This window comes from Macrosteles quadrilineatus, unplaced genomic scaffold (assembly GCF_028750875.1).
Source record: "Macrosteles quadrilineatus isolate MER2022 unplaced genomic scaffold, UCM_ALF_1.0 Scaffold_8__2_contigs__length_117827958, whole genome shotgun sequence".
Taxonomy (NCBI): domain Eukaryota; kingdom Metazoa; phylum Arthropoda; class Insecta; order Hemiptera; family Cicadellidae; genus Macrosteles; species Macrosteles quadrilineatus.
In genome coordinates, this window is record NW_026542601.1 from 8,203,210 (window position 1) to 8,347,388 (window position 144,179).

The window sequence follows — 144,179 nt, forward strand, 5'->3', positions numbered from 1 at the left end:
TTTTGGTTGCAAATTAGCTGTTGTCATAAATGTAAAAGAAATAATAGTGCTGCACCCTGTTGGTAATCCTTGTAACTTTAATGCTATTGAACATCATAGAACAGAACCAACTTGTTTAATTGAAACAGCTGTTAAGATTCATTAATTCCATTTCTCATAAGGTTAACATGGGAAACTCCAGAGCCACTGGGGCGGAGCCCTTTTAAGAATTTCGAAACGGGAAATAGTTTACTTCCTATTCGCATACCTACAGAATTTACACACCAAATTTCATAACGATCGGTGAAGTCGTTCCGGAGGAGTTTGCAGACAAACACTGTGACACGAGAATTTTATATATTAGATATATATATATATATATATGTGTCCGTCAGCACGATAACTCAAGCAAAAATGATCCGATTTTGATGAAATTTGGTACAAACGTGTAAACCTACGTTTATTCGAACGAGTTCGCGATCCAGCATGATCGGACCATGGGAACGGGTGTTTACGGGGGGTTTTATGGGGTAAAAATAGGTTTTTCCCATTTTTGACCCAAAAAACTTAAAATTTTGCAATTTATTTCCCAACCATTTTGTAGAGCTTAAAAAAACAAATAATTTAGTATATTGAAGCGTTATTATGCGCCTAACGGTTACGGAGAAAATTCAAAAAAATTGTAAATTTAAAATTCCCATGTTATTCTTATGGAGAATAAGTAAACGGTTGTAGTTTGCTTGTTTATGAACATATTTTGATCAAATTTGGAAAATGTTTTTATTTCTTACTAACTATTAACATTTTACAAAAAAAAAAACAATTTTACCCTCCCTGATGCAGCAAACCTAAGTACTTGTTAAACTAATTCTATTTAAATCGGGAATAAATGTTATATTTTTAAGTAGACATTTCAGTGTAAATCCAATCAGTCAAATGGAAATTCGCTTAGTCTGCAGGTTTGCTGCGGCGGGGGTATTTTTATATTTATTTACAAAGTTGCTGCAGGTAATAAGGAAGCTTATAACTCTTGTGAAACTTATGAAACGAATTAATTGCAAATATTAATGAAAACAAAACTATGCTAATAAAGTTATATCGTTAAACCACAAATTTGGGAGCTCTTCATGATATTGTCAACAAAAACAATCTAATAAACTTTTTTCGGCCATGCTGTGATTTTGTTAGCGATGACCTATGTTCAACGTCCTTGAGAAATTCTGGTAGCGTGTGAGTTTTATGGAGATAAATTAGTACAAGACCCCATACCTGAGGTTTTTATTACCAAACAAGAGTCACAAACAAGAACAAGATGGCATGATAGCTGAGGATGATTCATCAAAGGGAATATCCTTCAAACCAGGATGTAATGTTCGGTCATGTACTGACTTTTTTTATTCAGGTTATGTCTTTTACATCGTACATATGCAATTTAGAAAGAAAATCTTGAAGGAATATGTCTTGTGTATGGGAAATCTTTGAATTTTATTCTGTATTTGAAAGTCACTGTAAAAATTGTATTTAAAAAAATATATAAAAAAATTTAATTAGGTTTATTTGATTTAAAACTAATTTGAAAGAAATTGCCATTTCACTTTTTCTTAATTGTTATGTTGGTCGAGGATTAGTAACATTAAAATAAAGCTCTGTCAATATAGTTCTTTTTCATTTTGTGCTGATTTTAAATACCAAGAGTAAATATTATAAACACTAACTGTTCCAAGAGTGGGAATTAGTTTTTTTTTATCCAAACCAAAATAAAATGAAATTATAAATAGGCCATGTCAAAAGACCCAGAGTCTTGATCGCTAAAGGTAATATGTACAACATTTGGAAAAAATAAGCCTGTTGCGTCTCCACCTCATCACAGAAAGACCCCTTCTATGACCTCATGCAGCGACAAACAGTAGTGATATAACGATATTCCGAGTCGTGCTACGTGCTGGGTTTATCCCGCACGTTGCCAGGGTCACGTTTGCAGCTCAGAGGCGCCTACGTGCTCTTCTGAGTGGTCATACAGGATGGGGTTCCAGGAACTGACTGGAACGACTGGAGGCTTCAAGGTCGAGTATAGGACATGGGTCAGGCCAGACCATTGACTTGTAAGTGGTAGGCCAAATAATAGCTCTCTGAATCAAGGAATGACTGGCTAAGCTGAGTGGTACACCGCAGCAAACCTGCAGACTAAGCGAATTACAATTTGTCTAAGTGGATTTTTACTAAAATATTTCCAAAGACATGTTTATTCTCAATTTAAATACTTTTAGATTTACACGTAAAGTTTAATTTTACAATAATGCGTCAATGTTAAAAATTATTGGTTTATTAAGCTCTCTCTACATGGGCGTAATGAAAATTAGGAATTTCCATGTTTTAAGTGTATAAATATGAAATAATCAATTTTTGAACATTAAAAACCCCATAATACCCTGCGATTCCATGATCCGATCTTACTGGTTGGCGACCTCATTTAAGTTATTGCCACCTGCAGTCCTAACTACTTTCCTATTGGGAAATTCGCTAAAAGGTTGCCGCATAAAAATTAAATTAATAATTAAGTCAGTACTGATAAAAGTCAGTACCTAGCTTTTTAATGGCTCGACCTTGATCATTGGGCTTTAAATAAATGATCCTTGACTGATGAAACAGCCGATCTTAGTTAGTAACAAAGCTACATAGATCATCTCACTCCGTTCTTGGTGTTGGTTAGTCTATGGTTCTTGTCTACTAGAATAAAATGATTTTCAGGGAGAAACTTACTTTATTTAAATTATTATTAATTTCAAAGGTTTATTCAATATCAAAAATACCTATTGCAACAATACATTACAAAATATATTAAAATTTAATCTCCTTCAGGGCATATTTTTTCCACTTCACCTTAAGGTAGCAAGGAACTATCATCAAATATAGCATTTGACCAAGAGCTTGTCTCAAAATTTAATGCTGTAGTTACAGTGTTCCTTTTATTTGACATAACCATTGATTTATTTACCTTGTATATTTATTTTAGACCCACTCAATCAATCAATCAATGACATTTGTCATAGTTAAACTCACAAACCTGTTGAACTTGAGGGATTCTAATTCTGGTCGGTAACTAATTTGTAGTTTCTTACTTAACATACCATTTTTTATTTCTGTCTTAAAACATTTTTTGCTTCAGATATAAAATAGATTGTAGGCAAAAAGAGATCAAAAACCTAAACAAAATAAAACCACGGAAAATGCAAAACTTTAAACTATTGACGTCAATTCCTATCAAGATGTACATTCAGATTTTTGGGTTAGGAACTGTTTTTGATAAAATTAGGACTAGATTCGTAAATAAGATCCGGTTCAAAACATTACCCAACACATCTCCAATATCCCAATTAGTTCCAAAAGTTCTGTTATATTATTTCATATTGTTAAGAATTATTTTTCTTGATGAGTTCCTTAAAGTTGTGTCTTCATACTCGTTTTGTTGTAACAGCTGGATTGACATTGCAGGGTAATTATCTTTGGCTACCACTGTGTGTGAAATGGAGATTAATTTTGAAACCTCATAATTCTAGTGTGTGGTTGCTATGTTGATAATTATAAGTACAGTAATCTATTTTTCACTCTTCGTGCAATGTGTATTCAAGTTCCCCCTCTTGTAGTACGCAATTTATTTGACGTTACGACCGCGAACCGCCAGTAGCGCCAGTGTTTCCCGCCGTGCCGCGACGTGTTGATCACTCTGCGTTCATAACAGCAGATCCTACGACAGTAGACAAGGTATTAAATAAATAAACATAGGTACTTTATATATATATACCGGAGTGTATCTGTTACCGGAGCTTAACGCACTAAGTATGGTTTTAGAAATAATTTTACTTTATCCTTGATTGTGTGTGACAATTAATTGTATTTGTTTTTAACAATCAGTAAAATGATCTACCATCGACTTATTAAATTTAAGCAATTTAATTTCAAAAAATAACTTTGGTATACAACTATAATATTTTAGATGTTTGACAACCTGCTTAAATGTAGGGCATTTTAAGTTTCATTTTAGAAATATTGTTTGATGTTTTGTTTAACATTTCACACTGATTACATTGTATATTGAAATTTAAAGCAGTTTATAATAGAACATCGCGTTAACATAAACTAAACGTTACTAATGATGAAACTGTAAACCTAATTAGAATATAATAGACTTTATAGAAATATTTATATTTTTTATTCATTTTTCAGATGGACAAAGGGTGGATCTCCAAGCTTCGTCCAGAAGATGTCTCTCATATTAGAGAATGGATCCAAAAACAACCGCATCTTCCAACAGGGATTTCAGGTAGGGTTAGAATAATGATCTTATTATTCATTATTATATATTGAACATAGTTTAATACATAGTAATACATAGTTTAATACATAGTTTAATACAGCAGCAGTCAAAGTTAAACAATTTAAAACAATAGCCTAGTAAAATTTACTTTGTACTTATTACTTTATGCCCACGAATTTATGGTGTTCCTAAAATAAATTTAACTTTGCAAAAAACACACCCAAAAACTCAAAAAGAAAATAATATTCTCATTCCTGAGGAAGGTTAACTGATTTGTGAGGTGTGTTTGGATTTGACAGGGAAAATTATCCACACTTGGTAAGAATTTTTATTTTATTATATTGATTTTAATTTGTTGATGCCTGATGAGACTCCTACTGATTGGACTGGGGGGCCTGGTTCGAATCCATGAAATCACCAAATAGCTTTGACAATACTAGTCAAGTTAGTAATTTATATCTCAGCTTTTAAGCTGTCAGTCGAAATATATCCAAAAAATTAAAATAAACAGGGTTATTAAGTGAGAAGAGATTTTCTATATTCGAGAAACAGTGCACTAAAATATACTACATGAAAGTACTTAATTTTATTTAGCCTTTGGAACAGAAACAAAATTAATTGATGTTAATAATTTTCCATCAAAAACAAAAATATATTAGATTATTTTGAAATTATCTTTATATTGCTGATACAGCTTATTTTAATCATATTCTATAGTAGGCCTAGTTCAGCAAATACTACAATTAATAAAAAAATGTATTTACCATAACGCCGTGCATTACAAAAACTCTTCATTTAAGCATTGTGGTTTGCCTTAAAGTTTAATGAAGGTTCTCATTTTGGAATTTTATGATGATATTTTCAAAAGATGTATGAAAAACTCATTTTATATACTCAAATGCAACCTAATTTACGTGCTTTTAAAAATGTAAACAAATAAATATCATAAAGAACAAATTTCAAGAACAGATGCGATGATAAAACCAATAATCTTTTCCAGGCAGTTAAAATCCATACAGGGGGTCCCGTAAGGAAGTACCATCTATTTAAGAATAGGTAACATTAATGGGTCAAAATGAAACAAATATCATGAATAACATTTTCTTCAAAAACAATTCGTTAATGAGATATCCACAATTGTTTGCGTCATTTAAATTATATACCGGTATCTTAAAAACTATAAGATATTTTTTATAAAATTTGGTATACAGTTGAAAATTGGTGTTGTTTGATAGGAAATTAAAATGGCAAATTAACACTTTGTTATCATGAAAAATAGCCATTTAACGCAAATGAGCTGTATAAATTAAAATGGCCATTATTTTGAAACAAAAATTGTAAATTTTTTTCAAATAGCTTATTATGCATTGTAGGGCCTATCCAATATTTCATAAAATTAGCTTTATGATATAAATTTAAAAACAAAAAATATGGCAGACATCTTGATCATTTGTTGGTTTTGGGTAAAAATTTATTCTTGATTTTTAGTTTAATTGTAAACTTATATTTACATTTTAGTACCAGTACTTAACTTATTTTTAATTGTAACAGTATGTATCTGCTCATGGTAGTCTAAGGATCAGTTCAAAACTTATTTTATCACAAAAGTGGTGCCACAATGATCACTGCGCAACTTGTATTTTGGATGTTAAGTTAAGTGTATAACATGATAACATCTTCTGTTTTTACCATATGAAAACATTTCAACAATAAAATTAACATACTCAACATATTAATTATTGCTATTCACAATCATTTAAAATTTTGTTCTGAATATTTAATATTTATTCTGCTGATAAAGGGTGATTTTTTTATTGGTGCGGTTTTTAAAACTAAATAAAAATATGAAAAACAACCTGCATTGACATAAAAATGCATTTATTTGAACAACAGTGTCATGACATTAACGTTTAAAAATTATTTATCGGATATGGGCTCCATTCCGTTCGCGTAGAAAGCCCAATCGAGAAGTCCAATTTTGGAATTCTCTTTCCAGCAGCTGCGGTTGAATTCCGACAATAACTCGACGAATGTTAGCTTCTAAGTCATTTAAAGTTTCAACGCTATCGGGCAATGTTACGGGACTTTTTAGTTCCTTATCTAAACGAACTTGAAGTGGATTTAGAAAATAATGTCGGGTTCCAACAAGATGGCGCGACGTGCCAACCGTGGCACACGGCAAACGACACAATTGGCCTCTTGGCAGAAACATTAATTTGGTGAACGTATCATCTCATTTAGAGGTAGTGTCAACTGGCCCCCACGGTCGTAAGATAACACGCCAACAGACTTCTTTCTGTGGGGATATGTTAAGTCTCAAGTATACGCTGACAAGCCACACACTTTAAATGACTTGGAAGCTAAAATTCGTCGAGTTATTGGCGGAATTCAACCACAGCTGCTGGAAAGAGTATTCGAAAATTGGACTTCTCGATTGGGCTTTCTACGCGAACGCAATGGAGCCCATATGCCAGAAATCATTTTTAAACGTTAATGTCATGACACTGTAGTTCAAATAAATGCATTTTTATGTCAATGCAGGTTGTTTTTCATATTTTTGTTTAGTTTTAAAAACCGCATCAATAAAAAAATCACCCTATATTACAAAATGAAATGTTAAAACTAAAATTCTTATTTTTCAGATGATCAGATAAAGTTATTTATTCACAGTTGCTACTACAGACTGGAAAACGCCAAAAAGGCTATAGAGACTTTTTACACAATGCGAAGTAGTACTCCAGAATTCTTTGACAACAGATCTTTGGGAAATCCTGGCTTGAAGCATATGCTTAATGTTTGGTAAGTTCTTACTTTCTGGGATTTTATATGCCTAAGGGATCTTTTTGATAAATTTCTAGGCAAGCAGGGTATTATGGGTCCTTAGAGCTTAGACGATATACTAATAAAACAATTAACATACCCTGGCCGTAGCAAACCTGCAGACTAAGCGAATTTCCATTTGCCTGAATTGATTTGAAATTAAATCTATATTTATATAACATTAGGTTTAAAGGTGACCTAGGTTTGCTGCTACAGGGAGGCTAATAAAGTGTTTTTTATTAACATAATAAGGTCTTGGTATAAAATAAATAAATTTGATCAAAATATATCCATAAACAAGCAAACTACATTTTACAATATTCTCCATAAGAATAACATGGGAATTTTAAATCTGGTTCGTTCAAATCCAAGATGGCCGTTGGCTTCCATGGACTCCCTTGGAAAACCATTCAAAACTACAAAGAAAATTTCTAATCCCTCAGTGCACTAGATTTAAATTAAAATCACTTTGGTGTTTGAAAAAATATTTTTGTATAATTAACTCTTTAGCAGCTGTTTGAAATTACCCAAGTTACCCTCAATACTCTAAAGGCTCTTAAACACAGTCTATGGTCTCTCACTCATATTAAAACATGGTTCTTTCTACAAAAATGTATTAACTTGTAAAGTCCGGTTTACACGCTACGATAAAACATAAGAACCTGTCTGCAACGTAAAGTCGCTATACGTTTTGTCGTTGTTGGGTCTTTAAAAAAAAAACCTCTTATGGAACTATCTTTATCACAACTCAAAACAAAAAGAAACTGAACCGAAACATAAAAAATAGAATCAAAATTAAAGAAAGAATGACCATCACCAGCAGTTTCAGAAATAATATCTGCCTATTCCATCACACTGGAATTTTTATATTTCATCATAATTATTCACAACCAACTATGAAATTATAAACCAGTTTCTGATAAATTCAATTTTTCACAGCCGTATCTGCATCCTGCCGAAACCCACTCTGAAAGGTTACCACGTACTCTTCGGTCGTCTCAGCATAACAGAGCCCTCGCAGTTCAATTTGGACGACGCCATCAAACTCCTCTTCACCACGATTGACTCTCACCTGAAAGACTACGGGATGTCTGCAGGGATGATCTTCCTATTTGATATGCAGGGAGTGTCCCTCGGACATTTGACCAGGATAAACCTCACATCAGTGCGGAAGTACTTCATATACGTTCAGGTTGGTTCCAAGTGAGGATTGGGAAGGATTTGGAATGCAAATTAGACTGATTTTGAAAGAAATTAATACCATAGACGAAAAAAACTAAATATAGAACGACAGCTGTGCTGCGGTTAGCATGTTCTGGCGTCCACCGCTGGGAGCGCTGTGCAGTTACTTTGGTGTAGCACGGATGTCGGTCTATATTTAATTCTTTTTGTCTATGGTAATACTGTACAAAATTTATAAATTCACTAAGAATAATGTAGTCTTAGCAATGGTCCGTAATAGTTTGTAAACAAATACTACAGGAGATTGGGACACAAACAGATGAATAAAATATGATGGTTCTTCTTTCTCTGTTCACAGGAGGCTATGCCAGTAAGGCTCAAGTCGATACACATCATCAATGTAAATCCAGTGATGACACACATCATGAACATCATTAAACCATTCATTCACAAACAACATTTACAGTTTGTAAGTATTACCATATAGTGTGTTTAAACAACAATAATGAGACGGAATGATAGTAGGTGGATTTAAACTCAAATATATGGATGAATCTTTGGGTTGTATAAGATTCCTGGTGTAGCTTTACAGACTAATATCAGCTCTCTCAGCCAGGACAGGACCGCTCTGGACCAAGTTTGGAACAGTTATAAAAGTAAAACATTACTTTTCTCCTTAGTGGGTCCCTCAGGGTTCTGTTATCTAGCTCTGGTTTATTTCAGTAGGAACTGCATAAACTTAATTATAGCATTTGTGAAGTAGTCATCGTGCTATTACGGTACTCAGTTGCGATTCTAAGGGGAGGGGCTAAAGCCCCCCTTGGGCTCTAAAAATATAAATTTTCATACATTCCAAAATACTCCCTCTTATCCTGACTCCTCTGGACTGAATGTGTTTTATTGATGTTTTAGTGAATTAAAGTAAAATATTGTAATGTTATTTGTTTATAATCTAAAGAAGAAAATGACTTAAGTTAGATGTTGAATTTTCAATGTTTCATTAGCATTTTAAGATGCCTAGAAGAGATTGTGCATGCAATGAAAATAATAGGGCACACAATGCAAATAATAGGGATATGATGAGAAATAATCGTTCCCACCCTTATCAACTACACTTAGCCATTGAAAATTCAGTACAGGTAAATCTCCCTCTTTTTGAACTTGAACTAATGAATGAAGTATGAAGTTCTTAAAGATTTTGAAGTGACGCTGGCTGCTAGTTTTGATTTCTTAAATCAAACTGTAATTGAAACAAAAATATTAAGTAATTACCTAGTATTATCAACATAATACAGTTTGTGAGTCAATAAAAAGTTGAAAGAGCGAAGAGAAAGAATTGAGGAGGGAAATGGGAGATTCAAAACTCGCCCATCTCCTTATAATCAAGCACTTCTGTAAAATATAACACTTTTGTGATGAGTTTTATTTATGTTTATCAGATCCACCTTCACAGTCCTGAACAAACTGAGCAACTTTATGAACATGTTCCAAAGGAAATCCTGCCTAAAGATTACCAAGGAGAAGAGGCTTCCATGGAGACATTGACAAGTAAGCTGGTACCCAACATTAGTTGTGTTTCTGCACAAGCTCAAATCAGATGGGATTTGGTCCTAGATTTGTCGCACATTTCAACAATAGATAATGGTCTTGCAAATTTTTTCTATTACAAGTAAAAACCAGCTGCGGACCCATTATAGTATAAAATGTTACTAGTCCTTAAAATATGTGTTTACCGGACGAGTGTGGTCGTGTTTACCGAACGAGTGTAGTCGTGTTTACCAGACGAGCGTGGTCGTTCCCGTGCTAGACGAAGTCGAGTGCGGGATTACCATAGCCCGGTAAACACATTTCGGATGAGAGACATACGATAATTTACGCCACTACCCTAAGCTGACTTAACAATAAAAATTCTGCACAAATCCGTATACCACCGACTAAAGGACTAATAATCACTACTCATAACTTTGTTTTTGTTTATAACACTCATTGCCAATTTTAATCAGCTGGTTGCGGTGTCCGGTAAAAGCTCATTACAGTACACTAGTACATAAATGAAACTCCATTTGATTAAGCTGGCGGCAAACAGCTGTTTTCTGGACTAAATCCTTGCGTGGGAAATTGGGTAATTTTAATATAAAAATTAAACAAGTTCGTTAAAACATTGTAGTGTGGCGTAAAATAAATTAAATACAAATATTATAGTAAATTTTGTTTATGCATAAAGAAATTAATATAAGAGGTGGTTCTTGTTTTAAAATAACTGTGGATAGTAGTAAACTAATTTAAATACCTGTTTGCAAAAGGAAATATATTATTGAAACATAAAAGTTTTTAGACAATGTTATTTATTAGGACAATTTATACAGTTTAGAACAAGTACCTGGGGACCGAGCTTTGCTCGGAGAAAATCATTAGTTCACTCTGAAAGCAGTCTTAGTATCGGAGATACATAAATCTGTTCCCAAACTCCACACGGCTCGCCTTTACAACGTCCTACACCATTTCCTAAGTCATGGACCTGTTTCCCTCCATTCCCATAGCACTTTAAGATTGTAGATACCTTAATCTAATCGTTATTAACAGTTCCCACACTCCGGACAGCTCGCCTTGACTACTTCCTTCACCACTTCCAACGTAGCGGACCTGTTTTTCTCCCTTCCCATAGCATTTCAGAATTGCAGATACGTTAATCTAATCGTCATAAACAGTTCCCACACTCCATACTAATCGCCTTTACTACTTCCTTCACCACTTCCTACGTCGCAAACATGTTTCCCTCCCTTCCCATTGCATTTAAAGATTGCAAATACATTAATCTAATCGTCATAAACAGTTCCCACACTCCGGACAGCTCGCCTTGACTACTTCCTTCACCACATCCTACGTCGCGGACCTGTTTCCCTCCCTTCCCATTGCATTTAAAGATTGCAGATACCTTAATCTAATCGTCATAAACAGTTCCCACACTCCGGACAACTCGCCTTGACTACTTCCGTCACCACTTCCTACGTCGCGGACCTGTTTCCCTCCCTTCCCATAGCATTTTAGGATAGCCCATACCCTTATCTAATCGTCATAAACAGTTCCCACACTCCGGACAGCTCGCCTTGACTACTTCCTTCACCACTTCCTACGTCACGGACCTGTTTCCCTCCCTTCCCATAGCATTTTAGGATTGCAGATACCCTAATCTTATCGTCATAAACAGTCCCCACACTCCGGACTGCTCGCATTTACTACTTCCTTCATCACTTCCTACGTCACGGACCTGTTTCCCTCTATTCCCATAGCATTTTATGATTGCCTTTACTACTTCCTTCACTACTTCCTACGTCACGGACCTGTTTCCTTCCCTTCCCATAGCATTTTAGGATTGCAGATACCTTAATGTATTCGTCATAAACAGATCCTAGACTTCGCACTGCTACCCTTGACTACAATGTCTCGAGTAATCTTAAGTATAATCAATCTTTGGTATAATCTTTGCTCAATATTAACAAGTGATGTTTTTCCTTTTGTACTGTATTTGTAATTTGCTAGTATACTGTGGGTAGTTGGTTTATTATGAACACGTGCTACAACTTCAAGTCTTTTGTTTACCTTTTCCTTGTTATTTAATTCAACCAACATGGTTACTTAGCAACCCATAAGACTAATGTTAAAAAAATGTGACTTTCAGTTTCGTTTTTCTACGTAATTAGATTTTTGTTGGCAGTTCTAACTGCATGAAACTTGTTTTTAGGCCAAAAATAAACTATTTACAAGATTTGAAGAAAACCGTCGGAGCCGTTTTCGAGATCTTTCTGCAAGCAAGCAAGCAAGCAAGCATACATACAAGCAAACATTGCTCGTATTAGAGTATAGGATTTTGCAAGGACAAGCCTACCCGTACCAGTATTTATTATCACTATTATCATTTATTGGGGATTCGTCATAGTTTATCTATTCTGGATCGTCTTAACCAAGAATGAGCTAAACAGGAGAAAATTAGATTTGATAATGTTCGACAATTTCACTTATTTTTAATACATGGTCTTCTAATCATTCCTTGTTATAGCATCGATGAACTAATATAATATCTATGGTAAATATCCTATATTTAAACAAATTAAACAGGGTTTTATTATTAATTTGTCAATGGTTTGACAGGAGAAACAACAGACCGAATAAGAGCAAAGTCTGACTGGTTCAGACAAGAAGAAAAGATGAGAACTGACGAATCAAAACGTCAAGGAAGATCGCAAGACATCTGCAGCATTCAAGGATCTTTCAAAAAGCTAGACATTGATTAAATCTTCCTGTATTATAATGAACTCAAAAGTATAAAATAATATCAGTTGATTCTTTGGATCTGCTCTGTTGACAAAACAAATCTTGTAATTATTTTATATCTTTGTATAGCTTTTAGGTTTAAACCGTTCAAACTATTTGGATTAATTTTTTATTTTCTGAGTAGATAGAACCCTTAAACACTTCCATAGCATTGTTTGTGGCACCTGTATTCTGTATAAATTTGGCAACATTGTGTCAAATCTCTTAGGGATAATGGATATTCACTAAAGCTCTCAGAGACGACAGCCAACTTACTGAATTTAACATATTGAAAGGTGGCAATATCCCTTTTTTACTATTGAGAATTATGTTATTTATTATTGTTATATTGCGTAATAAAAGGAAGAAGTGGTCTTACAAACACCAGACATTTCAACAAATATTGCATAGTAAGCTTTTAGGTACGGTACTTAAAAGTTGTCGATTGAAATGCAAACATGTAAAAATATTTTTATGTTTCATCCCACCTTTATGCTTTGTACTGAGATTCTTACTCTCTTAGTGAGTTTGTAATTCCATATTAGATCACATGAATTCCTGACAAGTACCTGTTTTTGTAGGCCATTTAACTGAAACAATCTGGGGCATCTGTTATTTTACTGGGTAAAAGCATAGACTAACCAACACAAGTAGACTTCTCATCCCATTGTAAATTTTGAAGCTCGTTTTTCATGTCTAGTTCATGTACGCCACACTGGGCGTAAAATAATAGAAATGTTGTTTCTATTATTTTAGGGTTAATTTCTCGATTTGTGCTTTAATGTTTGGTTAAATAACTAGGGGACAATTTATTGTTTATGGTTAGATCGTATTATTTGGTTAAACGAGGTTTTAAATGACTGTATTAACGGAAAACAAATTGTAAACAAAACACGACCTCTACATAAGCCGTACAGAACTAACAAAAAAATTGTCTTCAGCTGTTCCATTAGGATGAGAAATCTACTAAGGGAGTATGTTTTATCTATGGTAAAAGTAAGGTTAGGGATTTTAAAGGTGTTTTGAAAACACTGTTAGATCTTTGTTAATTCACACCCATCCACTATTAATAAAATCATTATTAAAATCCAACACAATTGTAATAGATAGTAGCATAAGTTGTTAAGAACTTAATAACCAAGCCACTTCCGTAGCACTCTGTGTGGCAGAGGCAGGCCACTATGTTCCCATAGAGTAATAAACTGGCTATAGCTGGTCGAAACAGATGGGAAAATCAAAATTTATAATAATGACCATTTAAAGGCAATGGTACCACCGAAATCAATAATATAAATTACTCTACTGTTAATGAAGAACTTATTCTAGGGGGAAAATGGATAAAATATTTACAGTTGTAATGTGGAACACAATTTATCTTTGAAAATATATGTTGTTATTTAATAACAATTGTGTTATTTAATATCCATAACCACCTACATTACGCAGCCTATATAGTTACCAGCCATGAGTTCTACAGTGTATATGGTTCTGTATAATTCTCAAATTATTTCTTTCCCGCTGCATTTAGATACTAAATCCTAACCTACCTGACATTAAGGCATAGGTTAGAAATTTAGTTTACATCACCAGTAATGTGAAATTACCAAATTTCCTTCATCATTGTGACTGACGCTCTTAGTAAATGACTTATTGAACTTTTCATCTAGTATTGGACCAAACAAAACAATTTCTTGAAGTGTATTGGCTGAAGGTTCATACACTGTTTTTTCTGACCTTACTAAGTCAGTAATTGCTTCAAACACAACCACAAATCTGTCGTTGACAATATCTAACCAACAATCATTATAATGTGGTAGACGTGACTGTTCGCAAACAATAGTCGTGGTTAGGTTTTTTAGCGAAACTAACTCTAATGTATAGTTCCAATTTCTGTGTTTCAAAAAGACAAAGCCACTTTTATAAGCCAACAAGGGTAAAATTTCATTATACCCGCTTTTCTTCTCTTCACTCTTTGAGAAAACAACATTTGATGTTAAATAGTCAATAATTTTCAATCCACCATGTGAATCAGCAAGTGCAATGTAATGTCTGTTGATTGCACATTGATCAATATATCCTCGCAGAAATGGGCCCGATATGTAACATAGTTTTTCAGAACTATAAACATAAGCGGTTTTGGTTTCATTATTTTGAAATAAGACAAGTATATCATCACTAAGCGTTGAAGTTAATATTTCCTCAATTATTGCAGTTTCATTTCCCACAGGGCCGTTATCTTCTATCAGTTCCTTCCCGGTCATCAAATCAAACACCTTTAATTTTCTCCTAAACCCACATACAGTTACACCAATATGAATGCTTAGACCATTAGCATTGTGCTGTTTCACAATCAATGTGGAAGGTTCCTTAAGTAATATTATATTTCTTAATTTTATACATTTGTTAGTTAAGTCCACATGGAAAACTTCAACATATGATTTTTGTTTGACTATCAATGTGTCGTTCCCCACCAAATCAATAGATTCCCACATTTTTACATCAACAGATGAATCCGTTTTCATGAGATACACCGCTGGAATTGAACTGACATCCCAAATTCTTATGCTATTTGAATACCAACCAACAAGAAGAATATCCGTTAAGAACAAGCATGCTGCCCTTCTAACTTTGTCTTTTTGTAAATACGATCCAGACACATCCTTCACAAATATAGATCTCACCTTCCTCCTAAATTCAGATAGGCCTAGTAAATTTTCAACTACAGACAATTTGGGAGTTGGTATGGAAATTTTTTCCTTTACAATTTTATTCTGCCTCCAATTTTTCCAAAGATGCTTCTCCTTTATGAAAGCTAACCTAGATTGACCAATTGGAGCTAAGGTAGACTCCTCAGAAATGAGAAAAGCAGGCTCGACAACACACGGAATGTTGCTGAGTTGCTCTTCTAGCCGCAGATCGCAAAGTGGCTTCCACAGAAGTTCGTGATTGAATATCTCTCTCCAACTATGAGACACTGAGATACAACTAGCAAGGTCCTTTGCTGTCAAGAAGCTCGTGATTTCTACTACCATTTCAACAGGCAGTGTTTCCATTTTCAGACCTGTAAATAAAAGATACAAATTGTTTGAGAACATAATCGTTGCAGTTTGTAGATTCTTTAATCTATATAGCCTATATAAAAGGCAAAGCCCTCACTGACTCACTGACTGACTGACTCACTCACTCACTCATCACTAATTCTCTGACTTCCCATTTACCAAGGAGGCTGAAATCTGGTACACTGATTCTTTAGGCATTAAATAGGAAAACTAAGCTGTTTTTATTCTAATCGGACTCTCGGGCTCCGCCCCAGTGGCTCTGGAGTTTCCCATGTTAACCTTATGAGTACTCATATTTAATTGGAATTAATGAATCTTAACAGCTGTTTCAATTAAACATGTTGGTTCTGTTTGCAACCCAAAGGGGAGTGAGCGTAGTGAACGAACTTCAACCTGGAGGCGATTTAGCGTAGCGAACGAGCTCCTACCTAAAAGTGAGTGAGCGTAGCGAACGAACTTCAACCATTTCATTATATACCTACAGTATTTGACTCTTGTTAATAATAGTTGTAATAACTCTTTAGGTAGTTAGATCTTTTGTTTTGAAACCAAAATAAGCCTGCTGTAAGCCTTCAGTTGGATATAATCCTTGGAGAAAAATTCTACCGCTAGATATTCGCTTAGTCTGCAGTTTGCTGTGGCAGGGATATTTACCCGTGATTGTGCTTTTGCATTCAGGGCTGCAGTTACACATTTTTCTAGGGGAGGGGGAGAGGGGGCAAGCTCTAAATTTGCCACCCTTTCACCTTGCAACTGTGGAATTTTCCAAGTGCCAATGGCATTTTACTGTTAGTCTCAACAAGAGGCCCCCATCTTTTTTTTTGAAAATGGCCCAAGGTTTAGTGATAACTTTGTATGACGTTAATTGGTACGGTATATTATTATTAGTTCTCAAACCTGTAAGTAGAATTTGTATAAGAACAAATAAAACAAATTCTTTAATATATGGTTATTAAATTACCGTGAACATAAAGCCATAGATTAAGCATACGGTAGGCTACTCCCTTAATGAGAATACTTAATCTATGATACAGCCCTTAATACCTAAAGTTCCTCAATAAGTATAAAGAATTAATTATATTTAACTGATTTTTAGCAGCAAACGTCTTGATTATATGTCTGAAAATGGAACTTTTGTCGCTGAAACACATTTAATTGAGATGATACTTGCTGAGTCTTTGATTGTCATTGTCTGCTAGCAGCAGACTATCGCCGAATATAGGTGAGCTATGGCGAGCACAGAGCAGAGCACGATAGTGTCCCCAGTCTGTTTGTGTACACTCGGGATAGTTCGCCTCGCCATGATTTGTGCTTGCCTGTGTTCCATTTTTTGTTATTTTTTGGGACGAGTCAAAGGAGACAAGCAAAGGCGAGTGCCAGAAGTTAAAATATGTCAAACCACCAACAAGTGGTAGGCCTAAGTCCCGCATTACCGTGAACACCAAAACTGGTCTTCAGCCGCTAGCCTACCACGGCAAAATTATTGCATGTTAAAATGTTAAACAATAAACAAAAATTGTTTATTCGCATAAAGCACAGCCAACCACCCAGACATGCCTAGTTGTTTGGGCTATTAACTTAATAAACAGCTGTGTCTATGGAATAACTTATGTCGTCTTAGCACTAACAAGACTACAAGATCGCGCCACTTATCACCATTCATACTTGGCTTAAAATACCTACTTTGTATGGTCGCTATTTCATTGAAAATGCCTTAACCCTCCAAGTGTCTCTATTTTTGGTCTTAATGTTCGCCAATTTATTGCGCAATCGCAGGGTTTTATTAAAATGTATCTTTAGAAACTTAAAAACAATGTAAAGTATGTACCTACTGTTTTATATATCATTTTGTTTGGAAAATTATGGGCTTCAATGTAACATATAAAACATTACAAAAAAACAATTTTTGTGGGGTCAACATTTCTGAAAAATTATAAAATAAATGAAAAAAGTTTTTGTTTTTGCTCAATAAATTGTTATAATTTATAGGTCTACAAATATTTTAAAATAGCCACTTTGTTCAGAATTTTATGAGGATTCCAAAAATATAATAATATAAGGAAGTAGGTTTGCAAATAAATAAGTTATGGGCAAAAACAGATTTCGGTACATAGCGTTTAGCTAAGAATGCATAGCCTAACCATAGCTGGGAATCTGGCTGATAACTTAATTTACATCAATATCACTACCTACTTCTTCAGGATCATCAACCAGCCCTTCAAAATCACTTAAATCTTCTTATAATGCACCACGTAAGTTATATCACTACTTTTGATTTTTAACACTAAATCAATGACGTAATAAAACATATCCAGTCATCGGTGTGAGGTTAACCAAGCTGTTTACAAATACGCACGTCAGCTGTCTGCTACAATATTATCGGAACTAAAATGAAAAGCGTATAGAAACAGACATCAGGAGAAAGCTCTGAATCTGCTAAAAAAAACGATAGGCCTACCTAACTCGATCCAGTCAGTCCCAGAGCCGTCGCCGTAAACAGTGTTTGTGAGTCGCAAAAGCAACACATAAGTTAACACTAAGTTACAGCGGATGTGTTATGAGTCGCTTTTACGACACATAACACTCGGAGGGTTAAAAAGTACCTATTAAGTATTTCTTACATCAAAAGGAGTCTGCTAACATTACAGAGGTTTTGTTTGGTTAGGTTATTTTAGAACAGCACAATTTTATTAAATGTAATTTCTAAGTGGCGAAATATAAATCACTTACATATCTGTTGGCACAAACAACTGAATGAAACTATCGATCGGTAAGGTTAACCTAACCAAACGATGGCATACCTAATCAATATTACCCATTCCGTTGTTTGTGCCAACAGGGAAGTTTAACTTACCCCCATAAAGAACTCATCTCCTCTCAAGGTGCACGAATAACTAACTTATGCTCTAATCTTAAAGTCTTAGGTCTAAAGCCAAGGTGGTACAAAGTAAAAAGCTTCCTTAATAAGCACAGGTATCCATGCAGGCAAGCTGCATTTTATTAAGTTTCGGAATCCCCATCATGCAAGTATCCTGCAAGTATCATGCAAGAATCCCATAATGTAAGTAAAAGTATGCAAGTATGCTATCATAATTGCGGTTTATAGAGGTTATAATGGCTTAGATGTAAAAGCTACAAAGCTACGTACCTTTATTCCTTTCCTTATCAAATGATCTATACCTCTATCAGACCTAGGGCCTACATCTGAACCGCTGAACAGTGAACAAGTATATTTAGTTTGATTTGGTCAAGACTAAGAGTTATTGCTTGTGTTCACATAAGTTAGTGGTGTAGGCCTATGGTCAGGTCAGATTACTATTAAATTAAACCAAGATTCAAAACTGCAGTTTAATGGATGTTAAAAACCTGAACGTGTATGTAAACATGCCGACAAGTTACCCGCAGTTTCCTTCCTTCATAAGGGAATTCATAATTCAGGGAACGAAGGATGAAGAGTGGAAATTGTAACCAAATTCGACTCCACTCCGCTTGTTTTTGTTTTTATTTTCTATTTCTTTTCTTTCTGCTAGTGCTAACAGACAGTAGAGCAGAATCACTGAGCTAAAATTATAACTGGAGGTAGCACTGCCATGGCAGAAGTCTGTCAAAAGCGAGTCGCTGATTTTGTTAGGTTGGTATAGCAGTAAGTTTTCTTACCATAGCAATAACATGGCTTCTTATAACTAGGTTGGTATAGCAGTGAGTATTTTTGTCATACTTGAATACTTTTAATACTTTAATACTTTTCGGTACTTCAGTATTAAACGGAGGCCACATTTTGTCAGCGCGCTGCGGCGGTTATGTTAGGTTGGGTTATCGTAAATATTATGTGTGTAGGACTTTCCTCGCTTCGTTATGAATCGAACGATACTTTCTATTATGATAACCCAACCTAACATAACCGCCACAGCGCGCTGACAAAATGTGGCCTCCGTTTAATACTGAAGTACCTAATTTTCTTTGAAATGGCGAACATACAAAGTAGGTATTTTAAGCCGAGTATAATAATAGTTATAGCAATAATATGGCTTCTTATGGACACCCACCTCACGCAAACATGGCGGCTGGCGACACGCATCTTTGACATTCAGTGCTACCTCCAGTTAGAATTATAGCTCAGTGAGCAGAATGCAGAACATCTGTGACTACATTATCATATGTCCATGTTTTTTTCACAGCTGACTAGGTAGCTTTTAAACCATGTAGCACTGACTATATATACCTATATAAAATATATAAAGTACATCTTAAAGTAAGTATAAAGTATATCTTCTAATATATAAAATTCTCGTGTCACAGTGTCTGTCTGGAAACTCCTCCGGAACGACTTCACCGATCGTTATGAAATTTGGTGTGTAAATTCTGTAGGTATGCGAATCGGACGTAAACTATTTCCCGTTTCGAAATTCTTAAAAAGGCTCCGCCCCAGTAGCTCTGGAGTTTCCCATGTTAACCTTATGAGAAATGGAATTAATGAATCTTAACAGCTGTTTCAATTAAACAAGTTGGTTCTGTTCTATGATGTTCAATAGCATTAAAGTTACAAGGATTACCAACAGGGTGCAGCACTATTATTTCTTTTACATTTATGGCAACAGCTAATTTGCAACCAAAAGGTGAGTGAGCGTAGCGAACGAACTTCAACCTGGAGGCGAGTGAGCGTAGCGAACGAGCTAACCTGAAGGCAAGTGAGCGCAGCGAACGAGCTCCAACCTAAAGGTGAGTGAGCGTAGCGAACGAGCTCCAACCCAAAGGTGAGTGAGCGTAGCGAACGAACTTCAACCAGGACGTTATTGAGCGATGCGAACGAGATCATCTTGAAAATTAAACGTAACGGTACTTTCTTTCCATCGGTCTGTCTTAGGGGAAACCTATAACTTAGGCGATACGAAGTTCGCCGGGTCAGCTAGTAGTATTAAAGTAGTATATAGTACCTATATCTGTAGGTATATAGTCAATGCCATGTAGTTTCAGGAAAAAGCATACTTGCTTTGTTTGTTATATGTATAAGGTATAATATATTTATGTGGAAAAATTGAAAATGGAGATTAATTACACGGAAACAAATAAGGTATATCTGTTAATAGGTTAACTCGAGTTCTTAGTTAATAGTTGTATTTTAACGTTAGTTTGATTTAGACATTTTAAATATAAATAAGTATATAAACTAACCTCTCCACACTCGTATGATTGAGGCAATCCATTCCAAAACTCACTTTATCCATTTTATTCGAAATTAAGTTATTGGTATCACTGCATTCAAGAGAAAAAGGCGCATTTATTCGCTATAAAATGCCGTGTCAAAACTTGAGTAATCATACTAATATTTAATGTTAAAAAGTGTGTGTCATTTTCAAAACTCGCTTTATTTCGGTTGTATCAATCGAAAACTCGCATAATCCACCATAGCCAATAGGAGGCTGTATTTTTTGTTTTTCCAAAACCATCTTTATCCTCTTACCCAATCGGTGGCCTGAATTCGGTTAAGTGACTTTGTTGTCGTCTGACTAGTGGCTGAGATCGGGGTAGCGGATTTTTATCCCCCTGGAATTTTGCCCCCTGGGCAAACGTGACGTCACAAACCAGGGGGTAAAATTCCGGCCGCGAACTTTTGAGTTTCACTACATCAGCTCGATGGATTAAACGCGGAAATAAATATATATTTTCACGGTTGTGAATTTAATCAGAACACATCAAATTATAAAAAAACCTAGAGCCCGGATTTTTACCCCCGGAATTTTACCCCCCGGAATTTTACCCCCGGATTTTTACCCCCGGAATTTTACCCCCCGGATGTTTGCCCCCGGATTTTTACCCCTGGAATTTTACCCCCTGGCCAGATATATAAATTAGTAAAAATGATTAATTATCTTCATTCTGTTTTAATTTTATAGTAAACATGTTATTATTAAGTAGCCTATCTTAATTTATTTGTAACATCAACTAATCGAACAGGTTTTTGATTTTATTTTTGAGATTCGAGTATCAGGATTCGAACTTTGAAGCTAACTGTTGATTAATATGACGTATAAACAAACATCAGAATGGTAATGGATTCGAAGATTTTTTTCACGATTTACTATACAACCGTGGTAAAACAATGTTTTTAGTTTGTATCGTAACAATAACAAAATATGCCTTTATTGTTTCTTTACGAAGAAATGTTCGCCCAATCATCATTTAAATGAGCTACTCAGTTTATTTTACATACTTATTAACCAACAGTTGGCCCCAAACGTAAATCCCGTACACAAAATTAAACAGCAAATTCTGTTTACTTACCGTAGTTGAGATTAAAAAATAAATAAATAAAGATAGGAGACTAACTAAATAATGAAATGTTTACAATTAATTAAAAACAGAAATAAGAAAATCGATCATTTAATTTCTAAAATCGACCAGGGGGTAAAATTCCGGGGGGTAAAAATCCGGGGGTAAAATTCCGGGGGTAAAAATCCGGGGGTAAAAATCCAGCCCGTACATCTTCAGTTGTCTAAACGCTAGTTATATGGACAGGGGGTAAAATTCCGGTTTTTATCGCTAATCTAATTAATCACGCTCTGGCTATTTTCATTAGGCTTCCAAATCCGCGGGGGTGAAATTCCGGCCGCGAACAAACTTTTGGCCACTCAGGTTACTACGTCATAGTGACGTCAGCTTTGCCCAGGGGGTAAAATTCCAGGAGGATAAAATTCTGGCGATCCCCAAAGAGGACATTATAAGCTTTCTTTTGATACCAAAATCCTTTCTTTAATACGAAAAAAAACTGTTTTTATGCGTAATTGAAACTTTCAAAATAGTTTTTTTAATGACCCTTTTCTATAACAAAACTTCAAAGTCATAAACGTAGAGAACGTCCTATAGCAAAGAAAAAAATCGTAGATGCATGGGACTAGCACCAAGTGATCGGATTTAATAAGGAATTCATTTGAAGGTTGAATATTTCAAAAAGTTATAATAGCTTCAAAACTTGGTAGGCCCTACGTAGTTCCTCAGTTCCTGATGATTAAAATAATTTTAACACATTATTCAGTGCGCTACCTCCTCAGGGGGACGGCCCAAAAGGAGTCAGAAGATAATCTAAAAAGTAAGCATAGGTTGATATGCACATCAATTTAAATGTCTTTACTAGTAGAATACAATGCCGCCAATTTCAACTCAAACAGTCAACTGAGTCAAAAATGGCAGCAGTTGAAAGATTTCTTAAATCTGCGATTTATAATCTTTGAGCGGCTGCCATTTCTTACTCTGTAGTTCTTTTGAGCTCAAATTTGCGGCATTGTATTCTACTAATAAAGACCTTTAATTTAATGTGCATTAATTAATTAATTAATTAATTAATTTAATGTAATTTAATTTACTTTGACCTATGCCTACGTTTTAGCGGATTTCCCATATAGGGAATAAGCTATTACCGTAGTAATTGGTACCGTAGTTGTCATGGTAAGACCTGGACCCGGGACCAAATTAATTTTTCATTTTGAGGTCCCTAGAGGCCAAAAACACCATCCGTTCAAATTCATATATATGTAATTATATATATATATAGATATATATTTATGTATATATATTATGTGTGTGTGTGTGTGTCCGTTAGCGCGATAAATCGAGCAAAAATGATCTGATTTTGATGAAATTTGGTACAAACGTGTAAAATTACGTTTATTCGAACGAGTTCACGATCCAGCATAATCGGACTATGGGAACGGGCGTTTATGGGGGGTTTTATGGGGTAAAAATGTGGTTTTCCCATTTTTGACCCTTAAAACAAAAAAATAGCAATTTCTTTTCAAACCGTATTGTAGAGCTTAAAAAAAATAAATAATTTAGTATATTGAAGTGCTGTTGTATGCCTAACGGTCACGGAGAAAATTCAAAAATAGTGTAATTTAAAATTCCCATGTTATTCTTATGGAGAAAATGAAAGTTGTTGTAGTTTACTTGTTTATGGATATATATCGATACAATTTTGCAAATTTATTTATTTCATCTTATACTATTGACGTATGGTCAAAAACACTTTTTACCTTCCCCGTAGCAGCAAACCAAAGAACTCGTTACATCTAATGTTATTGAAATAGGGAATAAATATGTCTTATTTATGGAAATATTTTAGTAAAAATGTAATCAGACAAGTTGAAATTCGCTTAGTCTGCAGGTTTGCTGCGGCAGGGGTATTTTCATTTTCTTCCGACTTCTAGCGGGCATTCCCTGCGTATAACAGCAATGCAAATTCAATTCAATACATCTTTAAATAGCTGTCATTTTTGACTCGATTGTCCGTTTGAGTTCGGGTTTGTGGCATTGTAATACCTTTGATTTGATACGCATATCAACCTATGTTTTTTTTTTTTTAGATTCTCTTCTGACTTCTGGCAGGCTGTCCCCCTTTAGGAGGTAGCGCTTCACTGAAAAAGGTTTTAAGATGATTTTAATACCCAGGAACTGTGTACCAAGTTTTGAAGCTCTATCTTCATTACTTTTTGAAATATTTAACCGTCCCGGGACCATCGATCTTTATTACTAGCAATAGAGATCGATGCCTGGGACTTTTCCTGCCCTGTATAAAATAGGCAAACACGATTTTGTCGTCACAACTCCTCCGTGCTTTCTCATCCGATTTTGTTAGTTTATGGCTCATTAGAGAGATCTCATTTAGTAGATGTCATATAAGGTCTTACCTGTTTAAAAAGTCACCTGGACTCTGCCCCAGTGGCTTTTAACGTTTTCATGTCTACTTGTCTACATAATGATCGACTGGATAATTTATTTGCTGTTCATATTTTAAATTACAATATTCAAGGAAACACGCCTGTGTACACACATTTCCTGACTTAGTTAAAATTAAATATTTACTTATTTGAATGTAGGTTTGCGTTCGTATTATAATGGAAACAGTCAAGAAAGCCTAGGCAATTTGAGACATTATTTCACCAAATAAGAAAACTGAAATCACGCAGTTGTATTTCATGAGCAATAATTTAAAGAACCGATTTGCAAATTATGGGTACTTAAAAAAAGTCATAGAACGCTACTCAGTAGAAGAAACAGAGAGATGTTTTATTACGATTTTTTTTATCGTTAGTAGTGGAGCAAACAAAATTTTTAAATAATTTAATATCATTTGAAGCAGATAATGCAGGAAATCGGGTATGGTTCGGCCGCTTAGAAAACGACCTGCGCGCTAATGCTAAACCAATGCTGGAGGAGGTCGCTTTCTAAGCGGCCGAACTATAGTAATTTGAACAATGTTAATCGCTATTTAAAAAGTCTGCATTTTGTAAACAAATACTGGTGACAATAGTGGTGCCATAGATGACGTACAACATGTACAACTTTATGCAGCTATAGGTGAGTCGGAAAATATTTGTAGAAAACGCTAAAAACAAAAGGTCAACTTCTGAAAAATTACAAAACATTTACAAGAAATGATGATTATATCGAACTGTTATGAACAGCGTGATTATTTCCATTATATAAGCTTTTAGTTGAGTCTTTTAAACTCATTGAAAATTATGACTGTTATTAGATTAAAATAACTCCTGGTAATACAGGTACTTGACAATTGCTCGATTTCGAGCAACAGTTACACTAGTTCCTTTTAAATATGAATACTCATAAGAATAACATGGAAACTTTGAAACCCCGTAAGGCATAGACCTATATGATTTTCACAACTTTAATATTCCTATGTGTTCTCAAGGCTATAAAGTACCTTTCGGCAATCGGTGCAGTAGTTTTCACGTGGTGGAACTTCAGAGTTATACACAAACATCCATACTTTCTCATTTATAGACTAATATATAATAGGATTATTTTGGAGCGTTCGAGTACTTAATAATCCAATCATCAATTTATTTAAATCATTCTAAAATTTCAACAAGAGCCTGCGTCATATTTCCTGTATTACCCAACTAGTTTTTCCAAAGATTAGGCCGGCCCTACATCAATTTGATAGTTTTAGGTCGAATTATTCACGCATTTTGCTCCAAATACCAAAGCTACATCTGGCAAAATCATTGATTGAGATCATCCCAAGTTTTTCACGTAGTTCCCTGTATCGCCGCTGCGGCGCTAGTGTCTACTTTGGACCATTCGTTTCAGTGATGACCGCGCGCTTGCCGCCTCGATTTTGGAAATCATGTAAGTAAAGAGTCTGTAGTTTTTTTCACTTTATCATATTTAAAAATACGTAACCATTAATTAAGCCGTTAAAGATAACTTTTGTATTTATAGTATCTTGAAATCATAAAATTTTGTTAGACTTTGAAATGTTTTTTCTTATTGGAGATAAATTGTGATTTTAACATAAACAGTGTTAGCAAGGAATATTGGTTTATTTATTCTCTTATATATTAAGAATACACAAAATCGTAAAAATTAATATATTAATATTTCTCTTTCGTAAATAATGTCCTACTGTAGTTGAGAATTTTATTTGACAAACGCTATTTAAGTTACTATGCAATTTTAGTACGTATTTCAATAATAGGCTTATGTTGATTGGATGGTAGCTAGTGTGATTATAGTGATCACCTTTGAGTCTGAAGCTCTCTAGGTATAACAAACAAAATCTATACGTTATAGTGTAGGGAGAAATTGTTTAAACAAACTATTTGTTGCGGAGGCAACAATTCGTTGTAATTAACCAAATTTTGATCAAAACAATATACTAATATCTATGAAATTGGCTTCGAAAACAAGCTAAACCAAACAACAGAAAGTCAAAAACATTTGTATAACATTCATATAAGTCTACCAATTAAAACTTGTAGGATATAGTACCTATACTATGATATGGTACCTTATAGGAAAATTAAGTACCCACCTAAGTTATAGTGTTTGGACTGAAATTTGCTACCGAGATAGTCTTTTGAAAATGTTGTTTAAAATGTATTATCAATCAATTCAGAGAATAAATCAACAGCAAATGCTTAATGTTTACTCGAAAAGTAAATAAATCGATTAAAGCATTCCAGTAATTAATTAAAAATATAACAAAAATGATGATTATGCCATTCGTAACAGCAAATCTATGTAATCGTCTACCGATCGATTATTTATGTTGACCACTTGCAGAAACGTAAATTTTAATTTATTAACATCCCGTTTGATTGAGAATTCAAGAAAATTATTTAAATCTTTTTCAGTATGCAGATTTGTCGCTACAAAGTTTTCCATCGCAGTTTTTAATATTTTAAGTACAGCTAAGCTTGTCTTCGCAACCATGTAGTTTTATATATCATAACATCAATAGGTAAACAAACAATAGTACATCTAAGATGTTTGTATTTCAACCATGTATGCAATTTTGGTTGTCAAACAATTTTAACAAATAAGAAGTTTGTCAAATCTTATTAGACAGTAAAGGCGATTTAGTAGATTTGTTTAGGTTTCTCAACCAATAAATATTAAAATATTTTGTTTTTATTATTTAAAAATCAAAAAGAGATTTAAAATTCTAGGAGATTTTAACATATAGAAAGCAGATTAATGTTTACGTCCATATTAAAACGAACACCGCTGTTAAACATAGTTTATAATATTTTGTAGTCTGTGACGTATCCTTGGGTTGATCGTGACTATAAAAGTAAAATCTCTATAATTATACCTAGACAACGTCTGTCTAGTGGTCTTGTTGACCCGTAAAAATATGCCGAAACTTCACTGTGCTGAACAATTTGGGTTTTTTTTATAAAAAAAGTGAAAACAATTTATACCGATACGTCAGTGTTTATTATTAATTATTTACTTTATTACTGTTCAGATGATGCTAAATTTTTGTTCCGTGGTGTTCTTGATCACCCAAACTGTAATGGTGGTGTAAAATATGAAATTTATTGTTCAAGTTTAAAAAATGAAGAACTAATTAATCGTTGAGATGCATAGGAGCGTTTATGTTAAAAAACGGTACATACAAAAATGTTTGGATAAACATGTACTTGAACAATTCATTATTAACTATTAGTTTTATTTAGAGAAGTTTAAGGAGAAAGCTTTCAAACTCAATTGGTTGTGTTGTGAGATTCCAGTGTCGGTGGAATTTTAATTTTTTTTTATAAGGATCACACTATTTTGACAAATAAATAATAAATTGTTCAATTATTTTGTAAAATTGAACTGTAGGTACGCTATTGTCTCCAAACTGTTCTAAAACAATTTTTCCATAAAATCTATTCAGTAACAAAGATTAGAACCACAAACGATGGTCTTTTTGCTGTCTTAAGTGTGGTTTCTGCTAGAAAGCAGCATACATTGGTGGCTAAATTACGATTGGCATCTATGTCCAGATTATTTAGCCCGCTCTGGATCGAACTTTCACTCCACGGCTACACAGTCGTCTTAATTATAAAATACATAAATGCACATTTAATAGACCAAATCTAATCTTACCAAATCCCATAACCACCGTAACATCTTACAGAAATCTCTCGAAAATCCAGGACTTCTGCAGTGCCATAACTGAAAATGTCTGATCATTGATCACCATTTTAAATAGGGGGTTTGCGAGGTTTGCGGAAATAGCACTAAAAGAGAAACTAAGAACGCCTTCAAGTATTTTTTATTAATCATGTAATTTTTGCTAGTTCACCATTAATCCACGGATTTCCCGCAATCTAAGGGAGTTGCTACTGAAAATTACAAATTTTGTAAAAAAAAATATTAAATTATAAAATATTAAATATTATTAACATTTTTATCACACATTGTTTATACTATAAAGCAACTTTTGTGCATGGATATTGCAATAGGTTAAATTAATACAAGTTCATGGGAAAAATTACATATGAATAAAAAATCAACTCCATAACTCATAAAATAATTGAGGAGAAAATATGAATACGTAAAAAAGTTAGAACTTTTCTTGCTCTTTAAAATGAGATATTAAACAACAAAATTGGTTCAGTAGTTAAACAGTTAAAAAAGGTTTAAAAACCGATATTTTTCCGGGAAAAAGTTCAAAAAACTCCAAAAAGTATTTAAAAAAATATTTGTTTATTTTTAACCGACTTCCCCACTACCAACAAAGGAGGAGGTTCTCAATTTGTTTGTGGCGATGTTTTTTTTTTCTATGTATGTTCACCAATTTCTCTGTGATTCTTTTACCGATCAGTGTGGTTCCACCACTAAAATAACCAGGAGAATTTCTATTTGGTACCTTATATATTATGTTTAAGTATACTATTTGTTTCGGTGAAATATTCTGAAAACCTTAAATATTCAACATTTGTTTTGTTTACGTTTGTGCAGATTGTTTACATTTTTGTGCAGAGAAGGCAATAAATAATAATAACATTCCTACAGCTGTTAGTTGAAACCATTTAAATGAAGCTACAGACAATTCTTCATAAAACAGTTGCTTCATACTGATCAATAAACTATTTCTTGCCATGGAGCCTTTGAATTACATTGAGAAAAATGCATTTTGTTTTGGTTACTATAAAAAATGTATTTTAACGTTTGACCTGATTTGTGTATACAGTAATTCTGTTATTAGTATTGAATATTCTGACTTACAAAAACATATGTTTCAGTGAATAGCTGGATGATATTGACAAATAAAGGTGTATTGTGAAAACCAAAGCATTCGTAAAACAGGTCTAAATATAAATTAAATGCAATTATTCCTTACACGACCGAAGAAGTGTGACAGTGCATAATCATCAATTGTCTTAAAAGTGATAAATATTTTAATTACTAAACATGCATTTGCAGATGTGGAATGTTTATTGGTATTCTCTACCCAGTTACTATATCATATACATACTATTATGCCTGCTTCGGAAAGTCCTAGAGGAAGATGATTTGCAATTTCGACTAGGCTATATCTTGAGCAAACAAAACCCCCTACATGACTTACACCAATTTAAGCTGAACCAATCATTTATATAATATTTTCCAAAGGTACTATACGTGTTAACGACCAATTTCCCACTTTTGAGAGATTTTTTAGTGCTGGTAGCTGAGGAATAACTTTCATTCCAAAAGGCTTGAGACGTTACTGTATTTCTTTTTATAATGTAGAAGCACACCAATTGCAGGAAACGATGATGTCTGACATGTCAATGTATCTAGAAAAGACAATTAGTTTTTCATTAGGCCTAATGTAATGGACAACTCTTTCCTTCTTAAGGAATATCTAAAAATGTTTATTTTCATACCCATTGATTATGTAACCTGAACAGGTGACTCAAGCAGTTTTAAAATAATGATTGTTCTGTGGCACTTTTGATTGTGTCAAACAGTTTTGCTTATCAAAAATCCTCAAGTAAATAATATATGAAAAATTATACAGTCACTAAAAATCATGAAATAATTTATTTTTGTAAAAAAATACAACCGACTTCAAACGCTCTAAAAAGAATGAAATAATTTCAATAAAGTAAACTTTTGTATTAGGCAAGCTCACGTATTTAAAGTCGGCGCGGCTCTATGATGATTTTTGATACAAAATTTAAAGAGGGTGTCCATATTGCAGGTTACTATCTATAACTAAAGGTGTTAATCTGTCTTTTTCATAGTTATGTGGTAGTGTTATTTTATTACCGTAATCAGAGATCGGCATTATAGTGATATTAACGAGTATCTTTAAAAATATTATAACGCATTTAAATGTTTCTAACTTGGAAAAGTAACGTTTTAATACTAAACTAGCTTCTTTTCCCTATCATAATATCAAACTAAATTATTTTCCTATTCATATAGAACATTTGTGTGTGTTATTTTCATAATGCATTTATTCTGAAGTAAACATAAAATACAAGAAAATATTTCCTTTAATATATAAACAAAACAGTTCAGTATGTTTTTTATATATTTATGTTATCCAGCTACAATTTATTGATTTTCAAAATACACACACAATATTTAATTTCAATCATATTTGCAGTTTGAGCCGCGCCGACTTGAAATACGTGAGCTTGCCTAATACAAAAGTTTACTTTATTGAAATTATTTCATTCTTTTTAGAGCGTTTGAAGTCGGTTGTATTTTTTTACAAAAATAAATTATACCATAACTAAACATTTTTCTAAGACTAAATAAACACAAAAAAGTATATATGATCATTTTCAAAAGGATTAAAAACACTAGTTTCAGTAGCGACCCCCCCCCCCCCCCCTAAGACGAACACACCTGGGAAGATTAAGTGTACAACAATCCTTAGCTGGATTACTCAATTTTCCGGTAAATGGGGGTTATTAACATAATACAATTATATTGTATTATGTATTATATATGTATTATATATGTATTATATATGTATTAATTATTATGTATTATTAACATAATACATAATACATAATGTAAACCCAGGATTTGAACGTACTCAAATCGGAATGAAACGTGAACGGTCAAAGAACAAGGGAACCGAACAAGCAAGTGATAAATCTAAATAAAGGACGAGACAATGTCCTTGTCTTCTTGAACGACTAGATGAACAATCACTTGGAATTCCTAAGGGATTTATGACATTCTTCGTACCAAGGACTGTACGCTTGCATTGTACTCATAACAAGACAATCGGTAGTTGTGTGTATTCAAATTGATAACTAAATTTACCTATTGTAATGTTTACATACACAAACACCATTTTCCATTAGTTTCTGAAGCTCCGGTAACTAAACTAATTTTGAAGGACTAATTATGTGGGAATGTATGATGAATAGAAATAACCCTGCCGCAGCAAACTTGTAGACTAAGCGAATTTCTTTTTACCTGGCTGGATTTCTACTAAAATATTCCCTGAAAATTGTCAGACTTATTTTAATGAGTACCTAGGTGCTACAGGGAAGGCATTGAGGTGTGTTTTTTATTAATGATAGCTTAGTATTAAATAAACAAAATTGCCAAATTTGATTAAAATATATCCATAAACAAGCAAATTACAACAGTTTATTAATTCTCCAGAAAATTAATGTGTGAATTTTAAATTTGAAGTTTTTTAATTATCTCCGTAACCGTTAGGCATACAATAACGCTTCAATATAAAAAAATTGTTTATTTTTTAAGCTCTGCAAAACGGTCTGGGTGAAATGGTTTGTTTTTAGAGAAATATCCTCAACTACTGCGCTGTTGTCGAGAAAGGTCACATGTCCTTTGAGTTTCAAGTCTAGCCGAGTTCACATTTTTGAACATTGGCCGAAAATTGAACGTTTATATGCAAAGACCGCAGTCTGACGTCATTCAAAGTGATTAAATTAGTTATTCATTTACGCTTCATTATTACAAGATGGTGTTAATCTAATCAATGGCTCTATTAAAATGGCTCTATTAGCGGTTAACGGACTGAAGCCATTCAAACTATATTACTAAATTTAAAAAATCGGATTAACTCCATAATATTTTAAGTGTTAAGTAATTAGTTTTTTAAGGAAATTTTAATTTATATTTTTAATTATTTTGCATTCATTAATGTCAATTAATATAAACTTTAAAGTATATACAACTATTTACTATATCGTAGTACTACACGGCATCGAAAAACCAGGGTGCGAGTAAAGGATACGTGTTGAATAAATTGTATGATATCCTCGTAACCTACGGAATTAAGATCGGATGTATCTAGTGTTGAACCATGAAAAAGCTTCTGGTTATTTTTCAGGATCGAATTGACGACCTTTTACTTAGGAGACGTTGCAGCCTCCACCTATCATACCTAAATCTATAGAGAAAGTTGGCGGAATTAAGCAAATTTTCCTTAAGCAAATAAAAAATAACATATATACTGTAATTTGTTGAGCATACATAATAAAGAAATGGAATTGTGAAAAGTCTTTATGTTTGAGATCGGTATTCATATTGCAGATTGAAAAGATGTAAGTAATGGGTATGGTTGATCAAAGTATAGTTCTGCCATAAAATGAAAAAAACTTTATTATTTTATCTTTGGCCACCATTGGTAACATTACCATATCTCCATAGGTTTAGCTTAACAAAAGCATATTGTAAATATAAATATTCCATTATATGTTATTATCTTTGTCTAACAGTCTGAACGGGAACCAAACTAATGGCAAACCAATGAACAAATTAGCTACTAAATACATGCTCACTCCATCCGTGGTAACGAAGAGAACCAACTGTATTTCTTGCGGAGTGTAATTGGTTTATTATTAATGTGATATTGGTTTTGATATGGTTGTAATGAACTAATTATCACAGCCGGGCGGATTGAGGTTTGCATATGCGAGAAACCGGTTCAACTCAGTCTATTGGTGGCCGAGCTTTGCTTTAGGAAGGGCCTCAACCTATGAATAATTTCCAAACGCTGCAACATATACTTAGCAGATGCGAAATATATTTTAAAAATATATGTTTTGGGCCTACGTATCATATGTAATACTAGATGTACAACGCAGTTATCTGCTTGCAATATTGAGCGGAGCAAGCATATTCATCCAATACTTTTGAAAATATCAAACTACTCCCTGATCGTTCCGAATGGGTTTCGGTTCACATAAGTGGGATGTCTACCTGCAGTATCCAAAGTCAATGCTAAGTCTGGCTCAAGTAAATGAAATGTCTTTTTGCAGTACCATCGATATAGTACTAAAAATCAATGGTACTTCTGGTTTACGCCAATGTGGTGTCTACTTCAGTATCCAAACACAATGGTATCTTTGGTTCAAATTGATGGAATTCCTATTTGCAGTACCTATTCAAAGTCTGCTTTTGGTACGTCTAGTTCACAAAAATGGAAAGTCTACTTGCATTATCCAAACTCAATGGTAGGCCTACATTTGGTTTACATAAATGGAATGACTATTTGAAAGTCAATTGTGCATCAGTCTAGTTCCTGCAACCCTGATGATTTATTATTGGTTATTCATTTTGTAGTAAATTATGCTCAATGATATTAATCCGATTGTTCTTCCCATTTTCTCTGTTCGACATTTTTGTAATGTGCTATTTTAGATGTTTCGACTAACATATGTTGCTACTCTTGTTTACCTTTTATTGTTACCTCGCAAATAATATTGTCATGGCGACATCTTAACCCACAAGGTTCATATTCCTAAAAGTTTAAATTCACGTAGGGCACTTAGCAGACGGTGGCTAAAGGCATCACTTCCACCTCTACTTTGTTTTCTTTTTACCAGACAACCGGTTGGATTGTTTCTAGAACTACTTGTTCTTATTGTTGACAGTTTACATTTATTTAGCCCGGTAGCTAAATTCAGAATACGGTAAGCTATTATAGAGTAGCAGCTTTCGTAGCTACGGGGTTACCCGATTTTACGTTATGAAATTTAATATGAATCTATTTCTATTTCTGCCAGCCCAAGGCGTTAATTTGGTTGTTTGATAATAGATTTTTTTACTGTAGAATCACGTGTAGAGTCGGATCAACTTCAAGCGAACGAATTGTAATTTGCTGAGTCAAATTAAGTGAAATATTTTAAACTGAGTTTAATTTTATTTTTAATTATAAGAACTGTTAATTTGTTAATAGTTGATTTTTTTACTACAGCTAACATTTTAGTTTACACACCTAAGTAGATATTCCCTGTACATAGTCCACCAGTAGCAAGTTTTTAAATTAAAAGCAAAATACCATAAAATAAAAAATTAAAATATTAAATACAGTACAATAAAAAACTACATTGGCGAGTCGGTGGCTCAGACGGGCCCAAGGCAGCGATTTTGTGGGTCCTGATCCTGGTCATTGCCGCTAAAGTCGATATAGTTCACCTATGTACTGTACCGGCTCACCCCTTGCTTTGCTGGATACGTTCCGTGCACGGGAAGTCTATGGGAAAATGCAAGGTTAAAAGAGGCTACAGACCTCTAAAAAATAATAAAAACAATAATAATTCATAATAATTCGGATATATTCACTCAAAACTCAAACTTGAAAATGTTTACGAAAACAATACTTTCTCCTTATACTATTTATAGGGGGAGAAAGTAAAAAAAAGAGTCTTATCTTACAAAAATATTGACAATTTAATCGGCAATAAATTGCATACACTTCACAGAGTGGTAACATCTTGCAACTTTAATTTTACTCAATATTCTCTAGGCTACAAATTAACACTGACAAGCCAATAACTCCCTGTCAAAACTCACGATTTATTCTGTATACTGTTGTCATCCCAAGGGAAATTTCGTTCTGACGGAGGGAATTTTCGTGTTTTAGGAGCCCGGAGGTGGCAGCACTGTGCATCCTGCTCACGACTTGTTCCGGTCTCTCTGGTAAGTCGGCATGTTTGAGCATGACTCAATTTAAATATCTAATGATGTATTGTTTGGGAACAAGCACCTGACTTTGGTGGTATATTGTTCCAATTTGTTTAAAGTGAAAGTAAACAAGGTTTCAATTTGAATTCAATAACACACTTCAGAGTTCATTTTTTTGTAGCGTCCCTAATTTGTATTGTGTATCAGAATGGTTTGTTTATTTATCGTTTTCACAGAATATTCTTGCAATTCAATAAGCTGTAAATTAAGACAAACTTAACTTTACAGGGCCTATCCACGCCATTTCAGTGCGGGTTTTATGTAGGCCTAATATAAAACGATTGGCCACATATGTAGTTGGTTTCAAACAATGATTCTTAAATAATTTGTTAGTTTCATCGCCATTGTAAATTATTTTTGTTTGTCGCGATCTTACAACAGGATTATTTCACGAAACCTAAATTACAGATATTCGCTGTTCAGAGGGGATTTGTCAAGGGACAAACAAGCTGTATGTTGGTAGTACTGCTTTATTTACTTCTCTGGTGATCAGCTGATTTGCATTTTAGCATTGTTATGGCTTAGTTCTATTGACAATAATTGTGCTACTTTTGTTTCGTTATATACTAAAAAGCATTAAGATTTATATGGGCATTTTTTTATATTACCAATAAGTTGTGAATGCTGTTGCATCCAATTTAAGATTATTATTCGCCATTTTTTTTTTTTCTAAGAAATCAAATCAATAAGCACTTGCACGTTAAAAAAAAAACTAATTGAAGTTGCAATTCTTACCTAAGTTCTAATCTATGTTCACTACTTCTAGGTTCGGTTCGTTATCCAATTATATACGATCCAGAAATATAGAAATTTGGATCTATGTTTGCTATTTTTATCTTTATTTTTTTAGGTAAAAATATTTAGCAAACAGATTTTTCAGATAAGAACAAAATGGAAACGTAAAAAAATATATGTTTAAATTGGAAACTTTTGTCTTGGAAATTTGAGGACGCCTTTGAGCTATCACAAAACAAAAATCTTGGGCCTACCTAATTACGCGTAACGCATTTGAGAACAGTTTTTGATTATCGATTGTTGAATTTCGATGTTCTAAAAACGTTTGGAAGGTAATCAATATTTTCAAATTTGTATACAATACCTGAATAACCTCCTTGTGTTAACCTATGCACTCCCAATAGCCAACACTGCCCGCTCAGCTTACTGACATGTAACCAATTAACATTCTAAACCGGACTTGTATTTATTCAATATTGATGATTAGGAACAAGCAAAACCGGAGAATAAACCATTGAGAAGATTGCATCAAGGAACCAGATCGTAAACAAATTGGCTCTGGGTTGGGGCTGACCTTGGACAACTAGTTCAGACCAAGATTTGTAATTTAGAGAAAAAAACTATAAGGTTTTAAAACGATATTGGAACTTAAATAAATCTTAATGTGTATTTTAACTATAGGCCTACAATGTTTACGTGATTAGACGACATCGTTGTAACTTGTAAATATTAATTCTTCATAGTTAAAATTCTTTTAAAAACAAGACAAGAATATCAGCTTTGTGATTGCTGTTAACATCTAAATAAAGAAAATTAGACTTTTGTCTGTACATTGCTCAGAATTATATATTTTTGGTTATGTTTACTTTTTAGCTTATTTCCCTATAGGGAAGTAACTATTACCGTAGGTGGCACGGTAAGACCTAGGCCCGGGACCGATTTACTTTTTCATTTTGATGTCCCCAGTGGCCAAAAACACCATTCGTTCAAATTTTGATATATACGTCCGTGAACGCGATAACTTGAGTAATTTTTGTCTGATTTTGATGAAATTTTGTTTGAAGATGTAAGGCGGGATAAACTTGAATGAGTTCGCGAACCAGCATGATCGGACCATGTGACGGGGTTTTACGGGGGACTTTATGGGGTAAAAAATGGTTTTCTCATTTTTGACCCTCAAAACACAAAATTTCCCTATTTTTCTCTAGACTTTTTTAAAGAGCTTAAAAAACAAATAATTTATTATATCAAAGTGTTTTTGTACCGTTATTGGTTACGGAAAAAATGTAAATTTAAAATTCCCTTGTTATTCTTATGGAGAATATTGTAAAATGTTGTAGTTTGCTTGTTTATGGATATATTTTGATAAAACTTGGAAAATGTATTCATCGTATATATTAATATTTTACTAAAAAACCCACTTTAATAGTTTCCTTGTAGCAGCAAACCTAGGTACTCGTTAAATCTAATGTTATTTAAATAGATTTATTTGAAAATCAAAGCCAAAACAAGTCTTATCTCAATTTCTGTCTGTCTGCCTGTCACGGCCCAGAAGGCATTTTACGCGCCCTTCTCCTGAAAAACGAGAGCATCGATCGGGATTCAAACAGTCTTTTTTTTATTTTTGTATTCACTGGATTGGCGAGAGTGTCTTTAGCCATTAAAATATGACCTCACTATTTGGAATAAAATATTGGACGTTCAAAAACCCAATTTTGTGCGATTTTTGTCAAGTTTTCTCTTAATGTTTACCATATAAATCGCAATATACTCATCTGTTTAAAGAATACGACATCTATAAAGTAACAACAGCTGTTTGGATAAAGATTATTTTTCTAGTTGGATATGTTTACATAAAATGTTGTTTACAAATACTGCAACCATTTCCAATCACGTTTTGTAAGAAAATCCAAAACCAAGTGAAATTAAAAACGTTGTGCATAATAGATTTTATTAATCGCAAGTGCAATAACGTGTAACTGTAAATTAAATTTCTAGGCATCATTCAGGTTTTTAACCAAAGATTCCATGTATGCGTATAAAATTCAACTTGAGTTTTGATAACCGTGGAAAAGACCCTGAAACAGTGATGTATATGAAGTTTTGCCTGCATGTCTGGGAAAAATGCACACTAATGCAAACCAACTGCTGTTCTTATTACAAGAAGGTCTCAACTGTCTAAAATATACCGTCCGTAGAACGGGTACACAGCTAGTGCACAATACAGTTTAACGACACAAACATGCTAAGAGCGCACAGAATTAACAATATGCAATATCACAGAAAATATACTACTAAAACCGGCAGTATCGAGCTTCTTCAGCATATTTACATAACATAGTCATACGCTTCCAATAATGAGAATCACAAGGAAAGAAAACTAACCAAACTTTGTACAGACTGAGATTTTAAAATTATAAAATTGTTTAGTGACTGTGGATGAGAAAGTCCAAGATATCATCGAAATCGAGCGAAACGACACTGAAGAATACGACTACACCCAGGACGATGGTAAAATATTTTTTTTGTTAATTCTGCCTACCCAGAAAGGCTTTTTTTTTTAATACATATGCGTTATAATCTACGATTAAGGTGCTTACAATACTAGAGTTCTAATTTTTATAATTTGAAGGTAATTTCATATATGAAAACATAAATATAACACATTATCACATTTGTTAACAGACACAACATTTGCAAAGGAGTATGTTTTGTTTATGGAAATATCACGAATATTTGAACAGAAACAGTATGGATCATAAACATAAACAAATAATGTAATGTCGGAAAATAAACATTATTTAACATTGCTTAGATTGATCTGTCCAAACCATAAATGCTATTAGTAGACCCTGTAGAATTCGGGCCAGCAACGTCATTTGTTTATGTTTACGATCCTTACCGGTTCTGTACAAGTATTCGTGGGTAATATCAAATAGCTATTTACCTTACAAGTGTAGTAAGAGCGTTTTTACATCACGCAGGTGAATGTTGTCTGAGTTGCATAACTCGCCTAAGTGATGTAAACACGCTCTTGCGTAACGAGTAACGTACAAGATTTTACCTGACCCGACAATACAGGGGGTTACGTACAATATTCTTCATTATCCATTTCACTCATCTTCTATAACAGTAACGTTCTTTTACAAACAAAAGCTAGGTTAGGAAAATACTTTAAAGCATAACAATAAAATTCAAGTGCACAGCTGATTTCTAACGTTGAAAGTTGTTGGCTCCATAGAGGTATATTTTTTTAAGTTGAACACTCAATGTTATTTAAATGGGTTTTATTACTTCGAGTGAGTTTTTGAAACTTTACTTCACTCGTGAAGTAAAGAAGTTGTACACATCACGCTTGGGATAGGGAAGTTTAACATGGCGGGTTAGGTAAAATAATATATGGAATCGGAAAGGCTCAGTCAATAACACAATATTTATAATTTTTATTATTATATTACTGTTTTAGGTAGAAATGAGAAAGCAAGCGCTGACATATCGTATCTCAGCCATATGTAGGCCACCGACACATTCCGAGTCCGCCCGGTCGTTTTTCGTCTAATAAAAGCACCATTTGCATCAATTATACAATCTTGCTTTGATTTAAACCGTTTGCTCCAGTTATTGTGTCATTCTTTCTATAGATTCAACCATTAGATTGTTTGCAGTCACGAAATTAATATTTTGTGCCACTGGATACACTCTGATCAACAATGACACATTGTAAATATAGTTCAGTTATAGTATATTTCATCACTGGGCCCAAAGTGACTCTTTTCGACCCGAGCTCAAGTTTTTTTAGTTAAAGTTAAATGAGCGAGGGTTGAAAATAAACCTTTTTTCCGTGTGATGAACTATATTTTTCGTCATATTGTGCCATTATCCATGTTTATCTCTATAACAAGTTATGTTACAAAACTAAAAAAGTTTTCATTTAAATCCTCTCAAAACTACTTCCAACTATTTTCAAATTAATTTTCTAATGGAAACAAGCAGCTGTTTAGTGATTGAGTGATTGAATCGTTACGTCTAATACGATTAGTGTACATTATAGGCTACTATCGATATGTCGATTTATAATAAGATAACAAATAAATACAATTAACGGTTTTTTTCTAGTAATCGTGCAATTACTGATTAAACAATCGATATATATATTCAATTTTGTTTACAAGAGAAATTTACAACTGAGTTGACAACAGCTGATTTTTACTCCCTAGAGGCTAAACACGATTTTTACTCCCTAGAAAGTAAACATGCTACTGTATGACGAGAAAATAATAAAAGCTTTGGCCTATTTGAGGGAACCAGTAAATGTTAAATGGAGTATAAAAACCATTCAAGATCTTTGACGTTTGAAGGCGAAATGACGAGACGTCCAGAAACGTCTGTGTACTCCGTGTGACGTCACTTACATAAATAAATCTCTTAGGTAATCCAATTTTACACACTCCCTCACCCGCCACAATAGGTCATTATGGAAATTGGAGAGGAAAAAGAATAAAGAACGGTCAGGAATCGCAAGCATGCGCCCACACCCTTCCATACAACCACAGACTATAGACCCAATACAACTTGTATGGTAGAATTTAAGAGAGTACGTCCAATCTATGGTAAACTTAATTTTGTTTGAGTTATGCCTCCGAATCACTGATGAATACACGTGTACTGGTGAAATTACCTGCTGTCAAGTGATCCTTGTGATCACTATGGTAAACGTCTGTAAGTCGAACGCTAGGTTGCTAGGTTAGGCTTCGTAAAACAAATAACTTTGATATTTTTAACAATGGAAATGGTATTTTACCATATGCAAAAGTCAACTACTTTCGTGTTCTTGAAAACAAAACTACTAAATACATTGAAACCAAAAAGGAATAATAAATTTATATGAAATAATTGGGGAGGGAGCTGGTCTAGAGGTAGAGTGGGGGCTTCGGTGCCTGAGGTCACGGGTTCAAATCCCACCAATCACCAATGGATGTTATCCATGTGATAATGCTGCAACCCTCTAGGACCAGCCTGAAGTAAGGTACAAAACAGTTCCGGGCTAGAACTGTCGTCCTAGGATGTGAAGGTGGGTTTTAATACTAGACAAACAGTAGTTAACTAATATTTTTTTGACGTAATTTTAAAATTACCATGTATATTTAAAATAGGCTAAATAAATACAATACATCGGCGTACTTTACTAGATATACTACCTTGAAACATATTTAAAAATTATTGTATTAAGTTGATAAATCTATAATTACATGTCTTAAACTCATCAATGGATACTTTACATACCTATAGATTTTTTTAAATCAGTCAGACAAAATATGTCTAATGGGCCTTTTAATTCTCTACGTTACATATTCTTCCCCTCCTTGTTCCTCCAGTGTCTAATACCACATTATCGAACAACCTTTTTCAACACTTTACAATTGGATCACTTTCCATTCTCTTCACATCCCTTGCCACACTTTCCCTAGATCCTTCCACTACTATGTATGTTTACTATTTACTTCTCCCTTTATCTCCCTCTTATTCATCCATCTACTACAACCTTCCTTTCTCCACCCATATTCGTAGTATAGGCCCTACTATTACATTCACCCTTCTTTTACTCCATATTACTCTCTGTATCAATTTTTAACACTTTGTACGTCCCATGTTTACAACCACGCTATTCCTTAACCTTCTATGCAACATCTTTTTATGTGTTTACCACTCGCCTTTCTTTTCCTACCTTTACCAGTCTCCCTACATTTTAATTATCTTCACTTCTCACTAAATTTTCACTACAGTACTCTCCTTTCTCCTCCCATTTTCAATACCACACTGCCATTTCACCTGGCTTTTCATCTTCTCTATGTATATTTTCAACTCTCGTGTCATCTACCATGTTTATGATTGCACTCTCCGTACATCTTCCTTCTTACCACACCCACTTGTTCATCGCTCTCTCTTATTTCTCCAATTGTTCACAACCATATACTTCCTTTAATCTTCCCTTGATCTTCCCATGTGTATCATTACTCTCCTTGATCAAACTTCACAGTTACATAATCTAGCTCCTTGTCACCTCTCTCTATATATTTACGAATCCCCTTTCTTCCCCATGAGTACTCTCTCCCTACATCTTCTTTCTCCTCACCTTTCCTGTTATTTCACCTCTCTTCTTCATTTTCCCTTTTTACTACCGCTATCCATTCTTCTTCGTTCTTCTCACATTGCCCTGTCTAGATTACGGCGGAGTCCTGGGGGAGGAGATGGTCGGGCCTTGTGCAGACTTCAAACTCGGCGAGGACGACCTGATGGCCTACGACTTCATCCGCAAGTTCCATCTGGACACCCCGGTCCTGCAGATGCCTGGAGTGACCAGAGTACGAGGATCCAACAGAGTCCAAGTGGCTTACAGATTAGATAGGGACTCTGATCTCGTACTACCTACGAGGTAAATAATTTGACCTTGAATTATGTGAACTGTTGAACGATGTGTGGTGAAATATATTGGAGGAAACTATAAAAATCTTGCTAGAGCAAAGGCTAGCAAACAAGGTAACGAATAATTCAATTCTCTAGTTCTTGTCACTGGGAAAATAACTAAAATCACATCTTATAATTCCATGATTTAATTTTTAAACATAAACTAATTTAAATGTTGAGACCTACTTACTTTTAAACCTACTTATATTTGAAGAAAATAGATCCAAAGAATCCAACAATACACGGTAGTGAAGGAAACGCCGAATTACTTGATAGGTACTGATGTTTCATAAAAAATATATTTTAGCCCTTTATGAAGTTAGTCCATGTTCATACTAATAATCTTCGGAAAATCTTAACTCTGAACTTCATTTTGATGTGCCATACTTATAATTCTATTCGATTAATGACCTTAAACGATGAACACGAATTTCAATGAGTTACACTATCCAGTATTGAATGTATTTTTTTTGTCAAAACATGAAATCTATTGAGGTTGGCACTTCGCGGCGTAAACCGTACTAACAGGCTCACCAATCGGATCCATCCGATTTCGATAAAATATATTCTTACAGCATTACATATTTACAGCACATGCCGTACAGTACATTGTAAGCACTTTTTCAATACAATATACTAATTTCACATGACAATTATCTTGGGAGTGATAGAAATTGTCTAGATTGACAAACTATAATGCCTGGATTACATGCTATTTTTTCCTTACATCTAGTTGATGTATTGGGTATCATCAGAGTCAAAAGGCATTATAACAGCAAGTTAGATTCTACCAATTCACATTTCTATTATCAGTCATAGAAATCACTTTAGAGTGACTTTCTGATTGAGGTTTTGCTGTTTATGTTTTTTGTTCTTCATTATTTTATTACAAGTTACAGTTTTGCTCGATTTCGAGCAACAGGCTATCTAGTTTGATTTATTGCAGGTTTACTCTCAATTCATATTGCTACATGAGTTTCAGTTAATGTATTCATATTATAATTCAATGCAAATTTAAACAGAATCGATCAAAATCAATCACCGATGAATATCTGATAGATCTGTGTGGGGTCTGAAATGGCTTGGAAATGTTTAGGGAATACAACGAAATATATTTAAAATAAGAAAATTAATACATTTTAAACGTTCTGCTTATTCTAAACTTTGAAATTCCCCTAGTACCATACGTATACCTTATAGACATTTGATTTTCAGTAACATCTTCCCATTGGGATTGCACCTAGTTTTCCTTTTTCTGCACTTTAAAAACCTCCTGGCACCATACAGATACCTTTCCAACGTGTGATTTTTCATAAAAGATTTCTTCTTCCTCTATTTTTTCTCCTCCTCTATTGGGCCTTCAGTGGTAGTTCTCCAAGATGTATGGAGTAAAAGTACATCCATGTATGGAGTAAAACCTTTACTCCATACATCTTGGTAGTTCTCTTTCTTTTGCACTTTTGAGAGCTCATGGCACCATAGTTATATTTTTCAAACATACGATTTTCAGAGAAATCTTCCCGTTTGGCCTCCCACGGCAGTTTTCCTTCATATGCACCTTCAGGGCTCGCAAGGTGGCCAAGAGCTCCTGGCACATCCTGCGAGTCACCGACCTCCTACAGCGACCGCAGTTCCTGGTCACCCTCAACCCTCGAAGGGAGGCGGTGGAATTCTCCATCGTAGACTTCAATGGAGACTTGCAGACCTTGGTGTTCACCAAGACTCAGGTATTTGGTGACAAACTTGTGTGTGCATATTTTAAAATACAAACTTATTGCAGCAAGAGTGTTATAGTTATTTGTGTAACTAGTGGTGAAAGTGGCACTTTGCTGCACACGAGAGCAATGTTAACGCACGAGCCGCAGGCGAGTGCGGAATGATCTCGAGTGCAGCAAAGGCCTTTTTCACTCGTGTTACACATTATATTTTTCCTACAGTCACTATAAAGCATATAAATAATTAGTCTTTCAAACACTATACAACACGTTTTTAGGTTCAGCTGGCAACACAAATGGTGCCCTAGAGAAAGTAGTACCCGCGGTCCGTATCACTCCGCTATTTTTCCTCGGCAAGAAATGTGCTCCGCGTTTTGAGAATACCTATAGTTCCGTATGTTTTTGTAATTTGAAGTGGTTTCCGTGCCTAAAAAAAATGCTTTAAAGTATTTTCTTGTTTATTAAGATCGTAGGAATGTTTTAAAAACGTTTGAAAGAAAAGTCCAGAAAGTTCAGAAATACCGAAACTATAAACACAAAATGACAGGTTAAATCGTAGTTATAATAGTCAATCAGCTGCTCATAGAATTATTATCTTTAAGTGTTGCCAACCTATTTCCAAGCGTACACGGATTAGTGCATAATAAAACCACGCTGTTTTGTGTTGTTTGGTTGGAATCCTGATGTGCGGCAAAGTATAAACCGTACGGCAAAGTATAAATATGCAGCAATTAGCAGCTTTCTGTACTATAAACAGTACAGGGAAGCCAACTTTGTCGGGTGACTGTAGGAAAAATACTTTTGTCTTCGTCATGTTAAAAACTTAATAGATTAATCGAATTTTTAAGTTGATATTAGCTCTCCAACTAATAACAAATGGGGCTTAGAAGTAACGTGGTTCTCTTAATTTTAGAAAAAAAGTTTTAAGAAAAAATTCAGTTTTTTAAAACACTTAACGTAACTCATTCTTTCACTTGGTACATTATGCACATGACTAGCATGACGTAATAGAAAAGGCAGTGGCTACGTCACTGTTCGCAACGGCTGTCTAAATCATTACGGCAAAGGTCACGGCCTCTTGAATGGACTTGAGATTTATGCGGCAGTGGTAATGAGTCAATAACAATATATCTGACAGGCGGTGGCAGTGCTGTCATCTGATTCGCCGCTAATATAGAGAGCAGCTGACAGGGAATAACAGCTGATTTACAGGATTGCCAACTTACAAACCGACAGGCGTGAAATTTCCCACCAGCGGTGGCGATAAGTCGGTCCAGTGCGTTTCGGTAGCTAATCTGCCAAGATCCGATTGGTTTTTTTAATGCCTGTCAACACTTTGGTCTTTTTACAGGTTGGATTACCGCTTGCCAAAATACCGCTTGGTCAAAATAACCATATCATTTGCAAACTTACTTCAGAACACATTCTTAGTCTGCCGCCCTTCCCGCTTGAATTTGAGAGGGGAGTGCGCAAAATAGTCCGTAATCTATGAAACTGGGAGCTAGCCATTAGAAATTCTTATTGCAAGTCATTTGCGATTAGGAAACAATAATTATACAGTACTTGGAGTGGAATAAAATCGTGTACTCCGCCAATCTAATGAAGGACTCGCAAAAGCGTCTACAAGTAATTGAGGTGTTCAAAGAAATACCTCAACATCTATTTAAGCCCTAAATAAACTTTCAGAAATACAGTATTATTTGCCTTTACACTATTAAAAATGTAATTTTCTGTAAAATCTTAACTCGATATACCTACACATAAGATATACACGATTTTAAATCAGCTATGAAATGTTTAACTTTTACACTGAAACTTTCAGTCTTTAAATGACTGTGGATCCTGGTAATGGCAGAGAATACAGTTATGCTCTAGCTAGACTAACACATACACGAACAATTTCACTACTGTGAGATGCCGACTAACCAATTTTTTAGGACAATTTATAGTGATGTAAATTCGACGCTCGAAATCCTAAACGAACCCAATGATATTTAAATTTACCTAACGCGTATAAAGTAGTTCCGTTCGCAGCTCTATTGTCAAGCAAATTCGAGGCTGCAGAATAAACTTGTCACACATTTTACGAGATTTTATAGGTGACTTGGCCTTTGACCTTTAACTGCGCTGATGCTCCTAATCCTATACACTATAAGCCTGCGTCCACGTTACATTCATATCTTGAACATCTTAAAATATAATGCAAATTGGTTTAGCTGGTTGAAAATGAACTATTCTGATTCCTTGATTTAAATTATGAATCTTTGGCCGCCTGATAAAGATGTTATTGTTTGGAGATACATCCGCTTGGCACAAAATCAGTAACCTCTTTACATGCTTATGTAGGGTTAGGCAAAAGTATGGACACCCACTATTAACCTTTAGTGGGTTACACTAGGAAAACCAAACTCTGTACTCTTCTATATGGCATAAAAGTGCACATTTTTGGTATCCAAATTTCCCTCGAAACCTCAAAATGGGTAATTTTGGAGTAGAGGTAACTCAAAGTTTAAATAGGAAGCCCTGTCAAGTGACCCATAATTTTAAAGGCCATTAGTTAAAAAAATATCGGTTTTGGTTGTGTTGCTACTAGGTTAGCGTCTCGGACTTCGGTGCGGGAGAGACGGGTTCAATCCCCGGCACATCCACAAAACTTTAATGGGTTTGGACCGCTTTCCCTTAAAGGTGTTTGACTTCTTTACAAAAATGCTACTGGCTTAGATACGAGCAAAAAAAGAAAAAGAGAGGTTATGTTTTCGTTTATAACCTCTCATTGCCACTGACACTGACAGTGATGCAACGAAACATTGTACCAATACCAATCACTAATTGCACCACTCAACAATTAAATTGGCGAACAGCTGAAGTTCGAATCATTTCAATTTTACTTCTTCTCTCTTTATCCTTGAACCTCGTAACAACTAACACGGGTAACGGGCCAATGAGGTTCAAGGATTGAGAGAGAAGAAGTAAAATTGTATGCTTAATTAATTCTGATAACTTAACTAATCAGCTGTTTAGACCAATTGTTGATGAGTGGTAAGTGGTGTACCAGTAGGTGCAATTCGGGAGCCCTGGCTGCAAAATTAGTGCAATTAATGCCAGGTGCAATTAATTAGTGTTTGTACCAGTGTTTGTGACGATTCGTTTCATCATTGTCAGTAGTGGCATTGAGGATATAAACGAAAACATAACCTCTCTTTTAGAAGCTATGAGTAGTGATTTTTTATCTTGAAGACATTGTTAGTAATAAAAAAAAAACTGTCATAGGTAAAAGAAGTAACCGCAGCTCACGTCGCGTTAATAGTCTAAAACGACACTCGTAGAAGTTTTTAAGGCACTCGCCAAGGCTCGTTAAATTTTCTACTCGTGTCGTAAAGATCGTAGCGTAAACTCTTACTATTGAAACTTCTTAACTGATTCAATGGCAGATAAATCTAAAACATGTCCTTCCGTCCAATTAACAACATTTCTAGGTCAAAACTGAATGCAAAGTAGTTTGCTGTGTTATGAGGGGGGCCGGTAAAAATAAGAGCATTCCGTAGGCCTACTTGATGACTTTCCTAATTAGTTTTATTTTTTAATTGGTATGATGGTTGGTGTTATGGTATAGCCAAGGAAGAAACAACACAAAAATAAGTAGTTCACAAAACATTAGAATATAAACCTTAGGGTAATATTTTTTTTGTATTCGGTAGGTGTAGCCTACTTTTATTCTATTTTTTTACTTTTTAATCTTGAGGCAGTGCTTAAAAATATATAGGTACACACCTCCTTCTCATCAAACGCCTACAGACTAAGAAAAGTTCCATTTGGATTCAAAAACTGATATTGTATTTTTACTCAAATGTCTCCTTGATGCTTGACTGTGTGAACATTGAAGACATTTTCTTCTTACTAGGCATAATTGAAAACGTTGTAATGCCATGTTGAACTAAAAATGTTATCATATGCTTCTTTCCCTCAGATCTTTGACAAGAACTGGCACAAGATCCACTTCGGCGTGTTCGCAGACAGAGTTGTTCTCTATATAGACTGTGGTCTGCTTAGCACTGAGACGTTGTTACCTAGAGGGCCTATCGACGTCAACGGCAACATCAGCGTGGCCAAACAGGCCAACTCTAGGCATACGGTGCCGGTAAGTAGCAGTGACCAGTGGTTGAACAGGCCAACTCTAGGCTTACGGTGCCGGTAAGTAGCAGTGACCAGTGGTCGAACAGGCCAACTCTAGGCATACGGTGCCGGTAAGTAACCGTGTCCAGTGGCCGAACAGGCCAACTCTAGGCATACAGTGCCGGTAAGTAACCGTGTCCAGTGGCCGAACAGGCCAACTCTAAGCATACGGGGCCGGTATGTCAAATAAATTATTTCCCCAAATTCTAGAAAATTTAAAATTTCCAACTAGGTAATCATTTAGATTTTTTAGAGTACCGGTACAAGTAAGTTAGTTGTTGCGAACAGATAGTTTTGTTTATTTGAATTGGCTAATAAAAAAATAAATGCAGTAATAAACAAAAATCCACCCCCGGCATAGTTCTGACTGTTTAGTTGATTTCCTTTGTTTTGTTTCTAGGTGGATCTTCAATGGATGCTGCTCAGTTGTGACCCAACGCGGCCCACCCGAGAAACTTGCGATGAGCTTCCGGTAAAACAGAATAACAGCAATCGAACACTTTAACTTAACATTTTACTAGAAAAGCCTGATACTTAATAGAGTTTAATATAGCAGTTTTACACAAAACCTACATGTAATGAAACTTCTTTCTTTTGGGCAGTTTGATATATATTTTTTGTACTATAAGCTACTCTAAAATAGAGAATATTTTTGTGAACAGCGTTGGAAATCAACATGGCACCTGGAAATGTTAATAATAAGATTAGTTTCGTAAATACCTGTTTGGATATTTATTTTGTTTTACAGATTTTTAAAACCTTCCGATGGATCCGAAGTGACAGAAAATTATAATAATAACTGTACACTAGCTGCCAGGTGTCACCAATTTAATTTCCAATTAAATTCATATATGATTAAAATAACAGTTTTTATCTACATGTGATGCATGTTTAAGACGAATTCAAATAGTCAAATTCACGGCTTACGCTATTGCCATGTATTTAAGACTTATGAAAAGAAATCACCATTGAACGATAGTTAAATCATATCTCTTAACAGTACTATACAATATCCTATTGCTGCTTGGTGAAGAATGGTGAAGCAAATAGTAAAAACACCCCCTGCACAGTAACATGCTTTAGTTCCAATTTGAATGTATCCCTTGTAAGATACCAGATACATATAACAAAATAAGGTGAAAATTGATATAATTTAATTACTTTTTTAGCAATTCCAAGTTCGACCATCGACAACTATTGTTACCGGCACCGCTCGTCCTTGCGATACGGTGTGCCCAGCGGGACCTCCTGGGCTTAATGGTACAGAGGTGAGAACCTGAATATGCTAGGAGGTAGTTTTTTTTTTTTGCTAAACAGAATGTTTCAAAGTTTTAATATTTCTTTTAAAATTATTTCATACTTTAAACACAAGGTTTATAAAAATACATTACATATTCTATGTTTACATTTTGTATGAGAATGTTATTTTTTCTGTTTCATTAGTTGTGAGGTACTTGTTTATGATGCATTAAATAAATACATGCATTTTAGCAAGTCAAAAATAAAGAAGATAACACTCTTCAAATAAAATGTATATATATCTTATTTTATAATATAGTATCAGGGGACTGAGCCATGGCTCGGTATAGTTTATTTTGATTTTAATCAAAATAAAAGAACCTCACGTTTCATTTACAACTAATTTTGGCTTTTATTATTTAAGTTTTGTTAAAATTTCAATTTATTATAATGGAAATTTTAACCTGGCAATCCACAACAAATTAGTTTATTTTACAGTCGATGGTAAAAATCACAAATATATTCCCCTGGTCTTTGGAACCTAAACATAAATTTTTCAGAAATGTTTAACCATTAGTATAATGGGTTTGAGATTTAAAGGCTTTTAAAGTAATTGATTGACCTAATGCAACACTTTTTACTATTTCTAGGGCAAGAGAGGTCCCCAAGGACCAAGAGGAGAGATGGGACTACCAGGATTTCCCGGAAGAGATGGATCACCAGGAATCAGAGTAAGTCACACAAAAAAAGAAATTTCAAATAAAAATGTAAGCCTGGAATCCAAGCTATCTTATTAGTTATTATCAATTGATTTTATTTTGAGCATGGAATTTCTTTGTATGGTGGCACCTAATTTAAAACCTGAAAAGGCACATCAATATATTGCTGAAGTTTATATCGGCGCTGATGTTTCTTAATGATTTATTGTGAGTGAAATTTTTAAAGATATTGATGTAGGTACCTAATAAGATTTGTTTGGATTTATTGTTAAGTTAAATAATCAGTAGTTTTGAAACATCAAGGTTGAGATCCAAATATATCAAAAATAAAAGAAAGAAGAGGGAGTAAAGTACCGGTATTTGGAAATTTTATTTAAAATAAGATTGTCTTAAATATTTAAGCATTTTATACAAGATTTTAAATTAATTAAAATCAAAATGGCAGTTTCCATTAATTACTACCTGAATTAAAAGCCACAAACCTTGAATAAATAAAGTATGGGTAGGGTACGGTTGAATTTTGTTTCTAAAATGGTGGGCCAGTTTCTTAAACGACAAGTTTAATATGAAAAGCATTTACACAGAGGTACAGCAAGTACAGGCAGCAAAATATACTTCCTTCTGAGCTTTCTACCGTTAATTTAAGGAGACCAACTTCTGCATGATAAAACTGAACGTAAGTTTTGTAAAATGGGTAGGTAACTTAAATTGTTCATGACCTTTGTTTAAAAAATCACCAAATAACCAATTATATTTACATTGCTTAGGTAGATATTTAGATTCCAACAGAGTGAGGCTTCTTCCTCAGGAGTTTAATCAACACCATCAACAATTTATTTTATACTGATATTCTCTTTATAACTTTCTACACTTTCCTTTTACACAGGGGACTACTGGAGTTCTGGGTTATCCTGGTCCGTCTGGACCTCCGGGACCTCCTGGAATATCTGGAATACCGGGATTGCCTGGACCCAAAGGTAACATTGTAAGTATTTGTATGAATTGGTTGGAGGTTTTTTGTCAAAAAACTGTTTCTATGTGTTCTATGTAACTGTGTCTACTAGTAGTAATCATATTGATCATAGGGTTTGCTTGAAATGAGTGAAAAAGATAGACATCTCATGTTTATGTCAAGCTGGTTGTTTTGCCATTGCCTTAATTAGGCTAAAAATTTCTTGTTAGAACTATTTCATATTTCATTTGTTTTAGTAACTGCTTTACATATTAAAATTGGTATACATTTAACACATAACAAAAGATTAAAACTGTTTGACAAACACATTTTCTCAGCCTGCAAGAACTCTGCAGGAGACTATATGTATTATTTTGCCATTGGCTATAGTTTACACATTCAAACTCAATTTTAGGTTTAACAATCTGTTTTATTGTATGTTCATGTAGTGCTGAAACAATATGATCAATAATATACAAACTGTCCAGGGTGAGCCGGGATATCCGGGATTGAAGGGAGATAGAGGAGAGCCTGGATTGTCAGGAGCTCTTTTGGGTGGAGGAGCAGCACTTTCTGGACCACCGGTAATGAATGCTTTTATTCATGTCCCCATTACCAGGGCCAGATTTAAGTACAGGCAAACTAGGTGCCTAGAGGGCCATACCCCAAAAACATTATGTGAATTTAAAAGATCTGCGTACTAAATCAAATGGCCACATAAACTGTGTAACATATTCTGTCTACATTGTGTGATGTAAAAAAATCATATCTTAATAGACACTGCTGCGTTGTCAGAAAGAGGCGACGTGGGCTAGATGTCAGGTGACTAGAGCCGCTATATCAGAATGATTCAAGAAACATATTGCAGGGCTGCCGGTGGGATTTGGGCTGGCACGATGACTGTGAGTCAGAGCAGATGGTAACCAATTGTTCAGCACAAAAATTGCTCTCCAAATTAAAACTTATAAAGAATTGACTCAGAACATCTATGAGATACTGCACTTTTATCCTTGTTAAGTATCGAAAACCTTGAAGTAGGTTAAATATGATGAAGTTAGTAGGTCTACCTTTATTGATTTAAAATTAAGAATAAACCCATCAGCAGTAGCTAATCAACTGTGATCTTTAGTCACTGTAAAGTTCCATCTAATGAAATAATATTTTGTTCTCAATCTTTCTAGGGATCTCCTGGACTTCCGGGTGCTAAAGGGGAACCTGGACCAACAGGGATTCCGGGACTTCGGGGAGAAAAAGGGGAAAGAGGAGAAGAAGGACCACAGGTATGTTGATATTATGGAAAAACCTAACTTTGTATTTTGCAAGATTTGTTTGCAGTTAAGCCGCGTTTACATGAAGGCAGTTTGGCAGGCAAGTTACCTGCCTCGGGTATAACTTGAAATACACTGAGGTAAGTAACCTGCCTGCTCTACTGACTTCATGTAAATGCGACTTTTGTGATGTAAATCTATTATTCTTAATTCAATGATAGTTTTCTTTCTCTGTATATCCCCTTTTCAGCCTTGACCAGTTTTTTACAATGGAGGACAGGGTTTTACTTTACTGCCTAATCTGGTAGAGGGGCGAATGGTAACTGAAAAGGTAATTTCCTTCAGAGCTTTGCCAATATCCAAAATAGTAGACCTTTTTCTCAGGGTAAACAATTGTTTCAGGGGCCGCCTGGTTTGCCAGGGGCAGTTTCAAGTATAGAGGGCAACTTTACTGGATTCCCAGGACAAATGGGACTACCCGGACCCAGGGGTGCTCAAGGAGATCCAGGAGAAATAGGGGAACCTGGACTTCCTGGTGTAAAAGGTACAAGCTATCCTAATCCATATGGAGTATTACCGTCAATACCTAAATTAAACTGCCAATGTGTCTTTATTTTTTTAGATATATACGGTACAGTGTGTAGCAAAAAGTCTGATGGTTGTAAAATGTAAATAACTCAAACGTTTTAAGTGATACTAACAAGTTTGATTTCTATATTGCAGATTGGTATTTATGAACATTTATAAAAGTAAGTATAAAAGGGTGATTTTGATCCATTTAAGATTTGAAAATTACGTCTTGCAATCTACTTGCACTGGAATTGTCAAACACTTTCCCTAACATTGAAGAAGAAATGTTGGCTATTTCTTGGCCGGTCATCCAATGTGCGGGCATCGTTTGTGTAAAATCTTGATTTCAGTAGATCCCACAAAAGAAATCACTAACTCCGAGACCTGGGGATCGAGCTGGCCACTTAATGTCCCCGAAACGCAAGCCAACTCGTCCATGGAACTTGCTTCTTAAGAAGTTCATTACCGTACCTCACCAGCTGTGTGGGCAGTTGCTCCATCCTGCTGGAACCAAATGCTTCTGCAGTTTAAGCGATTTCTGTGTAGTTTGGGAATCAGGAACGTAAGTGTTCTGGGACTTGTTTTCCACCTTGAATAGTTATAATAAAATCTGTGTTGTCAAGTGCGTGATGGTTTTGCTCTAACAGCATAATAGTATCTTCTTTTCACCATGTAAAGAAAGTAGATACTGATGCAATTTGAAACTGATAAAAATAATATTTTTAGGAGAAAGAGGAGAAACAGGACCTCGAGGGGAACCTGGGGAAAGAGGCATTCCTGGTGAAAGAGGTTTGGATGGTACTCCAGGAGAGAAGGGAGAGATGGGATATCCCGGACCTTCAGGTCCTGTAGGACCCACAGGGGCAACAGGACTTGCGGTAAGTCACATAGTAAAATAATACCCTGTCTTAAGCAAACCTGCATAAGTGAATTGCCATTTGCCTGATTATATTTTTACTTCAATCTATATAATTAATACGCTACATGAAACTTTGTTGGTTGAACTCCTCCGCCATTTCTTAACCGATTTTATCCATTGACGTCTCATTGGAAAGAGCGTGTCGCGTAGATTTGCAAACTGACCTTACGTTGTTGAAAAAGTCTCCTGGGCTCTGCCCCAGTGGCTGTTAAGGTTCCCATGTTATCCTTATGAATAACATCTTTGTTTACATTTTGATCAGCTGTGTAATTTAACTGCTCTGTTATTTATTTTTCAATTCAAAGTCTTTTAAACTCATCGGAAATTATGATGACTTTTATTTGTTTTTAAATATACTTTACTTCTTTGCAATTGCTCAATTTCGAGCAACGTGTTTACTAGTATCTCCTTAAAATGTCAGATTTATTCCCTATTTAAATAGACTTAGTTAAACCTGTAACATATAGATTTTCTGCTACAAGGAAGGTAATAGAGTGGTTTTTTTAATTAAGTGAAATATTATTGTTCCGTTTTATATCAATTATTTTTCAAAATTTTATCTAAATGTGCTCATAAACTTGAATATTGTTAATAATTGAACCTGGAAAGAATAATTATTAAAATTTAAATTGACTCACCATACCTCACATGGGGCCTTACCCCATTTCCCTCGTAGTTAGCCCGCCATGACGTCTTCTACCTCCGGACACACACACACGGCAACGAGATGGTCGCTCGGCTCACCAGATCTGCCGCGCATTAGCGACAGACCCGTGGGTTTGTTACATGGCTTGACCTAAAGACTATTTTACCTTGTTTGACGGGCTATTTAAATGGTTGTGGATAGCTCCACAAGATCTCCCCCCCCTCCCCCCTGCAGCCAAAGGGAGGAGAGTGATCTCCGTCAATAGGTCTACATTAGCAGTTTGTTTCTTTATAGTACTAATAATACTTTGCCTTAATGGAAAATCTTATAAAGATATGGTGTTGCTGAAGAGTTCATTCTATAGAGTTTTGCAATGTAAAAATTAGATGTTAAATAAAAAATAATTCATTCTCTAGGGTCCTTCAGGGCCTCCAGGAGTTCCTGGATCTCAAGGCGAACCTGGACCACCAGGAATAGATGGAACTCCTGGAATTCCCGGATCGGCTGCTGCAGCGGGAGATCCTGGACCACCTGGAGTAGCAGGGCCTCCTGGGAAACAAGGACTTGAGGGGCCTCCTGGATTGAGAGGGGAGAGAGGGGAGCCGGGAACACCAGGAATACCAGGAAGTGACGGACTGCCTGGGCTTGTAGGAGAGATGGTTAGTATGAAGACTTCATGGTTGGATAACATATTGGGAATCATTGCTCGGCGAAATTTAGTAACCCAAAGCTGCTCAAAACACACTTACTTTAATCTTTACAATCTACATTACCCAAGAATCTGGTGAACAAATCAATGGTCCCTGAAACACTAAATTTAAACATTTTTTGAAACTAATAATACATTGTTTAGTTTAATTTGGTTCTGATACATTTTTTATGTGTGATTTAGGTACAGGTACATGTTCAACTGATTTTTTTGCTCCCCACACTGTCCGCCTAGTTAGATGTTAAAACTTTAAAATAATGTTTTAAGGCTGAATACAAATTTCTTCTTGAAACCAAACTCTTTTTTATAAAAAATATATTATTCACATATACACGGTGAGTTTTAATTGTCCCCCCCCCCCAACTTTTTTCTACATTTTTTCAAATATCAATCCCAGACCACTTCCAAACATTGTTGGGTAGTAAGTACTTCATTTTGACAAGGTGGTCATTTCCGGCCGCCATCTTGGATCCGCCATATTGGATGCAAAATTTTTTTTTTCAAATGTAAAGGTGGGGTTGTGACCCATTATTTCGAACTAGATTTTTACCCTGATTACAATGCCGCAAACTGTTTTTAAAAATCTTGATTCATTCTAAAGTTATGAGGGCTTTTTAAAACTTTATTTTTAGCCCATTTTAACATTGCGCATTTACAAATTAAGACCATAATCTCAAAATAGTGCCAGATAAAGATAAGTATACACTACCAGTAATTGTCGACCTATTTTCACTTGGTTATGACTGATGTATTTTTTTTGGCCGCCATCTTGGATCCGCCATTTTGAAATGTGATAAATTATTTTAAATATGAAGGGGGTGTTGTGACCCATCATATCGAACTACTTTTTTAAGCTAAACTCAATGCCGCAATCCGTTTTTTGTTATCAAGTTTTATCTATGAAATATTGAAATTTCTTTGTAAAAAATGTCAAAATTTAAAAATCAAAAAATGAAAATGAAAAACGGATGATGGAATTCAGTTCAGCTTAAAAAAGTAGTTAGAAATGATGGGTCACAACACACCCTTCATATTTAAAATAATTAATCACATTTCAAAATGGCGGATCCAAGATGGCGGCCGAAAAAGATACATCAGTCATAACCAAGTGGAAATAGGTCGACAATTACTGGTAGTGTATACTTATCTTTATCTAGCACTATTTTGAGATTATGGTCTTAGTTTGTAAATGCACAATGTTAAAATGGGCTAAAAATAAAGTTTTAAAAAACCCTCATAACTTTAGAATGAATCAAGATTTTTAAAAACAGTTTGCGGCATTGTAATCAGGGTAAAAACCTAGTTCGAAATAATGGGTCACAACCTCACCTTTACATTTGAAAAAAAAATTTTGCATCCAATATGGCGGATCCAAGATGGCGGCCGGAAATGACCACCTTGTCAAAATGAAGTACTTACTACCCAACAATGTTTGGAAGTGGTCTGGGATTGATATTTGAAAAAATGTAGAAAAAAGTTGGGGGGGGGGACAATTAAAACTCACCCTGTATGATGTTCCAGGGCCCAGCAGGCGAAAGAGGTGATCCTGGACTTCGAGGACCTGTGGGACCCATGGTGAGTAAAAAGGAGTTGGATTTGTGAAAAATCTTCTATTTAGTCAAAAAATTTCATTTGAGAGAGAATTTCAAAAAAAGGTCAGGAAACATTACAAAAACACAAATAGTGTTTGCACAATAGTGATTAAAATTGTAACTTGCAGTTTTGTATGTAATTTGTTGTACATATTGTTACATGAGACATGTAGCATTGACTGGAGTAGACATAGTGATAGTGGAGTAGACATACCATCTACATGAACCAGTGCTGTAGCCTGTGTTGAAAGTTCGTTGTGGATGGGGCTAGGTTTTGGAGTAAGAACTTACTGCAAAATATAAACAGGCTTTAATCTGTCTAACCACTTTCACATTTTTACCATGGTGAAAAAAAATATTATTGTCATGGTTTTCTCATCACGAGTTATGACTGGGTCCAGTGTAAGGTGGTGGTAGTAAATGGCTTACAGTGTCATCTTGCAAATATATGTAGGTTCACCGTTTTATCTCTTGAAAATCTAAGGTCTTTGGTAAATCATGCCAACATGTACAGGTCTTAAATTTGAAATGTGACGTCGTAAGTGAACAAAATAGTCCGCTACTTCTTCACGAGCTGTCGCTTGAGGTAGACCTAGAAGCTCACTGGGAAGATGGAGTTGGTGCCCAAAAGCTAATTCGGCATTAGAAGGTTGAATCAGTGTGGCACATGAGAGCTGCTTTAAGCTGACGATGGAATCTCTCGACTAACCATCAGCACAAGGGTGATAGCTGCACGTTCTGATTCACTCTGCACCAAAGGTCTTTCCAAGGGCATGAAATAATGCTGACTCGAGTTGGCGTCCTTGATCGGTACTGATGCCCAAGGTGAGACGTAACGGGAAAACCAGCACACTACTAGAGCCTCAGCTACTTCTTCATCAGTGATGATTTTCGATGGATGAATTTCTGGCTAACTGGTGTAGCAGTCGATAGCTGCTGTCAGGCAATAGGGTTTCTGTATGGTCTGGATGGTATAAGTGGTCATGATGCTAATGTGAACATTTGTCAAATTTTTATGACTGAAGTAAAAAGCGATCCATGGTGTGTATGTAGGCCTACATGACGGGTGATCTTAGCACGTGGACATTTCTCACAGGCTAGAGCTAGAGCCTAGTTTCGATAGTCTTGTTGAATTCTGGGCCAAACAAAGCGATTTGACAAGTGTTGCCAAATCTTTGATGTTGGGGTGTTTCAGATTGTGTATTGAAAAAACACTGTGCGTCTAAGGGACTCGGGGACAAGCGGTTGTTGTAGAAGTTGGATTGTCACAGTATACATCTAGATATATTACAGGAATATTGATGAGCTAGAGAATAATGCAGCACTGTAGCCTACTAAAAAAATAAACAAACAAAATATTCATAGAACAAAACATATGTTTGGGAACAATGATGTCTCTTGCAGGATAGTGCACCACAAGATCATGAGTTTGGCTTTACAAATAATTATACTTTCCCTAGTTTTATTTGTCACTATTTTCATTAATTAGCAATATCTATTAGTGCCCTCTGTGTTAGCAGCAGAAGATTTGATCAAAAATCCTTTTTCAGGGTCCCCAAGGACTACCTGGACCTGAAGGACCTCATGGCCCTGAAGGAGGGAAAGGAGAGACAGGACTTACAGGAGACCAGGGACCTGTAGGACCTAGAGGACTGCCTGGGGTAATGGTGAGTTACTGTGATGGGTGCTTAACTGTACCATTGACATATTACACTTCATTCTACATTTTGTGATGCGAGTATGCTAAAAACTATTAAAAACCTCTTAGTACAACGTATATTCCTTTCACATTGACAAAAAGAATTAATTATAGACTGACAGCTGTGCTGCGATTAGCATAGGTTCTGGTATCCACCACTGGGAGCGCCGTGTAGTTACATAGCGCGTACACCGTACTATTTGTCGCTCCGAGCAATGGACGCCAGAACCTTTGCTAACTGCAGCACAGCTGTCAGTCTATTAAGGACAGCTGGGCTCCACTTCCAGCCATCTAACAGTTTCTGACTTTTCACAATATGGAAACAGCAACCTTTTGGTTGTCAGGTGAGCAATACAACCATTTAGCTACTCAGCTGCATTCAAAGTTTTTAGTAATATTTAAAAAGTGTTTTGTAAGTATCAAAAAACCTCATGGATTTTCTCTGGTTCACTGAATAAACTCAATGCAAGGTTGAAAAAATAATGAGTTTACCTAGCCCAGTGATGGGTAAGAAAAAAACCTGTAATTTTTATCAATAAAGTGTTGAATAAACTCACTAATCAGTAGCTGTCTTAGACTCTTTCACCTTAGTATAACACTTACCCAGGAAATGTATATGTAGGAATTACCGTACAAGAAATAAACGGCCAAGACCAAACGAGAACTTGAGGGCTTTGAATTTCAAACAAGACTCTGTAAAATATGACTTAGCCCTTTTATTTCCTCTACCCTTCATATAGTGGTACAGTGTTTTATGATAACAGTTTGTAGCTAAGATTTTCAAGTTGAAACACAGTAAAGTTTCGTAAATCATTCCAGGCAGAAATGCTTCCTTTTAAACAGAAATTTTAACTGTTAAATTCTTAGTGAAATCGTGTGAATTTGAATATTTACTATTGTTTTAATGTAAGAAACATAAAGCTTCAGGTTAGATCAAAATGACTAAATATAAGTGAACATTTCTTCTATTGCAGGGATCCCCTGGACTGCCTGGTGCTCCAGGGTCTGTTGGTGCTCCGGGTGCGGAAGGCAGACCCGGACCACCCGGACCCCAGGGCCTCCCAGGCCCCCCTGGTGACTCTACTGGTGTCTCCTACACTAGCGAGGGAGGCACAGGAACCCCTGGTGTGATGGGTGCTAGAGGTTCACCAGGACCACCGGGCATGGTATGAACATGTTTTGAGAAAAATTTAACCAAATAACTTAGACTGGTTGAACAAACATGTTTGTGTTAAACATTCCATATTTAAAATTTGATATGTTTCTCTTTAATTCACATTGGTAAAAATAATCCTGGAAATAACTTTCCTGGAAAAAATAGAGATTTGTAGAACATTTATTATGTTTTAAAGTTAAGTTAGGACAATATTTGTAACTTAATTGTTTAGTTTGTTTTCTTCAATGCACCTTGATGAAAATAATACTTAGATTTAAAGACTTAATGTTATAGGACAGAATCAATAGCCAATGCTTAAACTCAGTTTAATTTTATAATTGCTGTTCATCCAGCCCGGAGAGAGGGGGGCAGCAGGAGAAAGAGGTCCTGAAGGAGCTCCGGGACTTCCTGGAGTACCAGGTAAAGAAGGGCCCCCAGGCATACCCGGACCCCCAGGACAAAGGGGCCAGCCAGGCCTGAATGGACTACAAGGTGCTCCGGTAGGTTCCAATCTTAATATTTATAACATGGAATACTATTTTGTATCAGATAAGATGTACAGTATGTTTGACTTTGACGTCTATACCGTTGTCGCAGTATATCTTGAGCTTTGGTCTATGTCATTACCAGGAGTAGTCTGCTCGCTCGCTCATCCAATAGTAGGCGAGCGATGTTGTACTAGCTCCACTTACACAGACATCACACCATCCCCCGTAGCCTTCAGACAACGGTGTCTGAGATCGACGACCATAGAGTCTGGTGGGGATCAGAGAAACTGTTATTCTAATATATTTTTATTTAAAATATTGAAAGAGAAATAACAAATTATTTTGAATTATAAAGAGACACTAGTCTCTACTGTATTTTAAAATGTAAAAAACTACATACTACCAAAATTACTATGAAAAACTACATCTCACTCTGGTTGGATCAGGGTAAAATAAAGCAGTGAATCATTTGCTTCACGGATAAAAAAGTAGAGCGCGGACTGAAATAATTGTTATAGAGCTTAACCTTATTGTTGCCACTGTAATCCTCAGTCGTCGGGATGGCGACCGGTTTCGACACTCATGGTGTCAGGGTGTAGGTCTAGACTGACCGTTGCCGTGTCTAGACCTACACCCTGAACCCAGCCACGCCGTGAAAATTAGTGTTCTTGTATGGCCATACTGTGTTATTTATTCGTTAATATGTTTGTGCGTGTCTCGTATTTGTTTTCAAGACTTTATGACGACCTCCTAGGAGCGACACCATGAGTGTCGAAACCGGTCGCCATCCCGAGGACTGAGGATTACAGTGGCAACAATAAGGTATTTATCCTCTAGAATAATATTGTCAATTAATCCGGAAGGCAACACCTCAAAAATGAAGAAAAAATTGTTTTGGAGAACAATTGGTTCAAGTTTTAGATACATCATCTACGATTTCTGGTACGATGCAAAATAATAGGCTTGAGGTTTGATTTAAAATAAACATCAATCAGGGTCACAGTCCATGCCTTCAATTCCTGGGAGATCAGAGTCAGGTTAGTCAGGGTTGTCACTAGTTCGGTCATCCATAATGTGACCGGAGTTCCAGTAATTGGCCTCGGTTTTCAAAACATGAAGACAAAGTGGCAACTAGTAATTTTCTGACATAGAAGCAAATGAGTAAAATATTTGTTGTTAAATACACTATAAGTTTTGTGACATGAAACTTTTTCAGGGGAGAAGTTACACGGAGGCAGAAATCAGAGATATTTGCGCAACAGTGCTTAGAGGTGAGATTAACTTGAACTAAGCATCATATGACTTTGTATAGATTTTCTTTTCTAAGGTGTAAACAAGAGTGGAAGGTATCTTTATGTAGTTTTATAACTGAGGAAAAAGGAACTAAATTATTGTGAATACTTTCTATGTGCGATTAGCAAAAAAGTAGTTCGTCTCTCTCTAGTAACCTACTACATATTGAGTGAGCTTAGTGCACTAACTGAGCGCACTAGTTGAAAAGAAAAATGTTTGGACCAGTCAAGCTTACAAAATGCAAAAAAAAAAAGATAATGAAACATTAAAGATGACAATGTACGAGGATTCAAGCAGGTTTAATCAGTGATAAGTCCCAGTGGCAATTTTAAGACATACTCCCAATCTATATCAAGGGAGTTTGTGGTAAACATTACCACTGTAGTAACATGTTTAGCCGTGGTAACATGTTTAGCCGTGGTAACATGTTTAGCCGTGGTAACATGTTTAGCCGTGGTAACATGTTTAGCCATAGTAACATGTTTAGCCGTGGTAACGGTGGTCTGAGTAATGTAAATGTTTGTTATAGAACAGCTTAACGAGTTGACGCAGACCCTGACAGGACCTCCTGGTCCTCCAGGAAGAAGCAAACCCGGCAGACCCGGACCACCCGGACCCCAGGGAGCATCAGGTTGACCGAAAAACCATAATCACTGTTTTTTTCATCCCAACGCTTTTAGTTTGCCATGCATTTTAATGAGGAAGTCAATGTGCATGACTATTAAATGTCTGCTAATTTTTTGTGGTACACTATCTCATGTGATGTACGATTGAATAAAGAATATATTTCCATTAAAATTTACCTTAAAAGACTTTTAATATGGATGGAGTATGCTATAGCCACGTGTTGATTCCTTATTCTCATACATGGCAAATGGATATTTCCCCTGTTTCCTCCATATGACCCTCCTAACCATTTCACTGTTGCAGAGCCTCTACACTGTTGCTGAATCGGTACATTAAAGGCACTTCTATGTGAGGCATGCTTCATGCACGTTAACCAAGTAACCTTTTAATTGTCTGTAGAGAGAATATCTGAGCTAACAGACGGATTGGTAGGGCCACCCGGACCCCCGGGGCTAGGAAGTCCGGGAAAACCAGGACCTAAAGGGATTCAAGGGATTCCAGGTATACAGAGGGGGTTTGGAACTGTGTCTAATTACGATACATAAAACAATTAGAAACTGTTTGAAAAGTCAGCATTATTGTTGTTAATGTGTGAAATTAATATTGTTTTTTTCATCTTTAACTTCTTTAGACAAACAAATAAACTAATTTGATATTTCTAAAGCGTAAGAATGGATTTTAGTTTGCTAGAACACAGGAATAAGTGTTGCTGTTAAAATATTATCAATTACTAATTAGTATCAGCTTTTTGCTATGTGATAATGCTGTAAGGTGGTGATTTAGTTGTACTCACTTCACTGTGTGAATAGTGTGGTTGTAGATTTAAGCTGTATTCACACTTATCCCATAATTCATAACTATAGGCAAAATTTCTTATGGAACTGTTCTGTGTTAGCAATATTTTCTAGCCCGGAACTGTTTTACAAGTTACAGGAGGGTTACGGCATTATCACATTGATAAAATCTATTAGAGATTGGCGGGATTTGAACCCAGGGCCTCGGGCACCGAAGCTCCGCGCTTAACTACTAGACCAGCTCGCTCCCGTTATCTACTAAATATTTACATTTAATTAAAATGTTAACATTGAAGTAAACGTCACTCTTAACTCACCAAAATAACAAATATTGCTACATTAATAACCGATCATAGGCCTAACATTCGTCAAATAAACCAAAGATAACCTGCACAGATTTCAGATACTAAACTAAATCACATTAACACGTTCGCTGCAGGTGCTGGGTTCTGACCCACGGCGATCACAGCCCTCACACGACCGGGTCAGTACTGACCCACACTGCAGTGCATAAATCTGTTATTCTGTTGATCAGTGCGAGCCTAGCGTTGGTCGAAGGTGGACCTACACCACGTTTTCGGGTTTTTTTGTGACTTGCTTTTTGTTGTGGTGTAGGTTGGTAGTACATTTTCCTGTAAAATCCCCGTCTTGTAAGCTTAGAAATCAACTTCTTGTCCCGTCTTTCTTACTTATGTTGGCAATACAATGGGACTGGCCACGTTCCAAGCAGTGCTGCTATCTGTGGGTGTTTTCGCACACTACCTTGGCTCTCGTCTTAATGCAGTTAATGATCGAACATTATTTGCTATTCGTCAGGCCAAAATTTAAAAGCCATTCACCCGGCAATTGGGTTTGTTTTACGCTACGCCTGCAATTGATGGGCCGCAGCGAACTTGTTAAAACTCTAGTATTTGCTTTACAGCACATATTTTGCCATTGCATTAATGCAACACAGCATTAGCTTTTATTTCACAAAAAGTTGGTGTTTTTACATTTCACCGTTTATGTAAATGTCATATTAAAAGCATCTTGATAATATATCAATTTTTAAAGGATTACAGTCACTAGACTAAAAATCAAGTTAACAGGCACTTAATACCATAAAGATAAAAAATATTGTAATTTAAAAATTTTAACATAATCTAACCATATGGTGCTCTACAATGTAACATTGTGAATAAAGCTTTAATTAAGAAACTACACAAACCTGATGTTTAACCCAGTCTCTCTCCTGATAGGAGATGCTGGACAACCCGGATTGCCAGGAGAGAGGGGATTCCCCGGAATGCCGGGACCTCCAGGACCTACGGGCCCAGAAGGAAGCCGAGGGGAGAAAGGAGACAAGGGGGAGAGAGGACCGGAGGGGGTCGGATTGGAAGGTCCTGCCGGTCCTAGAGGACCTCCTGGTATGATCAGTCAATATTTAAAACCGTTGCTCAAATTTAGCTGCTAAGACATGTGGGGGGGAGGATTGAAATTTGAGAATGCAGCTTTTAATAACTGGCCAGACACACACAGCCTTGTCAAATTTCATGTCTAAGGTTTATCTAGAAGTGGGCTGGAATTTCTTTTATAATTTTAATTTACTTAATTCATATTTCAATATCAAAATGTTTTCTTGTAACATTTTAAAACTTTAAAGAGCATGTGTGTGATAAAATTATGATTGGAACATGTTTCTATTGTGACTGGTTGGTGAGATATGAGTTTGTTTTGGAATTTAGAACCCCCTACCCATTTTTTGGGCCCCTGGTGGGAGGGCAACAACATCGGTTTCGGCAATCAGAAAATACACTTTCAGTACATATACAAATCCCAACATAGATGCTGGACTATTAGTTTTGACACTCTAGTTACATCAATAGTTTTACAATCATTATCATAAAAATATTCCTCTGGCAATTATTATTCAAATGTTAGGCGATGAGTACCGCTCTTGTAGATTCTTTAAACCATTTTTATTTTACAGGACCTTCAGGACCCCAAGGAATAGGACTTCCCGGAAGACCGGGAGATAGGGGAGAACCTGGAAGAACTGGTTAGTAGATGATCTATTAATGAAACAGCTTATCCCATACCAGACTAGGAATGAATCTGTTTAATGTGTTTGTAAATTTTGTAGTCAGGGAGCCGATATTCTTACCAATTATTTGACAGATGGGTTGGCTGGCATTACATTTCCATATCCATGCTCTGTAGTCTGCACAAGCACTATTACCCTTTTTACTATAACCCCCCTACTAAACACTTTTTTCAATGAAAAGATGGGAAATGGGAATGGGAAAAGTTAATTTTTACCATTAAACCCTGTTACCATAGTCTGATCCAACAAGATTGCTTGTTTGCAAACCCGTTTGAATAAATGTTGATTTTCACATTAGTACCAAATTTCATCAAAATCGGATGATTTTTACTTGCGTTATCGTGCTAACAGTCATGCCTGTATATAAATACAGTAAGTATAAATTTATTTTATGAATTTTTGAACACATAGTGATTTAGGCCTCTGGGACCTTATAAAAGGAAAAGGTTATCAGTCCCGGGTCTAGAATTTAAGTAGCATGAGACCTACAGTAATAGTTTTCCCCCAAATATAGATAATTTGCTAAAAATGTGATTAATCAAATTAAATTTATTTAAAAACAATTTTTAACCATCTGAGAAAAGTTGAACCACATAATTGCTTCATTTTCATTCAAACACATTCCTTGCTTCTTACATCTGCATTTATTAAGAGATTAATATTCTGTACATTGAAAGGGTTTGACGAATCTTGGTGATTTTCAGGGGTTCCCGGAACAAGAGGTCCTCCAGGATCTCAGGGACCACCGGGGTTTTGTGAATTCTGTAACTATCCTGGGGGAAACTACGCCCAGTCAATAGCTTCTCGGCCTGGCAGCACCCAGAAAGGACCATAGACAAACAACCTGCCTCCATATGTGATAGTTTACAGAAATGCCTTACGTCGTGATGTTACAAGATAATACTCCTGATGAGTAAAATTTACTTTGGTATTCCAAAAACCAATAAATAATCTAGGTTTACAATATTTACAGTTCTCAGCATACTGTATAAAGTCCTAAGTACCCATGAACTTTTGAGAAAACTACAAGTCACACCCCCATAAACCATATACTTAAAATGTTCGTCATGACGAGAAACCTTGCGCAAAACTATTTCATAAATTGCCCTTTAAGGTCGTAATTGCTTTATAAAGGGAACTTTCCAAAAATACCAAATATAGTTTTATTAATACTTATGAAGTCAAACGGGGTGAAGCCAGTGGGTAACAGCTAGTTTTAGTGAAGTAATGGTGTTAGATAAATTTGTGCACTCTAAAAGAATGGTGGGAGACCCTCTTTTGAAAACACCCATATATAGAAAATCTATATTTACATTCATTATTTAAATTGAATGAAATACTTTTATCAATATTAATATCATACTAATCATCCGATAATATATCGTAAGCTCTCTAAAGCAACATTCCAATCCAAATGATTACATCACATTGCTTCCATAAATTTAAACCAACTGTTCTCTCATAAAGTTAATAGAATAACATTGGAACTTAATTGGCCATTGGGGCAGAGCTCTGATGGAATTTCTTGAAAACGCTTCTTATTATTCTGATCTAGATCTTGAGTGAAACCTCCATGAAAATTCCTGAGTTCTTATGGTTTGTAGTTTTTGAGATATCGTGAGTGTTCAAAGAGTCAATGAGTGAGCCAGTGGGTGCAGTGGTATTTGTCTTTTATACATATATAGAGATATATTTTGAATATGATTGAATACAACTTTTGACTATTGAACTTTAGAACTAGATACCATCCCCATGTTAAATTTGTCACCAGACTTTTAGTCAAAATTGTTATAGTTGATGTGAGCCACCAATAGATTGGGTTGAAATTACTATTTTCTGACGAATGCACATCTTTTTTTTTAAAGTTATGACCCATGTTTTGACCCATCATGTTATGACCCATCAACTTGGTCAGCTACAAAAAATAGGTAGAAAATAAAATTTTTAGACACTACCACATTCTGTGACTGGCTTAAACAATTACGATCTTTTAGCAAAATTCCCTAATTTTAAGAAATTTAGCTCGAAGATGTAACTGGGATAAACTTGAATGAGGTCGCGAACCAGTATGATTGAACCATGAAAACGAGGTTTTATGGTGTAAAAATTATTTTTTCTCATTTCTGACTCTAAAAACAAGAAATTTCCCAATTTCTCATTAAACCTTTTCAAAGAGCTTAAGAAGCATTTAATGTAGTATAATGAAGTGTTTTTTTACGGTTATTGGTTGTGGAGAAAATTCAATAAATTGTTAATAATTTACAATTCTTATGGAGAATAAGTAAACTGTTGTAGTTTACTTGTTTATGGATATATTTCAATCACAATTGGCAAGTTTATTTATTTTATTCTAAAGCTACTCATATTTTGAAAAAAAAAACACAACTTAACCTTCCTGTAGCAGCAAACCTAGGTACCGGTACTTGTTACTAATGTTATAGGTAAATGGAAATTCGCTTAGTCTATAGGTTTGTTGCAGCGAGGCATTTTAATAAAATTTGGCAACAGCTGGTCCATTTAGATGGGTCCAGAAAATTAACATTTTAGCTAGGAATTTCTCATCAGTACATTTTATCCAAGTATGTGGTTGGTAAGGTTTTCTAAAAAGTTTTTGTTTCTTATAAACGTTACAGTTGGTCAGCCTATATAGCAGGGTAGTGCAGGCCTTCAGACCATGAGAGCTTTGGTATACATTTTATAGGCTAGGAAAGGTCAAATGTATTTTTTTTTACTGGCATTCTGAAAGAAAAAGATTATTTAAATTTCACTGCCTTAAAAATGTATTTAATTTAGAAACTAAGAGAAGTAAATAGTATTTTGAAGAGGTAAAATTTTGAAGAATTCTATAGGATTTGTAAACTCAAAGTTTTCATACCATGTATAAGAGGTGCTGTCAAAATTTTTCATAGCGTAACATTAAAAGTCTTTTAAAGTATTTCTTGCATATCATTTATAAATACTTTTCCTTTATGTTTTTTTTCACAATAAAATGATAAAATTTTTAAAGCCTCACTTACCATCCTAATTGTATGAACCTTGATCTCTTGAGGTAGATGTCATCAAGGATGGGAGGTCCTCACACATTTTGGTAACTTTATAGGATTATTATTTTACTGTATTACATATTACATTGGATTCAATATGGACGTTATTAGATAGATAGGACGTGGATAGTTTGGTGTGAGTCTTCAGTGATAATTTTGCAAACCAACCTCATCATGAATCCTGCAAGATGTTTTGTTGGAGTTGGAGTTCCTTTGAGATTAGCTAGAACTGAAAATCTCAGATTTTGATTTTTATCACCTCAGATTTAAGAAGATATCACTGTTCATATTTTCGCAAATTGTCACATTAATTAATGTCTAAGATGGAAATTTGCTTGTAAATTAGCAAAATTGAACATAACTAGGTGTACAACTGTAGGCCTACAATGCGGTTGTCTGCTTGCAATATTGAGCGGAGCTAGCATTTATCAAACGATACCAAGTTTAAAAAGATTGAATAAAAAATAGCTGAAATATCACGATATTTAGTTGTAAAATGAGGCAAACAATCCCTCAAGCCTTACTAGCTTAGCCTTATTCTACCCCATTTTACAACTAACAATAGTAACATTTCATTTATTTATTATTCGATCTTTTTGAACTTGGTATTGTTTGATAGGGAATTAAAACTGCTAAATAATAGTGTTCTTTACATTTTTGTTATAAAATCAGCCATATTTTAGTAATTCAGCAGGCTTAAAAACTTTAAATGGCCACCATTTTATTATTAACTTAAAAGAAAATTACATGATTATTGTTTTAAATTGCTTCTTGACACAATATATGTGTGGGTAAAGTTTGGTTTCTGTAGCTTGAATAATTCTTGAGATATAAATTGTATTGTAAAAAATACAAAATGGAAGCTAGCGGCTAAACAAAATGTTTTTCGAATTTCGACCTATGTATATGACATTTTTGTTTGGATCAGCCCCTGAAGTTTGTGACACCCCTTTATAAACACTCTGTATAATAATAATAACTCCTGCTTTCATTAACAAAGTCATGACTACGACATTACTATTTTACCGATTATAAATAGACTGCAAAAGAAGATTAGGACAAAATTCACTTTGACCAAAGACTGTTCTCAGAGGATATTGATGATTTTCTCCGAGCAATGCTTGGTCCCCAGGTAATGTATACATAAACTGCAGGAGTAAAATTTATCCATTCAATTGTTTGTGATTTTGGATTAAAATATATAATAAATTGTGAAAATAATTTTATTAGTCACACAGACAAAATTATGTTTCTTCTCCTCTTTAAGTCAGTGGAGATCACTCGTCTGGGTCTGAGCAGTCGAGAGAAGCAAGGCTGTAAAACAAAATCATCTAGTAAAAATTAAAAATGTGGAGATAATCTATTCTTGTTTCCTAAATTCCATTTTCAATAAACTTTGAACATTTGAATCATTTGGTATTAAAAATAGTGTTTAAATGTGTATGGTTTTCTTTTACCATCACTAATGTTAATGTTCATCATAAAATTTGAGTAGCTGCTCTATACAGGGTGTTTCACCGGAACCCTGACAAACTTCAGGAAATGGTTCCTGGGGTCAAAACTGGCAAAAAATTTCCTATAAGCATGTCATAAATTCACTCGTTTTCTAGTTATACGTAAAAATAGGTTTTTTTGGTTTTTAGTGTATCTGTTGAACATTTTGACCTCTAAATTGAAAAATTGGCAAGATATTTTGATAAAACTTGCATTGATAGATAGAATATTAAATTTAAAAGATATTTCATTGCTATTGGGCAAACATGTTGGTTATGATTTTTTGTTTTTGACAGCTCTTCATGTAGTAACCATTCAAGATTTTGGCTTGCAACTTTACCAAAAGATGTATAATTTAACGGAGAACAAGGAAATGTGAATTTATGTATACCTTTTATTGGGATTATTTTTGTCAAAATCTAAAATATTGTAACATATAAAAAATTTATAAAATTAAGCGAAATTGTATATTTAGCTTATTGTTAAACACATCCTAATAAAAGTCGGTATATAGGTTCTCCTAGTTGAGAAGTATTGCATAATGGCCTATAATTTCCTTCTTCTTCATTTTTAATGAAAGAAAACAAGCATACCCACTTTCCTATGTTAACCCTATGGAGAAAAAATTAAATAAAATGGCTCACATAATTCTGAACACATCTTATTAAAACTTGGTATATCCCTTCTTCTAGTTAAGTAATACATTATTATGGCATAAAATCTCTAGTTTTACATTCCTGTTGCACGGAGCCTGCTTACTACCATCTTTTAGGGCAAAAAATAGTTTTTCCAACTTTTTGTTTGTCTATTATCTATTAATTTTATCTATCTATTTGTCTATTAATATTTCAAAGGACTTTTTGACCTAAAATTGATATAATATTTCAAAAAAGTGGTTCTTATTAGATAGAATATTAAATTTTAAAGATATATACCATTACTACTTTGTGCAGAAATATTGACTGTGGTAAACAATCATTTGAAACCTAATACTTGATCCGAAAAAAAAGATAAAAAATATGTTTTTATTATAGTAGCCATTCATACCCAAGTAGCAAGAAAATGTATAAACAATATTGTAAAATATATTGAATCGATATTTACCCAATATTAAAAACTATTGATTTAATATTGAAATAACATTTTACAAATATCAATTTGAAACAAAAGACATTTATCGGTAAATATTTGAGTCAATATTGAAATATATTGAAACAAGGCAAAATAAATATTGTTTAAATATTGTTTCTTTAAGTATTTAACATGGTTTCTATATTGTTTCAATATTTCAGCCTAAACATAAAAACACAAAATAATAAAGATTTAGTATGAAAATCATTATTATCAGTTGAGTAAAGTGATTAAATAGGTCATAAAAACAAAATTTGCAAAAAAACTAGAATAAAATTTTTTGCCCCAGATGGGTCTTGAACCCTTGACCTTTGCCTTATGAGCCTGATGCCTTACCTCTGAGCTATCTGTGATTGTTGATATACAGTAGTGAGTTTTCAAGTGTTATAAGAGCAGTTGACGGTTGCAATGGTCGCAATACTTTAAATATTTTTGATACTACAGTATATGATTCTGTTAATCAGTTTAGGCATCAAGTAGTTAAATTGTTTTTCTGTGAGTTGGAGAGGATACTGGTATTTGAATACAGATTATTTAATTACCATTAGATTAGTAATGTTATTATAATTGATTGTTATTATTAATTAATCTTTTCCCTTAATTGATTAATCTTAAACTATTAAACATGTGCTCATATATAAGTTAAAGAATATTAATTAAAAAAAAATATTATAATGAATTATATTTTAAGCAGGTGTTCCACCACTGTATCTAGTACCACAACTATCACAAAATCATCTCTGACAACATTTATTATAGATCCAATTTTCTCTAAAATCGTCTTATATTCTGCTGTCATAGCATTTATGTTCTTATAAATAAATCAATTTGTTAAAATGCATTTTAGAATGTTTTATACTTAAATCCAACAAAGGCCCAACGATTATTTCCTTTGTAGGGCCAACAAATACAAGTTTCCGTTGGGCCAACGTTGGCAAGAAGTTAAAATTTCCTCCAACCATTTCCCAACCGTGCCGACCATTTCCCAAAGTTGGGCCAACAATGTGTGCTAGGCTACTTGGGTATGCATTTAAGTACATACCCCTAGAGGAACCTTTTTGCTTATTTTAACCCAATAAACCATTATGAAGTATAGTGACGGACTTTACAGACCAGACACCCTGTATTGTAATAATTGACAGTGGCATATGACAACAATTTCTACAATGATGATAGCTGATAAAAAATCTCCTAAAGTGCACAGTAAAATGTTATAGAAGTAGGTTTGTTTATGCCAATGTTGCAAAATTGGTTTGTTAACTACTAACATCATATTGTGTTGCCGATATTTATTGAATATTTCATCAATATTTAAACTAAGTTGATAACAACATTTTCTATAGATATTGTTCAATATTGGAAAGGAATTAAAACAATATTGTTTGAATATTACCTTAACAATATTGTTTTACAATATTGAACAATATTGGGAACATATTTAAACAATATTGTTTTAATATTGAATTATAATATTTATCTACAATATTGTGCAATATTGGCAAAATATCAAAACAATATTGTTTTAATATTTGAAGAAATCAATATTGTCGTAAATATTGGACAATATTGTTTCAATATAATGAAAATATTTTTTGCTACTAGGGTACGGTAACCTTTCTAGCATTGATCTAGCGAATATTTTAGGCCATAATCATGTAGTACTCAACTAAAAGAAGGGATTTACCAAGTTTCAATAGGATGGGTTCAGAAATATGCGAGATATTCTATTTTATTTTTTCCCCATAAGGTTAACATAGGAAAGTAGGTATGCTTGTTTTCTATAATTAAAAATGAAAAAGAAGGAAATTTTAGGCCATTATGCAATACTTCTCAACTAGGAGAACCCATATACCGACTTTTATTAGGATATGTTTAAAATAAGCTAACTATACAATTTTGTTTATTTTGCTTGATTTTATTAATTTTTGATATTTTACAATATTTTATATTTTGACCAAAATAATAATATACCAATAAAAGGTATACATAAAATCACATTTACTTGTTCTCCGTTAAATTCTACGACTTTTGGTAAAGTTGCAAGCCAAAAGCTTGAATGGTTACTACATGAAGAGCTGTCAAAAACAAAAAAATAATTTTTAATCTAGATTTTTTTGAAAATATTTTACTTTTAAACTTATTTTTATCAGTCATAACCAACATGTTTGCCCAATAGTAATGAAATCTCTTTGAAATTTAATATTCTATCTATCAATACAAGTTTTATCAAAATATCGTGCCAATTTTTCAATTTAGAGGTCAAAATGTTCAACAGATACACTAAAAACAAAAAAAAACCTATTTTTACGTATAACTAGAAAACGAGTGAATTTATGAAATATGCTTATAGGAAATTTTTTGCCAGTTTTGACCCCAGGAACTTTCCTAATTTATCTTTAGCTTTAGACCTTTTCAAAGAGCTTAAAAAGCAAATAATGTAGTATATTGAAGGGTTTTTTACGGTAATTGGTTGCAGAGAAAATTCAATAAATTGTAAATAATTTAAAATTCTTATGTTATTCTTATGGAGAATAAGTAAACTGTTGTAGATTACTTGTTTATGGATATATTTTGATCACACTAGGCAAATTTATTTATTTTATTCTAAGGTATTCATATTTTGCAAAAAAAAAAACACAACTTTATTACCCTACCTATAGCAGCAAACCTAGGTACTTGTTAAACCTAATGTTATTTAAGTAAATTTTAAATTGAAAATCCAATTACGTATTTGCTTAGTCTGCAGGTTTTCTGCAGCGATTTAATTCAAATATGTATGGTTGGTAGTTGTTAAACTTAAGGTTTTCTCAAAAGTTTTTGTTTCTTACTAACGTTACAGTTAGTTAGCCTGTATAGCAGTGTAGGTAGAGCCTATGAGAGCTTTGTAATGAATTTTATATGCTAGGAAAGGTCAAATTAATGTATTTTTTTAACTGGCATTGTGAAAGAAAAAATTTATTTAAATTTCACTGACTGAAAAATGTATTTAATTTAGAAACTAAGAGAACTTTAGGAACTAAGAAAAATGTAAATAGTATTTTGAAGAGGTAAATTTTGAAGAATTCTATAGGATTTGTAAACTTTAAAGTTTTTATACCATGTCAAAGAGGTGCTGTAAAAATTGTTCATATACAGTAGCGTAACATAAAATAAAATTATAGAAGTATTAAAGCCTCATTTACCATCCTACTTGTATGAACTGTAATCTCTAGTAAGAGGTAGATGTCATCAATAATAAATGTTTCTAGTAGTAGCCTATAGGATGAAAGGTACTCACACATTTTGGTAACTTTATAGGATTATTATATTACTGTATTACAATGGTATTACATATTACATTGGATTCAAGATGGACGTTATAGGATAGATAAGACGTGGATAGTTTGGTGTGGGTTTTCCTTTCAGTGATAATTTTCCAAACCAACCTCATCTGGAAACCTGCAAGATGTTTTGTTGGAGTTCCTTTGAGATTCTTGAGTGTGGCAGATTGCATGAAAATATAATATTAATATATATGGTTCTTACCGTCTACGCTATCAGGGGTGATACTTTACTACGGCTGTTTCGGAGTTCCTTTGAGATTAGCTAAAACTGGAAATCTAAGATTTTGATATTTATCACCTGAGATTTTGCTGAGTGCACTTTGCCAGATTTTTTTGATTCACTATACAAATAACTACATGTATTACGTTTATGATCAATAACATCAACATGTCTGTTCTAGTATTCGTGATGCTTTGGCAACTAGGTAAAATTAGTTTGCCTGTTTAAAGTTTCTCCAACTGCTTATTTGGTGTGTGTCCAACAATATATTTCTAGCATTATTAAACTTCTCATGCAAATATCGACTAAAGCAGAATGAATTTTAAAAATTGATTTGTTGAAAAAATTTTTAAGAAATTAATTGCTCATAAAAATGTAGTGACTGTATAATTAGTTATTTATATAAATTTTAACTTTTTTTATATTTTTATATTTTTATTTTTTCCTAGGACGCACGAGCCTGGGATTGTTTTTCACATTACTTCAGGCTAAACCTAGGGGTTGCGGCATTATCACTTAGATAAAATCAATTGGTGGGGATCGAACCCGGGACCTCAGGGACTGAAGTCCTGCGCTCTAACCACCACGCCAGCTCGCCCTATTTTACTGATTAGAAATAGACTGCAAAAGAAGATTATTAAGACAAAATTGACGTTGACCAAAGACGTCAATACAAGACCAAAGACGTCATTAGTCTCAGAGGATACTAATGATTTTCCCCGAGCAAAGGTTGGTCCCCAGGTACTGTATATATTAACTGCAGGAGTAAAATTAATCTATTCAATTGTTTGTGATTTTGGATTAAAATATATGCAAGGTAATAAATTGTGAAAATAATTATATTCGTCACACAGAAAATTATGTTTCTTTTCTTCTTTAACTCCACTGCTCTAAGTCACTATGCGCAAAGCCTGTAAAATAAAACCATCTAGTTGAAATTTAAACGTGAAGACAATCAATTCTTGTTTCCTAAATTCCATTTTCAATAAATTTTGAACGTTGAATCATTTGGTACTAAAAATAGTGTTAAAATATATAAATTTAAATTTAGAAAATTTATGTATGGTTTTTTTTTGCCATCAGTAATGTTCATCAGGAAAATTTGATTAACTAAACTGCCCTATGTGTAACTGGAAAGATTTGTCAGATTAAAACGTTGAAAACTTCGCATGAGTTCCTGCGTTATGGTGTGCCAAAGATCTAACTACGGCCTTACAGGAGAGTGTTTCGAGGGGTTCTGATGCTAAAACAATACGGAAAGTAAATAAAAGAAACGTCTTATAACACTTAAAACATATATTTACGCTTACTGTTACTCACAAGACGATAAATATACATAAAAGATGGTAAGCGGTGATCGATTTCGATTGAACACTCTGTAACGTTGTTAAAACAATAAAAGGCCCTGATGAACCACTGAGCTCTAATGGATGTCTAGAGGTTGCACTTCCCGAGGTTATTTTGTGCCACTGGAGGCCATTTTGTGGTTTAATGGGATGGAATATAACCACCATCAGTTTGTAGAAACATCGCATATTCGCAACATTCTTTCCTAGACGTAACTATTTCGTACCTTGTGTTTGGTGCCTGTCACAGTGGCTCCAATTAAGTAAATACTGTACGGTACAATATTCTTTTGTGGCTTACGATAGCTATAGTCGGATTACTGGGATTACTGGATGGAAGGATTTACTGTTATGGTAAAAGTCCAAGAAATAAATTGGCCACAAGTTTGCATTCCAAATAAAAGGAGTTACAGATTAAATTTGTCTTTTTTACGCTAAATTCAGCCATTCAGATAAATAGGCTATATCAAAATTTATTTCTGTTTGCTAGGTATATGATCTGTGATGAAACTAGATGTATTGGAATAGGCTTGTGCTTGATTCATACTTCTGAGTGTATACTTTAGCTTTTTGACAATCGCTACCGCTGGACGATAATACCCAAGGTAAGACTGTTTATCTTATAAAATTTATTTGCGAGACACGTTTTCAGCACACCCGGAATTTTAACAGGACATTTTTTAATACATAAGAACACCGTATTTCACAGTAGCACAACCTGTTGGTTGATACTCTTTCCCTATGAATAATTAGGCCTATATACTTACAATCCGATACAAGCTTCAATAACAGCACCAATACAACCCGATGCGTCATCATTGTTATCCTGGAACCATGAATAAGCTTTTCAGCTTTATGCTGAGACACTGTCAACAAATTGTAGGCTAACAACATTAGTTATTAGTAAGTTTATTAGAACCGTATGTTATGGGATGAAAAGCCACGAATGGTTATAGCCCTAAGATGAGGGGACGAAAACCACAGAAATTAGAGAGTGGTTATATAATATTTTATATATATTACTAACATAGTAAATATATAATTATTTTATGTATTTTAAAATATTAAAAAAATCAGACAGCCGTCGTCCTGTCCTTATGTGTTTTTATATCAAATGCTCGTTCAAATACAGTACATATTACCTCATTTTCAAGATGAGCTCGTTCGCATCGCTCAGGGACATCGTTCGCTGCGCTCACTTGCCTCCAGGTTCAACCAAGACAATTTTAAGAAATTTGTTGGTAAAGGCAATTTTTTTTGAAGTTTTGAAATCAAATTAAAAAAAGTAAGTACTCAATAATTCTATCATTACAGTTGACTAGTTCCTCTCGAAACTGCTTGCCCTTATTGGCTCTGTCTGCACTGGACCCGTTACTATCAACGAGCACATTGTGCTCTTTGGTTACTATAGTCAGAACTAAGCTGAAAAATACGCTATCTATGGAGTTCCGCTGAAAAATCACACAGTTGTTTACATAGCTGCAATACGGAGGTGAGGGATGGATTTAACAACATATCATTTTAAATTTATAACAATTCCATACTTTCAATGAAAATGTTCTTTTAACAATCTTAAAATTAATTGATACACCCACGCCGCACTGTTTAACGATTCGTAGTGGCCAGTATTTTAAAAGTTTCACGAATTTTGTTTTTGGCATGGGGGGAGTCAGGATTTTGTACAAATATTTATTTGTTCATTGTCATCCAATATTTTGAACACCTTTTTTATATGTAATTGTATTCGTTATTTAAACATTATCGATATTTTATAGGATCAATAGTTATAGATAATAAAGATGTAACAATAATAAAATAATTACTTACCCCTCCTGATTGTGACGTCGGGTTGGATCCAAGATCTACCTGCACAGAAAACAACACAATTAGCTATTTAGCAGACAAAAGAATAAGTTAATTATTTCCTTGTTTGTGGTTAAATTTACAGAAAACTCTTTTATTTCTAAACACGAGCCATACTAGTTCACAAAAACAGTATGCGTTTGTTTAGCTGTCTACTGACTGTAACAATTTTTACTCGGAAACAATCAAGGACAGTGTAAATATTCAGCATAATTTTTTAATATTATAATACCACTCCTTGGCATATAAATCGTGGGACACTATATACTCATAATAGTAGTAATTATTTTTTGTCATACTACAGCAAAAATATCAGTTTTACCCAACCCGTCATGTTAAACTTCCCTATCCCAAGCGCGATGTAAACAACTTCTTTACTTCACTCGGTGAAGTAATGAAACCTTGTCGCATCCTTGTGTCTCTGTTTTTCTAAGAAATTTTATTTTGGCCGAAATGTTATTGGGCCAAAGTGTTACTACCTAAAATGTTTTGCATAGTAAGATATTGAAATAAGACTATTACTATTACTACTTACTTGTGTCACGCCTGAGCTATAAGATACCTGCACACATAACAATACACATTAGTCACATTTTTTTCACATACAGAAAAGAGATTTTTCCAAAAAAGCCATATTAGGTGAAATAAAACAGTGTTGTTTGGCTGACTGCTGGCTGTACTAAACATTTTAGCTCTGCACCAACCAAGAAAATACTCAAATTTTACTTTTAGCGAGAATGTAAAAAGCCAATATTGAAGTCTGCTATAAATAATTTAATTTAGCAGTTATAAAAGCAGAAACACTTCGAATTAATTGTCAAAATTTGAATTTTTACCACTAGCCTGTTTGGAGATGGTGGTTTTCTTAATTTAAAGGAATTCGTTTGTTTCACTACAGTAACGTATGTGGTACGACTCTTTTTTACCTATTGTTGAATATAGGTAAGTTTTCAACAAAATCTATATCCATCCTAATTTGTTAAAATGAGATTGTGTATGTGTATATGTCTACTCAATAATGCCAGAACCACTGAACCAATTTTAATAAAATTCCGTTTAAAGGCACTCAGTTGACATATAGGCCTATTCCCGTTATCATATTTCCCTCGAGCTACTTTCAAAGTTTCAAAGTTTACATTTTTGATGAATGCAAATGGTCAAAAATATTAATTTGAAGTCAGCTGTAAATACTTTAGTTTGACAGTTCAAAGAACAGTGGTTAAGAGGTACAAGTTCTGCGCCCAAGATTATTAAGTTTTATGGTTTTGAAAATGGTTCATGGAAAGAGAAGGATCATTATATTGTACTAGCTGTTGTACCCATGCTTTGAAATGAGAAGAGGAAATATATTTGAAGTCATATTCTGAAATGACGGAGATTGTGCGAAGAGATGTAATAGAGTTTGGGCGAAAGTCTCGGGTGGAATGAGACTCGGGCGAAACGGGACATAACTGAAATAGAAACATTTTGATCTTAAAAAAAATTTGATACAATAGTTATACATCCGCCAACGCTTTTAGAAACAAAATGCAACCTTTGTAGCCCTTATAGAAACGTTTGTGGTTTTTAATGGCAGTAGTGATCTCTTTAAAATAACAATGACTGACAGAGGCTTTTCTGTTTGGTAAAATATGTTCGTAACAGAGTGGCATACTCACAGAATCTCCTCCACATGAACAGGTCACATCAGGTATCTAAAAAATACATTTTTAATTAGGACCTAACACTTTTTGATTATAATATGCGTCAATAAATTATGGAACCACAAAAAATGTTACAATTTCAACAATTAACTGTCATAAAAACTGATATTTAATATACTTTCTTAAGCTAATAACTAAAATCTCTGTTAGAATAGGAGCAAAAAGTGTGATATTATTTTAGCCGTCAAAACAACACATTTTATTATTTTTTGCCAGGTTCGGTACGGTAGTGTGTCACGGTATATGTTTGTCCCGTCCGTCACGAGCGCCGCACCGAGTGGCCGCCTGCGCTATCGTTGATGGTTTTAATTTAATACGGCAATTACTCTAATTAATTTGTAAAAAAATCAATTTTGGGTAATATTTTGTCGTTTTGTATTACTATGGGCCTTTATGTTGAAATTTTGTCAGGTTAAGTGTAAGAAAGGGCAATGTGGCCCTAACTTAGCCTGGTAAAATAAAGAATTTTTCTTTTCATATCATTTCATTTTGTGGTTTGTTTGGCCAAGGTTGAAATAGTATTTTACAAGTTGAAACCATTAAATCAAGTATATCAATAATATTAAACTCGAATTATGTTATTGATATTACAATTAAATTCTTTCAAAATTAATATAAACATTAATATTATGAAAGGCAATTAAAATAATCATTCTGTAACATGTTATTTTAATGAATAAAACCATTACAAATGAATACATTTAGCTGAGCATCCTTTTTAGAATATTTTATTTTGGTGACAAGTTTTCAAAAAGCCACTTTTAACAATATTATATCTTATATAAACTGTTTGGCTTTGGCCTGGTGTGCCTGGTGGTCACTACACGGACTCGCGCGCTCTCCATCTCTCTAAACTCCCTTTTATTTAAACGCGCTTGGTAGAATTTGTCTGGTCTTTATCTTGATCGGGGAAATGTTCGAATTGAAATTTTGCTGATATTTACCTCCCTTCTCCCTTCCCCCTGCTCGGTTTGGGGACTTGATCGGAGAAATAATCAATAGTGTGTCACCACCTTAAGCCGTCAACAGGTACAGGAATAAGTTGTTCACACAAATGTCTTTAAGGGATGAACATATGTTTATACAGTACATTTTGGTATACCATGTGTACCATGTAGTAGTATGTAGGCTGATAATTAAATAAATAAATAAATAATTAAGCCTTTATTTAGCAATTGTTCCTCAGTTACATACACTACTTTACAGGATAACTCTGGTCATTTAATCAATACTAAATAAAACGAATAACAGAGAAAATGTACATACTAAATATTTACAAAATTAGAGGTCCTTCATCCTGGCACGCACCGGGATTGCGCCAACGCTACCCCTGGTAGCCGGGTAATAGGGGAACACTCATCTCCATTCATACTTGGCTTTAAATGCCTACATTCATATGGTCGCCACTGCATAAGAAAGTAAAGTAATGTAAAGTAAAGAAGCTGGAATGTAACCTAACCTAAACCAACCCGATAATGAAGAGAGAAACTATAAAGTTGAACTTGAAGTATTTTCTGAACTTGAAGAAATGCATGGGCGCAATGACGGTGCGTTTGGGGGGGGGCAGATTTGACAGTGGCGCAATTCCGGTGGACCGAGCTGGGACACCCAACAGCTTAAGGTCACAGGGGAGGTCATTATACAGCTTATGCCCAAAGTAAGTATCAGCAGTTTTTTTGGGAGTAATTATTGATGTTTGTATCTATATAAGCCTAGTAAGTACTGTATTTGACGAGTCACTTTTTTATGAAACCAAGTCAAATATATAAGACAAAAAAACTTCAGGGTATTTTTTTGTGTAGGGACATAAGCAATGCGAGTAGTCCCATTTAATTTCGGACACATTCGACAGTTCAGCAAAATTATTGTGAGAGTCATTTATTTTGAATACACCCAGTTTCAAAAGAAATCCTACAAAGAAATATATAAACAATAATTCGATTTCGAGCAACGGTTACACTAGTATGCTTTATGTTTGTAATGTATTACTGTACTAACAGGAGTTTTTCATTTTCTCAGAGTGATACAGAAATTTGACTTTGACCAAATTTATTTTGTAATTTTGTCGAGGCTCACTTTCTAAGCAAGTACCTAACTGGAATTACTTGTTATCAGATAATAATTACTTAACAGAGTTTTTACGCGTGATAAAATGTGTCAGTGACAAAATGGCTTACTCACCAAATTTCCTACAGATCCAAACGACCATCCCGTTGCCTAAAACAAATTGAAGTTTTTATTAGGAATTAAAAACTATTGATCACCGTATTCATACTACGAGTTGTAGTATAAACTTAAATTATTGCAATTTGACTATAAGGACAATGTAGATACAAGATGGCAAATGGCTTACTCACCAAATTTCCTACAGAATCAAACGACCATCCCGTTGCCTAAAACAAATTGAAGTATTTATTAGGAATTAAAAACTTTTGATCACCGTATTCATACTACGATTTGTAGTATAAACTGAAATTATTGCAATTTGACTATAAGGACAATCTAGATACAAGATGGCAAAAAAGTAGTTTGGACAGCTTTTTGTAGTTTATGTCTAATAATCAGTGTTTGTTTGGTATTAAATAAAATTAAGTAGAAGATCATATTTGTGTTTTAAAGTTTGTGTGAAATAGACTTAAAGGAATGGAAAGATAGATTCTTAACACTTTAATAAAAGTTATATTTATATAAATTCTCTTAATATTTATTTTGTTTCGTATGTAAGTTAAATAGTATTAACACCTCTAAAATAGTCCATGTGTTTTTAGTGGGCCCCTAATATATGATTGATTTATCTTTTTTAAATATAATTTTAATTTACTGCTTATGAACATGTGTATTAAAAGGGTTATGGATTAGCATGAGTCCTATGGTAAACTTTAATTGTTCTTATGTGTCAGTTCAGTTCATTGGCAAAAACTTACAATTGCCAAGCGAGTAACACCTAGGCTCACTTGTGTTGTTATCTTTATTATTTATTACTATTATTGAAATGAAATGTCTTTATTTGCTTTTAACATGAAACCATGCATTGCAATCGTCACTGTTATAGTCACTTATCATTAATGTAGTGTTTCACGTAGCAGCGAAGTTTACAAGAACAACTACAAACTGTCCTTTATGCTATTTACCCTATACGTTATCGAAATATGTTTTCTGATAGACTGTTGGCAAACTTACACTTTCAACGTAGTTCTTGATCTCATCAAAAAAGACGCCAGCTGAAAATCCTTGTCCAAAACCTCCTCCTGATCCTTCACTCCCCCCTAAGCCTGGCCTGTGATGACCATGGTGATGACTACCAGCGAAGGACGAATATGTAGAATGTTTGCCATAAGACCCAGGGCGAGTAGGGCGAGAGTGTTGACGAGGTGGTGCTGAAGGCTTTTTGATCTTACCCAGAAAAGAGTACAACAGAGTTAGAAAGTTCAGGACAAGTCATATAATTCATCTTTTGCAAGACATTATAACAAGAATTTGTTATCTATAACAATTTTAAGAATATAACTTAAATAACCTGACTTCATCGTCATTAGTTTTACATTAGATGTGTTATAATTTTTGTAAACGTTTTTAAATGCATTGGAAAGTACCACTTAATTTGTAATATGGCAATAGATAAGTGAACCAAGTGGATAAATCTAGGGGAAAAAATAAAAAAAATGATATAAGCGCTTCAGATTCTAAATTATTTGTAGAACCTACGTAACAACAAAACCTTCTACACTACTTGGAAACTTCACATTTTTCGAAATGTAAATTCACTCCACACATTGTAACAGATTTTCCATAGATTTGAAATTCCCATTAAATATGGGAAATATTAAATACATTATGCATGTTGTTAGTTTTTTGTCATTAGACGCTAGGCACGAGCCCGGGATTATTTTTCACATTACTTCAGGCTAGAGCCAGGAGTTGCAGCATTATAACTTATATTCTTGAGTGTGGCAGATTGCGTCAAAATATATTAATAAAATCTGTAATGGTTGGCTACTGACTATTGTCATTTACTTTAATTATCATGTGTTAATTGTTATTGTTAACTTCTAGTTGATATATACTAATAAAAATACTTTTACCTAAATTATTCTATCATGATAAATTCTGATTTTTATGAGTTTAATGCAAAATCTATGGTTCTTATCGTCAACGCAATCAGGGGTAATATTCCACTACGGCTCTTTCTACTATAGTCTTGTCACATTTAACACGAACTTTCTTCATTTGCATTGCGTCAGGGGTTGAATAAATAATACACATATAAGCACAGGACGGACACACGAAAACCCGAATACACGAAAACATTTAGAGCACGTGCACGGCTTGAAAATTGACGACCGACTGTTCAATCCTGGTCACTGCAGGAGTTACGTGGATGACTGGAACAGCTGATAACACGGTGTGCCAACCTTATCTACTCAAATTATTTCTTTCCTGTTTGATTTATATTATTCTCTCAAAAATTGGATTGGCTGCTGAATTTGTTTGGGAGTTAATTACTAAGTTGGGTTCTTTAGCTGAATATAGCTGACTATAGTTTAGTGTACCACTACACACCTGACGATGGAGTCATCTCCGAAACGGCCGTAGTGGAATATTACCCCTGATTGCGTTGACGGTAAGAACCATAGATATTATTAATAATATAACTTAGATAAAATACATTGGTGATTTGGCGGGATTTGAACCCTGGACCTCAGAGACTGAAGCTATAACCACAGGACCAGCTCACTCCCTTGCATATTGTTAGTGGTGTTACTGAAAGTGTTAATGGCAGAAGCATTTCCATCCGGAGTTGCTCACCTACCTCTACTTGTTTCCATCCGTTGTCCAAGCGACCGCGTCCATTTATAACCCATTGTTTGACGTGAACAACCCAGCTCGCTGTTGGATTTTTACAACTGTTTTTTGTTTCACTGGTACATGGATTACTTTTTACTCTGTTGTTCTGGAAGGTGTAATGCATGCAGGTTGATACTTGCCCTGTTTGAATACGAGCCAGCAGTTGTATTATTCTATCTGTTTGATCTATGTTGTACACAGTTATGGATCCGGTTAGCTTTGCTGGTTCACACGAACTCGTTTTATAAGTGGCAAACATAACCTTATTTTTGATCCATGCAAGTGTCAGACGGTACTCATTTTGATGAGCGGCACGAACACAAATCATGAACACTCCGGGCATGATGACATTGTAGAAAAGAGTTTTCACCACTATTCCATTACCAAATGATGAAAAATCCGAGCTGCAAGACATTGTCGACCCTTGCTCAGAAGGGTAAGCGAGTCCTTCAACTGTAAATAAGACATTTAAATTTTAATTTTAACATAGTCAATAGTTTCAGTGTGTGCGTGTGTGAGCGCTCATTCGCTTATGTAGTAATCATTAATCCTGCCCCGGTGAAATGTTATGTTCTTAGGCCTATGTCCTTCTTTGCCTCACACGTGAAACATGAGCGTGCAACGGTAAATGTCACTTTCGGTACAAGGTTTTTTTTCTTTTTTTTATGAAAATGAGATAAAAATTATCAGAAATAATGAATGGCTAACCGGAGGGTCAATGAATTGCTGCTTATGGTTAATGAAATTGTGATCAAACATTATCAGAAGTAGTAAATGGCTTACAACGGAGGGTTAATGAATTGCTACTTGTGGATAGTGAAATTGTGATCAAACATTATCAGAAGTAGTTAATGGCTTACAACGGAGGGTCAATGAATTGCTGCTCATAGTTAATGAAATTGTGATCAAACATTATCAGAAGTAGTGAATGGCTTACAACGGAGGGTCAATGAATTGCTGCTCATAGTTAATGAAATTGTGATCAAACATTATCAGAAGTAGTGAATGGCTTACCGGAGGGTCATCTAGATAAAGATGAGTATACACCACATAATATACATAAATCTTTATCTAGCACTATTTTGCGATAATGTTTTTAGTTTCTAAATGCACAATGTTAAAATAGGCTAAAAATAATGTTATAAAAAGTTCTCATAACTTTAGAATGGGTCAAGATTTTTTTAAACGGATTGCAGCATTGTATTCAGCTTAAAAAAGTAGTTTAAAACGATGGGTCACAACCCTACCTTTACATTTGAAAAAAAACTTTGTATCCAATATGGCGGATCCAAGATGGCGGCCAGAAATTTATACCCAGTCAAAATGAAGTACTTACTACTCTACAATAATCTGACGTGGTCCGGAGTTGATATCTTAAGAAATGTAGAAAAAGTAAGGGGGGAACTCATTTAAAACTCACCCTGTATATAGATAGATACATTGTTTTAAAACACGTTTAAATGTAGTACATATAAAATAGTAAGTATATGAAACTATCATACTTGAAGTAGGTAAGGTGTAGTCGTCCTCTCCCTCGCGGAAGCATCCTGCTTGTACGAGATGCGTGAAAACCTGTACAGATGAAACACACAATTAATTTATTTTACAATCCAATTCCTTTGGTAACGCTAAATACTCTTTTCTCATTACGATGGTTATTTCCTTATCTTATACAGTGTATTAAACGTGGGAGGGTTTTTTATTCGCAGATTCTTAATTGACCAATTGACAGATTTTCAAGATCCTTCTTTTGAAAGAAAGCTAATTTTTAGTAAAGTATCAACGCGCAGGAGAAATGCTAGTTGCCGCTGCGTGTAATCCGGTGCGCCGACGATCTGCCCGCGTATTTTACTCATCCAGAGGCGTTAGATCTGCCAAACGCCTGAATTACGCGTCCTCACCAGGCAGACAAAACGCTCATGTAGTCCACATCATATAAAGCTATTGGCTCTGCAAAAAAGCAGACGGTCGGCGGCGTTTCATACGCTCGTGTAGTCCGGCCCGCTGTTCTGTTGAGTTTGTTGTTGCAGATGTGTAATAGTCCTGCAGCTGGCTATACTTTAGTGTGCACACTTGCGTATACTCAATATTCTTGCATAACGTTTTAGTTTGATGTATAGGGAGTTTAAAAAACCTGGGTGTTTACCCCCTACCCCCACGTTTTCCGGCTATGACGTCATCAAAATGGCAGCCATTGATTTTTTTAAAGCGTATATTTCGCAAACTATTTGTCGGATCGGAATGAACTTTTTTTGTTTGAAAGATAAGTTTAAAGTCTATCTGTTTTACATTTACACATTTGTTGTATGTTTAGTACATTTTTTGAGTAAAACACATCGAATTTGGTATTTTTGTAAAGCTTTTTAAACGTTCTACAACTTTTTTCATTGGTGGTTTTTGATATATTATATCAATAAAACGTTACTAACAAATATAACACAAAAATATTTAAAAATACAGGTTTTTGCAAAATTACGAAAAATGTACTAAACATACAACAAATGTGTAAATGTAAAACAGATAGAATTTAAACTCATATTTCAAACAAAAAAAGTTCATTCCGATCCGACAAATAGTTTGCGAAATATACGCTTTAAAAAAATCAATGGCTGCCATTTTGATGACGTCATAGCCGGAAAACGTGGGGGTAGGGGGTAAACACCCAGGTTTTTTAAACTCCCTATACATCAAACTAAAACGTTATGCAAGAATATTGAGTATACGCAAGTTTGCACACTAAAGTGTAGCCAGCTGCTGGACTATAATTGTAATTGACGATTCCAAAGCTGCCTTGGCTTTAATAATACTTATAGTAAAATAAATATTCTTATTCTTATACATACCAAAACAAAATATATGGTGTAAAACCCCAAAGCGCTCTGCGTTTGAATCATCTGGTATGGAACTCTACACTCTACTCTAGTTTCTAATCGACAACACGTGTTTATGTGAACTGCTCTACGAAAACATCTGTGAATGACGTATAAACTAATTATTTGTCGGTTGACAACTTGCTATTACCATAGACTAACAAACACAAGTAGTATATACTTCTCATCCCACTAAAATTTTGAAGCTCGTTTTTCGTGTCCAATTCATGTCTGGTGACACTGACTACTAGTGTCTACAACATTTTGTTTCTATTATTTTAGGGTTAATTTAATTATGTGTATCCTACTTTACTGTTTGGTTATATAACTAGAGGATGAGTTACAAATTTATTGTTCAAATACACTCAACTTCTTTCGGTGCGTCAACTCTTTATAAAAACTTGACTTGTATATACCTACTCCAATCAAGAACTGATAGTGACGCCAATAACGTATAACTATCCCACCAGAGGAGCTGTAAATGTAGGTATACAAGTACCCAGATTTTTCAAATCTGCAAATCTTACCAATGCTTTTTATATTGCGAATTTTCTGTATAGGAATTTACATCAGAGATTAGAGATCTACAGGTATCTCTTCAAGTTTACAAACGTTCGTAAGCAGTTGGCATTCGGAGATTGGGCTCGATCAGTCTGAGACACTTATCAGTTCAGTATGCAATACCGAACGAGATTAATACACCAGCACACCAAACAATATTTAGCGCACAGACATTAGTAACTGCAACTTCATTCACTTGACCACTTATTACTTAACATTAACTGTTCCTGTAGCTGTCTCATATTTTAGTTGTAATAATATTTTGATGAATTTAGTTTTATTTTTATAAAAAATGTAGATAGTTGATAGTTTTAGTAAATGTAGGAAATGTAGATAGTTTTCACAATATTTATGTGGAGGTTGTGATCTTTAAAAAATTAATCATATTTCCTACTTCTGTGAATGATACAATTTCTACTTCTTCTGAGCTATTACCCGAAACTTTAAGATTTGAATAATCAGCATATAGTCAGAGGTTTGTGCTATCTGTGTATATTTTACCGATTTGTATATTTTACCGATTTGTATATTTTACCGATTCGTATATTTTACCCCTGTAGTGGGTAGAAACAACTTTTAAATGACCCCTCAGTTATGGAAATTGGTGAAGAATTGGGCGTAAGGACGTTATGGCCTACCGAAAAAATAAAGTACTATTATGTACCAAAAAAAAATTATTATAGATATATTATAAATAGATTTAGATTATTAAAACGTTACAGGTTTATCCATACAAGCTTTGTATTCATTGTTTGAACTAAGCAACGAAAAACTGCAATAGACAGTTATTTACATACTTAAGTTTTTTTAAATAACTGTTGGCGTACAAATGCAGAGTTCTCAATTTTTAAATGCATAATTCATCAACCTTATGACTATCTTTTTTTAATTGATAATCTTTAGTATCCGGGAGTGAAGCTGTGGTTGACGAGTAGCTTGTAACACTTCGTCGTTCTGATCTCTATTGCACTGCTGCATAATTATGAAGCCAAATAAGCCTGGCTTCATAATTATGCAGCAGTGCAATAGTGATCAGAGCGTTCCCATACTAAACAATTTCATATCGTCATTAGAAGATGACATGCGATCACAGCGATTCAATGAAATCACCTACTTTAAATTAGTGCTTTGCAGTTTTTGAGCTCGTCTGTCATCATTATTAGCGACACTGTCTCCTTAGGGCTGTGTTAAGTAAAATAGTTTCGTTTGGTTATACGATGTAACTCATAGAATAATTCAAGTTATGCGATGCAACTATTGATTTTAGTTTCATTGCGGTAAGCTTATGCTGAAACTGTTTGAAAAATCTCTTTGAGTGTATAAAATAAGAGTGTTAATTTTATGATTGTTTACATTACTAACAAAAGCTATGTGTGAAGAAAGGGGTATGAAAGATTTCTGTGATAAAATTGAATTAACAATTACTTACTGTTTCTATGAAGTGGTTAAGGTCAAACATTAACTATTCATTTTCTTTGTATAATTTTTTTTATTCATTTTAATTCAGGAGTGCTGAATTTCAACAGCTAGTAGCTATTACAATAGCTAAAAACTGCTGCCGTACATTTCGTCAAATTGTTTTTTATTCATTGGGTGCAGATTTGCATAGGCTTGTTTCCCAGCTAGTCCCGGTTGAATAGGCACGGTTACCTTATCTTGTTTCGCAACCGCAAACGATACCTCTTTATTTTGGAAATCAAAAGAAGTGTAATACTTTTGAAAGAAAGGCAAGCCCAACAATATTTTCTTTTGACCGTCTCCCTCATCTATCTTTTGACTTTCTGCCTCAACTACCTCGTTGAACCTCGAATGACACAGCAAATCTTTCTCCTGAAACAAACGTAATAATTCAGGAAGAATTACATTCCAGATCGGTAGTAGGCTATGGACCCAAAATTACCTCATAGGTATCTAGTATTAAGTTCAACACTTCAAGATCCACTTAAATGTTATTTAATAATAACATAAACACAAACAACAATTTCAATATAATTTTACTCTATGTTTAACAACAATTTTGTTAATTGTGTTGTTAATAACAATATTTTTGTTTTGAGAGAATTTTGCTATGAGTAAACAAAGTTAAAACTTGTTGAGTGTGAGAAGTTTTCCATCATTGACTGTGAAATGCGTTAAATCATTAAAATAAAAGTCACGTCTGTTATTGAACCGCCACGATCGTTAGAGCGGATTATATGGGTCAGTTTTGAAGGGTAGTAAAACATCTGAACCACGCGGGTTCTGAGGTGCATTTCTAAGCTAAGCTTATGAACACTCCTGTCATTTTTGCACATTTCCTTCAGTTACCATAGACAAATTACCTACAGTTACTCCTTAATCAAGCCTGATGACATGTGAAGATTCCTGTTTAACACAATAATGGCGTTGTTAGCGCTTTTTACGCTGTGAACTTTCTTCGTGACACCGTGGAAACTCGGGCTCTTTTCAGGCGTAAGATTAGGCAACCTTTTTGGGGAATACAATTTCGGACTCTTTTCAGGAGCTCCGTTGAAAACGATGAATTACAACGAATGCAGTGAAAACACCAAGCCCTGGAGGACCTCTTCACCGTTCTCAGCGTGAGAGAAGACCTCATAGGAAATTTCTCCCTTCAATAAAATTAAATACCGGTAATCCCCTTCAAGAAGAGGAATTAATTATTGTTTCAAGTAGAAGTTTTGTTATTTTGTTTTTGCTATGAGAAAATATTAATTTGTTTTGTCCCTGTGTAATTGTTGGAGGGTATTGTTATAAATCATAAGATTATTCATTTCGTTATATAAATAATCAACAGTAATTTGTATAGTATACATATTGTGAAAGAACAAAAAATAAATCAAGAAGGACATGAAGAAGACGCGGAGAATATGCAAAGAGGACCGGGACCGGAACGCAGACTTGGAAATTCTACCAGATAGGTACGCATCGCCATTTTCTTACTGAGTTTTCCAAAGACCTCAAAAGTATTTTAATACTATATATATATATATGCGTTTATTTTAATAATATGTTTAATAATATGTATTTGAATGTTTAATAATATGTATTTTAATAATAATAAAACACTTACTATTGAAAATATGTAGTCCTTAGGCTCTAAAACAAGGTTCTGCAATCTACCGTTCTTATCGATGATCTTGAACGATAAATTTGGCAGATTGTCTGGTAGAAGTCGACAAGGATACTAAAACATAAATATAATTTGCTCACGTAAAAATAAGTATTTTTAAGCGATAAAACTTCTTAATATTCCAATATAGTTTGGTCCATGGCAGGAATGCATTATAAATATAAAAAAAATCTTCCAATGACCACGTCAAGTTAAAAGAAGTGAAGGCTGGAGTAGAAAATATAATATTCCGTAATATATTTCTCACATTCAAATAAAAATATCAAAATACAATGCTATCAACACAACATATTCGGATCTAACTAAATTGATTGGTAATTTGTATTTAAATAAACACAATTATTCCCGTCTAAGATAAGGAAATTGACACAATTATTCATGTGAGTGTACCATTCAGGCCAAACTCTGTAGGGTTTCAAAGATAAGACAAATTAACTTACTACATTTTTTCTGGTAAGTATGTCTGCAGGAAATGATCCACGGTTCTCCTTAAAAATGAGCTGTGTCAGCTGTTCCAAAAGATGTTCAGGAATTCCAATTCTTGAAGTACCTGAGTCCGGTAGCAATTGGGTGAAATAACCCAGCTTTTCATCACCAACGTACATCCTGTTGAAGATAAATATTGTTTATCATGAAGAGTGTCCATACAGGGTTGGGCAAAAGTATGAACACCCCCTATTAAAATTTTAAACTAGAAACCCCAAACTCAGCAAACCACTGTATGGCATAAGAGTGCACATTTTTGTTGCTCTTTTTATTTTTATGGGTTGTTGTTTTCATGGTATGTACCAAGGAAACTAAACTCATTATAACCGTAACAAGAAACTAAAAACTACTTTTTGGTCGGTACTGAATGACAATTTTGCCCGGCATCTAAAATTGGGGTATTTTTAGGGACAGCTAAAAAAGAAAATACAAAGTAGGGAAGTGACACCTCATATTATAGGCTATTATATTGAAAAGAGTATCGGCAAAATCAGGAGGTCTCTGTCTCAACTCAATACAAAATGGTGGCAGTTTTTGTTTTTCATCAACCTCAGAGACTCCACTTACACATTAATAACCTTATCCAAGATTGACATTTTAACAGGGTGTACCAGGAAAGCTTCTTCCTTTATAAGAAATAAGTGTTCTTTTTAGATGGTTTGAGATAGAGACCTGTGATTTTCGCCGATATTCTTTTCAACTGATAAATTTTATAATAAGGACACTTGATGGTGCTTTGTATATTAACATTTTTGCTGTCCCCAAAATACTTCATTTGGGCGTGCTGGGCAAAATTAACATATCGATCTGTTGTAGATTGAAAGACTAAAACCATTAAAACACGAAATTACCTTTAGTTAGGCTTTATTGGATAAAGAATCTAGCATGATATACAAGCTAACAATATGAAACAACTAACATCAAAGTAAAAAAAAAACAATTTCTAAACATTTGAAGAGATGTTACAATCCTCAGCCTTATCGACCCTTACCACCCTTGATAAGGCCTAGTATTCTAGAGGAAACTTCCTCACAACAGTTACTAAAGCATATTAATTATGGGTATGTATACAGGTAAACGTTTATGTAGTTTCACAAATCCAGACCGAAATGAAGTTGTCTTGCAAACGGTTAAATACCGAGGTGCGAGTAAAATGAGTGCGAGAAAGTAAAATGCGTGCGGGAAAGTAAGTAAGTGCAGGAATCAGCTACTTTGCGTGTTATAATCAGTGCAGGAAAACCTGCTTTGTTAGTTAGTGCACATGTAGAAAAAAAAATTTAGATAGGTATTCTGGAATTAATTTATTTCATAGTTACCCTTCCATTTGTATATCCCACGCCGTAAAAAACATACTGTCCATGCGTTTCTTTGGCTTAACCTTGGCTGTGATAATGGGGTGTTGTTCATCCACGTACTTTTTGTTGAACCCTCCAAAATACAACTCCCCGCTATGAGATGCGAAATAATCCCGCACAGACCGATCTTCAACAATTCTGAAAAATAATAAGTACATTGATAATATATCGTGTTGTTCTTCATGAGGAGCCCAGGGGAATTTAAACTTGGCAAAAGTATCGTTTAGTAAGGAGGTGAGGTATGAGTTATTTTAATGCACTTCCCTGTGGATTATGTTAGGTCAGTTTAAGCTTGAGTTTAAGCAAAGATTCAAATTAGGAATGGGATGGCTATCTGGAAAATAAAATAATTATATGCAGAAGAAAATTGCGTATCTCATTTGCATCAAGATTTTACTTTTAAGTTCTCACAATTTTGGATGGTTGATAATGATAATGAGGAACGATGTTAAGGGTAGATAATAGGGGAAACAGATAAATGCAAACCTGTTTTTCCAAACTATTTAATTTTAGAATTTAAATTTATTTCCTATAGAAATATTTTAACATACGTGGGATACTGGAGAATTTGTATACAACTCACCTCTCTGCAAAGTAACTCACTGCACCGCATACTTCAGCCTGTGAAATTATAGTTTCAAGAGGTGATATAATTGGATTTTTCAAATGACTTCCCATGGTGAAACCGAGCCCAAATACAGCATCGGATTCCTCTGGATTGTATTCTTCTATTTCGTCTGCAAGGCCAAACATGGTTTTGACTTGAATCTTTTGATTTCCATCACCTATCTGCAAATTCAGTTACGGGACGCTTTAACAATGCACTTCACAAAGTAATAACAAACCATCTAATCTAGAAGTGGTTTAAAAGTTGATGGTACCCTAGTACACTGAGGGTATAAAATGAGATGTACAAAAAAAGTAAAAAGCACAAAAATAGTTAGGATGTATTTGTGTGTTTAACACAGTGAGGAGTTTGTTTTATATCAAATTGTCTAATTAATGTGAGTGTTTTGACTATTAATGGTTTTTGAGATTTTGACGTATTCTTTGAAGAATTGAAATAAAAACAATTGGACATACTAATACATTGAGATGTTTGTTATAATACAGCGTGGAGCACATGGACAGCCTCACTCACGTGGATCTCAGGCTGTTTAGGTGCGTAGTAATCGACCATTTATCACAATGGCTTAAACCGAACAGTTATACTGACTTTTCTGTTTGTAAAAAACACATACTGCATTGCTTGAATGGTGTTCGGTCTAAGCCATGATGACAAAACGAACCAGAAAGTATCCCCATACCACCAACCCAGTCCGAGCACTAAGCAAGTGAAACTGCTTAATTCATTTTGCCCCACCCTGTATATAGTGGGGAGCGAGCTGGCGTAGTGGGAGCGCGGGACTCCAGTCCCTGAGGTCCCGGGTTCGATCCCCGCCAAGTTACCAATGGATTTTTTCTAAGTGATAATGCCGCATCCCTTGGTCTAGCCTGAAGTAATGTGAAAAACAATCCCAGGCTCGTACTAAATTTACATTTTTTAATCCATCATAAATATAATTAAAATGTATTTCAATTTGTTATTGTTTCATTATGTACGAAATAAATGTTTACTCTGTACATTGTCATATTTTTACACATTTTCATCACTTGAGGTGAGAAGGCCCCTAACAATTTAAAAATAAAAGCCAACTTCACTTCAAGTATAAACTACACCTAACATTCCGTAAAGAGATTATATTGACAACTTTATGTAATTGATAAGGCTGAGACAACTAACTGACATCCCCCATGTCTTGGAATTCCAGCTTTAACAGTAACCCTACAACCAATTTCTCAAAACTGTGCTAGAGGGTTATCATTAGCACATAAGTACAATATGAACTGGCGTGACGTGACGAAGGAAAAATCAAACTAACTGTAACGTATATACCTCCCTTTGAAGTTAGAAAATGTCTTCGCAACAAACAGATAAAAAAAACAAAATCATAGATTAATCTGCATTACACTGATGAAATCACGAAAGTGTTTAACTTCAAAAGATCCACGAATACGATTTTAATACTATTTAAAGGTTCTTCCAAAGGAAAGAGATACCAGATAACATACTATCTCCGATGACGTACGGTTAGGGAAATATTTTATTCATGAATGATCAACCATATTTGAACTGACGCAATTAGTATCATTATTGTTTTTACACTTATTATAAAATATGTATAATTTCACACAATTTATAGCAGTTAGATGAATTAGCGTAAGCCTTGAAAGTAACCGTCGATTTCGACGGGTTTCACCTAGTAAGTAAATAATCAATTTAACTATTTTAGGTCATATCCAAAGGTTTTACAGCATAAAGTTTACTACTGTATAACCAAAATTTAAACTAAGGATATATGTATTTTGTTGGCAATACCGTCATAACATCTAATGCCAGCTTTCCACTTCTCATCCCTCTGCCATACTCGGTTTTGAAATTTGGATCTCCATCAATGTTTAGTGGTTCATATGTACTGCTTTGACGATAGTCAAATGTGTTGGGTTGGTACTGGGACTGAGCTAAAAATGTATTACTTATTAGAGCTGACAGATCACAGACTTGCCATAAACAAATCTTACACATGGTTTGATGCCGAACAGAAATGAAAGAGTCCCAAAAGTAATAGGGTCATATTTTAAGAAAGAAAATATACGATAAATGAATTTAAAATAAAATGACAATGATTTTAGATTACTTCAATCTGCATATCAAACAATTTATAGGTTAAACATTTTCAACTTCAAAATGTATACAGGGTGTTTTTTTTTAAACTTGCATCTTTATTTATGTAAAAACCGCAATAGATAGAAATAGTCAGTTTGCGGGACTCATTTATTGACTTTGGGGGCACAATTTTTTTGAATTCAATGTTACATTCACATTCCCCCTTTCCCCCCCTGCCCCCAATTTTTTTTTTTAAATAGCAAGGTACCCCTTGTAACATATCAAATAAAAAAAGCATGAAAAAAGAAAATGTTTGATGAAAAAAAACATTGAAAATCGGTTTATAAACTTGTGAGATATCCCCCCCTCCCCACCGGGAACTTAATTTTTTTTAATAGCAAGGTACCCCTTGTGCCATATCAAATGAAAGAGCATGAAAAAAGAACATGTTTGGTGAAAAAAAATTGAAAATCGGCTCATGAATTTGTAAGATAATCCCCCCCTTTTCCCCTACCCATAACTTTTTTTTAAATAGCAAGGTACCCCCCCTTGTGACGTATCAAATGAAAAATAAATGTCACCAAAAATTTTCTTTTTTCATGCTCTTTCATTTGATATGACACAAGGGGTACCTTGCGATTAAAAAAAATTAAGTTCCGGGTAGGGGGGAGGGATATATCTCGCAAATTTATGAACCGATTTTCAATTTTTTTTTCATTAAACATTTTCTTTTTTCATGCTCTTTTATTTGATATGTCACAAGGGGTACCTTGCTATTTAAAAAAGTTAAGTTGGGGTAAGGGGGGAAAGGGGGGGGGAATATGAATGTAACGTTGAATTAAAAAAAAATTGGGCCCCTACGTCAATAGATGATTCCCGCAAACTGCATATTTCTATCTATTGCGGTTTTTACATAAATAAAGATGCAAGTTTAAAAAAAAAAAACACCCTGTATATACAAAATATAGTTATTTTTTAAGGAATGTTGGATAACATTGGAAACATGCCCAAATAAGACGAGTTGTATTATTAGACTTTCACATAAATAAATGGGTAAATATATAAAATAATTTCATGAGCTTACCTATATTTGAGAAATCCTTGTTAATGAGGATTAAATCCACTGACCCTGTATCGAAAGTCACTCTGAATGGTTGAGCTGGCGTTCCCATACCGATGTGAGCATAGTAAACGAACTAAGAAACACAAATGAGTTGTATTTTTACAGTTTAGTTAGAAATCTTAGTAACACAATAGAACAATGATGTCCATTCCTCCAAAATCGCACTGTACAAAAGCTATGAATGTCTAATAACAAATGGCTCTAGAACACAGCTTCCTGCAATGAACTGCGATCTAACTACTGTTTTCATTTGTGCACTTTTATTTGGATATAATACAGGGTTATTCTAAATGATGGACCCATTTTTAATGCTTTATAATTTTTATACTATTAAACTTACCGCTATAAAATACACATCAAACGAAAAAGCAACTCAAAGAATTTATGCCTTCCGAAGACACATCATTTAACAAAATCGATCCAGCTGAACTGTAGATTTAATTGTACAAAGTTAAAAAGTAATTTCCAACTTTTTTTACCACTAGAAATTTGGAGGTTACTTGACGTGTTTTGCAAATAACTTTTAAATGGTGAGGAAATCGACCAAAGTGGAAGGTATTATTCCGAAATAGAATAAAATTTCCTACAATCTACTATTACGCATATCTTGAAAATACTCAATAAATGTAGCCTAAATTTGGCTTAAAATAAAAAAGTGTGAAATTTAATGTTTGCTATGTTTATTGTCTACATTGAAGACGGGGATTTTCATTTTTTTTTTCATTTTGAGGCAATTTTTGGTACCTTTCTTGAGTATTTTCAAAAAATGCCTAGTAGTAGATTGTAGGAACTTTTATTCTCTTTCGGAATATTACCTTCCACTTTGGTCGATTTCCTCACCATTTAAAAGTTATTTGCAAAAACGTCAAGTAACCTCCAAATTTCTAGTGGTAAAAAAGTTTGAGATTACTTTTTAACTTTGTACAATTAAATCTACAGTTCTGTTGGATCGATTTTTTTAAGATGTGTCTTTGGAAGGCATAAACTCTTTGAGTTGCTTTTTCGTTTAATGTGTATTTTATAGCGGTAAGTTTAATAGTATAAAAATTATAAAGCATTAAAAATGGGTCTATCATTTAGAATAACCCTGTATAACAACATAATTACAAACTAAAAAAAAATGTTCATTATTTACATTATTTATTTCTGCTTTTAAAACGAATATATTTAACATTTAATAACCAATTATACAACTTTTCACATAACATCTGGAAATTGACAAAGAACTTTCATATTTATTTTAAATATTTCAAATTTATTTTGCGTTTTCTTAAGATTTAAACAATTGTTTCTAATATTTCTCCCTAACATGTAATTGTTTTTTTACTCATGTATTCATACTGAAGTCTGAAATGAGTTAAACGAAAATGAAGGGTTCGCAAAAGGTATGGCAAACATTTCTTAGAAAGTAGAACTTTCTTGGATTTGGTTTTTGTCGTGTATGTAAGTACGATACGTGTCCCCTCCCAGGAAACCCACGTTCTCCTATTTTACATTACTAAACGGTTTCAAATTGTACTAACTTTCGACTATTTAAAACGATACAATTATGTCCAAAACTGGTCCAAAAATGGTCATTGAACTTGATTGGAAATTAAAGTGGGAACAGATTTCGTTATATCTGTACACAATATAATTTTTTATTCACGATGTTTGTATAGGATATAAATCGATAAGTCCCTTTGAGAAAATCTGTTGACCATAACATACTGTATTTTAGAGCGAACCAACTAAATATAATCTTCCTCATTGTTGAAAAAGTAATAAAAAAATAAAGCTGCAGTTGTTGTTCTTGTGTATCACCTGAAGCTAACTCAAGCGCTGTAAACTTGAGTTAAACCAGTTAAACCAGCTCAGCGCAACAATTTGCACACCAATCGTTTCAAGCTATCCATGAGAATTTTCTGAACCACTAAATCAAATGATTTTTAACACTACAAATAACAGTTCATTATTCATAACTTATTATTTCATGTTTTTTTACAATTACTTGCGTTTTGCGACGATACGAAATCGATTAGATAGTTCAGTTGTGTTTCATCAAGTCAACAATATTTATTTAGTTTATTTAATGTTGCCTTGAGTAGACTCAAACTCTAAACTATCCTAAAACATTATTAATTTTAAGTAATTCATTAGTCTAATAATTGTAATTTATTTCTCAAAAACTAAAACAAACTGAATCAGAATAATGGGACTTCTTGTGCAGTTCACCCGAACTTATTAATACTTACTAATCTGGTTTGGATTCATGAATAGTGGCACAACTATACTTTGATTAGGAGAAGTATAACTATCTGTGAGTTTACTTAATTTCTCTATAGGGAAGTAGCTACCGTAGGTCTCATGGTAAGACCTAGGCCCGGGACCGATTTACTTTTCCGTTTTGATGTCCCAAGAGGCCAAAAATACTATTAGTCAAAATTTGTATACATGTACATTTATATCTATATCTTTTTATATATAATAAGGATGATTGTGATTAGGGCTACTACTATATAAATAATTGAAAACATTATAAAAACATTAGTACCCTTTTAAATTATTTTAATTAATAAACTTTATATATATATATATATATATATATGTTAGTGTGTGTGTCCATGAACAAGATAACTTGAGTAATCTTTGTCCGATTTTGATGAAATTTGGTTTAAATTTGTAAGGGGGGATAAACTTGAATGAGTTCGCGAACCAGCATAATTAGACCACGGAAGTATGGGAACGGGGTTTTACGGGGGGTTTTATGGAGTAAAAATTCCCAATTTCTCTCTACACCTTTTTAAAGATCTTAAAATACAAATGATTTAGTATATCAAAGTGTTTTTGTACGGTCATTGGTAACGGAGAAAATTCAAAAAATTGTAGTTTTAAAATTCCCATGTTATTCTTATGGAGAATATCGTAAAATAATGTAGTTGTCTTGTTTATGGAATATATTTTTATCAAACTTGGCAGATTTATTTATTTTATACTAAGCTATTATTACTTTAATAAAAAAAACACACCCCTGTAGCAAACCTAGGTACTCGTTAAACATAAATGTTAATTTAATAGATTAATTGAAAACCAATCCAGGCAAATGGAAATTCACTTAGTCGGCAGGTTTGCTGCAGCGGGAATATTATAAGTACAGCATAGTCATAACAATCTTTGCTTTGTAAGTAATATGTTTGCTTGTGTCCGGAAAGATTTTTACTGCAAAAATAGATCACACAACTAACCAAAAACTGATGGCAACTACATTTTTAGAATAGAGAACTTGTTGGATAAAACTCAGTTTATATTTCTTGTAATAGTAACACAATTTTGGCTAGGATGAACCTTTTCGGGCTGGGTTAGTGGCAACGTGTTTCTCAAATATATGCTTTTAATTGCATGTACTACTCGACCCATACTCTCATACAAGACATCGACTCCTTGATCGTCCCTTGTGCAATGTAAAGAATTAATAACTATATTCTTGTTCTTCCTGTGAAAGTCTGTAGGTTGATATAAACGTTGTTTACATGACAGTATAACAGGTTATTTTATCGAAGTTAGCAAAACACGTCCAGTGAACTTCTACTGAAATGTTCAATGATAATTTATTTATTAATTTCCAACTAGGTGATATTTTGTTTGTAGTTAAGCGAGTACACACATAAAAGTAGCACTTACGTTATTGTGGTTATCCTGAGGGACGGGAACCTCCCGACCTGTTAGTTTCATTTCCACACTGTAAAATACAAAAATAATTAATAATTTTATAAAATACGTAAAAATAAAACTTCAGAACAAATATAATATTTCTAATACAAACGCAAAGTAAATACTCACTCGCATCCAAAAACGCACATGAAATGGAGAACGCTTACACAAAGAATTCTCCATATCATTTTTGTGATAGATTCTGATACTGTAAGCTGGCTGGTTGAGCGCCTAATGCTTGTAATGCACAGATGAATTCTGTCAAGTAGTCAATTTGTTTGCATTCTACGCCATAGTTTAATTTGAAATATGTTTTAGCAGTTGTTTAACTTGTTATCGTCAAAAACGCCACTCATAACCTTCAAACTCGCTTGGTTTACATGTAACACCAAAAGAGTAAACTTGGAATTAAAACGTTAAATTCATAAAGTAAAAATCAAATTAGTCGTGACTTGGCATTGGTCAATGCAAAGTGTTCCATGTTTATTAAACTACATAAGACCAGGTCGTAGCGTAAGAACAAAACAAAAACCAATAAAAAATATAAACATAAAACTCAATCGTATAAACAAATAGGAGAACTACACAGGTTGAGCTGGACCGAAGCTGCTTGTTTATGGATATATTTTGATGAACCTTGGCAAATTCATTTATTTTTCTAAGCTAATAAAATGTTAACAAGAAACACACCTTATAAGCAAACCTAAGTAGTTTCAAAACATACATAATATTTCAATAGGAAATCAATGTGAAACGTAAAAAAAAATAAGTGAAAATCCAATTAGGTAATTGGAAATGCAGGTTCGACATAGCAAGAATATTTTTTTGTTAGGGAGTTTATTCAGTTTATTAAGTACGTATTTCGGAAGTAATAGAAAGAGCAAGAACTACTAAAATGTAATAAAGTGCTGTAAGCACTTGTGCAGTATGTTTTTAACCAAGTTTTTTTGAGCTATGTACTTTTATCATGTAAAATATACATACTTGTTAAATATTTAGTAATTTAAATCAAGTAATTTACCAAAATATAATTAAATAACATATGAACAATAATAGCACAATAAAATATAATAATAATCAAGTAAGACACTTACTACGCTCGGCCACTCTATTGGGGTAGCAACAAATGCGGCGTGGTCGCGCCTCTGATCGAGTTTTATACACACTTTTGGTATGTAGATTCTCACGAACTGCTAGACGACAGCGTCATGGGTGAATAAATATTTAAAAGTTTGTGACCATCCGCTGCACTGTCTCATCTATCTCATCGGAGCCAGAATTTTGATTTAGACCTCAGGGCTCTGACCACAGGACTTCCAAGTTTTAATGTTATTCATATGGAGGAGATTTTTATTTATGGTTTATCAATACCATGCCATCTTTTAGAACATTTTCATTTTAAGAATCTGTCTCAAAATGTTTGTGTTTGCTTACTATGTATTAAGATTAAAATATTTCTAGGTTAAGCTGTTTTGGAAAACCACAAACTTCTAAAGGGTTTTGTCAATGCAACACTAAAAAAACAGGCCGTAATGCTCCTCAGGCATGACGTCATCATAGGTGACGGCAATGGCGCAAAATATTTTTTTTCTTTCTCCCCCTATACCATAGTACATAGGGAATGTATTGTTTTCGTCAAAATTTTCGATTTTGAGTTTTGAGTATCCGTTTTGGGTCCCCCTGGGACCAAAAATAGGTTTTCGAAGTGATGTGTGTGTGGATGTGTACAGAGCTACAGACTACACCTGTGGTCCGATTTTGATGACATTTGGTATGTAGGTACTAATCTATGGTATCTCCAGGTATTTCTTAAAACTTTTGATTTTTTAATGTTGATTTCCCCATAAAATAACGAAAGAAATAGAATTTTCTCAAAAATGGCCCGAACGATTTCGATAAAAACTTCGTATGTTGTAGCCCTTTAAATTATGAACATAATGGTATAACTCCCATATCTGTAAAAATTACGGTTCAAAAGTCATTCTAAATTAGGTTTTTTCATAAAATCCTACTAATATTATAAATGAGAAAGTTTGGATGTATGGATGTATGGATGTATGTTTGTGACAAGTGAACGCGAAAAATACTGGTCGGATTGGGCTGAAATTTGGCATGATGATAGCTCACATTCCCGATTAACATATAGGCATATTCTTATTTAAAAAATCCTTTTGGGCTCCGCCCCAGTGGCTCTGGAGTTTCCCATGTTAACCTTATGAGAAATGGAATTATTGAATCTTAACAGCTGTTTCAATTAAACAAGTTGGTTCTGATCTATGATGTTCAATAGCATTAAAGTTACAAGGATTACCAACAGGGTGCAGCACTATTATTTCTTTTACATTTATGACAACAGCTAATTTGCAACCAAAAGGTGAGTGAACGTAGCGAACGAACTTCAACCTAGAGGCGAGTTAGCGTAGTGAACGAGCTAACCTGAAGGCAAGTGAGCGCAGCGAACGAGCTCCAACCTAAAGGTGAGTGAGCGTAGCGAACAAACTTTAACCAGGACGTGATTGAGCCATGCGAACGAGATAATCTTTAAAATTAAGAAGTTAAACGGGGCAAGGCCCGCGGGTTACAGCTAGTATCCCATAAAAAAAGAAAATCCTATTTTTGAAAGAAACCAGTTTCGATTGAAATTAGCATGTGATAATCCTTATAATTCAACTTTTTACACTATTCAAAGATGGGGGGGATGGCTCCCTCCCCCCTTTGGGTGACACCCCTGGGTAGATTTAGAATTTATTTAGGAAAAAAGTATATTATCGGAAGAAATAAGTGGTAAATACAGCTGGTCATAGATTTTTTCATCCCAGAGAAAGAAAGAACGTCTTTAGCCCCGCAACGCAAGTGTTGAAAACAACCATATTTGCTAAAGTTTTAGTAAACATTTTGTTTTCAAGTGATGGTATAATCCATATATTTCACGTGTTGTAACATTTTAACGCTGTTTGTCAGTCCACGGTTTACAGGTTAAACGATTTTGCGCCTGCCAAGATTAATTACATACATTTTTCAGCAACATCTGTGACATGGCGAACGTAGAAAACTCAACAGCAAAGTGTAACTAGAACGATGGTGTTTGTCGGTTATTTTTGTAAAATGTTGCAATATTTCGTCAAAAGCCTTGAAAACTTATGACTTAGGCAACAGTCTAGGTTGGGTATATAATTTACAATTTATTATGCAACTCTTACAGGAAAATAAACTGTTTCTGTTAACCTCGATTGAAATTTGGTTTTGAACAAAATTTAATAGAAACGGGCTTATATAATTGTATGAACCGTGAAGTTAGAACTATAATGATACTATAGTGGGAAAATTATGATGGATAAATAATTTTGTGTGTTGTTTTAAGTAGTAGATTTTTTTATTACTTTACATTACTTTTATGTATAAAGTGAGCTTAAACGGTATGTAACGTAATCTTACTAGTTAGTGAAGGATCAAGTAGTTTAGTCTTGACTAAAAATATTGACCATCATCATAGTTTCAATGGGGAATAGTGAAACTGTCCCAATATTTTGAGTTTTTGGAAATGATGAAATCGCCCGCTCATTAGGATTAGCATAAGGGTGACTTCTTAAAGGCTGACATGGCTCATTCGATTACTGTTTAAAACAAGTGAAGATTAAAATATGAATTTGGATATTTTTGAAACGAAAATTTTTTCACGATTCATCTCTTTTAAAACGCGTTTAGATGGTGGAATACTGAAATTTTACAAGCCATTGTTGACAACAGTTGCTTTGGCAATATTACATGTACCAGCTGTCTACAGTGTGCCAACCTCTTTGAGATTAAACATCACAGCATTGCCAACTGTGTGCTTACCTTTCAACATGTCCCATATCAAAAGAGTTATTTGTATGAGAAAAGTCTGTGTATCATTGTAATTGATACTGTTACATATTCAAATCGTTGTCAGATTCAAAAATTAGTAGGTAAAACAGTTGGTTAAAAAATATCTACTTTCTTAAAACTCAACGATATTACAAACAATTAAGATCTAGTACATTGTTGACAGAAAAACTAATAGTATAGTAGATTTATTTTGTATTTATACAATTTATTTCTAGATCACTAGTTTAAAATAATTGTTTAGGTGTTTTAGGTGTTTAGGTGTGTTTAGATCTAATGAAATCAGTAAAATTTCAATGAAAATTAACCAGGGGACCATAGCAGCAATTGCTGCTTTTTAGTTATGTGAGTAAATTGAAATTAAATACACATTTTTTGACGGGGTCTTTTCCTAACACATATCAACACTGCGTTACCATTCCAACCTAAACACAGACCACTAAAATTTAATAAATACAAATATACTGGTAAATTTAAAACAGCTTATAGAAATATTGTAGCAGTACTTTAATTAGAAAATGACTGAATCTTTTGAGGCCTGTAGGGCCAGGCGGGGTAGTTTTTGAAACTGATATTTTTTCCACTGTCCTTGGAAATCAAGCTTTAAAATGAATCCTCAACAGCTACCTTTTTCCTAGCTTGAGATATGTCGTGGGGATCGAATTACTTGGAATTAAATATGTAGATAGAAGATATAAAAAGATAAATATTTACTAAAGAAATTGATTAGCTAACACGATCGCGTTGTGGACCAAATGTATCGATTTAAGTCTGAAACTAAAGTCGAAGTCTGATACTAAAGTCGAAGTCTGATCCCACTATGCAACGCATTGTATGTATGTTTTTTCTCTCTCTTTTTATTTTACGACGCTAGGCACGAGCCTGGAATGGTTTTTACATTACTTCAGGCTAGACCTAGAGTTGCGTCATCATCACTTAGGTAAAATCCATTGGTGATTTGGCGGGATTTGAACCTGGGACCTCGGGGGCCAAAGTCCCGCGCTCTTATCACTATACCAGCTTGCTCATCACATTCTATATATGTACGACTATTTGGTATTACAAATTAAAACAATTTCTAACAGTGGATCATGCTTACTGGTGTTTTGGAAGTTGTTCATTTACTCTTTCTTGAATGGCCAGCCTGACAACAGTTTACTTGGCTTGCGGTAATGACATTCGTCCACAGGATTACATCTTCTCGACCATTCGCTAATTGCCATGTTTTTTGCCCCCCCCCCGAATAGGGCCATAAAAATTCGTGGTTTTCGAGACTCAGTTATAGAAAGCTACAATTTCCCTCATAGTTGTAGCTGTGTTGTGACATGCCAGGATGCAAATTTCCTGTTGGCAAAGGAGTGGGTGGAGTAAGAGTGTTCAAAGTGCAGCTAGACACAGGCTGGGACTCATCATGGTAATATTTTCGCTGTTTGGATTTATTTAGTGCCTTCAAAACCTTCAACACAAGGTCATGACGGCAAAGTAATAGTGTTGCGTCCTTATAAAAAGGAGCTTCAATATTCCTATTACATCTCATTATCATGACCAGTGATCATTCAGGACAAGTATTAATTATTACAGAACTGTCGGAACGGGTGACTCCCTGGAGTAGTTGGCGCAATTCAGAAATACCCGACTCAGGTCCGTTGGCGCAATTCAAGAATACCCGATTATCTGACTCATGTCAGTTGGCGCAATTCAGGAATACCAGACTACCTGACTCAGGTCAGTTGGCGCAATTCAGGAATACCCGATTACCTGACTCAGGTCAGTTGGCGCAATTCAGTAATACCAGACTACCTGACTCAGGTCAGTTGGCGCAAAATAACCGCCCGACCACTCCAACTGTGATATTATCCAACGAGAAGATTAAAAAAATTCTATTTCGTCCGCTAGATCTCCACTTGGTTCTTAACTTCTTAATAAAACATTTGGATGATTGTCTATTTCATTCATGCAATTAAATGCAGATCACATCGCAGAAATGTAATTAAACCTTGTTAGTAATCAACATAAATTGAGCGCGATTTGCGCATTAGTCGATGGAATATCAGATTACATCGTAAATCCAATGGCGAAATTGAATGGCCTTTTATAGCTTGTATGAATAGGTTTAGCAATAAAATGAAATTACTCATTGAAATTTATCAGTTTATTTTTATTTTAAACATTATGATTAGATAGTATATTCCACTGGGGTCAGAGGGGTTTTATATATCTTCATACTGTTTTGAAAAGTAATTAATGTTGTGAAAAGTAACGATAAATCATTAGTAAAACCTTTGTTAATACTTACACGAAAAGAACACATGTCATACTTGGTGTAGATAAAACAAAATAGGTGGTAGAAATTAATTTGTAGAATTTATGAAGAAAACTGAATCATATTACGGTTTGCACACTTTTAAACTCTCGATTGTGTCCACTCACATAGGGTTATAATTTCCTAAAGAAATAATAAATCTGTAAGAACTTAAGGAAAGTGGAATGCCATTGCTATCTACAGGTATCCTTGTTTCGCTACAGATTAGTGGTTAGAGTAAAAAGCTTTTGCATTTGAGATAAAATGTAATTATTTTAAACCTATTCAAATTCTTGAGTGTCATTTTAATACCCTATACACACCATAGTTTATTTACGAAAGAGTATTAAAAATGTTATTGCCTAAATTTGCCATAATATTTCATACATAATTCATACATAATTATTTAACCACACAATTTGTTTACTATAAAAAAATATTTAGCATGCTCCTTTGTTGTATATGTCAGTGTATAGAATGCGATTAAATATTTTTAACCGTGGCTATTTTATTGAAAATATAAAATGGGAAATTATATTTAGGAAGTATATTGCTAAAAACAAAAACAACGCAACAGTATTTAGACTTTTTCAACTCAAATTAAATCAGGAAAAATTAATGGCAATAATAGTTTACGGTAGACGAAGAACTTTGGCATTGCATTCTTGTGATGATGGACACAAATCTGTTAAAATGCGCGTTATTTGAGAGCAAAAAGTAATGAATGTGATGGGGAAGAATTTGTGTATATTTATCATCTGGTTCCGAGACATTCATAGCCATTATTTACAAAAGCTATTTGCAAATGCATGCAACAAATATCCAACATATCTGTAATTTATATTTCCACTGTATTTACATTTTTTACTACCTCCATACTATTTTTCTCGGTCAAAAAAGGTTCCTATTGAATTTGAAAGATTGGTAATAGATAAATATATAAACTAAAATTTAAATATATTGTATTTGTGTGTAAAGAAAACTACACACCTTGTATATTCTTAAATACAAACTAAAATGTCCAATAATTTAATGTGTTGTAAATTGTGGCTTGCATTTGACGAAAAATGAGATTACTGTATTTGGCATTTGAAGATAACGCTGATTTTCAACTACATAGGATTGCTTTCATCGAGTTTCAGCAATAACAAACTGCATAAAAAGGAAGGTAGGATACTGATTTTCAGTACAATTTCAAATGCATAACTATCACATCTACCCGTAATTATCCAAATAAATCCAATCAAGATTCATACATATATTTTTTCTAAACAGTAATTTAAGTAAAATTGGTATATTTGACATCATGGCAAACTGTTATAATGCTAAAAATGGTTAACTTGAGGTAACAGACGGTTTAAAATACACAACACTACATAAAAAAGTCATAGTTATTTCCAGTAATAAATAATTCGATACTCTATGCTAATGTTCAGACAACAACAAAAAATAATCAAAATGCACGTTTATTTTGTACGAAGAAAAATATTTTGCCGAATAGGTACATTTAATTTTTTGTTTTTACAATGTTTAATTCTTTCTACATGTTTGTTTTTAACAACAACTAAAACCTATACGTTTTGAAATACATGTAGGGTTGATACATAATTAAAAACCGTCCAATCTCAATTTAAAAAGTTACCGTATATGACTAAATAAATCTTAGTTAGTTTTAAATAATTCTTAGTGTTAAAACAGAAGGCTTCAAATTTTGCAAGTAAACAAGATGTCGATAACGCTAAAAATACACTAAAGATGTGTATTCAGGATAAAACAAATTAGAGACATACTTTAGTGATTATTCTTTGTTTTAAATCGTAATTTTTAACCTTCATGGCAACCCATAAGGCCAACGTTAAAAAAAAAAACTATGAGTTAAATTTAAACTATATAGGTATTCTCAAAATTGAATTTTTTCGTCTTAAACCTTCCAAATTTTTTTTTAAACAACCTTGGTAAATTTGGTTCAGTCGTTATTGAGTGATAGTGTTAGAAAGTTTGCATCGAAGCCAATCCCAAAGAGCTTCGCTTCGCTCAACTCAACTAAATTTTAAGGCACAAAAGGCCGATCACATAGCTGCCGTCACAAATATATGATAATTTATTAAAGCACTTTCTTAAAAGCACTTGTGAAACTAAAACATTATTACACATTGGCCTTTTGTACCTTAAAATTTAGTATTACATTTTATTTTACATTTATAATACTAGTATGGTTTTAGATTTTTTTTATTTAATCCATTGAAAAAATCAAACCCCAAACTGCTGCAGTTTAAGCTCATTATAACAAACTGTAAGCAAACTATTTTAGATTTATGAGAAGTTAACTTAATCACAAACTTAAGTAAACATTTTCTCGGACTAAAAACGTCAAATAACGTGTTATTAAAAAAAAATAAAAAAAAAACTCAAATTTACCGTGTGTGTTTGTTGTATTTGACTTCACCTGTTTTTTCGCTGACAGGTTGATGAGCGCTAATAGTTTTTGTTCCATCGTCCCGCAGTCCAAACCATCAATCAGCACCACGTGACATATGGAACAGCGGACGGTGGAACGTTGCGGCAGCTATATATTACATGGTTTTGTAACTAATACGTCAGCACTGTAGACAGTGAAAAACAACAATTTTTTTTACAAATTTGTTATTTTTGAATAAAATATTTACTACGATTTTCGTACCCATCATAATGACTATGTTGTCAAACCTCATAATTGATTTGTTTTAATAAATAGCATTACTGTAATAAATTACATAACTTTCTTTTCAATCAAAACACACTGCGATCTAGACTGGACAATCACAATAAAGGAAAGTAATACAGTTATGCCGGAGGAGAAGGTTTCTTTTAGAAACTCGTTTGTTTTAAAAAGTTATTGAGTACTGCTCAACTGTTAAAATAATTACTTCACTTTTGTCCTGTGTTCTCTATCATCACTTATGTTCCATGGCGTAGTAAATATGTTATTTTAATGTTTGAAATTAAATAAAGTTTAGTCTTTTCCCAACATTGATTATTATAAACAAATATTGTTGAAGGAAAAAATAGTCAGCTTTGCAACAAGTTATATGCCTTATTGATCTGCTTAGAACACAGCTTCCGTTTACTTCTCGCCATTTCCGGTTGTGACAGCAAAACATCACGTCCCCGTTTCCGGCTGCTCCCTTACATTGAATTTTCTCTTTGCTAAAATGACCAATGTTATAGTGACATTTTTACTTTAGTAATTTTGTAGTTGCGTATGAAAGAGGACTTACAAAAATTAATAGCTTTGCTGAAAAAATCCATAGAAAGAAGAGGAAACTACAGAACGAAAACTTAAATCTGCTAACGGGTAATCGGGTCCAACCATCAGACCTAAGGTTATATAAAAGCTTATAGGAGCTTATAGGTAAATGAGACCTAGGTTATAGCAAATGTAACATGGTTCAAATTATTTATAGCTCGAGACTATATACTTACGTTCATTCTACAAGAAACCAAATATGTGTACTTCCTTTTGTAGAAAGAAAAATATATAGCAAATTATATTATATTTCTGATAGTAACAAGGTTAATATTATATATTCCTTTTTTATTACGAAAAAAACAAAAAAACAAACTATACTGCTAGAAATACATCTAGAGTTGATGCATACAATTAAATACAATCCTAGCTAATGCAAACTTTCCACCTTTTAATCACCACTTTCAATAGATGGCATAAACCTTTATTTATGAAACAGAATATATATATATATCTATAGCTAAAAAAAGGTTCGTAACACCATTATTTACGTGCACATGTACTTACATTCTAATGATGTAAACTTATATTAGGTTATCTCATTTGATATCTTAGACGTATTTATATTAATTGAAATCTCCCTACACTACTAGTAAAACCTAACATTACTAGTAGTTCACTACTAGTTATGTTCACTATAGTGAACATAAAATCATTATTCTCTCTTATAATATTTACTTATTCTTCGAAAAACCATTGGCTACATACCTTTATAAAAATTACTTCTAGTAAGATGGACTAAAATTATAATAATACATATTTCATAAACAATAGACGTTATACCCGAGGCTTTTAGATGAATGAACCAATCTCTTATCTCTAGTAACCAGACAGAGTCACATATGGTTGTCTTCCGACATATTATAGCTTTATATCTTCTAACTATAATTAATTATATGTCAAATATGGTCCTATTGCTTCTAAAACTTGTCAAACATTGTCGTTATTTAAGCATAATGCTTTGTAATTACTCATGTTATTCAACTTTAAATATTTATTTTTGCTCTTGCATCAGCCCCTATTTTATCACAGAATTTAAATTATCCAGATAATTTAAATTAATTTCGAGTAGATAAGAAAGTAAATTAAACATCTTAGTATAGTATTTATTGTGTTTTTATAGTTTATAATTGTAAAGGAGAACTATCATACTAATTTTAACAGTTTGGAGGATTTGTTGGAAACTCATAAAATCCCCCCCAAAAAAACTAGCAATTTCAGATAACATGCAACGCCGCAGACTGGGTAAAAGTTCCAACATATATTTTAGCACAAATAATAAAAGAAAGAGCTTTGCCTTGGATAATTAATTAGTTTATTCCTTTAATGGTAAATTTCACAACTAGTCAAGTTGAACGTAAAATGCTTATAACAATATCGATGCAAAAATATAATTACATTGGTCATGTACTATTATCATTATTTTGAGGTATAAAAATATAATATAATAATTACCTTCAATCTCACTATGTAAATTTTTATAGACTATAAATTTTGTTTGGAACCTCCAGTTATCCTGGTTTTCGTTCTATTATATATTCATTCATTATAAATTATCATGATTATCGTTAATTTTTGTTCATATACGTGAACATATTTTCCTCACTTATCATGAAAACAACGAATGAAAATTGTCTGACAAACAAATGCAATATTTAAATCCTACACCTTATAAGACAAAACATAGGAAAAGTCAACTTTATTAGAACCTCCAGAATGAAATATATACATCCTTATTGAAAGGTTAAACAGAAGGCAAATGAGTTTGAATTTGGAATTATTTCCCTGACAAAATCCAGCCCAGAACGTGAGACGTTTTCTAATCTGACTGTCCAGTACAAACTAGAAACATTACAAACCTTAAATGAAGTAAGTTCTAACATCGAAGATAAAAGAACTTTTTAATCCCTTGTGTTAAGGGAATTCGGGACTCCTTAAGGTGTATTTTTTATGTTTAGCTTTAATATTTTAAATGTAATATATTTAGGTTGTTATTGATCCAATTTAAAGGAATATAGTAAAAAATGCATATATCTCACTACAGTATATCTATCTATACTATTATAAAGAAGAGGTTGTGTCTGTGTGTGTGTGTGTGTGTGTGTGTGTGTGTGTGTGTGTGTGTGTGTGTTTGTATGAGGTAATCTCAAAAACTACTGAACCGACTGGGCTCAAATTGCACACAAATGAAGCTACAGCTCCGAGGATACATATAGAACTATTCCCGCTTCGATATTGTCCTAGGGCTCTGCCCCGTGGGCTTTCAAAAATTTGAGGTGAGAGATTTAAAAATAAATATTGATTGATGGTATCCATGGTAACAAAGAACAAACCTACAAAGTTTAAAAATGTAAACAAGCAGAACTAACTGTCAAATGAATGTTGATTTCATATTTCCACACAGCTGGTTCAAACATATTAAATACTGCACGAATATTAGAACAGAGAGGGTAAGGATTATAAATTTAAAATAATGATGTCACTAGCCCGAATGTAAACATTATTTGACATTACTTAAATGGAGCTGTCAAACCATATGTTAATATAATTTGAATTTCATTAGTATATGAATCTTTCAGTTACTTCATTTGTTTATGTTTATGATCTATTATACTGAAAATACTAATAATATTATACTGAGTCTGTTCTAATATTTGTGAAATGCTGTAATAATATTTTAGAGAGAATAATTCGTTGTAAAAAAATTGTTCATGGATATAGGAAATAATTAAGATTCTATAATCATTGCCCTATCAATCTAGGCTCTTATTCTGAGTTTTATGAGGTTTATTGTGATAGTTTTTCGTTTACAGTGCAAACCATGAAATACATTCTTTTATTATACCTTAAAATCTATCTTTGGTTTTGTATGGTAGGTAGCATAAATAAGTAATCACAGTAAGATTAACAAAAACGTACTATTATCAAGTTAAGTAGTACAGTTAAATTTTGTTTCTAAATTTGGCATTTGGAAAACCATTTGGCATGTTTCTAAGAACCAACATTGTCTCTTTTGCATACTGACCCCGATGCAAGGCCCGGGTATAGCTGCTAGCAAATAGAATAGTAGCGCTTATTTGCAGTAGCTGTTCAAATGGCGCTACTAATTGCACCAACGATAACATTAGGTTTAACGAGTACCTAGGTTTTTGCTGCCTACAGGGAGGGCAAGGAAGTGTGATTTTAAGGAACATATCATTAGCTTACTATGAAATAAATACACTTGCCAAGTTTGATAAAAATTGATCCATAAACAAGCAATATTACAACAGTTTACTTATCCTACTAATATTATAAGTAAGAAAGTTTGGATGTATGGATGGATGGATGGATGTTTGTGACAAGTAAACGCGAAAAATACTAACGCTAATTTTAACCAACTAGCAACAAAAAGTTGTGGTACACAATGAGAACTTAACTTTTTTTCATGGTTTAGGTGCAGTGGTAGAAAATTAGGGCTATGGTATATACTGTAGGACACTATAGGATACCGTATAAATTAAAAGACAAAATTTTCTTAAACCGTGTCCTCTCCCATAACTACAATAAGCATTTATACTTATATGCCAACCCCGTACGAAGGACGGGTACTCTGCTAGTGATCAATAAAATTTATAAGCGGAAAATTAATTTTCTTTAATTTTAAACCTTTATAACTTTAGCAAATTATCTTGGTCTTAAATTATAGGCTTGGTCTTAACTAAAAATTCATGTATACTCATATGTCTGAGTTTAAATTTAATATATTTTAATTAACATACAATTTAAAGAATTTTTTTATTTTTTTTTATTTTTTTTATTTGTAAATGAAAACTTTTTTTACCAAACGGATTTAAAATAGGGGTTTTTTTTTAGATTTTTATATTCAAAAGCCATGTACGAAATTTTAGAACTGTAGCTCAAGTAGTGTTTTTGGAATATCAAATTTTGTACGCTGCAACATGGAATTTTTTTAGTTGTGTACCGGATCTAGGGGTATTAATATGAAATATTTAATTTGTCTTATACTAGTTTTACAGGCAATTATAACCCAACCATTATTTAATGAAAACCCTGTTTTGCCATACATTATAAACTATCATGATTATCGATCATTTTTGTTCATATCTTGGAAAATATTTCTCTCATTTATCATGAAAACAAAGAATAAAAATTGTCTGACAAACAAATGCAATATTTAAATCCTACACCTTATAAGAAAAAACACAGAAATAGTCAACTTTATTGGAACCTCCAGAATTAAATATATTCATTCTTATTGGAAGGTTAAACAGAAGGCAAATGAGGTTGAATTTGGAATTATTTCCCTAACGAAATCCAGCCCAGAACGTGAGACTTTTTCTAATCTAACCGTCCAGTACAAACTAGAAACATTACAAACCTTAACAGAAGTAAGTTCTAATTTCGACGTAAAAGAACTGTTCATTCTCTTGTGTTAACATGTTTTAGCTGGGTATATTAGAAGAATTTGTAGAATTTAAATTATATACATATATTATTTTGCAAATTATTAATTATTCTAACTGCAATGTACATTTATTAAATCTTAAAGCAATAAATGATGAATTATTTAAGAAAGATATTTAGACTCGCTTTAACATTGTCACTCACTTTAATAATGGCGTGGAGGGGATTAGATAACAAATTTAATCTTTCATAATAGCCTATATCATCGTGGAAGGTAAGTAAGTAATCAGGTAAGGATAACATTTAATGTATGCAGAGAATGTAGCATAATTTTCTTTTAATTAAGAATTTTAATTTTCTTTTAATTTTAAATTGTAAAATTTTTTATTTTTAAAATTTTAACTTTATTTTTATTTAAAATTTTAATTTTATTTAATTTAATTTTAATTTTAAATTTTAAAATTTTTATTTTCTTTTCATTTAAAATTTTCTTGTACCATTAAAAATTGAAAATCTTTTATTTTTAACATTTTTTTATTAAAATCATCAGTATTTTAAAACAGAAGTGAGAAATATACAGTATAATATTGGAAACCTTAGAGAAAAATACTTTTGGAAGGATCTCTAAGTCAGCAAACGTGTTTTCCCTCAAACTAATAAAAGTTTGATATAGATGCTAAGTTTGTTGGAAACATTGCAATATTTTCTTCAAAGTATCTTGACTTTCATTCAGCCTTATGACTTGAAATCTAATAAAATGTTGCGGAAAGTAATTGTTATAAATTAGCTTAGGTGCGTTAAAATAATAAACTAACAATGATTTTGACTTGCGTTTCAAACTTACGTAAGTGGCGAACATGGGGTAACCCGCTTATTCCATTGCAAATGGAATTTAGAACAGTTATTTTTAGCTACCGTATTTATTTTATAACCAAGGAATTTTAATTTTAACCACAGTTTCAGTTTTTTCTTCCTTTTACATACAATTATTTATAATATATAATCATAAAACTCCATTTAAAAATTCAACTATACCTGGTTTTGTTTCCAAAATTTTAAACAGAACTACCCATTAAATTAATAAATAATTTCAAAAACACCTTCTTTTTTATACACCGTAACTATCTCTTCCTTTCAAAATTAAAATTAAAATATACAAACCTTAACTCGAGATATTACATAATACAATATTAGTACATAATACAGTTAAAAGTGGTGTTCAAGATATTACATGCATGGCCTCACCAAGTTTACAAAACTTGTTGGCGAGGACCAACAAAAAATGACAAAGTTATTATATATTATTATTTTTTACTTTAGTACAAAACAAATTATGAAACTAGTACTAAGGTGGTTTGGGGCAGGCACTTATTTATAACAAGAGTATTTTGGCAGCCAAACTTAATTCTAAAAGCATTAAGAGAAGTGTAACAATAAACAATAAACATATAAATAAGTAGGAACGAAACTGCTATAACCAACGGCATTCTACCTAGATGGATGATTGCAATCTTTCGTTGTCTTTGGATTTATGAGTTTATGTCGTGTGGTGGCGGTAGTGTAGTGAGTGACATTCTCTTTAAGCCTGATAGAAAAAAGAGTTGCTCGTGTCGTGTTTGTGCGAGCCTTTCATGACAGGAAAATGCCGCCCTTCTGCGCATGCGCAAGTTTTGGTTGGTTGAACATAACCTCGCACTATAAATTCACATTCTTCATAAGCAGAATAAATAAAATGTTTATTAAAGCTTTCTTTTCTCTTTTCCCTAAAAATTTATTACTTTTTTGTGAATCGTGGCCTTAATCTTGTGGGATTGGCGTTTGTTTCAGAGTGTAGTAATAGTGCCCGCTAAAGTTTTATGTAGTTGATCGTGTGGTTTATGTCCTAGGCTAGTGTAAGTAACAAAGTTATGTTTATGTAAAATGTCTATGTTTTTGTATGTTGTGTTCTATGTAGTTAAAAGCGACTATTTCCTAATATATATTTTCACAATTTTATATTTTCTCCATCTTACAAGACCTAGAACTATTTATCTCACCATTTGGACTAAAGATAAACACTCCCTAGTAGATTGATCTTCCACTTCATTTCTTACTTGATAGCAATGTTTCGTATTAAATGTCTTTGAGGTGTAAAATAAGTCTAATGTGTATTGTTTTTAAAATCTAGTGCTAAATAGTATACTTTAATACTTTAATTTGAAATTGCGACCACACAAGGTAGGTATTTTAAGCCAAGTATGAATGAAGATGAGTGTAGGATGAGTGGCACGATATTGTAGTCTTGTTAGTGACTAAGGCCAACAAGTTCCTTAGACACAGCTGTTTATTAATAGCCCAAACAGCTAATGGCAACTAAGGGACCTACAATTTATAGTGGAATCCGAACCACATTTTTGCCTTGCAATCAACGAATTGGTCTAATTATCAGCATAGTACTGTGGATAGTCGTAGTACTCACCAGTGTGGGTATTAATCCACACCAGGAAGTATCACATCCACAGTGCATCCCTAAAAATATCCACGATCCGTGACCTTCCAGTAGATGGATTACAGGACGACGCCACCCGTCCCAGTCAAACATATTTATTAATAGTACAAACTTCGTGTAACATTTGTGGCCAAAATCGTAAGAAAAAAAACTATAAAAAACGTAATGTTAAAAACATTTTTTGAAGGCAAAGGGACATTTGAGGATTAATGCCATAAATAACGGCTTCACTACTTTTAAATGAGTTATTATTCCTAAGGGAGGATATTAATGGAGGGTGAGCCCTGCCAGATCAATCTTAATACGGAGAGAAGTTTTGCAGTTTTGCTCATTGGGAAAAGCTGTATAGATGAGTTCGGTGTTATTATTTTGTAAATATGAGTTAAGTTTTAAGGCTACCAATACAATACACCATTACCAATACATATTCTTTATGAAATCATAAAACTGTAATAAGTTTTGGCAAGTTGCTAAAATTACTAAATAATTTATCTTTAATAAATTTTACAATTTCTTATCATCATCGAGTTTTTCTTATGTATGTGTGTGTGTATGTTTGTCTGTTAGCTTTGTTTGTTTATTAGCTCGGAGTAAAAATAATCCAATTTTGATTAAATTTGGTACAAACTTGTAAACCTACATTCCTTAAAATAATTACCTTAAAATATTCTAGCATGATTGAGCCATGAAAACAGTTAAATGAGGGGTTTATGGGGTTAAAAGTTGGGGGTTTCCTTTCTTTACAAACACAAATTTGTTTTACAACATAATTGGCTCCATTTGACTCTGAAATTTTAGGATATAAGGTTTTGCATCAATACTTTAAATAATGATGACCTGTATAAGCAGCACATACAAAACAGCATGCTTTTAGAGATCTGGTAACAAACTTTCGAATTTTATAACAAAATGTTTATGACATTCATAAAATAATAAAAAATACAACTAATAATTAAATCTTCTGTACTAAACTTGGAGCTCCTAAAGAGGTATTTTGTGTTTTGAATTAATTAGCAAAACTATTATGAAACTAAGAACTAGAAATCCAACATGAAGGATTAAGAAATTACGGATTTCGTGAATGTAAACCTTAAAATGCAAAGCAACAATAATGTATTTAAAAATCGCTCACCACTATTACCAGCTAGTAATACAAACTAATTTACATTGCATGCTTTATATATTGCCACCACTCACTTCTAGTCCATTATTCATATGAGATCAAAATCACATTTTCACGTGACATGACGTCATTACAATATGGCGACTAACACGAGGTGTGTGACATATTAGATCAGACTGTCACTTAGCGTATGTTAATGCCAATGTCAGTTAATGCATGTAGTGGAAATAGGCTTACTACGTTCCAACTAAGAAAATTGTGTTTTAAACAACCGTGGTTCCAAAACCCAATTGATTCTGATATTTTTCAGGTTGATTTTATTATAATAGTACTCTGCTTAAATTATGCATCTAAATACAATACTTTGTTTGTTGTCGTTCAACAATTTGTTTCAATGGTATAATTATGTTAGTTTAACTAACTTTAGTTAACTAAAAGCATCGAAAAAAATTAAATATAGACTGACAGCAGTGCTGGGGTAACTATGGTTACCATAGGTTCTGGCACACACCGTTTGGAGCACCGAGTAGTTACTTAGCGCGATAGGCCGTAACTACATGGCGCTCCAAGCGGTGTGCGCCAGAACCTATGTTAACCGCAGCACAGCTGACGGTCTATATTTAATTATTTTTGTCTATGATAAAAGTTAACTATTGAAAGGAATATCATAACGGAAACTCTAAAACAGAATCAGTCGCTTTTAACTGAAATTCCAATATTTTCTACTACGGCGTATACCTGCAGATTTAGATGAGTCCGGAATTCATATCAAAACTTCAAAGGATACCTATTACACCAATAATCTACCATGTCATGCCGTAGGAGAACTATACAAATTATGTTTCGTAAAGAATATATACTTTTTTAAATATACGATTTCTAAGATGAAAACTTGTATTATGTCTAAATTTTGCAATAAAACATCAATAACATAGTACCATGTTTGTCAACAGACATTTTGGTGTTACGGTGGCCAGAATAAACAGGATTGCCAACGGAAATTACGCAAGCAATAGGAAACAGGCGTGCCAACCAATTTGCAGCGCCACTGTGGATAAACAGTATATGGCTGTATTTTCCTTTCAGTGAAGTACTACATCAAATAGTTAAATGTAATGAAATAATTTCAAAATGGTTAAAAGATATGCCTGGATTTACATCACAACAGTGGAAATATTAGGAGACATAATCGATTATAAAAGTCCATATGGTACGTTTACCATGCCATCCCAAAACGATAACCATGTTTAAAAATAATTTAGTGTTCTAAATCATTTAAATTTATCAAACTTTTTTCATAATCCCAATGGCACCACAAATATTTAAAGCATTAAATTTCAAATAGCAAAATAAAAAAAAAAAACGGCGAGATATAAAACTCAAATAATTTATTGTACAGTAGCAAAACGTGCAAGTAACGAGATTTGTCACATAAGTGCACAGTTGGCAATCCTGTGGTGATATTTCATCGCTAAGAGGTTGGCACACTGTAGAACAGCTGGTACAAGCAATATTGCCAAAGTAGCTTTTGTCAACAATGATTTGTGATCAGAAGGTTCTTTCCATATCAAACAATGGCACGTTTCAAGCCTATCTAAACAAATGCACTAAAACTAATTGTTAAATATGTCAATAAAAGAACACTAAACTCTTTATGACGTAAGTTTTTTTTTATTTCTTTTATATTCCATAGTATAAACACTATTATACACTCTATTATATTCATACCCAGTGCTAATATATAAATTTATTTTTTATAATGTAGGGCCGAAATAAACTTTTCAATAATCTTACAAATTTAGTTAACCCTTCCTGGAAAATAACAAAAAATAAAGATGCAATGGTCGAGTAGTACAACATACTACTTTTTCTATAATCCAAAATTATCTTACATTTCCTACAAAATCCTAAAAAGGTTCAGCTAAAATGTAAAACACCATTTGTTGACTGAAATTATGTAGTTAATCAGAAGATTTAAAAAAATAAGTGTATTTATTTTTCATATCAAAATACTTTTACTTTACATGGAAGAGGAATAAAAGTCGTTTAAACGCACAATGAATGGACACTCTTGGGAACAAAGTTTACAAAGGGGAATTTGAATGGCGGTGTTAATTGTGTGTTTGAATTGAGGCCTTTTTGTAAGGGTTTTGTACAGGTTAAAATGTCATTAATGGGGTTTAAAAGCTGTAAAAGCTGGCTTGTTTTTAAAGAAAACGTACAATTAAGTAAGATTATAAAAGAAACTTTGCTTATAAACTCAAACAGGCTTACATAATATTTTTTATTTTTTTAATTTTCAATCTTCCACCAATGTACAAATGTTTGGAATTTTATGCTTCTACTGGCAGTCTTAATTAAGATGAGGAGTTTTCAAGCTTTAAGTATAACAACTTAAAAATCACTTTTTGAAAAACTTCAGTACCCCATTACATTCCTAATAGTCCAATCTGGTTGGTTCCAGAGCTCATTTAAGCTTACACATTGAATCAAAATCTCTTCAATATTGGAAAAAAATTACTTGAGTTATCGTGTTCAAGAAGACACACACACAAATACATTTACAAAAATGGAATAAAAAAATAAATCAGTCGTGGGTCTAGGTCATTCTGTGCCACCTACACAATATATTTACACCTATAGGGATATCCACTTAACAAGATATATTTGTACCTAACGAAATATTTTTAATAGTCTGTTTGAATCAAAATGACCAAAATATTCACAAAAAACTGATAAATTAAGGGAAGAAAGAAAAAGGTAGAATTTAAATCGTGAAATACTCTCACTACGCTACAACATAACTTTACAAAACGTTCCAACTATTATTTGCCTTGGGCTTACTTCTAATTCGAGAAATATTTTATATTTTGAATACCATCACGTACATTGTCTGTATTTATTTTTACTTTTTCTTTCCTCATTAAAATCTGGAAAACACATATTGAGTTTAATTTGCAATAGAGACACCATCTTATAAATGGGTGAGGATATTAAACACGTTTCACTGTTAAGTAGATTTTTTGTAGGTCGTTGATTTTATTGATCTGAAATTTAAAACCGAGTAATTTAAACCGTTAACGTAACTGTTTGCCTGTTCTGTATAGTTTTCTTCGTAAACATTGATATACAAATTTGTTTGTATGATAATATGCACAAATAAAAATATCAATAACAATACTTTGAAGCTTCAGCTACGTTACAGTTATTTTTTGGGTACATTTTGTCATAAATATATTTTTGTAGATCTCAACTAGTCCACCTATATTTTCAGGAACAGTAGTATATTATAATATTCACTCACCATAGATTTATATTGAAACATACAATAGCTCGGCTTGAGTTCAGAAATACACTTTGGTTTCAATCAGCTGTGTTGCAAGTCATTGTAAACAATTATCATCGAAAATGTAATAGCTGAAACAAATCGAATATTTTAAGAGTGATGGAAAAAATGCCATAACTGAGGTTTGTGGCCGTAGGAAAAGGTTTATTAAACAACTTGTATTTTTACTAGGAACTTCTCTACAAGCCTTAAACTGAAGTATGCGGTCGATAAGGGTCAGGTTTATGGTGTTCTCAAAAGTTCGTAATCCTTATAAATTATATTTAGATAACACAGCTGTAAAATAATAGTTGTAAACTATAAAAATATTTTACTAAGCATATGAAAATTAATTCCTATGAATTTTTTAAGCTTTAATTAATTTTTTAGTTTCGGAATTTTTAAAGACCGAAAGGAATTTTTTTCGGTCTTAAAAATTCCGAAAACATAAATAGATGTTTACTGTTATATATGACTATTAATTAACGAAAAAAAAACTTTAACTAGTTTTGTCAAAAATACAACTGTTTTTACAGTAGGTATTTATATGTAGCAAAGGTTTATATATCTGAATTATTGTCTTAACAAATCAAGAAAAAACTATTCGGTTATAAATCTAACATAACAGTTGGTAAAATATTTTGAAGACATTTATTGTTTTAAGTTGTTATTTACACTTTATATTTATTTTATTTAGTGTTTTCTCCCTCTGCAGTTTCCTTTGCTCGCTAATTAATGTTTTAGATTTACAATAGATGGTACTGAATAAAGTTATGTTATAATTGTGGTAGTCATGCGTGCAATTTTAACTGTAATGTGTCACAATTTAAACTGTTATTACCCTGATCCTATAGAACCCAATTTAAACAATAATTCTGTAGCATTTAATCTGTTTTTATTATATAAATGTTTAAAAAGTAAATTTGTGTTCTAAATGTAATTTTTAAACCATTATCATGAAAAGTGGCCTTGCTAATGTTCACAAGATATCATTTACAGGCAAATGCACTTGGCTTGCGAAGTTTTGGAGTTTTGCCAAATAATCTCATGTTAAAAACATATTCTCGTATCTGAAAATATCGGGTAATTTAATATTTTAAAGCTATACGTGAATTGTTATTGTTAGAATAAACTAAATTTAATTGAATGTCCACATGCAATTGTTTTACGGCACTTCGTGTGCTTGGTACACTTATAAATCTATAGTAGGTATCTAGATTTTGTTAACTTTCCTGATCGAAATTAATTTTCATTTATGATTATCATATTATAATGTAATTATTACGTGATTGCGTATGATAATACGGAATCTTGTATAACGTCATTAAACTGAAAAATAAAAAAATATTGTTAGATCTTTGTGGCTATTTCAGTGAATTTCCCTGTAGGAAAAAAACACCGTAGGTGGCACAACAGGACCGAGGCCCGGAAGTGATCTATTTTTTGATTTTGATATCCCCAGAAGTAAAAAAAACATTCATGAAAATTGCATATATATTATGGGATTTTCACTGGGACTTTTTTATATTGGGGCTTTCAAGTTGTCAACATTAAAACTTAAAAATCCCCGACTTTTACTAACACCATCGTGTATAACTAAAAAAACTATAAAACTTGTTTTATTATTTTGTTTGTTAAATTAATGCGATGTTGTAGAAGTAAAGGTAACGTAGAAAAGTTTAAAAAAATGTAAATTTAAAATTCCAATGTCATTCTTATGGATAAAAAGAACTGTTGTATTTTGCTTGTTTATGAATAAGTGTAAATTAAATTTATTACTTTGATCCTATACTATAGACATCCAATTATACTCCTAACGAGTAGAGATAATGTTCTGTAGCGTCAAATTTTGATTCGTTATTATAAACTATTATTAGAAATCGTAAGAAATAAAACAATTTAATAATTTTCATCCTTTAAACAACTTGCACTCCTACTTTATACTGTTAAAACATACTGCTGCACCATAACCCCTTAATAAAACCAACTTGGTAGACACTCCCTACATAACAAACTTTTACACACAAAACTTTGTAGATTAAGTATTTGGCTTTAGGCCAAACACTGATAAGTCACAACTTTCTAGAAAGTTCCTTTCCCAATCGGAGAAATCGCTACATTCTGGTTCAACTTGGGTTGACTATAATATCTTTTTAAACTTGAAAGGTAATTAAAAGTAGTATAACTATCTACCTATCAGTGTGTATTAAGACCTTTAATATTTGAACAATATTCGTAATATTTTCCTCTATTTATCTATGCTAAAATATTTTCCCTATATACTTGGAGTAAAGTTTGTATACGTCTAGTTACTTAAATCTTCACTATGATATGAATATAAAAGTTCGAATTTTTACCATGGGCCTTATGAGTTGCCATGGCTTCGACGGTTTTGCAGGAACATAAACAAGAGAATTGTAACATTTGTTAATACAAGACAAAAGAGAAGAACAATATCATTGAGCGGATAATAGTCGCATACTAGTTTAGTTTGATGTTTAAATCAATCTTTAGTGGAATGAATAATAACCACCCTTTAATTAAAATAAATTTTTAATTTTTACAAACATATGCTATGGCAATCTACTTTATATCGTTATTAAGTTTATATTTAAATTTAATTATTTACTCGGAGAACTGTAAGGGGTTGCTATGGTTAACAATTCCGAAGTTTGGATGTGATACATAATTCATTGTTTACTGCTTCATCTTTACGATAACAACTTCTCCACCTGATTAAAGTATCAGCAACGGCTTAAATAACATCTAAGATGAAAAAACAAGCTACAGATCATTAATTTACCGCAATCATTGTGGTGGGAAAGAAATACTACTGTAGTAAACAAATAAACACATCATTATTGTTTTTAAAAAATTTCTCCATGTTGAAGGTAACATACAGGTTGTATATCACTACAACTTAATATTATCGATACATATTACAACTGATATTATGTAATAATGTAAGCTCATTTTACTAATGGTTATCTGTTATTAGTTTTATAATTACGAAATTAGGTAATTGTATTCTTGAATCATATTTAGATTTGTGTCTGTCTGGGGAAAATATTGTTAATAATTTGCATAACCTAAGCTCGGTATGTAAACAAAGTTTATTCCCCTTTAAAAATTTGAGATCGGAAAACTAACACAAATTCCGATTATCACTAACTACTGTCAACAGAAATAAATGATTTGGGACTTTTGGAAAACAATCAAATCCAAATTGAATATTCATATGGATTTATCGTCAGACCTGAATCCAATTAGACAAACACGTCATTACCGGTAGCAATGAGAAGTGATAAAACAATATCAGCCAAAACCAATTTTAAAATTGTTTGATATTTGCTAGTTTAACTTATCACTTTACCTAAGCTGAATAATGAAAACAAATTTTACATTAATCCAGTTATTGAAAATGAAATGTGTTTATATGTGGCATATTTTGGTGTATAGCATAAAAATTCATAATACAATTTACGTTGACTAACAATATTATATTAAGTTACTAGTTTGGAAAAACATGATTAGCGTTGTTCCCGAGCGAGACGAAGTCGAATGCGGGATTACCATACGAGTACGGTAAACACAGTCTGGACGAGTGACGTACGATATTTTTCGTAATGCTAAACTAAACAAACATAACAATAAAAAAACATACACATATGCCACATATTCCCACCGACTAAAGGACTTACCAATACTCATGATATCCGAAGGAGATTGTGTTTTTGTATATAACTACTTATTGCCGACAATAATCAGCTTGTATCCGGTAAAAGAAAATCCCGTTAGATTATGCAGGCGGAAAACAGCTGTTTTCCAGACTAAATACTTTCGTGTAAAGCCCTTTACAGTGTAATGTGGCAAGCAAATCGTTTCCACAATTTGAAAAACAGATTTCAACATATACAATGGTTTTTATACATTATTGTACTCATATGGGAGCAGCAGTAACACTCAAACAAGGCTAAATATAGTCACAATAATATTTAACAAAATAATTTATGAAAAAAAAAACATAATTCCAATATCTATAGCTGTTATCACATATATACTTTACTGAGAATTATAATTAATCTAAATTTACATTGGTTATGTCTCCTCTTAGTTTCAGTATAATGAAGATAAGATAAACCTGATGGTTTTATTAACTTCTTGATCAGCATTGTACGCCTTATTAAATTATATGAAAGCACAACAAATACATCAAATAACACTTACTCTGCTAGTTGTCTTATAAAAGTTACAAGAAGCAATATCCTTCATGATGTGCTCATCAAAATTTATCACCGATATTCAAGTTCATCTTTTTGAAGCTAATGTAGCCATGTGAACATTCTCTTAGCAATTTGAAGTAGGTCAATAAATATTTTAAACATTTTACATTCATGCTTAAATACCTGGATTGTTTAAAACAGAGCAATAACAAATAAGCTTCAAATACAAACTGAAATTTACAATAATATAATGAAAACACAAAATAACACTTGTAATAATATATTTACACTTATACTGTTAACTCAAAAGACGGTAAATATGAAAGATGATGAGTGATGATCGATTTCGATTGGAACCTCTAATCATCATCAGATGCCTGTATTTACCGTCTTGTGTAAAAAGTATAAGCGTAAATATATTTAAGTGTTATTTGACTTAAATTTTGCACTATCAGAGGTTTTATTATCTTATCGGTAAACCATATAAGTAGGTAGATAGTTTTCATGTTCAACTGTATTGTTGGGTGTTTCATCTGTATTCTAACTCTTTACATGCTTCCATTCGATAATATTAGGGATTGCGAAAACAAACGATAACGACCCCCTCACCTGTCAATGTCAGATTTGGGTTCAAGAGTAATTTGAGATTCCAGTACTAGATGCTTCGATTCTTTGATTTAGATTGAAGTTTATCAGGCAAGAGTTCAACTTATATTTCACGAGCTACATAATTTACAGACCGTTATGCTTTGCTTAAATAGAAATATAAATTTGTTGGCCTAGCACTTACATAAAAAAAACACGTAAACATACAAATTTAGAAATATATGTTTGTAATTAATCGGGTTTAATATGTTTAGTTTATATATCAGGTTAAAATCTGATGTATAGTTTTAGTACAATTTAATTATTGCTTTTGATTCCCAAATACCCTTAATAAATACTAAATCTGACCCAAATGCTACGTATACTTGTTTGTAGTAGTTTTCAAGTGCTAGGCCAACTTGAAATGTTGTAAATTGTATTGTTAGGCTCTTTATTTGTTATTGTACGGTTGTAAACCTTTTATTTTGTTAAATAAAGCACGTTTTCATTTCGTTAATTCGAGTAATTTGATAACAGATATTTACAAATAAATTATTGTCAGCTAATTTTAATATCTTGTGATTCATCACCATAATCATGGCAAATTCAAAATTTGTAAAGAAGTTTTTTGACCTTATACCGTTACAACAGTCTTGTTTAACTGCAGGATTATAAAAAAAAACTTTTATTGTAAGGGAATTTGAGTTCCCATAATCAGAGTATTTTGTATCTATGAAAAATAAATAGCAATCTTAAACTAAACGCATTATTTGAAACAAATACTTTCTTTTTAGTACACAAAGGTGTCTCCAAAACATATGAAACAGATATTGATTGTTTCAATCATTAATCGTACGGTGACTTTAATTTTGTAGATTCTTTAAATTAGATTAATTATTCTATTACTGAAAATATGCAAACATACAAATGTATAAATATATTTTTGTATTAATCATGTAATGTAATCACAACTTAAAATCTGCTGCATAGGTTCAGTATGAGTTAATTGTTGCTTTTGATTCTCAACTACCTTAAATAATTAATAAATCTGACCCAAATAACTACGTATAATTATTTAAAGTCGTTTTAGAACTAATTAAGTCATAGCGCACAATTTTAATTGAGTTGTCACTCAAAAAGAGTAGGTTACTTCTTGCCTCATCTGGTTAATCTTATCTAATCCTATTATGGTACAATAGTCTCCTAATACATGTGCTAAATGTGGAGCATTATCTTGAACAATAGGGACATTGCAGCTTTGGTCCACTATTATTCAAGTTTATACCCCAAAACATCCATCGATACTCATGACAGATCCATAAGAAACACTCTTTTCTAATGGAGGTAGATAGTATAAACATTTAGACTGAAAACGAGGGAAAAGTTATTTTTTTATTTTGTGTTACTTATTTTTTGCGAAAGATTTAAGGAACTCAACTATTGTTAAAAATATTTGTGTTTAACCCGTTCAAAAAGTATAATTACTTGTAAACATTCTGGAAATGATTTAACGATAAAATAAAAGTTACTCATAATTTGGATGGGATATATTCCGCAAAAGAGCAAAGTATATCGTAATTAATCTTCGTAATAGTTTCAGTGCTGGTAAAGCAAAGATTTTTCTCGCCGATAGAAAATCTTCACAAAGACATTACGACGAAGATTTGCTTTTTCTTCTTTTTCTTTACATTCCATGCAAAACTACAATTCGAAGTAAATCTTATTATCACACTTGAATTTTTAAATATTGAGGAATAATTTCGTTTACATTTTTGTAGTACATTTTTCGTTTGTAAGTACATTTTTGGGTCATTTTATATACAGATCTGTAACTTAAAACTTACCGCATTATCTCATACACTTACGCGTTTTGCTCATAAACATATTTTCATCGGTAGCATATTCTATATTTATAACATAAAAGAGGAAGTTTGAATAATTGAACGTTATGAGTTCGGACACCGTTGGATCGATTGCCACGAAACTTGGTATCTTACAAGAAGTTGATAAGGCGAATTTCACCCTTGGGAATTTCTAAGGATTAAGATTGTAATTTGTTTTGAGAAATATTTACTCATCCTAGGGAAAAGCCAAGATAACTCGAAATAATCTGTTTGACAAGAGTTGTAACTACGGAACAGATTAAACTATACATCAAGGGAAAGAAATGAGCAATTAAACAAAGACCGTTCATCACTGAAACGTAGAAAGGCTATTTAAAACAGTTTTGTACATTTTTGTACATACCCCAAAACTACTTTTTAATTTTACTACAAACATTATTATTGTACGCTGAATGATCGCTTATTTTAAATATACACTATTAAGATATTTGGATGCATTTAAACCATTACCATCTTTTAAAGATTTGTATTGGCAATTTTTATGGATAAAAGGAACATGTTTCAAACAATGTTCATAATTTAACATGTTGAACATAAAATTAATCAATTTATGAAGTACAAAAATCATTATGTCTTAAGATATGATTTTTAATATTTCGTCACTGATGTTAAATAATATAATAACAAAAAATAATTGACCCTTTAAAAATGTTTTCACTATCATCAGCAGTCTTAGAAAATAAGATGAATGCCAATTAATATTATATTCCGATTTCAACGAAATCATTTCAGTTTTAAATTAGTTTTAAACATTGATTAAATATTTTTAATTGTATCTAACACCTAAATAACGAATTTATTATGTTTGAGTTATGATAAAATCTTCATGTTACTGTTAGCAGCATAGCTATACAGTTGATTTAACATGTAACACGTCATTTCCAATGCATTAGCAAAACACAACTTCTGGTTATAACAGTTGTTATCTAAATCAGTTCCAGACATCCGAAAGTCAGATGTGGTCATGTGTGTGACATAATTTAAACCGTGAAACCTTTATGAGAAACAATCACTTCGTTTTATGCATTTTCAACATTTTAAGCATCGTTCGGAGGACTAAGGTAGGGTTAAAATGAGTACAAATACTATTATATGAAAATAATAATAATACTTATGTGCGTATACTAAGTTTTTATTGATACGTACATTCTTTCTTCAAAACGCAATAGCTGCAAGAAGTGGATCATTAAAGTGGAATGGAGAAGACCAACTTAATTTTGCTAATATTTTTTACAGGTGGGTGTATTTATTGTTAATACTGTTTAATTTAATAGTCATTCAACAGTCGGGTAATACTTGTATCTATTATTCATTTTATGTATTATCTATAAATTCATAAATACAACCAGTCATAAGCAGTCATTCCATTTATATTACAATGAAAGACTTAATATTTTTTTTAAACAAGAAACTCATAAATAATATGATTACTGCTACAGAATTGCACTCAATGTCAACCCAAACAAGGAAAAGATTTTGTTGAACATACGTGTGCTCTTAAACATTAATTAGTCCAGGTTTAAGGGATTCATTTTATTCATGGGTTTTTTATACATATTGTAAAATAAATAAGGCCTACATAAGTTCCTAGTTTAGTATTTACATATCCACATAAACACCATAGTAAATCAGCAGTGAGGTAGTGTTATCAACTTGGAAAATGTTCAATGCTCATCACTTAAGTTCTAATAACATAGATGTTCATTATAAATTCAAATTTGTAACCATCTTCAGTGAATGTTATTAGCATCACAAATATTATTTAGAGCAAATAAATAGGATTGAAATAATTGTCTTAAAACTCATTATCTTTCTAAATAGACATTATAAAACCAGATAATTCGTCACAGAGTTGTTTATTGAACCATATTAAACTACAATATTATCTTAAATGCAGTTGTACAGAAAATCTAATTTTTAAATCCAATATGATTACTGTACTTGTAATTTAATTTGTAGACGATGACCGAAAAGGAGTCAGTTTTATATATCACTTTGGCAGCAGATCTACAGACGATTTATCTCGAAGACATATTGGCTTCTGGCACCAGCCACCACACTAAAATTACTTGATAAGGAACACTTACATTTATGAATTACTAAATAGTCTATATCATAGTTTATACGTTAAGCTAGACTGTAATCAGGATGTTTGGAAACTTTGTCGATGTATACACCACAGCTTATATTTGATATTTTATTGTATGCAGCTTATATTTGACATTTAAATAAGTTTATATTTTTCAAACAAAACATACTGTATCAAAATGTAAAGGTTTTTTTGTGAAACTACGTCTACGTGTGCTGTTATTCATAAATTATATACTAAAGTTAGTGTTAAAAATATAGTAATTAATTAATTTAAGTCCTAGAGAACGTTTAAAAATGACGATAAAGAGGTTTTGATCCTGAATATTATCAACACTAATAAGTAAATCATTATAGTCTTGTTTGAGGTTAAGCATTTAAGATTTCCTAATGGATATATTTAACTAAATTTAGAACAAACATTTTCAAATATTAACCTTGTACTCGAGATATGAACACTGATTGATGAACTAATCCATACTTTATAACCGTATGGGCATAAGACTCAAATAATGTTCAAACATATGCTCATTTGGACAAAACCATAATAATCAAACGTATGCTCATTTAGGCATAAGCATGATATTCAAACGTATGCTCATTTGGGCACAAGCATGATATTCAAACATGTGGCCATTTGGGCATAAGCAAAATAATCAAAAGTATGCTCATTTGGGCACAAGCATGATATTCAAACATGTGCTCATTTTGTCATAAGCATGATATTCAAACGTATGCTCATTTGGGAATAAGCATAATATTCAAACGTATGCTCCTTTGGGTATTAGCATGTTATTCGAACATATGCTCATTTGGGAATAAGCATAATATTCAAACGTATGCTCCTTTGGGCATGAGCATGGTACTCGAACATATGCTCATTTGGGTATAACCATAGTATTCAAACGCCAAATACATTGACTGTATGTTAGAACGTAAATGATTTTGTAAAGAGATGATATTGCGAAACATATATTTTGTCAAAACAAGGATTCTTTCTCGTCTCTTTATCTAAGGAGCGTTGCGGAGACAAATGGGATGAGAACACGAGAAAAACATCTTTCTCAAGTTAATAACATGTTTTCGTGAATGAACCAGAGAGGTATGTATACTTAAACAACCACCATGAGTCGTTTTTAAGAATTTTTTTTACATATTGTCATTATTTGGTTATAATCAACTGTTTAAATTATGCTAATCGCTACTGTTACATCGTTATGGTATTTAGTAATTTGTACAAACCTATTTATGAAGAATTCGTATAGTTTAAATGGCATTATTATCTTTATTTACAACAAAGATGTTTGCCTACTTATATGAACCACATCGTATAAACGTGAAAAATTAATAACTTTGATGAATAAAATAACAGTTTTTTGTACCATCTCATAAACGTTATTTTTTATCCCGTATATGGTTACTACAGGAGAGTGGTGTATTCATTAGGGAGGGCTTTTGTACACAACGTTGTCGAACATGTTGGAACAGTGAGTGAGAGGAACACGTTACAAACTGTGACAACAGCACCGTATACCTGTGACAACGGCGTACCTGTTTTGTATACAACGTTGTAAAACATGTTGGAACAGTAAGAGGAACATGTTACAAACTGTGACAACAGCACGGTATACCTGTGACAACGGCGTACCTGTTTTGTACACAACGTTGTCAAACATGTTGGAACAGTGAGTAGAGGAACATGTTACAAACTGTGACAACAGCACCGTATACCTGTGACAACGGCGTACCTGTTTTGTATACAACGTTGTCAAACATGTTGGAACAGTGAGAGGAACATGTTACAAACTGTGACAACAGCACCGTATACCTGTAACAACGGCGTACCTGTTTTGTACACAAAGTTGCCAAACATGTTGGAACAGTGAGTGAGAGGAACACGTTACAAACTGTGACAACAGCACCGTATATTTGTGACAACGGTGTACCTGTTTATTTTACCATAAGGAAATCGACCTTAATCACTTAAATATTATGTTTGTTGAACCGTTAAAACTCTGAGTTATGATATTTATTGTTTGTTTTTTACTCTTTATTATTCACTCTAACATTCACAAATAACTACTTCTGACCAATTGAATATTTAGTTTAGCTGGTAATAGAAGAGATGTACGTTTTAGATTCAACGTTGAATAATTCACAAGATAAGAAACTATTGAATAAAATCAATGAAACATTTTCATTAACATAACTCCAAGCAAACAATAAGTTATGTTTTTTTATATTACATAATAAAGCACATTTTCGTTGAACGTATAACTACTTAGAACTATACTTACAATTTCAACTGCTAGACATTAAACATATATACAGTCAAGGGTAAATTCATTCAAATACTTTGTCAAAATATAAATATTTTTATCATGGCAGGCACTTGGTAACAGAAAATAACAAAATACCTCAAATCTTTCCGGAAACAGCTGACTTTTCGGTAATGACGTAATGACTGTTTGGACTGGTCTTCGGTAATAATGCTTAATTGGACGTTAGTTAGTATAACTGTTGCACTGAATCCAAAGAGGTAAACAGTCAGTTGTTAAGTTTTGAAGCTTCAAATTCCACAACTGATGGTTCGAGAGTTATGACAAGAAAGTTAAAGGACAAATTTCAATATACTATTGTCACTGTTAGCAAGGAAATTGTATTTTGCTGATAATTCCCAAACTAGCAACGTTGTGCTGGATTGACCGTGGAGTTGAGAGTGTTTTTTGTTTATTTTTTTTAAGAGATTTACTCTTATTGATAAACAAAATTACTCTACTGTCAAAACAGTCAGGTTAGTACTTCATAAACATAACATGGTTTTTGTAATGTATCATAAAGGAAGATTCAATCTCAAACTAAATGGGAACCCTTCTTTTGCGTGATGAGATATTTAAGATGTACAACAATTATGAAATTTGACAGCAACACGTACTTTCTCCCATTGGCTTGTCAACAACCTTTATAATAAGGGGTAAGGGGTGGGAGTAGCTATGATAGTTTTATACCATTGTGTTCAGAATTTAAAAACTTTACTAAATTTGTATCAAAATCGTTCGATCTATTTTTAGAAAATTAGATTTTTCCGTTTTTATGGCTTTTTATGGGAAAATCACGTTTAAAAATCAAAGTTTTAAAAACATTCCTGGATATACTATAGATTACTACATATATACCAAATTTAATCGAAACTGGACGACAGGTGTGGTCCGTAGCTCTACACACATCCACACATACAGATATAAATAATTTCGAAAGCTACCTTTTGGGGGACCCAAAACGGATATATCCACTCAAAACTCAAACTCCTACATTTTGACGAAAACAATAATTCCTCCATTTGGTATGGGTGGAGGGGGGGGGGAGAGGAAGTAAAAGTACGCGTCAGATAATTAATTTAAATGTATTTATATACATTCTAAAATATATTACTACTAGATTTTGTAAAGAACAATAAGTAATACAAAAGTTTAAGTATTTACAGCCACATTTATTCTTTCAAACAATTCCCGATAGCATTGTAGGGTTTTTATATCACCTCTGATATCTCGAAATCGTATTGCTTATGACGTGACTAGATTAGAAAGCACTAGATTACCTTGTACCTTAGTCGCTTATTGATCGTATAACAAGTTTCAACCTCATTTTAATCCCACTTGTTCCTTTAAAGTGAAAAAATTATCACCGTTTTAAAATATTATAATTTGTTAACATTTACTTACGTAGAGCCATACATAGCCATACATTGAGAGCCCATACTTACGTAGCCATACATAGGGATTCAGTACTGTTCCAAAACCCGAGCCTAACGTCGGTCGAACGTGGTGCGGATCTATACCACGTAGCGTGTAGTGAGTGACATGCTTTTTGATGTGGTGTAGGTTGGTAGTAAATTTTCCCGTGAAATCCCCGTCTTGCAAGCTTAGAAATCAACTTGTCGTCTAGTCTTTCTCCCTCCAATGGCCAATACAATGGGACCGGCTACGTTACAAGCAGTGCTGCTATCTGTGTGTTTTAGCGAACTATGTCCACTCCACGTGTAAACCTTACTTTTTTCGAACAAGTTCGCGAACCAGCATGATCTGACTGTGGGGTTGGGTGTTCATGGGGGTTTTATGGGGTAAAAAGTGTTTACCAAAAATATAAATTTTTTGAATTTCTTTCAAGAACATTTTTAGAGCAAAACAAATATTTTAGTCTATTGAAGCCTTATTATTCGCCTAATGCTAACGGAGAAAATAAAAAAAAAAATTAAATTTAAAACTCCCATGTTGTTCATATGGAGAATAAATAAACTGTTGTAGTTTACTTGTTTATGAAATTATTTTGATCAAATTTGGAAATTTCATTTATTTCGTATTAAACTATTAACATTTTACAAAAAAAGCAATTTTTTACCCTCTATTTCGTAGAAAGCCTAAGTACTTGTTAAACTAATTCTAATTAAATAAGGAATGAATGTGATATTTTAAGGAGAAATTTTAGTGTAAATCCAAACGAGGCAAATGAAAATTCGCTTGGTCTGTAGGTTTGCTGTGGTGGGGGTGTTATGGATATCCTGCATTATTTGTTGTAAGCCATTGAAGACAAAACAGAAACAAAGAATGTCACTCAGGACCAAGTTTGACCTTACTGTTTTTACGCTGCGGGCTGACCTCAAGATAAAGTCTGTACTTTGAAGATTTCTTTGCCTCAGGATTCTGATATTTCTGCTTCTTGTTTTGCATCATCCTGCATGCTGAGCATTCTTTAAATTGTAAAAATACGTTGTAAGAAGTGCACCCTAACTTATCTGAATCTATTATTTAATTTCTTCAGACAGTTATACAGTTTATGCTGGTCTGATGTGTTTTGAATTATTACATTTTATATCTTTTCTGTACCCAAACGATAATTATAATATTATTTTAATCTTGTACATTGACATCGTGAATTTTGGATAATATATTAGTTTCAATGATAGACATACAACTTCCTTTCAATACTGAATAGCAATCAGAAAATGCGAAAAACAAGATATTGAACAAGATTTTTTTTCATTAAAACAATTAGAAAATAAACCCTTTTTCGGAAATAGTACGCCAGTTAATAGTTATTTGTGCAACTAGTGAGAAAAGTGAGCAATTGACTCACTCGAGAGAAATCCATACTCACGAGCCGTAGGCGAGTGAGGAATAGTTTCTCGAGTGAGGCAATTGTACTTTGAACTCGAGTTGCACATTATACTTTTCCTACAGTTACCATAAAACGAATAAATTGGTGAAGAAACATAACCTATTTTTACACAGAAGGGAACTTTAAAAATAACATTCAATGTAAAGTGACAAATACAACAGTACAACAGCTGACCAGCTGATTTACAGCCAGTGCTGCCAACGTATTTCGCGCGCATACGACGTTGCCTGCATGTTACGCGCTCACTATTTCGTGCCTTCACGTTGAAAATCTGGAGTGAGACAAAGTAGTTAGAGTGAGAGAATGTTAACATTGTCTCACTGATGAGCAAATTGGCCACTTTGCTTTCTCAAATCAGTGAGAGAACATGTACATTGTTAGGTAACTGTAGGAAAAGGTTTATATTTTAACTTAAAAAATTATTTCTACTGCGATTGAATAGTTGAATTAAGTTTATTTACATGATTTGAGATTGTGTGGATTGAACACTAAATAACATTTTAGTTATAGGTCACAGCAAGGTTAGCTTAAGCTTATCAGTAGTTAAAAATAAGTAGTTAGAGAAAGCTGTAATTTGGTGCCAGAACTTGCAAGCTTTCCTTGAACATGTGGCAAAACAACTTAGGCCAGCCTGTTACACAACTGACATGTTGCGTTAGAAGTACATTTCGGGATTAACCAACTTAAATGAACTTTTGCTGTGGAGAACAATCTTCATGTGAGGATTAAATATGATAAAACAATATAATTCTTCTCTAAAAAACCTACAATGGAATTTACGATTCCAAATTAATACTTCAAATGCATAATTGTACAAGTTTTTTTTTATATTTATTCTACAGTGACACCAGATTCTTTTGTTATATATTTGTATGTATACTTTTTGTTATATATTTTTTATAAATATTTATTTGTAGCTTTGAAATAAATTACGATTTCTGTAAAACATTAATTGATCTGTTTAAGAAAGTGTACGTGTAAATATTTGGTATGGCCCTTTTTGCATACCTAATAACATATGTAAAAAATAAATTTCATATAAAAAATACATCCAGAATTTTAATGGGCAACAAAACATCCTTGATAATTATATGAAGAATGTTTGTATATATTTAAATTATCTACAATAATATATCCATATACAATACATACATGTATATGTGTAGTACCTTATATTAGATTAATTTATTTAATGAGAAACTTTATTTATTATTATCGAGTAAATCAAGGTAGGTTTATAGAATTACTCTTTTAATCCTGGAACCTTTCACAGCTTTAGAAATGAGAAAATAATTTTCTGAGAAAAGCTGTCAGTAGCAAATATGAAGGGAGATTTTTATACAAAAAAGGGAAAAGAAACAAAATTTACGCTTTTAGTAAAAGTATGTGTTTCAGTTCCATAAAATGTTAATTACAATGTAAAAAGCTTGTGTATATTATGAAGTAGTGTTGAAAGACTTATTTTGTACTATATTTCCAACATAGTGCCAATACGTAAGAATATGCGTTTCAAAAAGTTATTTAGAATAAATTGGTTGTACAAAAATATTTATTAACTAAAAAAAGGCTAAAATTCATTTGTGGTTGACCAACCAAAAGTCACTTATTTGAGTGCGTCCACTGTGTTTGAATTTCCCTTGAGTAAATAAAGGCTCGTGAATCTCTAGAAAATGCATGGACTAGACAATGCAAGCACAGTCCTTCCCAACTCTTTTACATTAAATGAAATGTAAAACGATTGCATCACATTTTCGTAAAAAATAACAAAATAAAGGTAAAGGTTGTTTGTTTGACACTTTTTGCCAAGTCTGTTCTAATACTAAAATATTTACTTTTGACTAAACCTATGACTCAATAGGTAACTTGAATAAAGACAATTTGTCCTGGTTTGAATATTTAATTTACTTAAAGTAAACACTAATCATCTACGTATTTATAAATATTTATATATGTGCTTTTGTTACTTATTTGCCTAAACATATACAGTGTGAAAATTCGATAACCTAGTAAATATCATTGTCAAGATTCCGGTTGGTTCCTTGATAGCCAAACTATGATAGCTGCTACATTGGTTAAAAAAACTTTACAAAAATTTATATAGTGCATAGTTTAGATTTTTTCAAATTTAAAATATTGACAGTATATAGTATATATTCATGAAATACTCGTAAAACATGGAAAAATCGTAAGATATTTTCATTCTTAAGTGGATAATATTTTATAAAGATTGCGAAATTGGAAAACACAACCTTTAAAATTCAGCCGGAAGGAATTTTTATCGTCTTTGTATTTTAATTTTAGTGAAACCTGTTGCAAAACGAATGGTTTGATGTGTGTCCTGATAAACCATTAACGTATCATTTTATGTACAAACGCTTTAAATATATTTTTTATAAACAATTCTATATTTTTTATTAAAGCACAATGAGTTTTTACTAGGCTAATACAAGTGTTGAGCTTCTTTCATGCTTCTAGCGTATTTTAATTATGTAACGTGTTACTACACTTTAGTAATTTTGGACATATTGAAAACATGGTTTAAAATAAACAATCACCAAAAATAGACCGAAGAGTTACCTAAAGGGGTGAACAGCAGTTCATATAGTGACGTTTAAAAGAAAATAAGGTAACAAAGCCATACACGATCGCATAACACCATAATATTAATACATTTTCTTACCAAATAAATAAATGATGACGGATATAAATGCTACATGGATCTGACACTTAAATATTCTATCTTCAAAGAACAGAGTTAAAGAAGTAAAAATAAGTCTGGGCTGAATACACGTTCGCTTGAAATGTTTTGACAGCAAAACTCATCTTGTTGTATTCGACGCGTGACTTTAAGATTGCCATGTTAACGTCACTATAATATAACAGCTCTCTTTTGACTTTAAGATGACTTTGTAACTACAGAAAAACACTGTTGAGACATATTTGCTTCTTTAGAGTAAGTTTCAAAAGTATAATAAGTATGAAATTAAAACTTTTCAGGTTGACCAATACTTGTTGTTGTTTGTAATTATTATGGATATTTAATTAAGTGTAAATGACAACTATTAGGAATAGTTATTTTTATTCGTTGGGATAAAATCATGACGTTACTATTTAAAAACTATAAATTTTACACGGTTTTATGGATTGATAAATTAAAGGGTACAATCTAAATGATTAAATTTCTATAACATGTATTATTTTCTTGAAATCAGAAGACTTCAAGCTAACTTGATTTTCAAAAGAACCACATATACGTTATACATATAAAAAGCAATCTTTGTAATTAAATATGGTAAATCAAGTAAGTGTATAGGGTAATTTCATTAGGGATCCAAAATATACGTATAAATACTAATTAGATTGTATTTCAAACACTTAATGATAACAGGTATCATAGCTACACATACACAATTTTTTTTTTTTTATGAAACATAGATGTACAATGTGACTGTACAAATGCTTAGGTACCAAACGAACATTCTTTCAAAAATAAAATTGACTTACGCACTTAGTAAAATAAAAAAAAAAACTTAATTTATAGTTAAGTGGAATTATTTTAGGAAAGTAGGCTTTAGGAATAAAATGGCAATACACTTCAATTCCATCGACTTATCATTTAATAACAGAAATGTAACAAAAGCCCTCCTCATTTCACATTTGAATGTAAAATATCCAGCTTTACCTTTGTCATACAAAACCTTTGAATAATATATTCCTTGGTTTCTTTGTCTTTGTCATTCATTTCAGAGAGAAGAAAGAGCATTGGAATAGAATATGAAAATGGCTTTTACCTGATGGTTTTTGTATTTCAACATATTTAAAGAGAGCAGGTGAAACACTGGTAATTGTGTAAATCTATATTTGCTAATTCAACTTCCCTATCTACTAAACATATCAAATTTATTTTATTGTTATCGGTATTTGTAAAGACCGTATTTGTTTGAAGCATAATCGTTATTAAAAATATAAGGCTTATGGTCCTTAATCAGAGTAAAATTAATTACGTTTCCCTTTAAAATTAAGTTTTAAGAACTACGTAGTTTAATTTTAATCCAAAAAAGCTTCAATGAATTAATCCAATACAGTGAAACATTTTTACTTCAAATATAATAAGTATTTATATTGTCTAATATATCATGTAGTTGTATTTCGAATTTAAATAGTCATAGTTGATTTAATTTATTATTAATCTTGAAATTAACTTAAGCATAAATTATCCATTTAATTATCATATTTAATTACTATAACTAATTAGAGTTAGTCGTAGCTATTAATATTCTTAACATTAGTTTACATATTTCCAAGATAAGAGAACACAAATGCAGAAAAAAGATAATTCTGTCAAATGCATTCAATTATTTTTCTTTATTCCTCGAAATATTGCAAACCTTTATTCATTCTCATTTCATAAAAAATCAAAATTTCCATTATAAATATGTAAATTATATTTTGAAAGAGTGTACGTAGTATTCCCTATAACACCCATGACTTCCCATAAGGACATTTACCAACGACATGACGAGCTCGGATAAACTAAAATCTTTCTGTTTAAATAATCTATTAACTTTCTATTACCTAATTAATTATGTTTACACCCTAATAAATATTGCAAATTGTTAATATTTTTATCTACTTACAACTAAAATCTAGTTTAAAAAAACGTAATTATAAATAATTTACAAAATTATTAATCTGTATTACTTGAAAGATTTTTAGGTTGTGGGAATACAATTAAATTGAAATTGACGTTTGTATATTTCAACTAGTAGAAATCATTAAACGAAAAAATATTTTCTGTAGGTATTATTGCTTTGTACAGAGCCATTAGTTTCCTTTCAAACTCATAATAAGTGATAAACGAGGTAAAACCTTTAAAAGGAAAAGTCAACAATATAATACACTGGAAATTTTGAATAGCCTTAAAAACAATTCGGTTCTTTAATGAAAATCACTTTTAATTTTTCCAAGGTTAAGGTGTTATAATCACTACAAAATGAAAAGTAAATATTTATTTTAATCTTTGAAAATTAGGGACTTGAGCATTTCATCATAGTTAACTTTACTATAGGCCTTACAAATGTTTATACATAACTTTAGTCTGTAAAATATATTGTACGACATTTTTAATTGTAATACATTAGTATTCAAATAATAAATGTATGGTTTAATCTCTAATTCATCGTGCAAATAATGACACATAAAAAAGAGTAATATAAAGGGTGTCCCAATAAGAACGCCGGATTTAAAATGTTAATAAACTATATATTTTCACGCTAAAATTACAATATGAAACAGGAATCTCAAAGCATAGTACCTCCGATTAGTAATGTAATATTATAAGTCGTAAGTTCCCACCTGCTGCCTGCTGACCAGCCCGACATCTCTTGACAACGTTTTCCATCACTTTTTTCGCAAACTTCCTGTTGAATTCCATTAATGGTACGAATAATTTCCTCCTTCAGGTCTTGGATTGTTTGAGGATTATTGGTGTAAGCAAGTAAGTGTTTTCGCTGATCGGCAAAGTTTTTTAAAACATGTCATTTTTATCTTCATTTTCAACCACCCATCTTACAAATTCAAGCCGGTTTACGGGATCTATTGGCTTTATTTTTTGTGTGAGTTAAATTTTGTAAGGGAGCAAGTGAATGTATTTTACCAAAATTCTTCGTACTGTGCTCCGAGCTTTGCCTAACTGCTGACTACGCCGACGAATCTATGTTCTTGCGTTGTCCTCTACACTATCATGTACAGCCTCAATATTTTCAAGGGAGTGGCCTGCCAGACTGCGCACTGGTCTTTTAATTTCCAAAACTGAGCCAATTTCTTTGAACTTAGAAACCAATATTCGGACAGATGACTCATTTTGTTCATTGTCCCTGCCGTAAAAAGCACGCAGCTTCCCCACCACTTCAGCGAAACGTCCCCCTTACCTGACGTAATCACTTCTGCTGTAGTGGTTTTTAACTATGACCAAGCGATGATCCGTCGTATAGAGATTCATGACTACAAATGGGACCTAATACTGATTTCATCGCTGATAATTTGGGAATTACTATTGAAATACAGATAAGAATAAGACGCTCCTAACATCCGGCGTTCTTACTGGGACACCCTTTACATATAACCAACAATATGTCATTGGATTATTTACACCTTACTATATTTAAAAATTAAAAACTAATTGATAAACAACTGGAATGTCCTTATATAAATATACAACCCTTTAACAACTCAGTATAAAATGCTCTGAAAGGGTATTTTAAAGCCAAATCACTTGCTATATAAAATAGGATTTGTGTGGCTTTAAAACTAGTTTACGAAGATAAGGTGTTTTATAGTCTCATAATAAATCAAATAAAATTCTATCTGAATGAAAAGCATTACGTTGGGAAAAGATATGTATTGATTTCAATATCAGTTTAAAGTACCACAAATATTATTTCACAACATAAATTTCCGAATGAAGAAACAGATTTAATCACCGGATAGGATTTTTATAAAAATATGGTTGTGCAAAATATGTTATATGTAGTGTAAAAGTTGTCATGATAATAATATTAAACATTTAATTGCTAAATAAACAGTTTTTATTAAGATAATACGGCTATAAATAAATTTACAATACTGTGATTTCCCTACACAATTATCATGAATTAAAACAGTATAGGCATTATTATAGCAGTACACGTTAACATATCGCCATACTTTAGCAGAATAAAGGTAGGATTCCTGATTGATAATAAATACTGTTCATTTATTACATAAAAATCATCGCTATGGCATGAAGTGACTATATATTTCTTCTTATTAAAATAATTACAGTTCAAAAGTGTTGCCAGCTTTCTTGATTTAACCTCAAAACTCTATAGTTACTCCCGTCTTTCCAATATATGAGTTCTTGACAAGATGATGAGAGAAAGTATGTGTAGATTGCTGATACCGTTTCTGTAATAGTTTTATTGATTCCAACTTCTAAGTCAGGTATTGGACTAGCGAATTTAAAGTAAACAAAATTGTTGGTAAATTGTTAGATAATTTTCTAAGTTGAAAAAAATCAATATTCTTTTAAATTTTGATAAATGCTTGTTTTGGAACTAAAATTCAAATGCTTACGCCATATGCTACGTTTAAAATATGTTATCACGGACATATGATTGTGTTAATTTATCTACACTTAACTGGAGATAGATATATCGCTCCTTTGACATAATTTTCTTCAATTAAGCTCTAATGTTATATAATTGCATTCTCCAAAACCATTACCGGCAATTAGGTTCATATTGTAATTTGTCGTTATTACTGACTGGTACACTACATATTTCCTCATAATATCATAGGGAAAGTGCTATATTAATCAACCATCAATTTTATCAATTATTTAAGATAGGGACGCCACTATGTGCGTATTTTAACTCAAATATGAGTGAAGAATGAGTGTAGGATGAGTGGCGCGATCTTGTAGTCTTGTTAGTGACTAAGGCCGAAATATTCCTTAGACACAGCTGTTAATTAATAATCCATTCAGCCAATGGATCTAAGAGACCTGCAGTTTATAGTGGAATCTGAGCCACATGTTTTCCTTTTAACTAACGAATTGGTCTAATTATCAGGATTGTACTGCGGATAGTCGTAGTACTCACTTGTGTGGACGTTAATCCACCCTTAATAAATTATTTATATACTTATTCCAAACTAATGTAAAACAATAATTAACATAAGGTAAAGAAGAACATTTTCAAACTGAGGCCGTCTTAAATGAAATTCTTTGTCTAAATAGGATAACTAACTTAAGCTAAATCATTGCTTCAACAGTTATGTGAAACATTAAAAAACCGAGCTGATCTCGTGTTAGAGCGTGGGACTTTGGTCCCCAAGGTACAGGGTTTAAACCCCGCCAATAACCAATGGATTTTCAAAGTGAGAATACCCCAACATAGCATGATAAGCCTGGCCTGAATTAATGTGAAAAGCAATTCCAAGTGAAAGCCGACTTAAAAAAATACGAATACAACTAAATATATTAAGGATATTTACTAGATTTAAACTGCAGTTAGTCATATGTTTCCTGTCCTAGTTGGTGTAGTATTTTAATGACAAATTATGGAGTAAAAAATACTCATCTGATATGGATTTGGAATAAATTGTTAAATACAATTTTTGAGACAAATTAATGTAATAGGTTTATTGTTTTATGAAATTTTGTGATGAGCGACCATATGCTATTAGCATAGGGAATAAATGTAGCGGTTTCAATTTGACATCACAAACTAAAAAGCGTAGATAAATTTTAATGTATATACAAAACAGAACTATTAACAAATTGACCATGGTTTACACGTATAAACAAATTATATATGTAATTACTTTAAGATGTGTTCTTGTTAATTTTCTATTAGACTACTTAACGATTATATAAAGTTTTATTTAGTAGTTAAAGACAAAAACTGTCAGGCAATGTCAAATGTATAATTTGTCACTATCGGTAAAACTAGACTTATACATTTAATTAATAAGGATCAATAAGCTGCAAAGTTGTATTTTGAATGTCATCATTTTAAGGGTTTGAATGTCTGGTATTGAAACTTAACATCAGCGATTTCTGCCTCATTATTTTATTGTTTCTGCTGACGTTTGATATTCTGGCTATTGTGCGGTCACTTTTTGTTCATTTGCGAAAAGTTTTTTTGACATTTCTCTTGCAATGCATTATCGTTATTTTATGTTATTATTTTTAACAGTTAACCAATTTAGTAAAACGAAAATGTTACTTTTAAAACCTATATCCAAAAATAAGGGACATTAAATTTGATAATAGTTTGTTATTTTTTTATTTTATGTGTTGAACCAAATTATATAGTAAAATTAAATTCATTTAACGTAATTACGATTTTGAATAATGGTTTATTTTTAAATTTATGTTTTTATATTATAGATATTCATTTTATTACTTTCCTTTAAATATATAGGTAGCTTACTTGGTAACTGCAATATTCGAGTTAAATATTTGATTATAGAGGTCTAATGTACATAATATTTGTATTCATTATATTCTGTGAAGTTTATTTTTATTTCTTTGTGTGGTGATGCGCTTTAAATATCCATATATGTATTGCTAACCATTTATATTACTAAAAAAATATATTTTACCTAACATTCATCGCTTCACTGTAGCTTAAACTCAGTAAAGTATTCATTAAATAAATCAATCTAATATTTATTTGTACCAAAATTGATTACTTGAACTACATGGTCATTTATGTTATTTTATTGGCATAGTAGTGGTTTTATTGGGATGTCTACAATTATTTTATATACATTCCGATTGCCAAAGCTCAGGGAAAACATGGTTTAAAATGCAGTCAATAATTTTATAAATTTTCTAATAGTAACTAGGAAATTATTATTGTTTTTATATGAACATAGTAACAAATAGTAATGAACATATTCTATTTCAAAACAATCACATTAATAATGAGACAACAAACTAACAAGCAAGCAAGTGTGTTGGCAGAACTGTAAATGACGAGCCTTGTACGTTTACAAAGTTGGCAACACTGTCTCGCTGATTAATCATAGTATTTGTGTGGCTCTGCTTCATTGTTTAGACCTGGACTAATTAATGTTTATCTGAACACGTTTCATCAGCAGAATGTCTTCATTGTTTAGGTTAAATGTTTGAGCTTTTTCAGCCATTGTTTCTTTTTCAATTTAGTTTTGTATTTAAATCCATAAAATACAAGTAAAAAATCTGTAATCAGGTTTTAACTT

General features: G+C 33.1%; 5 protein-coding genes across 7 annotated transcripts; 2 read left to right on the plus strand and 3 right to left on the minus strand.

Annotated features, from left to right (window-relative positions):
- Nucleotides 1-3,683: 3,683 nt before the first annotated feature.
- Nucleotides 3,684-14,008, plus strand: LOC129001022 (alpha-tocopherol transfer protein-like). The gene is made up of 7 exons (XM_054428155.1): nt 3,684-3,741; nt 4,204-4,300; nt 6,937-7,093; nt 8,054-8,306; nt 8,655-8,765; nt 9,736-9,844; nt 12,446-14,008. The coding sequence occupies exons 2-7, from the start codon at nt 4,204-4,206 to the stop codon at nt 12,586-12,588; spliced, it is 870 nt and encodes a 289-aa protein (XP_054284130.1). The 5' UTR covers nt 3,684-3,741; the 3' UTR covers nt 12,589-14,008.
- On the minus strand, nt 13,973-19,123 carry LOC129001021 (uncharacterized). The gene is made up of 2 exons (XM_054428154.1): nt 18,815-19,123; nt 13,973-15,668 (listed from the first exon to the last, which is right to left on the minus strand). The coding sequence occupies exon 2, from the start codon at nt 15,658-15,660 to the stop codon at nt 14,191-14,193; it is 1,470 nt and encodes a 489-aa protein (XP_054284129.1). The 5' UTR covers nt 15,661-15,668; nt 18,815-19,123; the 3' UTR covers nt 13,973-14,190.
- A 6,652-nt stretch (nt 19,124-25,775) lies between these two features.
- On the plus strand, nt 25,776-67,680 carry LOC128999544 (collagen alpha-1(IX) chain-like). Its single transcript, XM_054426114.1, has 24 exons — nt 25,776-25,809; nt 34,808-34,863; nt 38,074-38,154; nt 41,866-42,076; nt 43,619-43,835; nt 47,791-47,961; nt 48,397-48,468; nt 49,166-49,264; nt 49,886-49,966; nt 50,841-50,939; nt 51,395-51,490; nt 52,088-52,186; nt 52,577-52,718; nt 53,471-53,622; nt 54,726-54,968; nt 56,540-56,593; nt 58,161-58,277; nt 59,284-59,475; nt 59,819-59,965; nt 61,170-61,224; nt 62,273-62,374; nt 63,906-64,073; nt 64,637-64,705; nt 65,455-67,680. Coding segments are annotated over exons 1-24 (2,856 nt in total). The 5' UTR covers nt 25,776-25,807; the 3' UTR covers nt 65,586-67,680.
- Nucleotides 67,681-69,064: 1,384 nt separating this feature from the next.
- Nucleotides 69,065-86,670, minus strand: LOC129001112 (uncharacterized). 3 transcript variants are annotated; one of them, XM_054428296.1, is made up of 11 exons: nt 86,563-86,670; nt 85,222-85,291; nt 83,685-84,172; nt 82,055-82,267; nt 81,232-81,267; nt 81,056-81,091; nt 78,830-78,865; nt 77,707-77,733; nt 77,136-77,174; nt 76,076-76,134; nt 69,065-69,108 (listed from the first exon to the last, which is right to left on the minus strand). In XM_054428296.1, the coding sequence occupies exons 1-11, from the start codon at nt 86,611-86,613 to the stop codon at nt 69,072-69,074; spliced, it is 1,092 nt and encodes a 363-aa protein (XP_054284271.1). In that variant the 5' UTR covers nt 86,614-86,670; the 3' UTR covers nt 69,065-69,071. The 3 variants fall into 3 exon arrangements, with proteins under 3 accessions (XP_054284271.1, XP_054284273.1, XP_054284272.1); XM_054428297.1 differs by lacking the exon at nt 69,065-69,108 and adding an exon at nt 74,784-74,873; XM_054428298.1 differs by lacking the exon at nt 81,232-81,267.
- A 1,949-nt stretch (nt 86,671-88,619) lies between these two features.
- On the minus strand, nt 88,620-99,892 carry LOC129000973 (lysosomal aspartic protease-like). Its single transcript, XM_054428085.1, has 9 exons — nt 99,771-99,892; nt 99,612-99,669; nt 95,913-96,024; nt 94,541-94,683; nt 92,705-92,910; nt 92,083-92,259; nt 90,721-90,886; nt 90,221-90,334; nt 88,620-88,980 (listed from the first exon to the last, which is right to left on the minus strand). The coding sequence occupies exons 1-9, from the start codon at nt 99,827-99,829 to the stop codon at nt 88,696-88,698; spliced, it is 1,320 nt and encodes a 439-aa protein (XP_054284060.1). The 5' UTR covers nt 99,830-99,892; the 3' UTR covers nt 88,620-88,695.
- Nucleotides 99,893-144,179: the final 44,287 nt, after the last annotated feature.

Bases quoted from the DNA above. Each gene is read 5' to 3' on its own strand.
- LOC129001022 (XM_054428155.1), top strand. From the start codon at position 4,204: ATGGACAAAGGGTGGATCTCCAAGCTTCGTCCAGAAGATGTCTCTCAT. The intron at 4,301-6,936 runs GTAGGGTTAGAA...CTTATTTTTCAG, and splicing joins TCTTCCAACAGGGATTTCAG to ATGATCAGATAAAGTTATTT. The intron at 8,766-9,735 runs GTAAGTATTACC...TATGTTTATCAG, and splicing joins ACAAACAACATTTACAGTTT to ATCCACCTTCACAGTCCTGA.
- LOC129001021 (XM_054428154.1), bottom strand. From the start codon at position 15,660: ATGGAAACACTGCCTGTTGAAATGGTAGTAGAAATCACGAGCTTCTTG.
- LOC128999544 (XM_054426114.1), top strand. The intron at 43,836-47,790 runs GTATTTGGTGAC...TCTTTCCCTCAG, and splicing joins TGGTGTTCACCAAGACTCAG to ATCTTTGACAAGAACTGGCA. The intron at 51,491-52,087 runs GTAATGAATGCT...CAATCTTTCTAG, and splicing joins CAGCACTTTCTGGACCACCG to GGATCTCCTGGACTTCCGGG.
- LOC129001112 (XM_054428296.1), bottom strand. From the start codon at position 86,613: ATGATTCAAACGCAGAGCGCTTTGGGGTTTTACACCATATATTTTGTT. The intron at 81,268-82,054 runs GTAAGTTTGCCA...AATTTGTTTTAG, and splicing joins TCAAGAACTACGTTGAAAGT to GCAACGGGATGGTCGTTTGA. The intron at 77,734-78,829 runs GTGAGTATGCCA...TTATGTGTGCAG, and splicing joins GTTCATGTGGAGGAGATTCT to GTATCTTATAGCTCAGGCGT.
- LOC129000973 (XM_054428085.1), bottom strand. From the start codon at position 99,829: ATGATATGGAGAATTCTTTGTGTAAGCGTTCTCCATTTCATGTGCGTT. The intron at 99,670-99,770 runs GTGAGTATTTAC...TGTATTTTACAG, and splicing joins ATGTGCGTTTTTGGATGCGA to TGTGGAAATGAAACTAACAG. The intron at 92,911-94,540 runs GTATTGCCAACA...CTGAATTTGCAG, and splicing joins TGGCATTAGATGTTATGACG to ATAGGTGATGGAAATCAAAA.